The 136,675-nt window shown below is 37.0% G+C and overlaps 10 protein-coding genes, 1 long non-coding RNA gene, 1 other non-coding gene and 1 pseudogene across 17 annotated transcripts; 7 read left to right on the top strand and 6 right to left on the bottom strand.

Moving 5' to 3' along the window:
* Nucleotides 1-22,281: 22,281 nt before the first annotated feature.
* LOC113328448 (nuclear transcription factor Y subunit A-3-like) lies at nucleotides 22,282-25,850 on the top strand. Of its 4 annotated transcripts, none has more exons than XM_026575560.1 (6): nucleotides 22,282-22,551; nucleotides 24,025-24,335; nucleotides 24,421-24,536; nucleotides 24,614-24,685; nucleotides 24,805-24,972; nucleotides 25,196-25,850. In XM_026575560.1, the coding sequence occupies exons 2-6, from the start codon at nucleotides 24,071-24,073 to the stop codon at nucleotides 25,568-25,570; spliced, it is 996 nt and encodes a 331-aa protein (XP_026431345.1). In that variant the 5' UTR covers nucleotides 22,282-22,551; nucleotides 24,025-24,070; the 3' UTR covers nucleotides 25,571-25,850. The 4 variants fall into 4 exon arrangements, with proteins under 4 accessions (XP_026431345.1, XP_026431347.1, XP_026431348.1 ...); XM_026575562.1 differs by lacking the exon at nucleotides 22,282-22,551 and adding an exon at nucleotides 22,640-22,793; XM_026575563.1 differs by lacking the exon at nucleotides 22,282-22,551 and adding an exon at nucleotides 23,002-23,121.
* Nucleotides 25,851-39,483: 13,633 nt separating this feature from the next.
* Nucleotides 39,484-40,527, bottom strand: LOC113328032 (adenylate isopentenyltransferase-like). The gene has a single exon (XM_026575127.1). It carries the CDS (start codon nucleotides 40,525-40,527, stop codon nucleotides 39,484-39,486), a length of 1,044 nt encoding a protein of 347 aa, XP_026430912.1.
* A 1,232-nt stretch (nucleotides 40,528-41,759) lies between these two features.
* Nucleotides 41,760-45,053, bottom strand: LOC113328031 (annotated as a pseudogene).
* On the bottom strand, nucleotides 45,040-46,079 carry LOC113328030 (putative disease resistance protein RGA1). The gene is made up of 2 exons (XM_026575126.1): nucleotides 45,978-46,079; nucleotides 45,040-45,564 (listed from the first exon to the last, which is right to left on the bottom strand). Exons 1-2 carry the CDS (start codon nucleotides 46,077-46,079, stop codon nucleotides 45,151-45,153), a joined length of 516 nt encoding a protein of 171 aa, XP_026430911.1. The 3' UTR covers nucleotides 45,040-45,150.
* Nucleotides 46,080-53,692: 7,613 nt separating this feature from the next.
* On the top strand, nucleotides 53,693-54,937 carry LOC113328029. Its single transcript, XM_026575125.1, has 2 exons — nucleotides 53,693-53,774; nucleotides 54,087-54,937. Exons 1-2 carry the CDS (start codon nucleotides 53,693-53,695, stop codon nucleotides 54,935-54,937), a joined length of 933 nt encoding a protein of 310 aa, XP_026430910.1.
* Nucleotides 54,938-69,183: 14,246 nt separating this feature from the next.
* LOC113328028 (putative disease resistance protein RGA3) lies at nucleotides 69,184-73,569 on the bottom strand. The gene is made up of 2 exons (XM_026575123.1): nucleotides 69,959-73,569; nucleotides 69,184-69,821 (listed from the first exon to the last, which is right to left on the bottom strand). Exons 1-2 carry the CDS (start codon nucleotides 73,567-73,569, stop codon nucleotides 69,803-69,805), a joined length of 3,630 nt encoding a protein of 1,209 aa, XP_026430908.1. The 3' UTR covers nucleotides 69,184-69,802.
* Nucleotides 73,570-89,347: 15,778 nt separating this feature from the next.
* On the bottom strand, nucleotides 89,348-91,036 carry LOC113328416. Its single transcript, XR_003349391.1, has 2 exons — nucleotides 90,825-91,036; nucleotides 89,348-90,404 (listed from the first exon to the last, which is right to left on the bottom strand). It is a non-coding gene; the product is annotated as an uncharacterized LOC113328416 (long non-coding RNA).
* Nucleotides 90,110-90,181, top strand: TRNAW-CCA. Its single transcript has one exon. It is a non-coding gene; the product is annotated as a tRNA-Trp (tRNA).
* Nucleotides 91,037-93,025: 1,989 nt separating the features above from the next.
* On the top strand, nucleotides 93,026-95,299 carry LOC113328403 (N-alpha-acetyltransferase 40-like). 2 transcript variants are annotated; one of them, XM_026575517.1, is made up of 3 exons: nucleotides 93,026-94,106; nucleotides 94,671-94,865; nucleotides 95,220-95,299. In XM_026575517.1, the coding sequence occupies exon 1, from the start codon at nucleotides 93,256-93,258 to the stop codon at nucleotides 93,937-93,939; it is 684 nt and encodes a 227-aa protein (XP_026431302.1). In that variant the 5' UTR covers nucleotides 93,026-93,255; the 3' UTR covers nucleotides 93,940-94,106; nucleotides 94,671-94,865; nucleotides 95,220-95,299. The 2 variants fall into 2 exon arrangements, with proteins under 2 accessions (XP_026431302.1, XP_026431301.1); XM_026575516.1 differs by lacking the exon at nucleotides 95,220-95,299 and having other exon boundaries at nucleotides 94,671-95,109.
* Nucleotides 95,300-96,473: 1,174 nt separating this feature from the next.
* Nucleotides 96,474-99,329, bottom strand: LOC113328027 (putative disease resistance protein RGA4). Its single transcript, XM_026575122.1, has one exon. It carries the CDS (start codon nucleotides 99,327-99,329, stop codon nucleotides 96,474-96,476), a length of 2,856 nt encoding a protein of 951 aa, XP_026430907.1.
* Nucleotides 99,330-106,955: 7,626 nt separating this feature from the next.
* LOC113328180 (ABC transporter C family member 9-like) lies at nucleotides 106,956-112,165 on the top strand. Its single transcript, XM_026575268.1, has 2 exons — nucleotides 106,956-107,269; nucleotides 107,554-112,165. Exons 1-2 carry the CDS (start codon nucleotides 107,242-107,244, stop codon nucleotides 109,011-109,013), a joined length of 1,488 nt encoding a protein of 495 aa, XP_026431053.1. The 5' UTR covers nucleotides 106,956-107,241; the 3' UTR covers nucleotides 109,014-112,165.
* Nucleotides 112,166-112,606: 441 nt separating this feature from the next.
* On the top strand, nucleotides 112,607-117,816 carry LOC113328225 (ABC transporter C family member 9-like). The gene is made up of 2 exons (XM_026575329.1): nucleotides 112,607-112,920; nucleotides 113,205-117,816. Exons 1-2 carry the CDS (start codon nucleotides 112,893-112,895, stop codon nucleotides 114,662-114,664), a joined length of 1,488 nt encoding a protein of 495 aa, XP_026431114.1. The 5' UTR covers nucleotides 112,607-112,892; the 3' UTR covers nucleotides 114,665-117,816.
* A 441-nt stretch (nucleotides 117,817-118,257) lies between these two features.
* On the top strand, nucleotides 118,258-130,304 carry LOC113328155 (putative ABC transporter C family member 15). Of its 2 annotated transcripts, XM_026575240.1 has the most exons (12): nucleotides 118,258-118,571; nucleotides 118,856-119,508; nucleotides 125,133-126,815; nucleotides 126,932-127,018; nucleotides 127,154-127,792; nucleotides 127,973-128,137; nucleotides 128,375-128,669; nucleotides 128,880-129,094; nucleotides 129,221-129,526; nucleotides 129,612-129,675; nucleotides 129,751-129,990; nucleotides 130,068-130,304. In XM_026575240.1, the coding sequence occupies exons 1-12, from the start codon at nucleotides 118,544-118,546 to the stop codon at nucleotides 130,178-130,180; spliced, it is 4,488 nt and encodes a 1,495-aa protein (XP_026431025.1). In that variant the 5' UTR covers nucleotides 118,258-118,543; the 3' UTR covers nucleotides 130,181-130,304. The 2 variants fall into 2 exon arrangements, with proteins under 2 accessions (XP_026431025.1, XP_026431024.1); XM_026575239.1 differs by lacking the exons at nucleotides 118,258-118,571; nucleotides 118,856-119,508 and having other exon boundaries at nucleotides 124,692-126,815.
* Nucleotides 130,305-136,675: the final 6,371 nt, after the last annotated feature.

Here is a 136,675-nt window from a genome sequence, read left to right as displayed (position 1 = left end):
ATCTAGAATAATCACCTAAGTCCTATGATAGTTCTAATCTATCATTTGGATACGCTGAATGGAACATCTAAAAGTAGATGCACTGAATGGAACATCGAAAAGTATTAGGTTGTGCTGAATGGAACAGCGCGTTGTGATGAATGAAATATCGCAATCATCTCAGCCGTCGGATCACAAAATAAATCAATTTGTGCTGAACCAAACAAAGAAAAGTAGATTTTCTCTATGCTTAACCATTCGGCGAAACTATCTCGCTAATAGTTGTAATTTGAAATATGTATGAAAAGAGAAATAGTGTTAAAAATAGGAAACATTTTTTGTCTAATATAACAACCAAATATATCCTATATCCTATAGGACTTAGTCTTACATGTTATACTTAGTTGGAATCGAGTTTTGTTTACAATTAGTTTAACAATCAGAAGCTGAAGTAGTATCAAAAATCAGAAAAAGTTCTCCCTCGTATTCTAAAGTTCTCAAAAATGTCTGTTACTACGAGTAACTATTCAATACTTCTTAAACAGCTCAAGTTTTGGATCATTGTAGCTTCCCTTAACTTTCTACAGGTGGTACATATCAGTATCCTGTTTTGAGGAAACTTTGGAACTTGCAGTTAGAGACCGTATATGTCTATTTACCAATATCAAAGATGCAACTAAGCTTTGGGCTAAATATAAAAATTAACAGAACTTTCTGTAATAAAATTTTGCTAGACCAAATACAGGGACTGGCTATAGCCTCCCTTAACCCCTTGCTAGGCCCGTCCCTGACGGCTAACCTCATAAATACTCCAAAACTAGAAATCCTAAGGTTAATTAATTTAACACAACACAACTTGCAGAGAGGGAAGGATAGGGGCATACATCCTAGAGGCAGGGGGTATAGAGACTAAAAAGAGGAGTGGTCCATGTTATTTGGTAGGTGAGTTTGAGATATTTAATGAATCATCAACAAAAACCAATAAGGAATTTGGGTTCCAATTGACAGAGATAGAGATAGAAATAGATACATAGTTATTGGCTTTTGGGTTTGAGGGTTGGAAGTTAGGAGACATGCTCAGATCTATGTTGGGGTTTATAGCCATCTACATGCTAATACTGCGGAAACAAATTAGCTAACAAGAAACACTTGATCTCTCAGATTGTTCAATGAACCTCATTACGATTTAGGATAAGAATAATAGATACATAGTTATTGGCTTTTGGGTTTGAGGGTTGGAAGTTAGGAGACATGCCCAGATCTATGTTGGGGTTCAGAGCCATCTACATGCTAATACTGCTGAAACAAATTAGCTAACAAGAAACACTTGATCTCTCAGATTGTTCAATGAACCTCACTACGATTTAGGATAAGAATAAGAGAAAAAGAACCACACAGATGCAAGCCATAAACAAAAGCAACAAAAAATAAAGTACTCACGGATTTAACGTGGTTCAAAAATATACACAATGTGTGAATATTATATACATACACCAAACGACTACGATCTCTTTATTCATTATAGAATCACCATTGAGAATTGCAGAACTGATTGATTGTATCAACCCATCGACTCACCATAATGTGACCGAACACAAGAACTCTCACAAGCACCGTATAAGGTCCAAAGTAGTGTCTTCACCCATACGAGATAATGTTTACCATATTATCTACCACCACGAGATGATCTTCTATGCATACCCTGACATAGATTACCATGGACGCCTTTAGCTCAACACCAATAATCTAATCCAGCACCACCAAGATGATCTTCTCCTCAACAAGATGTCTTACCAACATCTCCATATGTATACTCCATAACGACATATCTTCCAACATCGATAAGTGTCCCATAAGCACCATAATGGTGTACTCCTTCCACCATTAGGTCTCTCACATAACCACCTCGATAGGTGGGATGAATCCCTCACATCTCTATGAGATTTACATTGAGGATTCCATGACTAAAACACTTAGTCTAGACCTCCTTATATAGGAGTCACAAACTTGGTTCTCAAGAAAACCATGGTCAATTAGGAAACCCATCTTATATATGGAAATTGTCCTAAGCCAGCTATGTTTCCCTAACGCAGCCTTTCCGAAACCTTATAGAATTTAGCCGTCTTGTTTGACCTAAACTAGGAAACCATGTTTCATTGCGATCTATCCAACAACAACCAATCTCAAAAGGTGTGCAAGTACTATCCCTTCTTCTTTCCCTTTCTCTTTATTCGACTTTTCTGTACTTTATCTTCCTAAAGTTTCTTTGTTGTACTGTTTCATCCATCCAATCAAGCTGCATGTGTACTTGAACTGTTTGTTTATTTATTTATTTTTAACGCAGAATTGTTTGTTTATGGTATTTACTATCGAGTTTGATTATAGTGATTTTATAAAGAAAAATTCATGGATTTTATTTTGCTGGTGTTTTGAGTTTTGTGTGCTCTGCTTTGCTGAATGGTTTCATAATCAGCTGGGTGGTTCTTTTTATGGGATTAAAAAATTGGACTAACTTAACGTAATTCTAGCAAGTTATTGGAAAGCTTCGAAATCAATGGAGGGCGCAAAATGTTCCAAAATCGATTCCATGGTTGTGAAAATGTCCCGGACGTTAGGAAAAAGATTAAAATGCTCCAAAATCTTATCAAAATGCCCTAACCGTTACTTTTTCCATTAGAGATGGTTAAGTGGTCAAATTAGCATGCATGTGGTCCCGCACATGTGAAAAGATGACATTTATACCCTTATGACAAATAAAATGACATAAGGAGGACTGTTTTGGACAATCGCCACTACCAAACGGATAACCACCAACCACCACCGCTGCCACCACCACCGCCACCACTACCACCACCACCCCCACCACCGCCACCACCACTACCACTAGAAAAACCACCACCACCACCAACACCAACGCCACCGCTAACGCCTCCTCCACCACCACCGCCACCGTTACCGCCTCCTCCACCACCCCACCACTACCATCGCCACCGCCACCACCACCACCACCGCCGCACCACCACCCACCACTGCCACCACTACCACCACCGCTGCCACCACCAATGCCACCGCCACCACCAACGCCACCACCTAAACCCTAAATCCTGAACCCCAAACCCTGAACCCTAAGCCTTGAACCCTAAACCCTGAAATTATAAATTCTGTCGAAGGGCAAAAAAGACCATTCATAACACAATTGATCAGTCAAAATTTGTCAAAATGCCCCATTTTAACTATTATAGGTAAAAGTAACGGAATGGGACATTTTAATAAGTTGTTGGGGTATTTTAATCTTTCCCTAACGTCCAGAGTATTTTCACTACCTTGGGTCGATTTTGGATCATTTTACCACTTAACCCATCAATGGACCCATGAGTCTGGAGTAAATGGAATGTGCTACTGGATTCAAGCATTAACTACTTCAAAAGGTGACTTTCAGACTTGACGCGATGTCAGTAGTGAAGGCAGTCACTCAAAAGAAACCCAAGATAAAGACTAGCAACTACATCATCACATTACAGGAGTTTATCAAGTTCTCCAGCATTTTTGAATTTTGGGATTGGGTCCAAAACAATGGCGCCGCTGACATTCTATCTAAACTTGGTGGAACAATTTTTTATTTTTGTTTTGGCCTTTTGTAACAAATGAATATTTCTCTTGGCCACCAAATTGTATGAAGCTTCAACTGTTCCAAGATGTTAACCATATGTTAGTCCAGTTGTACGAACTTTTTCTTTACGTTAAGTAAATAACAACAAAGATAACTCGCTAAACTCGGGAAAATAACAAAGTTGTACGAACTTTTTCTTAGCATATCAGGAATTCTTATCTGAAATTCTATACAGTATTTGGGGAATTCTAGTAGAAATTTTATCTTACTGTAGGAGTGGAATATTGCACAAATAATAAGTATGCGAAGTAAGGATTATCTGATGTAAGCGAGGACTATCGCACATGGCAAAGTTGAAGTGACATATTGGGTGATGTCAGCAAAGCCACGAGTAAAGTGTGATGTTCTATGCGAAGTATAAGACGTGCGAGAATGAGTGAGTGTAAATGAGCGAATGTATCACACAATGATTCTGAAAATAGTGGATCTCTTAGCTGTCATCCACTATGAGGAATCATTATATAAAGGAAAGAGGTCATCACGTAGGGGAGAGATCTTTTAGTGTGTGTGAGACAAGAAACTAGGAGAGAGAAAGTTTATTTGGAGAGCAAGTAAGATCATTGTAAAGTTATTGTTATCCATTGTATCCGATTATTATCCTTGAAAATTAATAAAGAATTCATTATGATTACTTGAGTGATTTTTTAAGATACATTGGGGTGTGGTTGTAGGTTTTCCTGCAACTATATTTTTGGCGCCAGAAACATCTTTGGGTAATAAATTCTGGTAGTAAATTCATAGAATCTCGGAAAAAGTAAGATCTGAAAATTGAAGATGGCGAGACATGGATCTACTATTGAACAGGGAACAACATCCAGAATGAGTAATAGAATTGCTGAAAGAAGAAGAATTACAAATCTTGATTAACAAGAAGAAAGAGTAAGAGAAAATCAAGGAAACGAAAATCCAATTGGACCTCAGCGTGAACAAGAGCGCAATAATGATATTGATTATGATAGAGTGAGCGTTCATACTTCGCAAACAAGTTCAACTGAAGAGGAAACACAAAGAATTGGGGATACAGGAAGAATTGATGGGAATGATGAGAATATGACAATTGCAGAGCTTAGACAAAGATTGATTGCAGAACGACAAAGAGAAGGTGAATAGCGTGCGAATTTGATACGTTAGAATGATGAATTAAGAGAAGAGAACCTTATATTGAAAGAAAAGAGATCGAGAAGTGCCACACAATCCAGGTCGAGATCAAGCAGGAGTTCATCAAGGCAAAGTCGATCCAATCAAGAAGATACTAGGCGAAGACAACGCATGGAATCTATTGAAGAAAACATGCAAGTAGATGATAATCCACAGGATCAACAAAGGAGAAGGGATGTAGCTCAAGATTTGGGAACTAATCGATATGAACATCCGCATGAACTTCTACATCGCACACATAATAATTTGAAAGAGAAGAAGAGGATCTGAGGCAAGGACAAATGATATTTCATGGAAGAGAAATATTAAGAGCGGATAACGAACGCGAATGAGAAGCTACTCGTGTGAGGAATGAAAGAGACAGACAAAGAAGAAGGGAAGAAATTGAAGAGAGAGAATTGCAAGAAGCATTACGTCAACATAATCATGATAATCGAGTAAGGCGGCGCGAACGTCATCGCATGGATGATATAGAGCAAGGCTGGGTTGCACCACAAGAAAGAAAAATGTCAAGACATCGACATGATCACACAGGTGAAGAGAAACGACATGATAGAGCACAGATCGAAACGAACATTGACAGGCGTATGAGAAGAAGAGAAGAAGCTGAAAAATATGAGATACAAGAGGCCATACGTCAGAATAATCATGAGAATAGATCAAATCTTCAGTGAATAAATTCTTAAAGAAATGGCGGAATTAAGAGAAACGATGACTGCGAAAAGAAATGGTTGAAGGAGACAATTAGAGGAAGCAGTTGAGGAAGATGGGAAAAATACCTTTACAAAGAAGATTCAAAGGGCAGTGATACCGTCTAAGTGAAGCTTACCAACATTCACTAGCATACTTGATGGAGGCGCCTGTGCAATACAACATGTGAAAGCTTACACACGATCTCTGTTGCAGTGGGAAAATAATGATGCAGTAATGTGTAAATATTTCGCTGCGAGCCTGGAAGGGGAAGCTCTGAAATGATTTGAAGGACTACCAATAGAATCCATTGGATCATTCCAACATTTACATAACGTCTTTTTAGGACAATATATTAGAAATAATATGTCAAGACCATGAATTGAGACGGCATTCGGACTTTGCAGAAGAACAAATGAGAGTTTACGTCATCTAACAACACGTTGGAGAACCATGTGTAGCGAAATGGGAAGACGAGTGGATGAGCGACACCTTATTCTTGCATTTATCAATGCTCTCTTCGCTACAGATTTATTATATACACAAATCTTTAGGATAAAGGATACAAAAACGATGTCAGAGTTGCGCTAATTTCAAGAGAAGTATATAGCACTTGAGGAGAAACAAAGAGATATGGAGTCGTACCCAGTTGCAGTACCTAATGCGAAAGGTGGAAATGCAAGTTTACTCCAAAGACTGAAAAATGTTGTTGCGAGTACGTCGCAGGGAAATCAAGGAATGAACATTACAGAAATGGAACAAAAACTAATAGCCATGGGTAGTGCAGATCAATCAGAATTTGACAAAAAGTATAGAGACAGACAATTTCAAAATCATGGAGGTAGTAATATGATTCAAAGAATGGATAATCCACTTGAAAGTTCAGAAGGTCAACAACCATATTATAATAAGAGACAAGGAACTGGAAGGATAGTATGGGAACAAATAAACCTGCCGAAGCTGAACACTACAGTAGATAAAGTTCGGGAAACTGTCATCCTAATGGAAGAAATCCCAGAATCACATAATGGAGGAGATGAACCACCACCAGGGAGAAGGAGTAGAGAATTTTCTGTATATCATCGCTTTCATGGTCACACAACAATTAATTGCAGAAATGTGAGGAAAATCATATTGAGAATGATTGAACAAGGAAAATTGGATCATTTCTTAGCACAACAACCAAAGAATTTACCACTACCACCATCGGGAGGAAATGTATATGCAAAGGAGAAGGGAAAGAATACATTTGTAATTGAAGTAGGCGCGAATGCGAAGAACTTATATTGTAATTCAATTGTACATTCATTCAGAAATATAGAAGACTTCCACGACAATGTCTTAAGTAGGGTGTATGCGAGAGATACTGATGGAAGAGAAATCCTCAATCTTGCGAAAGTATCACCATTGAAGGATTGGAAAAAACAGACTATCTCATTTAGTGCAGAAGAAACACCAGGAGGAGGGGAATCGCATGAATGTCCATTAGTAGTGAGATTAGGAATTAATCCGATACCAAAGGTAGAAGATGATAAGGAAGATGAAGCAAACACTTGGGGAATAAATAGAATACTTATAGATCCCGGAAGTTTTGTCGACATTCTCTTTTATCAACATACAAAACCATGGTCGGAAGGGACGACGAATTAATATCTTCAACGTATAAAATTTATGGCTTCAATGGAAATGCGAACAAGACAAAAGGTGAGGTGAATATGAGGATTCTTCTTCAGAATATTCCAACAGAAATTGTATTATGTATTGTCGATGTCGAATCGCCCTATAACGCTCTAATTGGAAGACCATGGTTGCATAGTATCTTGGGTATGACCTCAACATTTCATCAGTGCATAAAATTTCCTTTACCCCAGGGTGTTAGTATTATAAGAGGAGATACAATTGAAAGTACAAATTGTCAAGAAATTGACATTGACAAGTGCGAAGAAACAAAAAGTAAGCGAAGAAATTGGAAAAAACATGCTGCATATAGTCAAAGAGCTGAGAGGTTAATAGTGGACGCAGTATATAATGTTGGACAAACAGATAAGCAAAATACTGAAGCAGGGTTTCTGTGAGTGATGATACTAAGCGAACCAGAAATATTACTTCTATAGAAACCGAAAGAATGTAGAGGCAGAAGTTGTGTTTTCAAGAAAAAAAAGAAGTGTGCGATGGTTATCGCACACAAGAGATTGAAAGGGTTATGCGAAATAATATTCTGAAAAGCATCTGTGAGCTTAAGGAGATACAAAAAATGAAGGGGATAAGTGAGTAATATGAGGAATGGACATGTCTTTCTGAGAAACAAGTTAATAAGAAATCTATGTACCAGAGTTGTATACAAAAATTGAAAATGGAATGACAAATTCTAATTTCATGAAGTGATACTGTGTCAAGAAGAGAAAAATTAGAATCTTTATAATAATACCTTAATAAAAGGCACCCGAAATAATAATTTTTATCAAGATAGACTAGGAATCCGGATATGGCGTGCAACCTAGTTCGCATACATGCAAGAGGAAAAAAGTAAGACCTATCGCATGTAATAGTCGGAGAAACCTAGAAAGCATGACTCAAGGGAAAGCTATACCGACCCTGGAACTTGAGTTATGGAGATTTGGGGTGAGAATAAACGAAAATGCCCATCTGGGAGAGGTACCTTAAATTTTCAGTCTAAGATAATAATCTTATATTGAGAGACTAAGGTGAGAAAGTCTCTCCTAAGGAGTGCAGAAACTCGATCAGGGCGCCGAGGTACACGGTTGAGTCAAGAGTGCCCAGGGAGTCCGGAACGTACCTTGCCACTCTTGACAAGTCATGACTATGATGCACTCGGTCCGAAGATACCCCACTTAGGGTGTGGTCTCGCAACCATAAACATCATCGGTGTTGGGATGTGAGACTGCGAAATCAACTGGTTGCTAAATTAACCAGATGGGAAGAGCCATAACCTTAACCCGGTAGAGGTAAGCTTCCTTGAAGGGGAAATCAGGGGGAAGATAAGCACGACACCCTCCATTAGGGAGCTGAATTGTGTCAAAAGACGTAAATGTCATAAGACTTTTTACTCAAGGGAGTATTAAGACTTATCATATTTATGCGATAAAACCTGAAGAGGAAATAATACAAGAAAAATGGTTCGATACATTACAGTGTAAAAACCACCTGCGATATCATCGCACAGAATTGAGGCAAGATAAGACCTATACATAGGAAAGCAAAATAAGACCTTGTGAGAAACATGAAATTTTATACTAATTTTTTTTTGCAGGAATTTACAGGGAAAAAGGAATACTGCGAACGAATTCGCACCAAATGCATGAAGAACTATAAAATAGAATTAATCATACTAAGTCTATCAAGATGTGTCAATTAACAGAGGCAAGAATGGGAATGCAAATGGAATGTTATTTGCCCCATTTGATAGACCCATATACATGCGAGAGAATGATATTTTGGACGCGAATGCGAACAAAGGGAATTTATATTAAAGGAGTGAAAATTAATGCTCAAAAAGTGCATGTTTTTAAGGTTACATGAAAATATTCAGAAGACAAAGAATTTACAACAAGTGAAAATGATTAATCTTCATCTCGCTCAGCCTCAGAACCACTTATTTCTTCTTCAGATTCTTCATCTTCTCCTTCACTGTCTGAAATTTCAGAAATATGTTCATTATCAGGGATTTCTGGAAATTTATACTTTGTAAGAGGGATGTTATTCTCAACGCAGACTTTCTTAACATCAGCTTCACGAGCACGATTAGCATCATTGCTATTGTTTGAAACCATGATGATGAAGTTCTTCTTCAATTGCTGATACTTAGAGTTGCGAGCAGATAAATCTTTTTCTTCAGGAGCTAAGCGAGTTTATAATTCTTCAATCTTCTGAAGATAATTCTTCTCTTCCTCAGAAGCTAAGCGAGTTTCTAATTCTTCAATCTTCTGAAGATAATTCTTCTCCTTATCTGCGAAATATGAATAAACGAGTTAGGATATATAAAAGAAGATGTTATTCCCAAAGAAAAGACAAGTATTAAAAGAGAAATATTTGACCTTCATAATTGGAAACAATGTCTTTAACCGATGCGGAATGATCAGCCTGAAGACTCACGTTTATAGCTAAACCCTCTCTAGCATCATTCAGAACCCTATAAGCCCAACTAAATTCATCTTCGCTTTCTATGAGAAGCTGAGAGCGAATTAAATTTCTTTCTTCGACAAGTATGTTCTTTTCGCTCACAGCTAAATCACGTTCTTTTTGAACCTCAACAATGGATTCTTGGAATTTTTCTAGTGCTTTCGCACCCTTAAGAGAAATCCCGTCTTTCTGATCAATAAGCTTATTCTTCTTTGTTTCCAAAACTTTAATTTGTTCTTGGCTCTCATGAAGACGATGTTTAAAGTTATTAAATGTAGTCAATAAAGATCTATGGCTTTTTCTAAGAGCAGCACATTTCAATTTAATTCTTCCAAATTCAGATTTTCAAATCCTTGGTTGGGATAGTTATTTAAAGAAGAATTAAGGTGTTCTAAAAGGGTTTCACCATCAGGAAGATTGGCAGCCTCATCCGAAAGGTTATACAGGTCTGCGAATATAACAAAATAAGAAATGTGAATTATCGCATAAAAATAGAAGAACAAAGAAAATAAAGGCTACATACCAATGAGTTCATCATTTCTTTCTCAGGCTCTGCGAATCAAATCAGAATTGGTTGAGTTCTTAGCTTTAAGCTTGGCATTTTCTTTCCCAAGTTTAGTAAGTCTCCTTTGGTAGTCCAAGGAGATTACATAAGATAAACGTGATCCTTGCGAGAATGAAAGGAAGTATTACTATTAGGAATAAAGGTAAAGTTACAAATGCTACCAAAGAGCCGATTGTGAATTAGAGATTCGGATTTATCGCAGAGGAAGCTCCACGAAGAGATGGATCATCTAAAGTAGGAGCGTCACATATTTTAGAGACCATTCCAAAGGCACGATTTAATTCTTCATTATCAACAACAGTCAAAAGATCTCCAACAAAAAGATTGGACAAATCTCTCAAAGAAGAGGGAACTGATGAATCCTCAGAAGCAAGGATGTCATCCTCACTAGACTCCGAACTTGAAGAAGAATCGTATCTTTTACGATTCCTAGAGAGATCATCCATTGTAGATGTCGTTTTTGATGAAAATTTAGACGTAGTCCTTTTAGGAATATAATTACCTTTGCTTGAAGTGTTATCACCCAAATATTTCACCTACGCGAATAATCAAGATAAGAAACAGAGGTAACTATATTGTTAAGATCAAAAAGAATGTTTCTTACTTTATTATTCTGCGAAGCTGATGCATTGTGTGAAGTTTTATCCCTCTTAGCAGCCTGCAAAAATGGGATTATTATGCGAAATTGAGAACATTTATACGACTATAAGAAATTGGAAGAAATTATGTTAGATTGAGAACATTTATGCGAAGCCCCCATACCACTTTATTTGTCTCAGCTTCGGAAAGTACAAACTTCTAAGGTTGGTAAGAAGAAAACTTTTCAGGAACAGGAATATCAGAACCATCCTCAACTTTACCAGAAATATAAGGACCCTCTAAAATGACTGGGCAATTAAGCCAGCTTGAGTCATTAGATCTGCGAGCAGAACTGTTAGATTTGTCATTCCAATCAACATCTCGCATGATCTTATCATCTTCAGCGATACCATCTTTTCTTCTTAAGCGAACGACCCATTTAGTCAAATTGCTTTTCATAATTGCAACATAGTAATTTTTGAAGAAGTTATCAAGAGTATATTCAGAAGAATCAATGACCTTATCACGATGCGATTCTTTTCGCACCTCATAAGGATAAGAGGACTCTTGCCCAGCTACGCGACGAGAATATTCCAATGCTATTCTGATCCCATCACCACATAGTTGGAATATTCCCCGTGCGAATCGATCATCAGCAAGAATTTCATAAAATAGGGGTATTTCGGGGTTGAACAAGGGAATTGGAAGAATAGAAAGTTTTCCTAATGAAACAATAAATTTTTGATTGTTCCATTGATCGGAATTGATCTAATCAACATTAAATTTGGATGAATAGTCAGATGATGAGGGAAGAGAAAGTGAGTAACATCTCGAATGGAATTCGTTCTTCAACCTGTTGAATTATGTCTCCATATTCTTACCAGCAGGAGCCATTTTTAGAATGGGAATGAAGATGAGTAAAAGAAGTAAGTTATTTGATGAAATAAGTTTAGTTTTAATCAGAGAAAGCAGTATCAGAGAAGATGAAATAAGAAAGTAGAAAGAAGAAAGAAGAAAGAAGAAGACGAAAGAAGATATATAAGGAAAGATTAGTCCCATTTTCAAGATTTCATTAATGCGAGGAATGAATGGATAAAAACAGGCGGTTAAAAGGACGTGTCAGATAATAAATGGTTAAAAATACACGCGTAATTAAGGAAAACTGGAATTCCGGAGGAATGTCGGCAAGATGGAATACGAAAAGATACATACATGCGATATTATAGGATGAAAAATTCTCATATCGCTCACTCCATAATGTAAGCGAAATGAGAAGAGGCAAAATGCAGGAGTGGAATATCGCACAAATAATAAGTATGCGAAGTAAGGATTATCAGATGTAAGCGAGGACTATCGCACATGGAAAAGTTGAAGTGACGTATTGGGTGATGTCAGCAAAGTCACGACTAAAGTGTGATGTTCTCTGCGAAGTATAAGCTGTGCGAGAATGAATGAGTGTAAATGAGCGAATGTATCGCACAATGATACCGAAAATAGTGGATCTCTTAGCTGTCATCCACTATGAGGAATCACTATATAAAGGAAAGAGATCATCACGTAGGGGAGAGATTTTTTAGTGTGTATGAGACAAGAAACTAGGAGAGAGAAAATTTATTCGGAGAGCAACTAAGATCATTGTAAAGTCATTGTATCTGATTATTATCCTTGAAAATTGATAAAGAATTCATTATGATTACTTGAGTGATTGTTTTAGATACATTGGGATATGGTTGTAGGTTTTCCTGCAACTACACTTAGTGTCCAAGTTATATAGATAAAATTTTCAAATATCTCAAATGAGGATATACAAGTAAAAGGCCATTTTGGAATTACAATTCCGCTAGTTGGAGTCGGACAGACAGAAATTAAAATTCCACCTGTATAACTTGGAGTGAAGATAATAACACACCCTTAAACCGAATATAAGTACAAAGGCACATCAAATGATTCTCTAAAGTGAATGTGAGAAGCAGATTTTGTTATGATTTGACGATTCGTTTTTAATTGGAAAAAAAAACCGTAATTGTTGTTGGCTTCTATATCTGGCTCTAAGTTCCATGTATAGTCATGGTCTCATTGATGGTGGGGCAAACTATGCATTCACGTCACTCTTGGTTGAAAATTAAGCCAAGTAACAGCTCATGTGCTAATATAATGTTATCTTGGATAAATCTTTCCGAAATGAAGGCGGATTGACAAGGACTTACCAACTTCTTGACAACATGCTTGAGACGAATAGTCAGAATCTTGGTGATACACTTGTATATAACATTGCAGTATGTAATTTTGGCATGAGCATTTTCAATCGTGTAATATTTTAGTAAACTTCCATTCGATCAAAAAAAAAAAATCCTGATCACGCGTGATTACAGTGACCATACACGAACTATGCATCCAATCCCGATTCTAGTCTGATTTCTACCCTTCTATTCCTGTATGTTCATGCCGGTGGACTGCTAACTAATTTAGGTGAGGCCTTGAATTTTTTACGGGTCATATTAAATTGAAATTCTTCTCTTAATCACTTTATAATTAAAGTCTTAACTTATCCTTACACCTTTGACTAAGTTGACCACCTAATTAAAGTAAGTCCTTTGTATTTGATTGCTGCTTCAGTGACTTTGGGAATATCACAGCACACATCTCGATGCACTAAGTTTCTCCTTTCCTAAATGACAAAACAACACTAGCGAGCGAAATGGATAAGGGGTAGTCTCTGACTCCCTAGTCAAGATTTGTCCTGTACAGTAGTGCCAAAGTCACAACTGATTCTGCATATGCACGAGAAGAACATATGTCCAGCGATACTGCTTTACAAATCGGAAAAATAGAGCAAGGTTGTTACAAGGGTTATCAAAAATTTATAGGGGATTATCAAGATTGAGCCCAAACCAATCCTTCAAAGTTCAATACAATAATTGATATGATCGTTGTAGTAGAGCTCTTACAACAACATGTATAGTGTATCTTTAAAGAATATTCATCTAACAGGGACGATATAAACTTAAGCTTAACAATTATGGTTGTTAGAAGCGAGGTTGACTTGCAGTTGTTTGACAATCAAAAGTAAAAATATTTTTCGGGAATCAAAAGTATGTTGGAAAAAATTGGGTTTCACAAAGGATGAATGAATCAGAGAAGAAAGTGTTGCACTCCAAAACTTTCAAGGCTTGTATAAATTTCTTTTAGACAAATATTTCTACCCTCCCAATAACAATTGGCGATTACAACAGGTATGCGAAATATTGCCTTCAGGATACAATGAAAGCCCTGCAACAAAAACTGAATTCAAGGTTTGTACCCCTTGATTCAATCAAGAACACACAAAGAGATTTCTGATTTCTGATGATGCTTTTTGAAACAGAGAAAACAGATTGATTTTTCTTATATGTTAAACGAAACTGGGAGAAGCTATTTATAAAGGGTTTTGCACCTGTTGGGAATAGGTTTTTATTCGCCAACAGGTTTCTATTCACGAAACGTCGGTTCCTTCATCAACAGACATCAATGGTGTCTTTTGGATTCGAAATTTTCGAACAGGCTTTTATCGGCCAAATAAAACCGTCAGTCGAAACTTCCGGGGGCGATGCCCCCCAGGACCCCCCTTTGGTAGCGGTGTTGAAAATATTCCAACATTCTCCCCCTATTTTCAAAAACCATAAAACAAAGTTAAAACTTTTAAATCAGAGTGACTGCATCACCGAAGTGACTGCCTACGTACCCGAGTGGGATCAAGCCAACGTAGTTCAAGCACAATTGAGACTAAGCATCATCGTTGAAATCAACACATAAATGATAGGTATCTTTTGGATTTGAACCTTCACTTAGTGTAAGAAACTCAAAGCCTTATCGAGGTTCTATGGTGAAACCAGTCTTGAACCAAGTACCCCTTATGATAAAACCGGAGTCTCCACACATATTGATTTCATAAAATCATGTGTTCTGTAGCCAAGCACGTTAATGGCCATGTGCTTATATCCTTGTTCATGAGTCTTCTTTAGAGAACGGTCTTCTTCTCTTAGGAAACGGCCTTATTTCCATACTCATATAGGTAAGTCTCGAAGGTGTTTCTGCGATACACCTTTTACTAATCATAGACTCATTAAGGATTTACATCCATCCTATTTTCTTGCAGAAACCAGCACTAATAAGAAATGGGAAGTTTTTATATTAGTGCTCCATAATCTACTTCCATAACTTGTTGGTACCACATTGAACCTTGTTTATCCTTTTCAAAACATAGGTTGGGTTTCTGCTATGGGAGATCAAACTTCCTTCACAGACCTTAGTCCCATTTCTTTCCTTTTTATTGAAACCACTGAACTTGGTAGACTTTTCGTAAATGGGTCTGCCAAATTTCTCTTTGATTCAATAAAGTTAACCGTAACTACTCCCCTCTTGAGTAGTTGCCTAACCATGTAGTGTCTAAGACTTGCATGTCTAGACTTTCCATTATAAGTCTTATTAGAGACATTATAGATTGTAGCTTGATTATCACAATTAATCAAGACCGCCGGAGTTGGCTTCTTCCAAAAAGGAATTTCCATAAGTAGGTTTCTAAGCCAATCTGCCTCCTTACATGCATCAGTTAAAGCTATCAATTCTGACAACATTGTTGAATCAGAGATACAAGTCTGCTTCTTGGAACTCCAAGACACAGCAGCACCCCCTAATGTAAAAATCCATCCAGAAGTTGACTTGGAATTTGATTCTACATTGTTCCAGTTAGCATCGCTGTACCCCTCTAGTGCAGCGGGATAGCCTTGGTAATGCAAACCAAAATTTATTGTTCCTTTCAAGTAAGCCATAACTCTTGAAACTGCTTTCCAGTGTTCATATCCTGGATTACTTGAGAAACGACATAATATTCCCACGGCTTGGGCTATGTCCGGTCTTGTGCAATGCATAGCGTACATAAGACTCCCAATAACACTAGAATACTCAAGTTGAGCATGAGTACGGCCGGTGTTCTTCATTAACTTGATAGTATGGTCTAAAGGAGTAGGTGCTGGATTGTCATCAAAGTGACCATATTTCTTGAGAAATTTCTCAATATAATGAGATTGAGTTAAAACCAACTCATCTCCCTTTCTTAGGATCTTAATTCCCAAGATTACATCAGCCTCTCCTAAATCCTTCATATCAAAGTTAGAACTAAAAACTTCTTTGTTTCTTCCACAACAGATATGTCAGACCCAAAGATTAACATATCATCAACATACAAACAGAGAATCACACAACCAGAACTATCATGCTTACTATAGATACATTTGTACGCATCATTCACCACAAACCCATATGACAAAACTACTTTATCAAACTTCTCATGCCATTGCATAGGGGCTTGCTTCAAACCATAGAGAGATTTCACTAACTTGCAAACTTTCTTCTCTTGGCCTGGTAATATGAAACCTTCAGGTTGTTCCATATATATCTCTTCTTCTAAATCCCCATTTAGAAAAGCAGTTTTGACATCCATTTGATGCACAACCAACTTATGAATAGAAGCAAGTGCAATCAAGCAACGAATGGATGAGATGCGTGCAACAGGAGCATATGTATCAAAGTAATCAATACCATGTCTTTGTTTATAACCCTTGGCAACTAGCCTTGCCTTAAACTTATCAACTTCACCATCAGCTCTCAACTTTCTCTTGAATATCCATTTACTTCCTATTGCTTTAGCAGGAGGTAAATTTACTAATACCCAAGTCCCGTTAGTCAAAAGCGAATGCTTTTCATCATTGATGGCTTCTTTCCAGAAATTTGCATCTCTAGAACTCATGGCTTCAGCATAAGTTTTAGGGTCATCATCAGTATGCATAACATACTGGTTAACACTAAGAATTCTATTCTTATTTGCCTCTACAAGGTAATAAATAAAGTTTGGATCAGGCTTTTTCTCAATCCTTCCTCTCTTACTCCTTCTAGGTTCGATATCTTCAGTAGGCACTGAAATATCATTGTCATAAGTAGGAGAGGGATTTTCATCATTGTTATCAATCTCCATAGGTTCTAGATCAGGTAACAATGGATTCTCCATGGGTTGCATTTGAGAACTGTTCCTATTTAAGTTCTCAAAGAATTCCACATCTACAGATTCTATAATCTCAAAAGTGTCAAGGTTTATAAATCTGTAGGTGATACTATTAAGAGAGTATCCCACAAAAGCACATTTATAAGCCCTGTTTCCCAACTTTGGTCTTTTGGGATCAGGCTTTCGAACATATGCTAAACAACCCCAGACTTTAAGTCTTCTCAAGTTTGGTTTCCTCTTAAACCACAACTCATAAGGAGAAACACTCTTCTTTTTCAAAGGAATTCTATTCAAAATATAACATGCAGACAACATAGCTTCACCCCACAAAGAATTAGGCAAACCAGAACTTATAAGCATGCAATTAACCATATCAATCAAAGTTCTATTTTTCCTTTCAGCCATACATTTTGTTGAGGTGTGTAAGGTGCAGTACGTTGATGAACTAAACCATGCTCTTGACAAAAGGAATTAAATTCAGTAGGAAAGTATTCACCACCACGATCAGAACGTAAAATCTTAATTTTGTGCTCTAATTGTGTCTCTACTTCTGCTTTATAAATCCTAAATTTATCAAAGACTTCATCCTTAGATTTCATTAAATATGTATAAGCATATCTAGTACTATCTTCTATAAAAGTGACATAATACTTATTTCCACCACGAGTGGCAGAACCATGCAAATCACCCACATCACTATGTACTAATTCAAGTAAGGAAGAATTTCGTACTACAGACTTATGGGAAAAAATTGGGTTTCACAAAGGATGAATGAATCAGAGAAGAAAGTGTTGCACTCCAAAACTTTCAAGGCTTGTATAAATTTCTTTTAGACAAATATTTCTACCCTCCCAATAACAATTGGCGATTACAACAGGTATGCGAAATATTGCCTTCAGGATACAATGAAAGCCCTGCAACAAAAACTGAATTCAAGGTTTGTACCCCTTGATTCAATCAAGAACACACAAAGAGATTTCTGATTTCTGATGATGCTTTTTGAAACAGAAAACAGATTGATTTTTCTTATATGTTAAACGAAACTGGGAGAAGCTATTTATAAAGGGTTTTGCACCTGTTGGGAATAGGTTTTTATTCGCCAACAGGTTTCTATTCACGAAACGTCAGGTTCCTTCATCAACAGACATCAATGGTGTCTTTTGGATTCGAAATTTTCGAACAGGCTTTTATCGGCCAAATAAAACCGTCAGTCAAAACTTCCGGGGGCGTTGCCCCCCAGGACCCCCCTTTGGTAGCGGTGTTGAAAATATTCCAACATTCTCCCCCTATTTTCAAAAACCATAAAACAAAGTTAAAACTTTTAAATCAGAGTGACTGCATCACCGAAGTGACTGCCTACGTACCCGAGTGGGATCAAGCCAACGTAGTTCAAGCACAATTGAGACTAAGCATCATCGTTGAAATCAACACATAAATGATAGGTATCTTTTGGATTTGAACCTTCACTTAGTGTAAGAAACTCAAAGCCTTATCGAGGTTCTATGGTGAAACCAGTCTTGAACCAAGTACCCCTTATGATAAAACCGGAGTCTCCACACATATTGATTTCATAAAATCATGTGTTCTGTAGCCAAGCACGTTAATGGCCATGTGCTTATATCCTTGTTCATGAGTCTTCTTTAGAGAACGGTCTTCTTCTCTTAGGAAACGGCCTTATTTCCATACTCATATAGGTAAGTCTCGAAGGTGTTTCTGCGATACACCTTTTACTAATCATAGACTCATTAAGGATTTACATCCATCCTATTTTCTTGCAGAAACCAGCACTAATAAGAAATGGGAAGTTTTTATATTAGTGCTCCATAATCACATCCATAACTTGTTGGTACCACATTGAACCTTGTTTATCCTTTTCAAAACATAGGTTGGGTTTCTGCTATGGGAGATCAAACTTCCTTCACAGACCTTAGTCCCATTTCTTTCCTTTTTATTGAAACCACTGAACTTGGTAGACTTTTCGTAAATGGGTCTGCCAAATTTCTCTTTGATTCAATAAAGTTAACCGTAACTACTCCCCTCTTGAGTAGTTGCCTAACCATGTAGTGTCTAAGACTTGCATGTCTAGACTTTCCATTATAAGTCTTATTAGAGACATTATAGATTGTAGCTTGATTATCACAATTAATCAAGACCGCCGGAGTTGGCTTCTTCCAAAAAGGAATTTCCATAAGTAGGTTTCTAAGCCAATCTGCCTCCTTACATGCATCAGTTAAAGCTATCAATTCTGACAACATTGTTGAATCAGAGATACAAGTCTGCTTCTTGGAACTCCAAGACACAGCAGCACCCCCTAATGTAAAAATCCATCCAGAAGTTGACTTGGAATTTGATTCTACATTGTTCCAGTTAGCATCGCTGTACCCCTCTAGTGCAGCGGGATAGCCTTGGTAATGCAAACCAAAATTTATTGTTCCTTTCAAGTAAGCCATAACTCTTGAAACTGCTTTCCAGTGTTCATATCCTGGATTACTTCAGAAACGACATAATATTCCCACGGCTTGGGCTATGTCCGGTCTTGTGCAATGCATAGCGTACATAAGACTCCCAATAACACTAGAATACTCAAGTTGAGCATGAGTACGGCCGGTGTTCTTCATTAACTTGATAGTATGGTCTAAAGGAGTAGGTGCTGGATTGTCATCAAAGTGACCATATTTCTTGAGAAATTTCTCAATATAATGAGATTGAGTTAAAACCAACTCATCTCCCTTTCTTAGGATCTTAATTCCCAAGATTACATCAGCCTCTCCTAAATCCTTCATATCAAAGTTAGAACTAAAAACTTCTTTGTTTCTTCCACAACAGATATGTCAGACCCAAAGATTAACATATCATCAACATACAAACAGAGAATCACACAACCAGAACTATCATGCTTACTATAGATACATTTGTACGCATCATTCACCACAAACCCATATGACAAAACTACTTTATCAAACTTCTCATGCCATTGCATAGGGGCTTGCTTCAAACCATAGAGAGATTTCACTAACTTACAAACTTTCTTCTCTTGGCCTGGTAATATGAAACCTTCAGGTTGTTCCATATATATCTCTTCTTCTAAATCCCCATTTAGAAAAGCAGTTTTGACATCCATTTGATGCACAACCAACTTATGAATAGAAGCAAGTGCAATCAAGCAACGAATGGATGAGATGCGTGCAATAGGAGCATATGTATCAAAGTAATCAATACCATGTCTTTGTTTATAACCCTTGGCAACTAGCCTTGCCTTAAACTTATCAACTTCACCATCAGCTCTCAACTTTCTCTTGAATATCCATTTACTTCCTATTGCTTTAGCACTAGGAGGTAAATTTACTAATACCCAAGTCCCGTTAGTCAAAAGCGAATGCTTTTCATCATTGATGGCTTCTTTCCAGAAATTTGCATCTCTAGAACTCATGGCTTCAGCATAAGTTTTAGGGTCATCATCAGTATGCATAACATACTGGTTAACAGTAAGAATTCTATTCTTATTTGCCTCTACAAGGTAATAAATAAAGTTTGGATCAGGCTTTTTCTCAATCCTTCCTCTCTTACTCCTTCTAGGTTCGATATCTTCAGTAGGCACTGAAATATCATTGTCATAAGTAGGAGAGGGATTTTCATCATTGTTATCAATCTCCATAGGTTCTAGATCAGGTAACAATGGATTCTCCATGGGTTGCATTTGAGAACTGTTCCTATTTAAGTTCTCAAAGAATTCCACATCTACAGATTCTATAATCTCAAAAGTGTCAAGGTTTATAAATCTGTAGGTGATACTATTAAGAGAGTATCCCACAAAAGCACATTTATAAGCCCTGTTTCCCAACTTTGGTCTTTTGGGATCAGGCTTTCGAACATATGCTAAACAACCCCAGACTTTAAGTCTTCTCAAGTTTGGTTTCCTCTTAAACCACAACTCATAAGGAGAAACACTCTTTTTCAAAGGAATTCTATTCAAAATATAACATGCAGACAACATAGCTTCACCCCACAAAGAATTAGGCAAACCAGAACTTATAAGCATGCAATTAACCATATCAATCAAAGTTCTATTTTTCCTTTCAGCCATACTATTTTGTTGAGGTGTGTAAGGTGCAGTACGTTGATGAACTAAACCATGCTCTTGACAAAAGGAATTAAATTCAGTAGGAAAGTATTCACCACCACGATCAGAACGTAAAATCTTAATTTTGTGCTCTAATTGTGTCTCTACTTCTGCTTTATAAATCCTAAATTTATCAAAGACTTCATCCTTAGATTTCATTAAATATGTATAAGCATATCTAGTACTATCTTCTATAAAAGTGACATAATACTTATTTTCACCACGAGTGGCAGAACCATGCAAATCACCCACATCACTATGTACTAATTCAAGTAAGGAAGAATTTCGTACTACAGACTTATGGGAAAAAATTGGGTTTCACAAAGGATGAATGAATCAGAGAAGAAAGTGTTGCACTCCAAAACTTTCAAGGCTTGTATAAATTTCTTTTAGACAAATATTTCTACCCTCCCAATAACAATTGGCGATTACAACAGGTATGCGAAATATTGCCTTCAGGATACAATGAAAGCCCTGCAACAAAAACTGAATTCAAGGTTTGTACCCCTTGATTCAATCAAGAACACACAAAGAGATTTCTGATTTCTGATGATGCTTTTTGAAACAGAGAAAACAGATTGATTTTTCTTATATGTTAAACGAAACTGGGAGAAGCTATTTATAAAGGGTTTTGCACCTGTTGGGAATAGGTTTTTATTCGCCAACAGGTTTCTATTCACGAAACGTCAGGTTCCTTCATCAACAGACATCAATGGTGTCTTTTGGATTCGAAATTTTCGAACAGGCTTTTATCGACCACAGCCTGGGGGGCGATGCCCCCCAGGACCCCCCTTTGGTTAGCGGCGTTGAAAATATTCCAACAAAGTATTTTTTATTCTTTTTAACCTCGCAGTCAAACCAAATCCAATCTTCCTTATCTTGTACTCCATGACTCTCGAAAATGTCTCTCAATACTTCTTTTCATCCCTGAACACTTACAACACGAAATTTTTGACTGGTAATAAAACATCGATTATTCTTGTCGTGGAGTTTTATTATAGCATCGATAACTGTCTCTGGTTTAGACGGGCAACCCAGCAAATAAACGTCAACCTTGATTAGCTTATCAGCTCATCCAACAGTGCTATAAAAAAAAAGCTTTTTCGACGCGTTGCGGGTGCCCTTAACCTTTACTGGGTGGTATATATCATAATTTGAGGAAAATTAAAGTAGGTAGTAGGGCGGCTAAAACCTGAGAAACAGTCCAGAACAAGAAATTTTAAGATAACTTAAACACAAGTTGGAGCAGAGATTATAGAGTGGTGGTGGTGCATGTTTATTTGGTTGGTGGTGAGTTTTGAGATAGTTAATGAATCTTTTGAGTACATATTGCTTACTTAGTACTCATACATAAATAAATACAGCAAGAAAAAAAAAGATTGAATTTTGAATTGGTGAGTTAAAGTAAACAACAAAAACCAATAAGGAATTTTGGGTCCCTCCTTCTCTCCCTCTCAATTGACAGAGACTAGAGAATAGATAGATAGATAGTTATTGGCTTTTTAGGTTTTTGAGGGTTGGAAGTTGGGAGACATGCCCAGATCTATCCCAACAACAACAATATCACTTCTCCTCCTCCTATTATCCCCTCTCACTTTACCAATTCCCAAAAGGTATGGTTGCAAGTACTAGTCCTTCTTTCCCTTTCTTTATTCAGCTTTTCTGTACTTTTTCTTATCCTAAATATTCTTTCTACTGTTTCATTCATTCGTTCAATCAGAGATATGTGTACTTGAATTGATTGTTTATGGTATTAGCTTGAGTTTTTGATTATTATGATTCTGTGTAAGGAATAAAGCAGAGATTCTTTTTGTTGGTCTTTTTTTGGGTGTTCTATTGGGGTTTCCATATATGGGTATGTTTTTGTTGATTTCAGAACTTTGCAGAAGTATTGATTCTCATGGTTTTTTGCAGTTTTGGGTATTGGTTTTTTTTTTTGGGGTTGTCATCTAAGTAATTTAGTAATTGGAATAATGGGTTATTGGAGTTGTTTTTGATTGGATTGTTTTATTGCTTAAAGATTCAATCTTTTGTTGGCTTTGTTAATGCTAGGGACTGCTCTACTATTCGCTAGTTTCGTGTATTAATCTCGTTTATTAGGGTAATCTCTTGTTGGATTTTGCAGTGTATTGGTTTATTGATTGACCTAATTGGCTAATTCAAATTCAATCTCGTTTGTTCGGGTAATCTTTTGTTGGATTCCAGTGTATTAGTATGTTGGTTGACCTAATTCAAACTCAATCTAATGAGTATCATCTGTTTGATTGTTTTATCGGGTTCAATTTCTTTGCTAGTTATTGATTTTCTTGATTTGTTGTTCTTATCCATTTTTGTAGAACGGTCGGTTTAGTCATACTGATTAACTCCGATTAGTAATTGGTTTTTGAGTGGATGTCGGATTAGAAGAGAATTAGGTATAGTCTAATTTAGTAACTCTCGTCTAATCATCGTTGATTTGCCAGGAATGTCTTTTAGGATGTTGCAAATGATAGTGCCATATTGATGCCCATACGAAATTTTTTAGCTCCTGTAGTTTGCAACGGGTGGGATTACGAAAGCCATTGTAGTTTGTATTGAGAAACAATTTTGATCTTACAGTCCATGGTGCACAAAAGAGGGTTGCTAATCCCCAGTTGAGATTTTACTCAGACTCTAAATAACCAATCCAATGGACACCCGACACAGAATAGTCTTATACTGTGGGAAGATTCGGTAACTATGAACCGATTGCACTGTTCCCAGTTAGTGGAGTATATTGGGTTTCTGTGGCATGAGTGTGTGCATGTGTGGTAGAGGAGAGAAGAATATAGGTAGAATAGAAAATCTCTGTTGGGAGATTTGGTGCGACTTCGGATCATGTTGTGTAATTGATCTGTTAATACTTTCACCTGAGAATATAACTAGCAATGATGGACTTGTCTCATGGTCGTATAATTGAGTACATCGTATATGGTTGTTTTAAGGATTATGCCTATTGATATAGGTGAGTGTCGTAGTTTTGATTCGAAATTGCACTATTATATGGTAATTGGTACAACCACACTATAACAGCCTACTTAGGTGTTTGTTATGTTTCATTTGTGCAGACACTTCTGCGGCCACCAGAACAGGTGAAACACACTGAAAATACGGATGCAGAACATTCAAGGGAATGAATCCCACCAATTTTCTAGCCACCCAGCATCCCCTTCCGTTGTTAATAGTTGTTCGCGTTCTTGGTGGAATTCTTCTGTGTCACAAATTCCACCATCTTCTATGTCCAGAAGTACAAGTTTGAATGTTGACACTCCACCTCAACATTGTCAAAATGCAAATCAGTTAGGTGCTCAACATCAAGATCAGGATTCTTCCTCTAGTCAGTCGACTATTCAATCTCATCATGAAATGGCAACTAGAGGTAGATGAAACCTTCATGCCAAATCTCTTAATTTAACTTGTATGGATATCATTATATTGACGTGGTTGCTGTTCTTTGATTTAAGCTGGACACGCTGAAGATAATGGAAGACAAGAGGAAGCTCAAGTTAAATCCTTCGCAACTCAGGCAACTCCCTATTTCAGATTACCTCCTTCACAGATCGATTTTAATCAATCTATGGTAGGTACTTTTCTTGTCGACTCGTCTTTAAGAGTGTGGATGTAAACCTAATAACTGCTCATCATTCTTGACCTCAGACTCACCTTCCTTACCCTTATGCTGATCCTTACTATGGTGCAATGGTGGCTTCTTATGGAGCACAGCCTATTGTAAGTAGTATTATACTGAAATCTTAGTTCTGTTCATCGAGTTCCCAGCGGGATGGTTTTTTTAAATTTTTTTGGTGTTGAACTTTCTTTTGTTGATATACCTCTTATTTGAACTGAAGCACATGCCTCCAGATATGGTTGGTAATCCTACACGAGTCCCTCTGCCTCTTGAAATTGCGGAAGCAGGACCAATCTTTGTAAATGCTAAACAATACCATGCAATCCTCAGACGCAGACAAACCCGTGCCAAACTTGAGGCCCAAAACAGACTTGTTAAACCTCGAAAGGTATGTGCTTTACAATCCCGTATGTAAATTGTGGTTTGATTGTGTGAGAAGCAGACCCACGGACAGTGTCAAAAATGAGGGAAAACACATGCACAACTGTGATTTACTAACCATTTGAATCCATTATATTGCTTATCTCAATCGCATTTCCCTGTAAACCGATTTTTCGTTTCTGGTGACTCACTATTTTTTCGAGGAGTCTCACACTGTCACTAATTTGCAGCCATATCTTCACGAATCTCGGCATCTCCATGCAGTAAAGAGGGTGAGAGGATCTGGTGGACGTTTTCTAAAGCAGCAAACTGGCGCTTCTTCCCCTCCCAATGTTGTGAATACATCGGAGTTGGCTTCCCAACAAACAAGGGGAAATCTATTAGAATCTGAAATCCGTCAATCAGAACCCGCCAATCCAGCTGCTCCTACCACGTCGTATTCTGACACAACTTGTCTATCCTACAGTGAGGCACCCGATCATAGGTTGTTTTCAGGGTACAATCATCTCCAACGTCTTGGTTCCACCTCCTCACAAGATAGTGGCAGTGGAGATGGCATGTCGTATAATGGGTACCAGCAGTTTGGCGTCCCCGTAACCCGATGAGGAATGAGAATCACACACTGCTATGTCAGAATTTCAGCTTCCGCTGCATATTTGATGATGAGTCATGATCAAGTACAACTATTCTCCATATGATTATATGCATCTCGGCAGTCGTGTTATGAAACTTGTAGTGTGATAAATTCCCCATTGGCAATTCATCCTTGGCTTTGTATCTTTAGTTCTGTTTCTTCTATATTTTACGCTGGTAATCTGAAAGAACTATGAATTGATAAGTTGGCAAGTTCGGTGTGATTTTGAGGAAGGTTAAAATTTCAGGTAAGTAATTCATATTCTGTGATTTATATTTTTACCAGTTCCGGTCTCTATGAGTTTGTTTTTCCTTTTTTCGGGCTTCTCAAGTATATTGTCAGTTTTAAGCACCATTTGGTTCTGTGTTTTGAGTTGTTATTCTAACACTAGATTTTGTAATAAGCAGCGGAAAAGCATACAATTGTCAACCATCTAAACTATTAGCAGGAACGGAGCCAGGCACCAGCCAACCAGCTCCTAGAGCCAATTTAAGTATATTTTCTAAAACTTCTAAAAGATTGTGCTCTTTTATTCATTGTTTGCCCCTACCACCACTACCGCGGTTACCACCACCAACACTGCATATTTCGCCTTATCTTGTTGCCCCATAACTTGAAACGGGCCCCTTAAAATCAAGCTTCCAATTTTGGCACAATTTTGTGGTCATCTCATCTATTTGATCTTAGCCCTGCCCAGAAAGGATTCAAGCCCATGTTCAAGTTCTTTCAAATTCTTGCAAAAATGCTTGAAAACTTGCTTCGAGTTCTGGAAAGATCTTAGGAAATTAATTTGAGTTACTGGAAATTATTATTTTGTCTTATTCTACTACTACAAATTGGTTTTTCTTAGATCGGAGAACAAATCTTGTTTTCAATTCAAAGAATCGGTGTTTTGGTGATCTTAACTTGTATACAAGTTATCAGGATCCTTCAAAGAATCTAACTTCAACCTCACTGCTGTCAGGTCTAGACCTTGTTGGGATCCCAAGTGCCACGATATGAATATGCTGGTTGGAGATGCGAGATTAAAGCATAGGCCATCATAGGGAGTATATGAGTGGCATCAGGTTTAAGTAAATTTAGTCCTTCAAGAGCTTGGGATAGAGAGTTTGTTTAATATTAATGTATCCATGTTCAAAAAGCACGCCTCTGTCCTCTGCCTGTATTCATGCTGATCCAAATACACTCCTATCCAGCTTTTTACGCTTTCAGAATGTTTGCAGCATGAGTTGGATGAATCAAAAACTTATACAAATGGCAATATGGTGGCACCATACAGAAACATTTATATTTCCTTCTTGGAGCTCTCTCCCTGTCTTCTCACTGTCTACAAAGTTCAAGAGTTCAGTCTATAGGTCCTCTTAACTCCTCCCTAGATGTCTTTTATGATTCCTAGCTTGACTGCTTGACGTCTACAAACTTGGCAACTAGCTACCATGACAAGTATATGCGGGGTGTCTAAGCACTCCAGGCACGCGTATATTACTGGTGTGATCAGGCATATGTCCACTACGTTAGAAACTCTGGAGTCATTGCCTACTCATTCCTTCGAGACCTCGGGATAGCTTCTTCCAAATAAAACTAGAATATAATAAGGGTTAATATCTTGGGATTACAATTATAAAGCACGCCAGTGTCCTGTATTCATGCTGATCCAAATATACTCCTATTCACCTGAGAAACTGGCTTATTTAATTTGTTCTCTGATTATGGGTAGTCTATGCATGAAATTTTATCAACCATTAAATAAACAAGACTTCCGGATTGTCTTTAATGGCGTACTACATATTGTCATGCACTCGAGCCCATAATAATAAAAACGTGGGTATGAACTTTTAAATTCCCTAATTTTTAAAGTGACAAATTTTACAGTATGCATGCATGTTTGCTATGTGCGGTAACAGTATACTTGTCATCACCTGCCGGACATGCCCGATCATGCTTACGGGCGGTATGGACTTTTATTAATTGGAGGCATTGGTTGTTTGCTTAGAGACCTTGGGATGTTTTCTTTATACTGTAGTTTCTTCTTCACTACCTTGGGATTACAATTTCAAAAGCACGCCACTGTCCTGCATTCATGCCGATCCAAAATACTACACACCTATTCAGCAAACAGCAATAAATAAACAAGACTTCAATCGTAAGGTATCCCCATCGTTTTCGTGGTCCAACTAGCTATCATCCATGCCTACAGCCCTATACAACAGACGATGTGGGACCCACAGAATAGACTCCATCATCCCATGTTTTTATGTACGCAGAAAACAAAGAGATTCATAACTCAACATCACACCAACCTCCCAACTCCCATGCTTTCCCGCGTTCTTCTCTCTTGAAAAATACACGCAAAATTAAAAAACACCTTTCTTCCTACCTGGCTGGTCATCATCACATTCAATTCTTATGGTTGTTTTTTTCTCCCCACATAACAAGGACCTTGTAATCGGTTTTATATCAATTTCTTGTTCAAAGAAATTGTTGACCGCAATCAAATGAAGCATCGAGTCCCATGCCTTGTAAACTTAGAACGAAGTTTACTTATTTTGAGGATTAGGACATCTATCTAGAGTCCATGTGAAAAACCAACCATGTTATGTTGACATTTGTTTTGAAAATAGTTGTATAAGAGTGTCGTACATTAATCAAAAATCAAGAGAATAATAGGTCTCGTTGTCACGTCAGATTGTAGATAAAATGTTATGTCAACAATTATTTAACAGTAATATTACTCTTAGCCGTACAAAGATAACAAATATCATGTAATCGACTTTATATGGAATCTATCAATTCTTATTCAAGGGATCCTTGACCGCAATCAAGTGAAGCATTGAGTCCCATGCCATGAACAATTAGAATAGGGTGTAATAATTTTGAGGATTAAAAGAACACTATCTGGAGTCCTTATGAAAAATCAACAACGTTATGTTGACATTTGTTTAACAAAAGTTGTGTATATTCCCCGAAGTCGTACGTCGAGGATAAAATCATTTTTCTCAGTGCTGAATTGGGATATTTAAAAGTCAGGAGAATAATAAATCTTACTGCCACGTCATATTGTAGATAAAGTGTTATGTCAACAATTATTTAGCAGTAATATTACTCTTAGCCTTACAAAGATAACAAGGACCTTGTACTGGATTTCTATCAAAAAAATTTTCAAAGAATCGTTGACTGCAATCAAGTGAAACATTAAGAATTTAATAATTTTGAGGATTAGAACTTCCATCTAGAGTCCATATCAAAAATAAACCATGACATGTTGACATTTGTTTTAATAAAAGTTGTGTATATTCCTCAGAGTTGTACGTTGAGGATGAAGTTATTTTTTTAGTGCTGAATTGGGATATTCAAAAGTCAAGAAAATAGTACGTCTCACTGGCGCGTCAGATTATAGATAAAATGTTATGTCAACAATTATTTAGCAGTAATATTACTCTTAGACGTATAAAAATAGTAAGGACCTTGTAATCGGTTTTATATAGAATCTATCAATTTCTTATACAAAGAATCGTTGACTGCAATCAAGTGAAGCATCGTGTTCCAAACCTGGTGAGTTTAATAATTTTGTGGACTAGAATACCTATCTAGAGTCCTTGTGAAAAATCAACAATGTTATGTTGACATTTGTTTAACAAAAGTTGTGTATATTCCTCGTAGTCGTGCATCCGAGGATAAAATCATTTTTCTTAGTGCTGAATTATGATATTCAAAAGTCAAGAGAATAATAAGTCTTACCATTACGTCCGATTGTAGATAAAATGTTATGTCAACCATTATTTAGCAGTAATATTACTCTTAGCCGTACAAAGATAATAAGGACCTTGTAATTGATTTTATATAGAACCTATCAATTTCTTGTACACATAATCGTTGACTGCAATCAAGTGAAACATTAAGTTCCATGCCTTGTGAATTAATAATTTTGAGGATAGAACATCTATCTAAAGTCCATATGAAAATCAACCATGGTATGTTGACATTTGCTTTAACAAAAGTTGTATATATTCCTGAGAGTTGTACGTCGAGGATAAAATTATTTTTTTAGTACTGAATTGGGATTTTCAAAAGTCAAGAGAATAGTAGGCCTCGCTGCCACGTCAGATTATAGATAAAATGCTTTGTCAACCATTATTTAGCAGTAATATTACTCTTAGTCGTACAAAAATAACAAGGACCTTGTAATCAGTTTTATATAGAATCTATCAATTTCTTGTACAAAGAATCGTGACTGCAATGAAGTGAAGCATCCAGTTCCAAGCCTTGTGAGTTTAATAATGTCGAGGATTAGAATATCTATCTAGAGTCCATATGAAAAATCAACCATGGTATGTTGACATTTGTATTAACAAAAGTTTTATATTGTTAGCGCACTGCTCGGTCAAACTCGCATGCGTTGCTATCTCAAGCATGTTTGTCAATGTTAGTGATCAAAACTATAAGTCTTGATTTCAAGTCTCTTATAGCTAAGTCTCGGACTAGGATAGTAAGTGTAGTTGAGCTCAAGGACTTCATGGCGATTCATCATACAAGTAGAAGATCTACTCAAGGAACCGGTGGAACTTCTCGACAAAAACATATGTGGAAACTTGAACTTATCTGTAACTCAAAAGTCTATCTATTTTATCTCCTACTCTTTGAGACAAAAGTCGAATGCTATATATATAGACTAGATCATTCACATTTGGTATTTCGAGCCGAGTATACCTCGCCTATTTATATCTCGAAATATGTATTGGTAAGCTTTTTGCTTCGACCAAGTTTATCTTTACCTAGTGACGAAAGTCATGAATGTTTCAATCACTTTGAAAATTGATTTGACGAGAAATAGTGTAACAACTATATAACGTCCTCTAAGAATGTTTCAATAATTGGTATGAGAGTTTAGATTACATAACCAATGGATTCCTTGAACCGAAGTTTTCGAACTTTGTTGATCAAGAGAACCGGAAGTATGGCAAGTGCCAAGTCCGCGAACTGCCGAAGTTCTCAAACCCGAGAATTTTCTGCTGGAGTTGACAAACTACTTGCGTGAGACAAGTACGCGAACCCAGTCCGCGAACCAGCGTAGTTCTCGAACCCGAAAATTTCTGCTGGAGTTTGTAAACTCTATCTGGTGTCTTAAGTCCGCGAACCTAGTCTGCGAACTTAATAAGGTTATATATCTAAAGATGATTTCTGAACTTAATCTTAAAAGACTAAGGAATGCATTTGCAAACCGTGGCTATTAAAGTTCATGAACCGATTCGAGTGAATCAAATCATCTTTGCTTCAATTGTGTCTTGTGTAGTTACATAAGATTTCCTTGTAATTGAACAACTCTCTTAACTAGTTCATTTGAGTCAATTGGACTAGTTATGGTGAACAAAAACATGGTTGGTATGAAACGCTCAACCTCTTTAGGTAGACTACTGTTGAACCAACAATGTACACGTTTGGGTGCGGTTAAAAAACCTAGAAGCGTACAGTCATTTGTGTATGACAAGCTAAGTTTTCGATCTAACGGTTGAGAGATATTAGCTTGAATCTAAATCAGGTTTTCATCTAACGGTGAATATTGATTGCTTTGTGACTAAGGCAAAACCCTGATTTGAAAGGCAATATAAAGGAGACATCTAGTATTGTGCAAAACGAACCCCCACACCTTACGTGTGATACTAGTTTGCGTGCTAGAGTTGATTCTCCTTTAACCTTTGGTTTTCTTCTTCTAAAACCAGGTTAACGACTTAAAGACTTCATTGGGATTGTGAAGCCAGACCGATACTACTTTTATCGTAGTTGTGTGATCTGATCTTGCATCTTATATCGTAACAGTACAATCATATTGATTGGCTTGAGATCGTGAGAGTTCTCCGATAGGCAAGATATAAAAAGTAATCACAAACACCTTCATCTCATCGTTTGTGATTTCACGACATCTTGTTTCGCTACCATACGATTAAGATTATTGTGAGGTGATTGATTAATATAGGTTGTTCTTAGGGAATATAAGACCGGATTATCAATTGGTTCCTGTTCACCTTGATTATTATCAAAAGACGGAACAAAATTTTAGGGTTTTTATGTAGGAGACAGATTGATCCTTTGATAGACTTGTCTTTGTGAGACAGATTTGTTTATTGTGAAAGCCTACGATTTTGGGTCGTAGCAACTCTTAGTTATGGGTGAGATCAACTAAGGGAATCAAGTGTGCAGTATCCTGCTGGGATCAGAGGCGTAGGGAGTACAACTGTACCTTGGATCAGTGGGAGACTGATTTGGGTTCAACTACAATCCAGTCCGAAGTTATCTTGGAGTAGGCTAGTATCTGTATCGGCTTAATACAGTGTGTGTTCAATCTGGACTAGGTCCCGGGGTTTTTCTGCATTTGCGGTTCCCTCGTTAACAAAATTTCTGGTGTATGTGTTATTTTAATTTCCGCATTATATTGTTTTATCTATATAATTGAAATAATACAGGTTGTGCGTTAGATCATAAATTAGTGTAATCCAACCTTTGGTTGTTGATTAACATTGATTGATCCTTGGACATTGGTCTTTGGTACCGTCCAAGTTATTCCTTGTGTTTGATTAAAGACTCGTTGATTTCTATTAGCTTGAGTAAATCAAAACAAGAGAGAGATATTAACTCCTTGAGATACTTTTACCTAGATTGAGTCTGACTGTCTAGTTGATTCTCTAGAAAGTGTTTTGGAGTTAGTCCATACATATTGCTAAGCGAAATATTGGGTGGTGTTGTTAGATCCCCGCTTTTTCAATTGGTATCAGAGCAGGCAAACACGTTAAAGACCTTATAAGACTGTGTTTGTAGCGATCTGATTATGGACGAGTCTATCTCTAATAACGTACCAGTTCAGAAATTACCAGATGATTCTAAAAGCTTGGATTCACCTGAGAGAACTCCCACATCTAAGTCAATATCTAAACATTCTCTTGATTTAAAAACTGTTGATTGGGAAAATCTCCTAAAAGAACAGTTGGATGAACTTTCTGATGAAGGTGATTCAGATATTGATAGAGATCTTGATGAGGAAGTCTCAGAGTATGTTAAGTTTTTGGATTCGTGGAATAAGAAGAAGATTACAACTTCTCATGTCACACCTCTTCTGACTCCTCTCTGTCGAGGAAACAATAAATTGAGAAGATGTTACGCAGGTGTTTATTTTTAGAATCGTTCTACCGAATCGATCCTCAGGGATTCTGAGGAAAACCTACATATGAAGTCACTTGAATGTGATAATCTTTATCAAAAGTACTTTTTGTTGGAAGAGAAACTTGCATAATCTGAAGCAAGGTTTAACTCTCAACAAATTAGTTTTGATGACAAAGAAAGTGCTTGTCTCGTTCGAGAAAAACGCCTTGAGGCTGATTTAGCTGATGCTCTTGATAAAGTCAAGATGTTGGAAGATGACTTGAAAAAGTTCAATACTAGTTCAAGCAAATTAACCACTATGCTAGGAGCAAGTAAAAAAATCATCGTGATACACGAGGATTGGGATATAAGGGAATAGATGCTCCAAGTATTAGCAAAGAGGTAAAAAATTTCAAGGCTAGTGATACTTCTCAACAAAAGGTTTCCACTGATGGAAAAAGTGAAATACCTTCACCGGCAGTTAAGGTTCGAAAGAGCAAAGTATATCAACCTCCAAAGTCAGCACATACAGATCGAGGTAAGACCATTCCTTATGTTTTCCACTATTGCGGAAATAAAGGTCACCTGGAAAGGAGATGTCGTTTCCGTATAAGGAATGAGAAACTTCATGTTGTTCTTGTTTAGGAATCACAAGAAGTTGTGAAACCAAGATCATACGTTAAGACTAATCCTCTTAACGTTACAGGTTGTAACTGTCCAACCCTTAGGCAAAGGAATCAGTGCTGTGATAAGCCTAGATTTGCCTATAAACGTCATACGAATACTTTTCACAATCGTAATGGTTATAAAAAGGATAACTTCGTAAAGATGAAGACAAGATCTGATGCTCCCAATTGGAGAAAGACTAACTTGCAAAAGAATAGTCAACCCAATTCTCTTTCGGAAAATCTTGAAGAGAGTAATGGGAAGAAGGTTTCGGTCGTTCCTAAATGCACTCAAAAGTGGATACCAGAGAAATTCAATGATGTTTTGAGTGTGAAAAGTAATGATCTCCCAGAAAGTTCCATGACTATGGAGAAAGCAGTATCCATGATGCTGGAACTAAAAAATTTCTTTGGGAAAATGAATTTGGATGTGAAAGGTTCTAAAAGCGATCTCTTTCATGATAATCCAAAAGTCACTTGTGGTGAGCAGGACATTGTTCACCTCAACACAACTTGAGTGTGTTGAAAGTGCATCTTCACTAAGAATGCCCTGCCATGTATACGGTGAGGGAAGCACAACAACTGGGGAGCATAGATTATGTTTGGTAAGGTTGTAGAATTCAACTGGTTTCATCTAAAAAAGGTATGTCTATAAACTTGAGCAAGATTTGTGCTTTTATTTGCTTAGAGAACTTATAATGATTCACATACCTTTGTTATCTTTTTTTTTTTTACCTAACTTGATCTGTGTTTAAGGTTCTTAAATGTTCAGGTTTGAAAATAATAGTTCGGGATGTTTGGACTTCATGGTACACATACCAAGTATGCTACCATCATTTAAAATCAAAATCCAGGGGTTTAAATTCGCATACCCAGTTTGCAAACTTCTCCAAGTTATGAAAATTCGTTTGCAAACCCTTATGCATACTTGCTTGTAGACGTCGATGTTCGGTAAACTTGTTTTGGCCGTAATTTCTTCGTCCAAACTCGGAATGACCTCATTATTTTTGCATTCTCTTCCTCTTTGATTTCTCTTCGAAATGGAGATGAGAATTTCTGAATTTAAAATTGGTGTTTGTCCTGTCTCCTTTTTTTGAGTATTTTGCTCTGTTTCGTTGCACTTGTTCCACTTCTATTGGACTTGGGCACTTGTATTATTGGAGTACTACTCTTCTAAGCTCATTGTAGCTTTTACAAGAATGTTGTTGATGAATCACAAAGAAGGAAGTTCAAGAATGGGCAATAACACGCATTACTATGGGATTCTTGAATGTTCACAATCATTTTATGTGAACTATGGTGCATGGTCGTTAATGACTTTGTATGTTCTTCTTTGTTAATAAAATATTTTTATACTCCTTTGGTAGCTATTCTTGGTACAAAACTGGGCGGAAAAGATTGATTATACATTCTAAGGAGAAATTATCTTATATGTGCATTACGAGTTTGTCTTGTTGCCTAGGAAACTTCTTATGAGAATTTATTCTAATTTTTGAAGGATTACTAGAGTTTGGAATGGCCATTATTGTGATTTCACATTGCTATGTCCAACGGTTTCATCTTCATGTTTTTAGATTTATTGGTGTGAAATTCTAAAAATATTTGGAGGATGATGTTTTGCAGTATTTAATCTTTTTGATTTGTTATATTGCAATTTGTTATAGGATATGTATGTTTGCGTCCGTGAACTTGAAGGTCCCATACTTTGTCAAAAGTAAAGTCCTTCGTGTTCGGTATTCACGTACTGGTAAAAGGATGAATGGACTTTTGACAAATACAAAAGTTAAGCCTATATTGTCAAGTATGTTGATGGAAGATAGGTTAAAATCTTTTGTTTTCAAGGATTATGTCTATTATTGTTGTTATGCAAATAATGATTGAAGATAGAATGAATCCTTGTGTATTCCGCAGTATTGATCATCCCTGATCCATATTCGTATATATTACTGTGAGGATCTGTAATGTGTCTAATGTTGATCACGATACAACCAAGTTGATTATTTTTTATTAGCTTTGTTGGTTGTTCCGTAAGGTACTTTATGTTGAGCACTTTCAACTAAAATTAATCATCTTGTTTGGTTATTTAGTTATTGATCCGTAAGTTTTCTTATGTCGATCAAAACAATTGACAATTAAATTTATTATTTTCGTAATTAGTTTGGTTGTGTATTCCAATTAGATTAATTATGGGTTCTCTTGTAATTAATCTAGTTGAGCATTTTTGTGCCTCCATGAGTTTTCTTATGTTGAGCACAAACAATTGAATTGATCACTTTTTGTGTTTGACTTGATTGCGTATACCGATTAAATTAGTCACGGGTTTTACTTGTGATTAATTTGATTGAGTTTTTGGATATAAAAAATCATTCTCATGGTCTTTGGTGTCCAATAAAATCCTTCTTTTCTTTCGAAATTAAGGTATCTCTTGTTGTTCTTTCGGGAATGACATCAAATGGGGGAGAGTTCTTTTGAACTTGTGTTAAATGGTCATATCTTGAGGGGTGTGCGGCTGTGGAATTTTAGAGGGGTTATCTTGTATCTTTAAACTCCTTGATGAATGTTGTTAGCTTCGACTATATGATTGCATCTAAATAAGATGATGTGTGTTTCTTTCTCTCAGTCATAAAATGTCTCTTATGGAAATTTCAATATAATCCCGTTCTTGTACCTTTGCCAATTTTAGTGACAAAAAGAGGGAGAATAAATATGTAGTTCACATTACAAATACATATGGTTTTCGGATCATTGTGTAAGGAGTAGTGGTTTTCATGTGATATGGAGTATTGACTAAGGGGGAGTGATATATATCACCATAGTATTATTGTTGAAGTTGTTATACAATTGGACTTTGACACTGTATAATAATACTATCACACTGTATAACAATGATCGAGACCGATGCTTTCTCATTGTTATAACTACGGATCTTCAACAAGTGATGCTAAACTTACAACCATTGGGATCATTGGAGCACTTGAAAGTGACGAAGATTTCGAGGAATGTTGAAGATTAGACATGTGGAATAGGAGCTACTAAAGTTTCATTATCTTTTTTGTATTTCATATGTATTGATAGTTTTGTCACTAAAATTGACAAAGGGGGAGATTGTTAGAGAACTGCTCGGTCAAACTCGCATGCGTTGCTATGTCAAGCATGTTTGTCAATGTTAGTGATCAAAACTATAAGTCTTGATTTCTAGTGTCTTATAGCTAAGTCTCGGACTAGGATAGTAAGTGTAGTTGAGCTCAAGGACTTCATGGCGATTCATCATACAAGTAGAAGATCTACTCAAGGAACCGGTGGAACTTCTCGACAAAAAGGTATGTGGAGACTTGAACTTATCTGTCACTCAAAAGTCTATCTATTCTATCTCATACTCTTTGAGACAAAATTCGTATGCTATATATATATATATATAGACTAGATCATACACATTTGGTATTTCGAGCCCAGTATACCTCGCCTATCTATATCTCGAAATATGTGTTGGTAAGCTTTTTGCTTCGACAAAGTTTATCTTTACCTAGTGACGAAAGTCATGAATGTTTCAATTACTTTGAAAATTGCTTTGACGAGAAATAGTGTAACAACTATATAATGGTTGAGAAATATTAGCTTGAATCTAAATCAGGTTTTCATCTAACAGTGAACATTGATTGCTTTGTAACTAAGGAAAAACCCTGATTTGAAAGGCTATATAAAGGAGACATCTAGTATTGTGCAAAACGAATCCCCACACCTTACGTGTGATACTAGTTTGCGTGCTAGAGTTGATCACTAACATTGACAACTTAAAGACTTCATTGGGAATGTGAAGCCAGACCGATACTACTTTTTATCGTAGTTGTGTGATCTGATCTTGCATCTTCTATCGTAACAGTACAATCATATTGATTGGCTTGAGATCGTGAGAGTTCTCCGATAGGCAAGATATAAAAAGTAATCACAAACACCTTCGTCTCATCGTTTGTGATTCCACGACATCTTGTTTCGCTACCATACGATTAAGATTGTTGTGAGGTGATTGATTAATCTACGCTGTTCTTTGGGAATATAAGACCGGATTATGAATTGGTTCCTGTTCACCTTGATTATTATCAAAAGACGGAACAAAAACTTTTAGATTTTTTCTGTGGGAGACAGATTGATCCTTTGATAGACTTGTATGTATGAGACATATTTATTTATTATTAAAGCCTGCGATTTTGGGTCGTAGCAACTCTTAGTTGTGGATGAGATCAGCTAAGGTAATCAAGTGCGCAGTATCCTGATGGGATCAGAGGCGTAGGGACTACAATTGTACCTTGGATTAATGGGAGACTGATTGGGGTTCAACTACAATCCAGTCCGAAGTTAGCTTGGAGTATGCTAGTGTCTGTAGCGGCTTAATACAGTGTGTGTTCAATCTGGACTAGGTCCCGGGGTTTTTCTGCATTTGTGGTTTCCTCGTTAACAAAATTTCTGGTGTCTGTGTTATTTCAATTTCCGCATTATATTGTTTTATCTTTATAATTGAAGTAATACAGGTTGTGCTTTAGATCATCAATTAGTATAATCCAACCTTTGGTTGTTGATTAACATTGACTGATCCTTGGACATTGGTCTTTGGTACCGCCCAAGTTATTCCTTGTGCTTGATTAAAGATTCGCTGATTTCTATTAGCTTGAGTAAATCAAAACAAGAGATAGATATTAACTCCTTGAGATACTTTTACCTAGATTGAGTTTGACTGTCTAGTTGATTCTCTAGAAAGTGTTTTGGAGTTAGTCCATACAGATTGCTAAACAAAATATTCGGTGGTGTTGTTAGACCCCCGCTTTTTCATATATATTCCTCAGAGTTGTATCTCGAGGATAAAATTATTTTTCTTAGTGCTGAATGCGGATATTCAAATGTCCAGATAGTAATAGGTCTCACTGCCAGGTTAGATTGTAGATAAAGTGTTATGTAAATAATTATCTAGCAACAATATTACTCTTATCCGTACCAAGATAAAATCATTTTTTTTTACTGAATGGGCTTATCCAAATGTGAAGAAAACGGCAGATCTCACTGTCGTATGAGATTGTACATAAGTGCTATTAAATTGTAGTCTTGTATATTAATTTTGTGTTTGAATATACCACAACATTATTCTTGTTAATGTTAGTCGTACATCTAGGATAAATCATTTTTTCTTGAACTGAATGAAGATATCCAAAGGTGTAGAAACTAGTAAATCTCACTGTCAGGTTGTGGATAAACTACCGGTAAATTGTTGTTTGGATATTATTTTCATGTTGGAATATGTTGTAGGTTTCCACTCAGGCGTACATCCAGGAATAAAATCAGTTGAATGAAGTTATTCAAAGGTGAAGAAGAAAATAACAGGTCTCACCACCACATCTGATTGTAATAAAGTGCTAATAAATTGTTGTTTTCGACATCATTTTCGTGTTGGAATATGCAACAACATTCCTTTAAGTTATGCATCCAAGACGAAAAAACTATATGCCTCACTACCATGTCAGATTGCAGATAAAGTACTTGTAAATAAATTTGTGTTCTGTATATATTATTTTCATGTGGGAATATACAATACAGTGGCATTTATAATCTAATTAGGTGCTTCCCTCAAAAAGGTCACTTTGTACACTTATAATGAGGATATCTTATACTTCCTCCGTCCTATTTTAGATGAAGCGGAAGGTGTTTTCACATAGATTAAGAAAATGGAAAGAGATTAACTTTTTTTCCATATATATCCCTTAATAATAATTGTTAAAATAATTAAATCTCCTAGTTTTTTGTTCCTTGTTTCTAGTGGTTGATTCCAATGTAGGGTCAAATTAGGAAGAAAGTGTGAAAATTATGGACACCTTCAAATCTAGCAAAATGTACAAAAAAAAAAAAAAAAAAAAAAAAAAAAAAAAAAAAAAAAGATTTGCAGTATCACAATTTTATGGAATCCCTTTTTGACATTTTTATAAATTGTATACACAATGCCATGAATATTCACCATAAGTTGTATTTACTCTAAAGAGCCAAAGAAAAACTCAACATATGTGGAGAAAAACAGACCAAACACCACCACCACACAACACCACCTCTATTCATCTAAGAATTGCTTCACAATCTTCACACTCTTCTCAACAATCTCCTTATCCCAAATCTCCGACGACTTACCGGAATCCGACTCTAACACTGCCCGGAAAACTTCAGTGGCATCCAACTTTTGTATATTCCATCCAATCAATCTCAACCGTTCAATTTTCTTAATCTGTCTTATAGCCAATTCATATGTATTGCATTTGACAGCCTCAACAGCTTCTTCAAACACCATCCTCATCTCCCTCCTCCTCTCTCCATCACCACCACCACCACACTCGAAACACCCGTCGCGTATCGACTTCACCACCGATGACACAACCGTGCCACCATTAGTCTCAATGCACCCATTAGTACCCAACACATTCCCATTGGTATAATAATGATTCCAATAATTATTCTTTCCCGGTGGAAATAACTTGAAAAACCGTTCAAATTCAGGTACACCAATTGATTTCCTGATCCCAGTCCGACACACCGGAGTTGTTTCTTCTTCATCTTCTTCTTCTTGGCATTCATAGAATTTCGATAGTTCTTCAAACATACCGGAATCAATCATTTGATCGACTCGTAGAGATAAGTACTCTTTCAACACCGGCAATGCAACATCAATCCATAAGAAACAGCAGTCATACCGTAACTTACCGGAAACTCCATCTTCTTCAGCTGAAGAACAGAAGAAATCTAAAGAAGAAGAAGATAACGATAACGAGTCGGAACTAGAAAGCTCTTTAGTTAAGAATGAGTAGATTAATGAGTTAGAACCACCAACTAAAACCGGCAAACAATTTCTTGAAAAAATCTCTGCAACTGTGGAATCCGCCAAAGAACGATAATCAAACGGAGTTAGCTCGTGTTCATACGAGTCGAACTCATCTAGTAAATGGTGTGGAATGTTGGAACGTTCATGAACCGGGATCTTGTTTGTAGTTATACTTAAACCTTGATATATTTGCATTTTGTCTGAGTTTATTATCTCTGAAGGTGAGAAATTTGTTGCTAAATCTATTGATAAACGAGATTTACCAGTACCTGTAGCACCCATTACGACGACAATCTTTTCACGGTGGTGGTGGTGGTGGTGGGGGAGGAGGTGGTTGGTGGTGTTGAGTTTCATTGTATCCATTTTCATTTACAGATGATGATTGAGGTGAAAAAGTGGGGCGGTTGTGACAGAGACGAGATTCACAGAGGGAATGAAAGGCAAAAGGTAGGGTTCTGCAGGATGACTTTTAATACAGAGGAGCAGAGTTAATAGTACGAGTCCTGAGGTGATCAGCAATCTGCACGCCAACTGTTTGTCAGACTTTTCTGACAGAAATCCTTTTTTTTTTGTTTCCAGGAATTCATATTTATGGCCATTTTTTAATTGATTTTAGTTGTACTTTATTAGTATATTGCCACCACGCGTTCTAAATAACTCAAATGAGGGTGGTGCATCTTGTCTGTCAAGGTGTTTGAATTTCTTTGTTTTCTGGGTTTCCGGGAGCGAAGTATGGAAGGTTGAATTTTAATCTAGTTTTTTGGTGGATGGATGTTGCCGGGGTTTAGGATTCAATGCTTGTTTTTTGGTTTCTTGTGAAGGAATGTTTTCTTTGTTTTGTTGCTAGGAGGATGGATTTCTTAGTTCTTACTTCAAGTATTTGCGAGAATTAGGGAAAATGCATGACTTGACATTGTTGGTTTCCTTTGACGGCATTTTCTTAGTTGGATGAACCGGCATCTATGGCAATACCGGAGATGCAGGTTTAGTGAAGCCATTTGAATGTTTGTTTTGTTAGTGTAAGTTTGAATGGGGATATTCTATTACGTACTGTCAAGTTCCGGTATTGACTGATCGGAAAACTGTCTGGAGGGTTAGTGACTTCCTGAATCTTTACATCTGAGGAACAGAATGAGGATATTTGCTGCATAATCGGATTGTATATATTTCTGTTTTAGCTTTTTGTTCCCAGGTTAACTTTCTAGGTTGATGGAGTTTGTCAGTTCTGAATTTGGTTCTTGCTGTCATGTCAGTTGAGCTTTATTTTTACTTTGCTTTCAGAATCTGTGTGCACCGTGAACAATTTATCGCCATGTTTAGGCTACGACGTTCTCCACCCGGGGCTACAAATTGATGTTCTTCTCTTCTAGGAAATTGAATTTTACTGTGTAATTGAATCCTCTTCTCATAGTTCCTCGTTGAAGTATTACACTTGATAAAAAAACTCATGTTCTTTAAAATAGCACTACTGTTGCTATTTTAAAGTCTGAAAAATGAACTGGCAGATTAAGGTCTTGGTGAAATGATCTGTTAGACAATCAGCTGAACTCTTTGGTCTGGTGCTGCCAGGAGTTGCTTACTTTATGAATTGTCAGGACATGCAATTTCATTGATCAATACAAGCTCGAAATTTAATGACCTGCATCAGAACTGAAGCTCTCCAACTAGAACTGGATGGTGCTCAAATAGATGAATTGCAGAAAACAAATCTACTTCTTCTTCTGATCCATCAAATTAGCTATATAATCTTCTTAAGTTGGGTCTCTAGATGCTGTCATCTTCACTTCCAGTAAAATCAACGTCCAGCACTTCAAGAAAGCTAAGAGATAGCTTGAGATGGTAGGTTATTGACTCCTTCAATTTGTAGCAATCAGAGATGGTTAAATCCCGCAGAGAAGTAAATGATCGTAAATCCAGGAGTAACGTTAAAACAGGACAATCATCCAAATATAATGAGCGAAGGGAATTGCTTCTATTGTTGGAGTTGGAGTTGATCTCAGGATATGAAAAGGAGTTGGAGTTGATTTCAGAAGCATAGAGAAATGCTTCCTCATCACCATCCTCATTACCATCCTTCCTGTTGTTGTGGTTGTTTAGATCATCATCTTCAAGAAAACCTTGAAACTTGGAGCAATATTGGATGGATAGTTTTTGAAGATTCGGAGTAATGCTTCGGAGTAGTGCGCCCAGTGGGATGTATATTAGCTCTAGAGAATATGATATCTCAATGGATGTGAGAGAGGTAATCCCTCCAGTAGCAAAGATGGAAGTCACTGCCTTGGTGTTGGTGTCTTTTAAAATCAATTCCTTCAGAAAAGGAAATGACATTGGTATGCTTCTCAGTTTTGGGCAATACTCGATTTCTAGCTTCTCAATAGAAGGAAATGAATTATAAATTGGAAGAGGAGCAACCCATTCTTCTAAATTTTCCATCTGCCAGATCTCCAACACAATTAAGGAAGGAAATAATGACACTGTAATAGCATTTACAGCACTACCACTACCATTACTGCTGCGGATGACGCGTCCTTCTTCTTTTTCTTCTTGCTGGTAATAAAATCCTTCACCCAGACACTTCACTGATTTCATTTGCTGAATATGAAGAACCCTAAGACATGGGAACATCCCCATCGCTGGTAGCTTCTCACATCTATCGCAGCAGGAAAGGCTAATTTCCACTAAATTCGAAAGGCAGTTGGAACCCATCCATTTTGGAAGCTTTATACCAGGGAAATTATACATTTTCAAGTTTCTCAAATAAGGGTTAGGTTCGAGACCCTCCAAAACCTCATCAAACGCCATTTCATCGTTATCAACCAAAATGGACCCCCAATTAAGATGCAAACGATGGAGGTTTAACTTATCTTTTAACTTCGCTCTCTCCGCGTCAATACCACCTCTCACAAATTGCAGATGGAAAATCTTTAACTCCTGTAGAGAATTTAGATTGGCTAATTCTATAATCCCACTATCACCACCACTGCAAGAGAAGGTTCCTCGGTTTCTTACCACATAAGATTCTAACACTTCAAGGCAAGTTAGAGTCTCTATACCTCTGGGCATTTCATCTTCTTTCTCTCTTTTATGTTTAAGAACTCTCAATTTTGGCCAATTTTTAATCTCTTTGGGAAGCTTACACTTTCCAAATACCATTAACTCCAAATTCCGAAGGTTGTTGATGCAGGACTTGGGTAATACTTTGATCTTAGTAACTGACAAATCCAGGCACCTTAATCGTGTCAATGTTCCCACATCTGTATGTAAGACTCTTAAAGTTATACAGTTTTTGACTTTCAACACTCTTAGAGCTTCCAAAGACCCAATATTTACAGGTAAGGCTACTAATCTCTTGCACATATTTAGATCTAATGTCTGCAAATTAGCAAGCTGAACAACACAATCCGGTAGTGTTTCAACATTCGAATACGAAAGATCAAGGTGCCTTAATGTCTTCAAAGATCCAATGCCTACAAGAATCGTTTTAACATCATGGCATCTATGAAGCACCAGTGTCTGCAAATTGTAAAGTTGATTGATGGACACATCATGTCCTCCATAAAAATTACAACGAGACAGGTCAAGGTACCTCATATGCTTAAGCTTAGATATCGGAGATTGAACTTGAAAAAAATGACGACCAAGCAAACAAACTACGTGCAGATTTTTGGTATAAAGTAAACGTTCTACCAAATGATCATTTTCAAGGGAAAAAACAGATCTAAATCTTTTGGCTTTTTTCAAGACTTTTGGAAGTTTTTCTGATGTTTGTTCGTTAAAAACAAACTGTAAACGCCGAAATTCAGAAATAGATTCTATTTCACCTGAATTCAGAATCTTGATATTGTGAACACCGTTGACACTCTGGGCAAGATCATGTACTAAGTCATGCATCTTGCATGTTTTGACGTCACCTAACTTATTCTTTCTGACATCTTGAAAAAACGAATTGACTAGCAAACAATGAAAATAATCATTACCAACATCTTCTGGTGACATTTGATTTCCACCATGAGATGGATGAAGGAACCCTTCAGACATCCATAGTCGAATCAAAGTTTTTCTCTTAATCTCCCAATCCTTTGGGAATAAAGAACAATAGGAAAAACAAAGTTTCAAATGCGAGGGTAATTTATCATAACTCAATTTTAATATTGATATGATTTTGGTTCTTGCATCTATTGTCTTCAAACTATCATGGTTTAGGATTGATAGCCACTTAGTCTCGGTTTTATGCAAGCGCATAAGATTTCCGAGAACATTAGCAGCAAGTGGTAAACCACCACAGTGTTTTGCAATTTCCTCTCCTATTTTTGTCATGTTTGGAGTGTCCAATGCGCCGCCGGGAGAAAATGCTTTGTTCTTCATGATGGACCAGCATTCGTTTACGGACAAGCATCTTAGATTGTAAGGTGGAATGAAACCCCTAACAACGGATGCAACCGTGTCGCTACGTGTTGTGACTAAGATTTTGCTCCCATGAGCACCCACACCTAGCAAGTCCTTAAATTTCCCCCAGTCTTCTGCATTCTCGTTCCATAGATCGTCCAGGACTAACAGATATCTTTTCCCCCTTAGATTTTCTCGAACCATATCAGCCAAGACACTTACATTTGATAGATCAGGACACTTATCATTGGTGACTGACTCAATGATTTTTTCTACGATTTTGAAGATGTCAAAATCATCAGATAACAGACCCAAGCCCTAAGTTCAAAGTGTCTGTTTATTGACTCATCTTGGTAGACCAGCTGAGCAAGCGTGGTCTTCCCAAGTCCCCCCATACCCAGAATAGATATGACGGAAACATTTCTTGTCGGCTAGAACTTACAGATGATGTGTCGAGGGTTAGTAGCATCTTTACTATGGCTGACTTATCATCGTATCTTCCTACAATTTTCAACTCATCTACAAAGTGAAATGTTTCCGGTCTTGTTTCTCAGTACTTCTTAGATCATCATCAGGATCAGATGTTTGCAACTCAAACTTGACCATGGTACTAGTAATTTCATCTAGTTTTTTGTTAATAGCCTTAATTTTATTAACCATCTTAATAGGGAAGGAAAGAGCGCTGGAGGATGAAAAGAATTCTAGTACCTGATCTCTTCTCCGGTGGATTTCGGATCGACGCATAGCCTCATAAGAGAACTCATCCAAAACGTCATCAGCATCATACGCAACATCTCTGAGCCATCTTAACCAAAGTCGAACAGAAGCGCTGTTGACTTGCTTGTTCTCAGCATCAGAAGTTACAGCCGCAATCATCTCCAAGGTGTTTTTAAGCTTCTTCAGCTCATCTTCAACACCCCAAGCCACATCAATCTGGCGACCAACAATGGAACCCAAATTTTTCAATAAACTTGTTGCGCCAGTAACAATAATTTCTTCCAATGCTGTCATAATTAACGATTAAGGTTATATGAGAAAGAGTAATGTTAACAAATTGATCAATGAGGAAATTCAGTAATCAGAGAAAAGAGCAAAGAACTAAATCTCAGATTTGTGATGAATTAAAGATAGGTTGTTAGAGCTATGGAGATATCCATTTGTAGAAGATTGAAATATAATAAAAAGGAGCTGTAGTTTGATTAAGACTAATTAATAAGTGGTTATTCGATTACTCAAATCTAATTGAATCTAATCATGTACACGAAAGTCTAATTACAGCTGTAGAGATAAGTTTAAGATATTTCATTACACCAATGGCATCAGAACATAAAAAAAGATTTTATTACCTTCAGAGTGTTCCAGTTGACAATTAATGCCACATGATCAAATTGAATTCGCACTACTACTAGAGGGGCTGAGGATGTGTATCTTCTGTGTCGCAGAGCCATGTGCAATTAATTAATAGTAGTTTCGACCATCGGAGGGTTGAAACCAGTAATCCCTACTAAGCAATCACTAATCTACTGTTGCAAACATCTTTGAAGAATTTGGTACTGTGACTTGTGAGCCCAATTTGCAGCCAATTCATTCATATTTTTGTAACCATAATAAAGGGTTTGCACAAAAATGAGTTAACTTGAATTGACATGAGTAGGTTTCGGGTTCTTGTTATTTGAGAGTATTAGCAAAAATGTCAAGAGTATTACCTGGGACCAAATCCCCTGCAATAGGCCCTAACCAGCTAACTTTGGAAAGACCAAGGGCGCGCCTTCAGTCCATTGATGCCTTGCCCAAATCAACCCTGAATGTGTACACAAATCACAGAAAAAGATTAGGGATTCTGCTGCGTATACGTATTTATGAAACCAAACAAATCCCACCATAAACAATTCTGCTCCGTTCTGAAACTTACCAATTGCAGGATTAAATTCTATAAGCAGCATGAAATTAGGTAAGAGAAGGAAAAGCTCTCTTAGGAATTTTATCGAACAAATCCCAGGCAGCTGTAAAATAAAATTGGGAAGTTTTAGAAAGAAGGTAAATACATATTTGGGATTCAATGGAGCACTTTCTGGAATCAAATGGGGTTTAATTTGATTGTAAGTAAACTCACTAGGTGAAGTACCCAGCAACGATTCCCATACAGAAGATTAAAGAGAGAGAAGAAAGAGTGAGAAAGACGTTAGAGATCGTTCGGAGTCAGACCTTCTCAGACACTTGTCCTTTTAGGTGTGCCCTACAAATTGTAGTGGGGGTTCCGTGAGTCAGACAATAGAATTCTTTACAAGATATTTTGGGTGAGAAGTGGCACAAGTCAAAACAAATTACTAGAAGCAAAAATATTTTCGGTCGCAAAAGGTTGACTTATTGTTACGGATTTCATAAATTCCCCTCTCTCCTCCTTCTAACGGCTCTTTTTCTTCGTCCTATTCTCCTTCTTCTTTTTTCCCTCTCCTTTGATCTATGAAGATTGAGTAATTCCCCTGTCTGGAATTCGACCCTGAACCAGATGGGGATCCAAGAAGGGGCACATACATTATCCTTCTCTACTAATGTTTCCTTTGATCTTTATGCAGGTAGTAGAATCCGAAACTTTAGGTCTCGTTTTTATTTTCCCTAGTTCTTTGATAGCTTTTAAGGAGGATTGGCATTGATGCATTCATGTAGTATTTAATTTTTGCATCTTTTGATGTATATTCATCAATTTCTTAAAACCTAATATTCTACATATGGGATGAGGTAGGAGCAAGAGTACCATGTAAAACAAAATCTACCCGAATTTTTAATAAAAGAATGCAAACTTAGATTTATAATAGATTTTCACATGACGTACTAATAATTCTAATTACGCATTGATAAAGGAAAGGAAACTTTTGGGAAATAACGGGTCACATACTAATAAAGGAAATAACTTAGATTGAGATGAGTCCAAATCTATTCACACTTCTCTAATGAGTGTATATTTCACATATTCTTCTGATTGGTTGATTATTTAACTGATGACCCCATTACCCTTCATGTTTAGAATCATGACCCTCATTACATAACTCCCTAAGTTAAATCAAGGGTAGGGATTAAAATGTGAAATATACACTCATTAAGGAGTGTGCACGAATTCACATTCGATTGAGATTGCAGTCCTTCATGGTCCTTTTGATTCGTTCTTTTCACATTCTTAGTTTGGCTCATTCTTCTTCTTCTTCGGAATCCGATATGTCGATTATCCCTCCGGCCCTTTCTTGCTGATAAATGGCAGACTTCTCATGGACATAAACATAGTCCAAGCCAGGGGGATATTCAGTATGGAAATAGTAAGCGGTTACTGGTACTCCGGTGGCTAACCTGATCTGCAAATCCCTTATTGCTTGAACCCCCAACCTTGCCTTCTCTTCATCGCTCAAATTGCAAAGAGCCAATCTTTGGGCTTGGGCGGGATACATGAAGGCCTCTCGATGACAAACACTGCATCGATAGTATTGTATCCTATGAAGTTGCCCTTCCTTGCATCGAATAACCTTAGTAGATGAAATTTGTACACCGATGGGAATCATAAAATGATTACAGGCCATATTTCTTCTTCTGGTTTTTCTGAACTATTAGAATTCTTCTTTCTTCTTTTCTCTGTGTGTGATGACGCTTGGTTGTAAGGCTATTTATACCCTTTTTCTCCATTAACCGTAATGGAGCATTTATATCATTACCTTTCCTTTACGTTTGGGTTCTGCTGAAGTTCAGATGGCTTATCTTCTTGTGATGATCGTCCGAGTAGATTATTCATTCTCTGTGTTTTTCCCGTATTTTATCGGTTCATGCATATCCTATGAAAGATTTCCCTTAAGTTGGGTCTTAAACCTTGTCAGTCTTCTATATAGTCATGTTTCTTCTTTCCTTTGCATGACTTTATTTCCTCCATAGTTAGACTTATAAACATATAGTTTTTTGAAAGATTAGTCATGATTCACTGCATAGCGGACTGAATGCATTTACTTCTCTGAATTAGTTGACGTATCTAATGGTTTATCTTCTGCCGCTGAGGTGAGGTCTTTCATTTCATGTCTCTCTGCTATAGCATTTACTTCCTTCTGGCATTTCTTTTCCCTTTATCCCAAATCTGGTTGTCGAGTTTCTATTGGCTGAGTTTTAAATTTCAAAGACTCTTTTGGTTTTTTTAAGGTTAGTATTTCAAGAAATAGTGTAGGAATATGCATTAAATAACATCTCTCTCTTCAGCTGTTTTTGCTTCTATCCTTTTTCTTTGTTCGTCCCATTCTCTCTTCTTCTTTAATTCTTCCTGGGTTTTTTGTTTCTTCCCCTCTCTTCTTATCTCATTAATTCAGGACGAATCATTCACCTGTTATTCTCTTCTTGTTCATCATGAGTAGTTATATCTTATATAAGCACCTCAAAGGTTTGTCGGTAGCTCAACGTTATGCCAACTATACCAATGTAGGTATTCTTCCATTAACTCTTGCTTTAATGGGAGACTATAGCATTAAAGAAAATAACATTTTATCTAGAATTTTTTCAACTGAATTTTACGTAGTAGAAGACATTAGGAGTGTGTTGCGTCACTTTTGAGTTAATAATATCTGCTTTCAAATCCGAGAAACTGATCCAAATCTGTTTATAATCACTTTTCGGTCGGCTGATGACCTGAAATGGATTGCATTGAATGGTCCGTGGTATCCTTATGGCAATGTTCTTTCTGCTATTTACTCTACTCAAGGAATGCAAATCTCCACGGACGCAGTAAAAGAGATTCCTCTTTGGGCTAGTATATCTAACTGTGGAAGGGAACACCGAGTTGGAGAAAGGTTAGGCTTGATAGAAAGCAAAGTAGGGGTAGTTAGTCAGGTCTGTAATGGTACTGGCCATTTTGATTGCGAACCAAGAGTACTAGTTTGGGTTAATATTGAGGAACCTTTAGTCCTAAAGTTATTAGTCAAGGTAGATCTCCACCCTATGAGAGAAATGCTATTTACATATCATAACCTACCTTCCAAGTTTTGTTCTCATTGTGCACGTTTTGGTCATAAAAGATTAACCAATGTGCTATCCTGCAGCATAGACCTCTTGAGGATATCTATGATATCTCTATGCACTCTCCTTCTCCGGGAGATGATATTTTTTGGCTCGATAACACCCTCATTCAAATATGGAACCCTAAAGATAATGTGGATGCACATGGCAATATGGAATCTGTATAAAAATTTCTAGATATCCCTGGGAATAGGGAGACATTATATAAGTTATTCCGTGAAGAATATCCAGTAAGGGGAGATATTGCTTCCTCGACTCAAGACCAAAATCAATCCTATGAAGTTTTAGGACCTATTACTTATGATGAAGAAATGCTCCTAGCTTCTAATTATATTCTAGGAAAGCAAACATACCCCTTTAATATCCCTGAAAATTATATACCTTTAGATGGCTCGCTCTCTGAAGCGGTGGACTCGGGCTACTCAGAATCTCATCGAGTCATTAACTCAATGGAACCAATGGAAGATAGGTTGGTCCAGGAACATGTTCGTCCTTTGGTTCCAACTAGTGGATCAGTTCTTCACTCATCAAATGATCCTAGGTTAGTTAATAGAAGACTGTCTTTTTCTTCCTCTTCCTTTGAAGATTCTCAAGAAAATTTACATTCTCCTGCGTCAGGGGATTCTGCTTCTTCATCTTTGCATGCATCTCATTCTAGTTCAAATCATACTACTGTGCATTCCTCGCATGCCTCTCCAAGATCTCCACCTAAGTCTGCTTTTAACATTCCTATCCTTGAATTCCTCTCTTCTTCTTCTTCCGAGGGCTTGAATATTTTGGTTCCGGATTCGGATAAGCTGCTGCAAATAGATTAATACAGCTCTAACATTAAGGAGCTGAAACCGTTAGAGGAGAATTACTTATCAATGTCCTTCAATTTGGATTCCCTAACTTTTTATAATTCTTGAATTTAATTTCTGATAAGTAAACATATCTTGCATGCTGGCTTCTATATTTTGCATTCAATTACTTGTCGTTAATTGTTTTTGCTGCCTAATTCTAGTTTTGTGTTGTATTTGCAATTTGCTTGCCTCTTGTCTATCTTTATAATTTTTAGCTTTGAACTCTTAGGATACCTATAACAAATATGAAGATCATAGCTTGTAATGTGCAAGGATGTAGTAATTCATTTACAAAAAATCACCTGAATCAGTTAATCAATAGAGATAAACCTGAAATTTTATTTTTCTCTGAAACCAAGTCAAAACATCATGTAGTTAAGGGTTTGCTGAAAAATTACCCTAATACTCATATAATAAACCCAATAGGAATAACAGGAGGTCTTGCCTTAGCTTTGGTGGATGGGTTTTATTTTGAGATAGTACAGTGGAATAATAATATGATAAATATACTAGTACAAACTAATTCTGAATCTAAGAAATGGCTTCTTACCTGTTTCTATGGTAGTCCATGCATATCCAAATAATAGAAAGATAGCTTGGGATTTCCTTACAGACATAGTTGCACAAGTAGAAATGAACACTATGCCATGGATATTATTAGGTGACCTTAATATGATCTTCAGTCAAGAGGACAAATGTGGAGGATTACTATTCAAAAAGTCTGATTGTAGTTACTACCAAAATATCTTAAACAATGTTGGTTTACTAGACATAGGATTCAAAGGATATGAATATACCTGGAACAACCATAGAGAGGGTGCTGAGAATATCCAAGAAAGATTAGATAGAGTTGTAGCCAATATAGAATGGAATTCTCAATTTCCTAATTATGAACTTTCTCATTTAGTGGCAGCAGGATCGAATCATTGTCCAATAGCCTTAAATTTAGATACAAAATTTTCCAAGGTTGAATATAACTTTAAGTTTTTATGACACTTGGCAAAAGGAACCATCTTGTTTTTATACAATAAAAGAAACTTGGAACCATATTATCAGGGACTCACCTTCTGAATCCTTAATTCAAAATCTTAAATCTCTTCAATCTAGCTTAGACTTTTGGAAGAAGAATATTTTTGGGTTACCAGCCAAATATATTAAGAAGATTCTATGTCAAATTGACAGTTTGAATTCCTCAATTTATGTTTATAAGAAAGAAGATAAGATTAACGAATAATTGTCTCAGCTAGAACAGTTGTATGCTACCCAAGAAGCAATAGCTAAACAACAATCTAGAGATAATATGGTTCAATTAGGAGAGAAAAATACCAAATTATTTCATACTAAAACTATGAAAAGAAGAAAATAGAATAATATAGAATGCATAAGAAAAAGTACCAATGAAACTACCTTCAAAAGACCTGAAATCCAAGACACCTTATTAGAATACTTCTCTAAGCTTTTTACAGCCCCAGATCTCTCCTCTAATTCTAGTTCTGATATCTTTTCTAATATCTCCCCTTGTATCTCCTCTAGTGACATTGTTCTTCTTAACTCGGTTCCTTCCGAGGATGAAATCTGGTCAGTTATTAAAAAAACTTAAACCAAATAAATCACCAGGACCAGATGGATTCCCAGCTAGCTTCTTCAAGCTTAATTGGGAAACTGTAGGGGACCAAGTCATTTCATCGGTTCAGCAATTCTTTTCCACTGGTTGTTTACACCTAGAGTTAAATAAAACTTTCCTTTTTCTTATCCCTAAGAGTAGACATCCTAAAGATCCTAGTGGATTCAGGCCACAACACTTTGTAATACCATATATAAAATCATAACAAAAATTTTAGCCAATAGAGTAAAACCTCTTCTTAATTGATTTATTTCTCCCTTTCAAGCTGCTTTCCTCTCTAAAAGGAAAATTTCTGATAATATAATCATTGCTCAAGAGATCATTCACTCCTTCAAAAAGAAGAAAGTGAAGCATGCAGGAATGGGAATTAAGATTAACATGTCCAAGGCTTTTGATAGAATTGATTAGGAATTTCTAATCAATGTTATGAAAGCCTTTGGTTTTGATTCTCATTTCTGTAACTTGATCCATCACTGCATTTCAACCTCTTCTATAGTTGTTTTGTTAAATGGTTCTCTGGTAATTTTTCCAAACCCACTAGGGGTCTTAGATAAGAAGAACCTCTCTCTCCTTGTCTTTTTATTATTTGTATGGAAATATTTTCTAGACTTCTTCTCACTGGGAGGATGAGAAAATAATTCATGGAGTGAAAATCACTCCAAAAAATACCCCTATTTCCCATCTGTTTTTTGCAGATGATTGCCTCCTTTTCATCAGAGATGGCCTGAAAGAGGGTCATAATATCCTTATTCTTATAGAATCCTTTAGTAAAACCTCAGGACAATTGATCAACTTTGAAAAATCTGGAGTTTTCTTTAGTAGGAAAGTTCAACCTAAACATCAAAGAATGATCTGCAAATTACTCAAGATAAAGAAAATAGATCCTAAAGATACTTATTTAGGTACTCCTCTGTTCATAAGTAGAGCTAAAATTCAACTCTTTGATTCAATAGTAGAAAAGATGGAATATAGAATTCAAAGATGGATTGGCAAAACTCCGGCACAAGCAAGTCAAATGGTTCTAAATAAAGCAACTCTAGTCAGTATGGCTAGCTATCAAATGAGCGGTTTCATCTTTCCTAAAGAAACTACTAACAAAATTGATGCACTCCAAATAGACTTCTGGTGGGGTAAAGAAACAAATTATAAAGGATATTATCCAATATCCTACTCCTTCATCTGTAAACCCAGAAGTAAAGGAGGACTAGGATTTAGAAATGCACAAAAATTTAACTTAGCCATGATAGCTAAGCTTGCATGAAGACTCTTAACTAAGCCTAATGCACTTTGAGTGTCACTATTAAAACCTAGATATTTTAGAAAGTCCTCTGTGTTTAAAGCTAAAATACAAACTACAAGTTCTTCGATTTGGAAATGCACTAGTAAAGGTATTATCTTAGTAGAACAAAATAGTATTTGGGAAATATGAGATGGTAATAGTACCAATATTTGGGAAGATAACTAGATCCCAAATTTAGAAACAAACCTTAGTAGCTATAAAACAACTACTAACTCTCATTTAACACTTGTAAAGGATCTGTGTGAACTTATCACTATGAAGTGGAATTATGCTCTGCTGATTGAAATGTTTCTTGTGTCGATTGCTAACAAAATTAACAATGTCAGAATAGCTAGAGGTAAATCTGATACACTTAGATGGCTACTCACAAAATCAGGGATTTTTACTGTTAAATCTATGTACAATAAGCTCACTGAAAAAACTAGAAATCATTACAATCTAGGCCAATCTGATTCATTTTGGAGCTCTCTATGGAATTTTAAATGTATATCAAAGAACTAAATTTTCGCTTAGAAATGCTTACGGAATGCACTGTCAACAAATCTTAAGTTAGCAAAATTCATCGAAGGTATACATCCAAATTGTCCTCTAAAATATAATGTTGTAGAATATATAGAATATACTTTATTTTTTTGTCCCTTTACTAAAGAGGTTTGGGCAGCTGAACCTTACCCGATTAAACTTCAACTTCATAGTTCTATAACTTTCTTAGACATTTGTAAGGATTGGATAGATAAAAAGAGCACCATTATTCCTGTAGGAATTACTTTGATAAAGGCATGGTTCATATGGAAGGAGAAATGCAATCTAGTTTTTAAAAATAAACAGCAGACAAGTGCACAATTAGGTACTGAAATTCAAAGATACTTAGAATTCTGGTACAAGGATCACCCACTACTAAATCAAGTTAAAATAGGAAAAAATTTGATTCCTAACTGGAATCCTCCTAAGAGATCTCAGCTGAAATTAAATATAGATGCAGCTTGGATCTCAGCTAATTTGCCAGCAGGTTTCTCTTTAATTCTTAGAAATGATGCAGGAATTCTTGAACAAGGAAGAGCAGGAGCTTTCACATCCTCTACCCCTGAAGAAGCGGAAGCCCTAGGTCTGTTGCAGGGAGCTAAATGGGCGGCAGAAACTGGCTTGTCAAATTTCTCAATAGAGGGTGACTGCAAAAACCTTTTTAATTACCTTAATGGTATTGAATCTTCTTTAGAATGGCAGAATATATCCATATTAGATGATGCTATCAATGAACTCAAGTCTTGTAATAACTTTTTAGGTTTGTATTTTGTACCGAGAACAGCTAACAATATAGCTGACTTAATGGCCAAAGAAGCCAAAAACTTCAGATCCATTCTTAATTGGAGAAAAGAACCTCCTGAATGTATTAGAGTAGCTTTAGAAGTAGATAAATCAAATGCTAGGGTCGATCCTTCCGGTCCAATATTAGATGGCTCTACTCATCATGTTGTACGGGTTACTAACTCCCCAAGTTAGTCTTTTGAATGCATTATTAACTTACAAAAAAAAAGATTGTTACAGATTTGGAGTTTTTATACCAAAACTAATTTCTTGACTCTTCAGCTGGGTTGCACGGACGCTCCATTTCTTGAGTCGTGTCCGCGTCCGACTCGCGTTGGACGCGGGACGCCCATGGGACGTGACGCGTGTTCGACGCACCAATTTGCGCATCCTGCGCGGTCTGGTTTGGACGCACCCATGACGCGTGTCCGACGCATTTTTTTTCCATGTACATTTAAACTTCTTCCTTTATTTTTACTATTATTAACCAAATGAAGAAAGACAAACATTTAGATCAATAATTTAGGTCTTTATTAGGGTTTTGTAATTGGAAATGATATCACGTATACCCTTAGTTGGGCATGTGTTGTTCTAAGAATGGATTTTGATTGTGCCATGTGTTTAGTAGTGACTGATTGTTTGACCTTCGGCGTGTATAAACAAACGATATCTTCTTTTCTTTTAAATTTATACACATGTAGCACCATTTTCTAATTTTTAGGATCGAAATACTTGACTTTGTTGTATAAATACACGATTATATATATAAAATAATATATAAATAAAACATATATATATACGTGTCCGCGTCCTAGTTTTTTGAGAATTCTGTAGTGTCCGCGTCCGCGTCGTGTCCGCGTCTGTGTGCAACCCAGCTCTTCAGTTAAGTTGAAAAGTTATCTAAATATTCTGCTTCAGAAAAGGTTAATTTTTTTGATACTAACAATAATGTCGAAATTTTATAGACAAACTAATTCTTTTGATACTAACAATGATGTCGAAATTTTATAGACAAACTAATTTTTTGTTTTCTTGACCTCTAAAGCCTTTGCCTCTGGACACTATTTTAAAGTTGTGTCCCCAAATTAATTCTTACTTAAAAGCGTAAATATTAAAAGGATACCAAAACACCCTTAATAAGAAACCAGAGAAAAATGCATAAGGGCATCATTTTGTTTTTATTTTAACAAATAGAATTACTGGTGAACTCCAAAACAGTCGTGCTAGGGTGCATGTGCATTCTTGGTGCAGCGAGGCCCCCAATCAAACGTTCATTATATGCGAATGCAGTTGGATATATAAATACTTTCGACCAACAGTGGAAACAAAGGTGAATCAAAAATGCGTGTTTTCCATCATTCTATTTTTTGCAGAAGGGCATGGTGCAAAACCAAAAGTTATATATCTTCGTTCAGACTTCCAAACTTACCATGTAGACTGTAGAGCCCGGCTATAACCCGGTTTCTACTCTTTTCCTGGTTTGGAGAATTTTTGCAACCATTATTGATGGGTTCACGTGTATTAACTTAACTCTAGTCATTCAATTGTGCATCTTCACGCATGGAAAATGCATCAGTAAAGTAAACAGCTGAGTGGTTCTAGATTGGGGCATGTAAGTTTCATTTTGCACATTTTTCTTATATCCCAGTATAAATTGTTAAATCGGTATCAAATTTGATTTGCGCAAGATATATTTTATTTTATTATTCCTGTTTCATTTAATTCCAGGGTATTTACAGGTGATGAAAAACTTTGAAATGTTGGAGAAAACTACTGATAAGGTTAGAAAGTGCAACTGAAACCACTATTTCAACGAGAAATATAATGGGTCAGAAGTGCTGGAAAATTACCTAATTGGAAGGGACATTAAAAAGATTATAAGCCCATTGGTGAATCAGAAATTACTGTTACTTGTGAAAACTGCTGGCCAGGAAAAACAAAGGGAAAAATATTTTGCTGGTGTCTAAAATGACAAAATGCATTTGCAGAGGAACTTGAGAAAACACGTGGGACGTTTGTTTATTTTAGTAAGAACTGAAATCTATGGAACCCAAAGTTTTCGTTTATTTTTACTTTATGTATAGGTGATATGTAACGAGAGTTCAATTTAAGATAAGAAAAAAATTGTTTTCCACCTCAAATCCTTTTCTAATCCACATGGACTCAAATTTTAGATTATTTCAAAAATAACCTATAATAAAGTTTATTGTATATAAGAAACAATTTGGATTAGAATAATCTCTTCTTTTTGAAAGAGGCTCGTTTCTTCATAAAGATAGAAAGAGTTGTTATCTGTTAAAAAATCATTTATATTAGGAATACATAAACATAAAAACTCTGGTTTTGCAGTTTCAGGATTTTCATGCCTTCTCGTGTAGGCCATTCCATTTATATACATAAAAATAAAAACTCTGGGTTTGCATTTTGCAGTAAACAAAATGAGGAAACTTTGGGATATCAGAGATAATTATAAATAAACCGGCAATTATAATGGATTTACGGAGTAAAGTTAGAGATGTTCGTCTATGCCTTCTTAAAAATAAAGATATAACATATAGGCGAAGATAAACTTTAGTATTGCATACCTAGTGCTAACTTAAGTCTTCCCTACCTCCTTTGCTTGTTTTTAGCGTTCCTTGTTTTTGTAGATGTTTGTTGTATCTTTGGCGCTACCTTTTTTTTTTTCGTTGATGAAATTTTATCTTTTCCGAAAAAAAAGAAAGAATGTTAGCTGCTTAATTATTAACCAAATTGGGTGTAGTTATATATTGTCTCTGCATGGGCGTTGCTGAACGCCTTTTTTTATTTTTTTTGATTGAGAAATGAGAGGTTTATCAAATAGAGGAGAAAGAATTACAAATAAAAGTTGCCAGCCAAAAGGAAAACTAAGCATGAAAATAGATTACAAGGGGATACAGACCGATCAAAATGGATTGGAAGTGAAAGAGACTGTAGGATCAAGCAAGAGAGAGGAGAGCACAACGCGGGAGCACAAAAACGACTACATTGATAATCAATTCGGTGTACAAACTCTCATGGATCAACTTCCTATTTATATTGTTCACAAACTTGACGACCACCCAAAGCACTTTCCAAACAAAGATCAAACTCTAAACAAAGACACTTTCCTAACATAAACCGAATTCTAGAACTCTCTAGAACCAAAACACCTTGTTTATCAAGTAAACTCGATTTTCAACACCAAACTTCACCATATCTTGGTTTAACTTCCAACATCCTCCCATAAAACAAGATACTCTTAACCAACCCTTAAATGCTAGCCAAGCACGAAACCAAATTTTGTAACTGATCAACGAGCATTGTATCTCATCTTCTACATTCTTCACTGAGCATTGTAGCTCAACCTCACAATTTGTAACCTACTTTACAGGCATGATTTCCACACAAAGCATTATATCTCTACCTCATACTGGAATTGCTTAATTTCTCTATTCAAATCCCACACTAGGATTACTTCACTTACTTCAGACAATTCATAGGCTTCACTTGCCTACCTCTTGTTGAACTTCACTCTGTCATCACCTCCTAGTGATACTTCTCTTTCATCACAACCTTACTGTCGTTTCTTCTTCTCTTTTCTTCTTTGTTCCAGTCACGCTTTTTAAGCTGAAACTTTCACACTTATTTGTTTCACAATCTTGTCACGCTTCTGCCACAAGCGTCACTTTTTTACAAAGTCTACCACACTTTGTAGGTACTCCAAGTTTCTCTCACAAACTCTTCAACCACACTTCTGTCACCAACATGTTTGAGCATAAATTTCCATTAAGCTCAAACATATCCACCCAACATTCCTTGTCATTCTAAGTCTCTGAATTCGATCAACTTAATCAAACTGTACCAGTGCTTCCTGACTGCAATACCAACTTTGATCCTCTACTGCGTTTATCTCGAATCCATAACTTAACCCTTTGAATCAACCACTCACTCTTCTTTACCAAAAACACGCAAACATAACCACTGTGAACAGGTAATAACCCTTTAGAACAAACCACTGTGACCAACCATCACACACTAGATTTGTCCAACAGTGGATGGTAGAGATACCTTCTTGATAATTCTCTATACCATCTAACCATCTGCCAGCACCTCCGTCTCCTCTTGCGAAACCTCAATGCGCTGCCATAGTTACCCTTGTTCTTTGCAGTACTACCTTTCATATATTTTCGTGATGCCTTTGAAACTGTCACACTTACGCATTGTCATAACCCTTTTGTCACGCTTACTGCCACAAATTGTGACTCTTTCTTCTATTACGCTTCTGTAACTGTTCAACTGTAACAGTTGTCCTACAACCGTGACACTAAACTTTGTAACACCCATCACACACTGTTACTAACTTTCAATAACAGAGACAATAAGATTGCAACTTAGTGTTAATGAAAAATGATATCCCAGGAGAAGATGCAGAGTAGTCCAACCTGAAGTTATTGTTTCTTTTCAAGGATGATCTCCATGCAAGAACAAACGCTTTGAAATCGGCGCTTACTTGAAAATATGATTGAGATATTTCCTAAAAAATTCTTGCGGTATGCTCATACCAAATATTTCATAGAACGACAGGAACCAAGTCCCAAAGCAGTTCAAAAGGCCCTGTGATGCCATTACCTTACCTTGATTGTGCCAACTGTAGAATAGATAATAGAGGGATCCAAGGTAAATGGATAGGGAGAATAAAGGACTCCACCTTGCGAGAAATTGACGGTCTAAGAGCAAATATTCGGTGGATTCACAGTCAAACAAACGAAGTGGGCATCGACCGGAAAGTTTGAAGTTCCTTCTTTGGAGAGAGTCTTGAATGGTAATTTTGTTAAGGGATGCAGTCCAAAAGAATAAGTTAACTTTTGGAGGGACATGAGGGTTCCAGATTGTCTTGCATGGGAAATTAAGAAAGCTTGGGGATTGAATTGGTTCTATTAGGGAGTTGTAAGAGGATTTGACGGAAAAAAATTAATATAAGGGTGGGCTTCCAAATTCTAGTTTTGGGCTGATCTGAGAGTAGGGTTGGAGAGTGACCAACGGGTGACAACATGGATGCTAGTTGATTTACTTCAACTTCTTTAAGGAGTCTCTTAAAGTGAAAAACGAGAACTAATTTTTGGAGCCATGCTTTTTTTGATGTATGTAGCATAATGCCAATGTCAACTCTCTTTTATGCATTTGTAGTTTGTACCTTTCTTTCCATAGCTCTTTGCTTCTATCCGGAGAGTTTCCGGTCTCCACAAGACACCCTAATTTTATTTCTCGTTTAATCTTTTAGAATAGAAATATTCTTAGAGTACACCCGTCTGTGACATACGCTGTAACGCTGGTATGCACATCATTGTAGCGAGTTTTAATACTATTTTGCAAAAAAGTCTATCAGTGTGAATGTGAAGACGAACAGCCTGTCAGAATCACCATCAATAAACAAGTGAGGTATTTTCTATCATTTTTTGAAATGTCATTCATATTTGTTCACATCAAGCATTACTTTGTATTTGGTCACCGAAAGTGACCGTAAGATCAGACCACAGGTTCCAGAGAAGAAGTATTTTAATGGTTAAAGTTTGACTGTCAAAGACAAACCACGTTAGTTATATTATAAGTTAATGTTAGTTATTGAAGACTAATTAATTATTTCCTAAAGTTAGTTGTGGTTATTTAGGGAAGGGGTTTCCTAAAACGGTTAGAATTCTTGGTGGCCAAGTTTGTAACTTATATAAATAGGTAATTAGGCCTTTTAGAATTTGTACATTTTGTAGAAAACGATTAAGAGATCGGTGAGAGATTTCTTGTATAGCTTTTAGGGCTAAAGCTAGGGTTTCGTTGTGAGAGCATATTGGTGAGGAACAAGAGACAAGGCTATCGTCTCAGGTAATTGTTGCGGTGTAACCAAGGGTTTGCTGGGATTCACACGACGCAGTAATCGTTTTTATTCATAGTAGATTTGAGTTGGTGTGGCTCGAAGTGGACGTAGACAATATATACAAGTTGTATGTATTGGCCGAACCACTATAAATCTTGTGTCTTGTGAGTTGATTTATCTTTCTCGTATTATTATAGTTGCTTGTGCTTGGTTTACTTATTATTCATCATAATATCTCAAGATCCATTATTCCGCGGTTGTCAGTGATTCCCTAAGAAAATCCTGACAACTGGTATCAGAGCTCGGGTTAGAGCTTTAGGGTTTATCGTAGTACGATTGGAGTGGGAGTTATGGGTGATAATAACGAAAGTACGGTAGCTAGGGTTAAAGTTTTTAATGGGAGGAACTTTGCGTTTTGGAAGTCTCAGATGGAAGACTACCTATATGAGAAAGACATTGCTGATCCTTTGGGTGGAGTTGCGTAAAAGGGAGCACGCAAAGACGATGAATGGAAAACTCTTGATCGCAAGTTTGTAGCCGTGATACGTAGATGTCTAACGGAGGAAGTCTACAATAACGTACAAGAGGAAACTAGTACGAAGGATCTTATGGAAAAACTTGAAAAGTTGTATCAAAAGTCATCAGCCTCGGGGAAGATTATGTTGTGTGAACAATTATTTAATCTGAAGATGCAAGAAGGCGAAGCGATTTCAGCACATCTTGGGAAGTTTAAATCGATTATTTCTCAGCTTTCAAAAGTTAGTATTACTTTTGATGATGAAGTTCAAGCTTTACGGTTGTTGTCGTCATTACCAAAGAGTTGGGAGACTGCATGGACAACCATTAACAATTCTGCAGGGAGCGAGAAGTTGAAGCTTGATGATGTGCAACAAAGGTTGATTGTTGAAGAGGAGAGAAGAATAGAACAAGGTTATGTTTCTAGTTCTTCAAGCTCGGCCTTAAGTATGCATGATGAAGATAGAGGCAAGAGTTCAAACCGGAACAACAACAAAAAATCTAGATGGAAGTCCAGAGGAAATTCAAGGGGAAGATGTCAATCCCGGACTAGAGGTGTTGTTGAGTGTTGGGCGTGTAAGAAAGTAGGACACTTCAAGCGCGATTTTCCGGAAAACAAAGGTGCTAATAATGGTGGAAACAAAGGTAATCAAGAAGAGGTCAACGTAGTTGCAAATGCGGAACCAATGAAGGTTCTTGTTGATAACAAGAAGATGATAACAGAAGGTTTTTACTACTCTCTGAGGACAAGCAAGATGAGTCTTGGATTATAGACCCGGGAGCTTTTTTCCATGCAACGGGTGATAAGAGTATTATGATCTCTTATAAAGAGGATATTATGGCCAAGTATTCTTGGGTGACGGTGAAGCATGCGACATTATCGGTTTGGGTGATGTGATCTTGAAAGTCAATGGTTCGACATGGAAATTGAAGGATGTACGACACGTTCCAAATTTGAAGAAGAACTTGGTGTCTGTGGGCCAAGTTTGTGATGATGACTGTGAAGTTGTGTTAACGAAACACAATTGGAAAGTGAATAAAGGAGTTATGGTATTAGCTCGTGGAGTTAGAGTCGGTACTCTATACCAGACTACAGATGGAACTACTTTAGCAGTGGCTAGTAGTGGTGAAGATACTAACTTATGACATAGAAGATTAGGGCACATGAGTGAGAAAAACATGAAGATTCTATGTTCGGGAGGATATCTACCTAAGGTGAAGTCTGTCGATATGAGTTTTTGTGAAGACTGTGTTCTTCGAAAGCTAAAACGGGTTAGTTTCAGCAGAGGAGGAAGAGACTTGAGAAGTGCAAAACTTGATTTGGTTCACACGGATGTATGGGGACCAATTAATGTTGCATCTCACAGCGGGTTCCAGTATTATGTCACCTTTATTGATGATCACTCAAGGAAGGTGTGGCTTTACTTCATGAAGAATAATTTCGAGGTGTATGAAGTGTTTAAGAAGTGGAAAGCTTTGGTTAAAACAAAAACTGGTCTGAAGTTGAAGTGTCTAAGGTCAAACAACGGTGGTGAGTATGACAAAACAGAATTCTTACAGTTATGTGCTACAAATGGAATTCGTTTGGAGAGGACAGTTCCAAGGACACCATAGGAAAATGGAGTAGCAGAACGTATGAATTGGATGTTGAATGCACGTGCAAGGTGCATGAGGTTGCAGTCTGGTTTGTCGGAGACCTTCTAGGCACATGCAACAGAGACGGCTGCTTATCTAATTAACAGAACACCTACTAGTCCATTAGATATGAAGATACCAGAGGAGGTTTGGACTGGCAAAAAGGTAAATCTTTCTTGTTTGAAAGTTTTTGGTTATGTTGGTTATGTTCATCTTAGTTCCGGTGAGAGGTCTAAGATAGTTGCTCAAGAAAAGAAGTGTATATTCCTTGGTTATGGAATTGACGCTTTTGGGTATAAACTTCGGGACTATGAGGGTCACAAAGTTATTATAAGTAGAGATGTCACTTTTAATGAGAATGAGTTGTACAAGGACAGGAATACATCACAAGTTGAAGATGTCAGGTCAAGCAACATCGATAAGGAGTTGTATATCGATATTGATGATGTTTCTGGAAGAAGTGTGGAACAAGAAGAGCATGATGTTGCTGATGGCAGAGAAGTACAAGTTGAAGAGACTTCTACTGCAGTGGGAGTTATTCATACAGTTTCACAAGAAGTACGAAGATCGTCAAGAAGTCCTAAACCAAACCCAAGGTATGCTTTGAATTATCTATTACTTACGGATGGAGGCGAACCTGAAGATATTAAGGAAGCACTAGTGGCTGATGATTCAGGCAAGTGAAAACTTGCTATGGAGGATGAGATAAATTCACTTGATGAGAATGGCACTTGGGTGTTAGTAAAATTACCAAGAGGTAAGAAGGCGTTGCATAACAAGTGGGTTTATCAGATGAAATCTGAAGCAAATGGAGATATTCGCTACAAGGAGAGGTTGGTTGTGAAAGGTTTCCAGCAAAAACCTGGTGTTGATTACAACAAGATATTTTCTCCAAGATGACTACTATTCGAGTAGTGATAAGTCTAGTGGCTTCTGAATATCTCTACCTTGAACAGTTGGATGTAAAGACAACTTTTCTTCATGGTGACCTAGATGAAGAAATTTACATGAAGCATCCAGAAGGATTCATAGTAAAAGGCAAGGAAGAGATGGTGTGCAAGCTAAAGAAGAGTTTGTATGGTTTAAAACAAGCCCCGAGACAATGGTACAAGAATTTTGATAACTTCATGCATAGAAGGGGTTACTCACGGTGTAATGCAGATCATTGTTGTTACTTCAAAAGAATGTTTCTGACTACATCATATTACTATTGTATGTGGATGATATGTTGGTTGCCGGAACATCTCTACAAGAAGTTGAGAATTTGAAGAAACAATTAGCAAGTGAGTTTTCTATGAAAGGTCTTGGTGAAGCAAAGAAGATTCTTGGTATGAGGATCATAAGAGACAGAGCCAAGGGTGTACTTATGCTTAGTCAGGCTGAATATATTGAACGAGTGTTGAAAAGGTTCAATATGGAGAATGCTAAACCAGTTAGTTCTCTACTTGGAAGTCAAATTCGTCTTTCGAGTATGCAGTGTGCGAAGACAGATGAAGAAAATGAGTACATGTCTAACGTACCATATTTTTCGGCTATTGGGAGTCTAATGTATGCTATGGTGTGCACGAGACCGTATATTGCACATGCAGTGGGAGTATTGAGTAGATACGCAAGAAACTTAGGAAAACAACATTGGGAAGCTGTAAAGTGGATTCTCGGGTATTTGAGAGGTAACACAAACGTACCATTGTGCTATTGAAAAGGTGGTTCTATTTTGAGGGGTTATGTGGATGCAGACTTCGCAGGTGATGAAGCGAGCAAGGAGATGATTTGGTTACAAGGATTATTAGCTGAGTTGGGAAAGGAACAAGGAGATAATGTTCTGTTTAGCGACAATCAAAGTGCTATAATTTAGCCAAGAACTCAGCCTATCATGCTAGGACGAAGCATATAGATATCCGTTATCATTTCATTCGGGATCTCTTAGAAGAATGAGAGTTGAAGCTCGAGAAGATTCTTGGTTCGAAGAATCCGGCGGATATGTTTACCAAGGGAGTTACATCAGACAAGCTAAAGCTCTGCAAGGCTTTAGTTGGTCTCTCAGAATGAGGATCTGGGAGGGGAGACGCACTGACATGAAGATGTTTTAGCACCGTCAATCCAAAGTTGAAGAATGGAAGACAATCAATAAGTCTTCAAAATGGGAGATTGTTAGTTATTGAAGACTAATTAATTATTTGCTAAAGTTAGTCGTGGTTATTTAGGGAAGGGGTTTCCTAAACCGGTTAGAATTCTTGGTGGCCAAGTTTGTAACCTATATAAATAGGTAATTAGGCCTTGTAGAATTTGTACATTGTGTATAAAACGATTAAGAGATCGGTGAGAGATTTCTTGTATAGCTTTTAGAGCTAAAACTAGGGTTTCGTTGTGAGAGCATATTGGTGAGGAACAAGAGACAAGGTTATCGTCTCGGATAATTGTTGCGGTGTAACCAAGGGTTTGCTGGAATTCACACGATGTTGTAATCGTTTTTCTTCATAGTGGATTTGAGTTGGTGCGGCTCGAAGTGGACGTAGACAATATATACAAGTTGTATGTATTGGTCGAACCACTATAAATCTTGTGTCTTGTGAGTTGATTTATCTTTCTCGTATTATTATAGTTGCTTGTGCTTGGTTTACATATTATTCATCATAATATCTCAAGATTCATTATTCCGCGGTTGTCAGTGATTCCGTAAGAAAATCCTCACACATTTTTACATGGACCTGTTTATGCGTGATGTACAAACTTATCTAAGCTGTTGGAAAGGAGTTCAACAGGTTGGTTTTTTGTGCCACCTATATACAGGCCACTTCATACACATAAGGATAGATATCTAATGTTGATGGAAAACTTTGAGTTTCAAATAAATAAGATTAGAAATTTTGAGAAATGGGAGGAAACTAAGAGAGAAAATACATTATGAAATGACTGAACTTTTGACGAGATATGTTCCCTAATCCAAATTGTTATTTGTTTATTTACAGAACTAAATATAATTCTTGATCATACTTCATATCAATGAGGTATTCAATACAATTAAAATTATTGATGGGGCATTTTTTTTGATTAATTGAAGGAACAAAAATGTCAGCCAAGGAGTTTAGCAATCTTTTTAACACCAAAGGTTCCTGATGGTTCTTTCCCTCACTGTTTGTTTGCATGTGATACAAGTCTTAGCTGGTGTTCAATGTTTTTTGATTTTATTATAAACTCTTGCAATAAGTTCGTTTATTGATTTACAGATTTCTAATATAGCTACATACATGGATGCACCAAAGTTCAAGGAGGCAAGGACGATAAGAATTAAAATAATTTTTGCAGACCAACGGAAATTTGAAGTTTTGACCAATTTTGGGAAAACTTATCAAATGGACAGTGTCCTTATATCAAAATCACAATATATCCTTGTCTTTTACTACTATATGCAATGTAGACGAGAGCGAGATAAATAGATAGAGAGATAACCATTCTTAGTTTTCATTTCCAAGAGGAACTGAGTAACTACTCATTCTTGGTACTAACCATTTTGACTCGATTTTTCTTCATCTGGATACCCAAAAATGAGTTACTAGTAGCCATTTCAATTCTCAATGGTGAAGGAATTGAAGCATGTATGGTTTCTGATACTCTATAAATACCCAAAACATTTGGTTAAATTGGTTTCATCTTCACCATTTCATGCAAAGTTTCAAAAATATTTTTTCATTATTCAAACATAAATTTCATAGTGGAAAGGGCAAAAAGTAGTGACCTAACTGCTCACTTCAACGGCTCCAATATTATATATAACCACGGTAACTATGACCCTAATAGGGTGAAAGTTGTTCATGCTCACTTGGTGCGTCTCTAGCTGCAGCTGTATCCCGTCTTGTTGGTCTCGACATCATATATCAACTCTTGCCATTAACCAGATGTGTGGAAATAGCTGCCTCGTCATTCAACTTTCTTACTTGGATGCAATCCAAGGATCTCTGATTTTTTTTTTTTTTACGTGATACGTCAATAAGGTTTGCTGGTGTTAATATCGAGCAGGATTAGGAAACACTACGGTAAGTATGGACACGTCGATGAAAAGACAGTTAACCGGAAGCTAGTATGACTAAATTGTCATCTCCTTTTTACTAGTTCGCCAGCTCCATCATAGGTTCAAAACAGGTAAAAATGGCCTTAACTAGATCATTCCTGAGTGGCTGGCCTACATATTTGGGTTGGCTGCTTATTAATATAAGTGTACCTTGCTAAGACTACCAAATTTATCTTCGGCTACAACCCGTTTCAGACTTCCTTCACTGAAACGGCCGTTTGTGTACATCTTTTGCAACCATATTAATGCGTTCACGTGTAATTAACTTAACTCTAGTCCATCTGTTGTGTCTCTTCGAGCATGGAAAATGCATTATTGAAGCGAACATCTAAGTTATTGTGAATCGGAGTCGGTAAGCTAAATTTTCATTTTCTAGACTTTTTTTCTTATGTGCCGGTATAAATAGTTCGAATTCAGTATCAATTTTGGTTTGCACATGATATGTTTTCCTTATGTTGCTCCTGTTTCTTTTATTTATAGGATGTCTAACGATGATGATAGAAAGCTTTGAAATGTTGGTGAAAACTACAGATAGGAAGTCGTACTGAAATCTTCATTGTAGCGAGAATTGACTAAGCTTTCTGCAGCAGAAGGCCCATCAAAAGAATGATGGCCCAACAATGAGTCTTCAAGAATTCCACCTCTGGAAGGAGGTTTGTTAGAATTTGGTCAAACATGAACGCTAGAATGAAAAACAACACAACAATTTGTTAATGGATCTTACATAATTCGTTTAACAAAAAAGGTGACTGGAATATGACCGATTATAAGAGATAGGGCTGCACATAACCGACTCGACCCGATTCACATCCGTCGAAAATACCCGTACCCGAACCGACCCACCTAGGTATGGGTTTACTATGGGTGAGGCACGTGAAAACCCACCGTATGTTGGGTCGGTTGCGGGTAGGAACTTCCTTCACCCGACCCGACCCACCAACCCGCCCAATATTCCCTAGCATGCTACCCCTTAGATTTTCTATCATAAAATGAATCTCAGCCATTGGATTGAAAAAATAAAATACCTAACCCTAACTAAGCATCGCACTCGCAGCCCACACCTATCACTTCGGCCTCTTCTTCTCTCCTTCTCAGAGACAGAGTCACGGAGACTCTTCTTCCTTCGTCAATTCGTTGTTCTTGAATCTTGATTAGTGAACTGAAGGTATGAATCAACTTAAAACTTGTTCCCAACTAGTTGAACTCTATGTATTGTTGATTGTTCTTGACTTTCTAAATAAATCTAGGGATTCATTTGAAATTGATTTCAATTTCCCGCAAGATATAAAATATGACGGGTAACCCACCACCGACCCGACCCAACCCGCCTTATTGTCGGTCGGGTGAAAAGCGACCCATTGTTATGGTGGGTCGGTTGCGGGTGAAAAATTCAATTACCCACCAGCAGTGGGTCGGGTGGTGGGTGAGGCCAAACCCGACCAATGTGCAGCCCTAATAAGAGATTTTGCAGGTACCTGTCTTATAGCAAAAGAGGACAACTTTAGTGGAAGAGTGATTCCAGAGATTTGTTAATGGATCTTCCATATATCTACCGGATAAGAAAGGACAGTGATTGCAACCTTCAAAGCTAATCAACCAGCTTGGACCAACAAGAAACCATGCTCTTGATACGGCAACCAAAAGTTTACTGCTTTGCTTTTAGAAACGGTTTGTCTATTAATTTTTAAGAGTCCGAAAATTATTTATGGATGTAAGAGTATGTTTGGATACCGTAAATAGAAAGTCAAAAAAAGAATTTTTTTTATTTTACAAAACATTAATCTTTTGTTTTTAGAAATTAATATTCTGTTAAATGTGCATCCTAATTAACTTCTCAGTTTTTTGCTTCCAGAAATAAAAAATAACTACTGACATGGTATCTAAATAGGCTCTTAAAAAAAAAAAACCTTTTACGTCTTAGAAAAATATATTAAAAATGTGTCCCTAAACTAATTCTTACTTTTTAATTTGATTAAATCGAAAAATAATTGTGAAAAGGGGTGAAAATATTATCGGAACACACTTAATTGGAAATGATAGAAAGATGCGTAAGCCGCATGAAGGTGGGCCTCATTTTCCCTTTATTTGATTCTCTCTGGCTAGTTTAAAATTTGAATGGTAGTTTTGAACTTCATATACACATCTATATGTTGTCGGGTTTGGGTGAAGCGAGAGTCGTGCTAGGGTGCATGTGCCTTCTGGTGCAGCGAGGCCCTAATAACTGTGTATCCAGTGATAAATACTTTCGACCAACAGTGAATAAATAGGTACATTCAAAAAATAGCATGTTTTCCATCATTTTGTATATCTTCGTTTTAAAATTTCATTTTGCACTTTTTTTTTATTGTCTGCCAGTATATACAGTTAAAAGATGAATTCAGTATCACATTTGATTTGGGACATGATTTTCCTATGTTTATTCCTGTTTCTTTTAATGGTAGGAAATTAAACGATGATAAAAAACTTTGAGATATTTGAGAAAACTACTGATAAGGTTAGGAAGTCATAGCGAAACCCCGGTCTTAATGAGAAATACAGTGGGTTGGGGGTGGCGTAAGATAATCACATTGAAAGGCACATTGAAAAGATTATAAGCCCAATAGTGAATCAGGAACTGTACCGATTATGTCAGCTTACCCTAAGAGATAACCCGAAAAAAAGAATATTGCGACTGTCATTCCAGCTAGGTTGGCGCCACAACCACCACCAATCATTTGTAGAGGCAAGAAAGAAGTCGGTACAAAATAACACCAAACACCATCACTCTCTGGTGTCATCTATATAAGCCGGATCGACTTATACTCCTCTGAAATGATTCAGCAGGCATCACCACTATGCTTTGGAAAATCTCAAAATTCTTCTTGGTTCTGTTCTTCATTTTCCTGCAGATTTATTGATAACTCTATCTGCAACCATCCAGCTTCTTCGTCTCCATGTGATGATCAACCAACATTCTAAACTTAAAAACCATTCAACAATTCACATTACACCTGCAATTACAGTGTCATGGAAAGATAAATTTCCAAGCAAATAATCATCTCAAACTAACAACTCTTTCAGAAAGCATCGAAATCCAATTGCTTTTGGTAAAAAAACAAAGATACTGAAACAGAGGAAGAGAAGGGACCTGTTCGCGATACGTAATGATTTATCAGCTGGATCTTCTGGATGCTCGTATTCGCTTTGGATAAAATCAAACACCAAATCTTCAAGAAAGGTAAGAGTCTTAAGATCGTAGGGTATCGACTCCAACTTGGTGCAGCAAGAGATATACAGTTTCCGGAGAGAAGTAAACAATCGTAAATCCGGGAGTAATGTTAAAACATGACAGTCGCTCAAAAATATTGAGCGGAGGGAATTGCTGGTATTGTTGGAGTTGGTGTTGATTTTAGGACATGAGAAAGATAATATTGTTTCGGAGCCATCATCAGTATCATTGTCACTATCAACATCACCATCACCATCTTTGACGTCGTTTAGATCACTATCTTCAACAAAGCCTTGAAACTGATTGCATTCACTGATTTGCAGTTTTTGAAGGTTGGGAGTAGCTTTTTGTAGAAGTATGCCAAGAGGGAGAAATCTTAGCTTTGAACAATAATGTATTTCAATGTATGTGAGAGAGGTAAGTCTTCCAGTAGCAAACATTAAGTTTACTGCCTTGCCAGTGGTGAATTGTAATCTCAGTTCCTTAAGAAAAGAAAATAAATCTGGTGTGCTTCTCAGTTTCCGGCATCCCTGGATATTTAACTTGTAAATACAAGGAAATGAATTATAAATTGGAAGAGGAGTAACCCATTCTGTGAGATTTTTCATATTTCTGATCTCCAAATGAACTAACGAAGGAAACAATGACATTGTACCAACATTTCCAATAAACTCAACCTCTTCATCTTGCTGATAATTAACCTCTCCACCCAAAACCTTCACTGAGTCCATACCATCAATCTCAAGAACCTTAAGATATGGGAGCAGACCCAGCGATGGTAGCTTCTCACATCTATTGCAATTCCATAATGTTAATTCCACTAAATTCGGAAGGCAATTGGATGAACCCATCCATTTCGGAAGCTTTAAACCCGGGAATTCATGTATTTCCAACTTTCCCACATTAGGATGAGGTTCCAGACCCTCAAACACCTCGTCAAATGCCATTTCATCCACAACTTCGAAAATGGACCCCCATTTTAGTAACAATTTACAGAGGTTTATCTTATCTTTTAACTTTGCTCTCTCTGCATCAATACCACCCCTCACAAATTGCAAATTGGGAATCCTTAACTCCTGTAGAGAATTTAAGTTGGATAATTCTTCCATCCCAATACCACCACCACTACAAGAGATGGTTACTCTGTTCCATCTAACATTCCAATCCAACAACTCAAGGCAAGTTAGAGCATCTATACCTCTGGGCATTTCATCTTCTCTATCATGTTTAAGAATTCTCAATTTCGGCCAATTTGTTATTTCTTTTGGAAGTTTACAACCCCCAAATACCATGATCTCCAAATTACAAAGGTTGCTAATGCATGATTCAGGTAATACTTCAATCTTAGTAAATGACAAATCCATGGACCTTAATCGTGTCAATGCTCCGAGATCTATTGGTAAGACTCTTAAAGTTCTACAGTTTTGTACTTTCAACACTCTCAGGTCTTTCAAAGACCCAATATTTGAAGGTAAGGCTTCTAGAATTTCGCAACCATTAAGATCTAATGTGTGCAAATTAGTAAGTTGAGAGACAGAATCAGGTAGCTTTTCAATATCCGAATATGAGAGATCCAGGTGCCTTAATATAGTCAGAGACCCAATGCCTACAAGAGTCATTCTAACATTTTTGCATCCTTGAAGCACCAATGACTGCAGATTGTAAAGTTGATTGATGGACACATCTTGTGCTTCATCAAAACTACAATAAGACAAGTCGAGGTACCTCAAATGCTTATGCTTAAATCTCAAAGCAATGTCTATATTATGCTGAAGAAGCAAACAAACTACACGCAGATTCTTGGTATGAAGTAAATGTTCTCCCAAATGATCATTTTCAAGGGAAAAAACGGACCTCAAGCTTTTTGTTTTTTTCAGGACTTCTGTAAATGTTATGGATGTGGGCTCGTCTAAATCTAACTGCAGTCGTCGATAATTAGAAACAGATTCGATTTCACCGGAGCTCACAATCTTGATATCATGAACACCATTGACACTCCGAGCAAGATCATGTACCAAATCATGCATCTTGGATGTTACAACGTCACCTAAACCATCTAATGTCACATCTTGAAAGAACGAACTGGCCAGTAAACTATGGAAATACTCATTGCCAGCATCTTCTAATGATATCTGATTTCTTACATGAGATGGACCAAGGAACCCTTCAGCTATCCACAACCGAACTAAAACTTCCCTCTGAATGACCCAATCCTTTGGGAATAAAGAGCAATATGAAAAACAGAGTTTCAAATGCAAAGGTAATTTATCATAACTTAATTTTAATACAGATATGATTTTAGTTTTAGCATCTATGGTCTTTAAACTAGCATGGTCTAGGATTGACAGCCAATCGCTCTTGGTTGCATGCAAGCGCATAAGATTTCCCAGAACATTTGCAGCAAGTGGTAAACCACCACATCTACTCGCTATTGACTCTCCTATTTTTATCATATTTGGGGTCTCAAATGCGCCACCAGGAGAAAATGCCTTGTTTCTTATAACAGACCAGCAATCACTCACGGATAAGCATTTTAGACTGTAAGGTGGAATTATACCTCTAACAACAGAAGCAACTGTGTCGTTACGCGTAGTGATTAAGATTTTGCTTCCAGCATCACCCACTCTTAGCAGATCCTTTAGCTTTTCCCAGTCTTCTGCATTCTCGTTCCACAGGTCGTCCAGGACTAACAAATATCTCTTCCCCTTCAGATTCTTTTGAAGCATACCAGCCAAGACACTTTTATTTGACATATCAGGACACTTTTTATTTGTGACAGACTCAATGATTTCTTTTACGATTTTGAAGATATCAAAATCATCAGAAACACAAACCCAAGCTCTGGGTTCAAAGTGTCTCTTGATGGAGTCATCTTGGTAGACCAGCTGAGCAAGCGCGGTCTTCCCAACTCCCCCCATACCCAGAACAGGTATGACAGAAACATTTTCTTGTCGACTAGAATTCACAGATGATATGTTGAGGGTCATTAGCATCTGTATTATAGCTGATCTATCGTTCTCTCTTCCTACAATCTTTTTATCTACAAAGTGAAAAGTTTGCCGGTACTGTTGGTCAGTTCTTAGATCATCATTGGGACTACTTGTTTGCAACTGAAATTTCACCATGGTACTTGTAATCTCGTCTAGTTTTTTATTAATAGCTTTAATTTTATTAACCATCTTAATAGGGAAGGCAAGAGTGCTGGAGGACGAAAAGAAGTCTAGTACCTTATCTCTCTTGCGGTGAATTTCAGATCTACGCATAGCCTCATAAGAAAACTCATCCAGAACGTCATCAGCATCATACGCAACATCTCTAAGCCATCTTAACCAAAGTCGGACGGAAGAGTCTTTCACTTGCTTTTCCTCAGCATCAGAAGTTACCGCCCCAATCATCTCCAAGGTGTTTTTAAGCTTCTTCAGCTCCTTTTCAACTCCCCGAGCCACGTTAATCTGCTGACCAATAATAGAACCCAAATTTTTCAATAATCTTGTCACACCAGTAACAAGAATTTCTTCGACTGCTGCCATAATAATGGTCAATGAGGAAATTCAGTAATCAAAGAAAGAAGACCAAAGCGCAAAGAACTAGAAAGTTATAAGATCTCAGATTTGTGTTGAATTTATAGTAGGTTGATAGATCGAGCTATGGAGATATCCACTTACAGAAAATTGAAATTAACCACTAGAATCTTATTGGATGTAGTCGTGTCATGTGCACAAAAATCTAATCACAGCTGTAGAGAATCTAGAGATAAGTCTCTTAAGTTATTTCGTCCTACCAACTGGAGTCAGAACATAAAAAATATGTTTAGTAGCGACATAGTCTTACAGTTGACAATTAATACCACGTGATCGAATTGAATGCACACTGCTATGCAGCTGAGGATGTGTATTTTCTGGGTTGCAGAGCGTAGTAGTAAAGACCGTTGGAGGGTTGGATCCAGTAATCACCTATCTACCGTTGCAAACTTCTTAGAAGAGTGCACTGTTGTGACTCCAATGTTCATCCATTCGATTACCAAATTAAGGAGGATGCACATAAAGGGTTCAGTTAAATCGATATGAGTGCATTTTGTGTTGTTTGAGAGTATTACCTGAGACCAATTCCTTGCTATAGGCGCTCTCTATTCATTGTGAACCCTAAATGTGTAGAGAAATGACAAAGCAAAAAAAACAAATGTTAGGGATTTTTAGTGAAAACAAACAATTTCCACCATAACTTTTTAAGGCAACAATCATGACTGACCTCCGTTCTTACTTCTTGCTTTCACCAATTGAACGACTAAATTCTTTAACGAGCACGGAATTAGGTAAGAATAAGAAAAGCGAATTTCATCGAACAAATCCCAGGCAGCTGTAGAATAAAAAACTGGGGATATTTTTTGGGTTGGACCGGTAGGTATTCAATGGGGGGGAGTTTCTGCACATTCCAACGGGTTTCATTTGAATATATAGTTCTGTTTTATTTGGCACTTTCTTTACAATAATGTTCGGTGTACCGGGGAGGAATCCCGCAGCCACCCCCGTGTGTAAAAGCAAATTGTTTCACGAAAAATAGATTTTTTTACTTCTATGGATGCGGAAACCATTTTGAAGTGTCTCCCGAATTAATTCTTGGCGTTTGGACTTCAATGTGGTTGCTACATAGTTTCAAAAAAAAAAAAGTGGTTGCTACATAGGTATCCAAACACGAAAAGAGAGAAAGATGCATGAAGATGGGCATCCCAAGGTCGGAGCCAGATGGATGAAAGGTGTGCAGTTGCATCTCCCGAAATATGAGCTCCTAGGTCTAGTTTGAACTTTTTAACCCCCATTTTAAACCATTTTAGGCCAACTGCACCCCATCAAATATACTCATATTTTATCTATAACTTGTTTATCCAAAACCTGTCTTAGCCCCCGAGGTATCGGTTTACAGTAAAATTTCTTTAAAGTAATAGCTTTGAGATCGAAAAAAAAATATTATTTTAGAGAGATTATTATTTTAGCGAAAAGAAATTTAACCTGTGCAAGTCTAATTGGGACAATTTTTTTATTATTTTAGAGAAATTATTAATTTAACGAGTATTATTTTAAGAAAGTTTTAGTGTATTTTATTTGATTCTTCCTCAATGCCTAGTTTGAAATGTGAAGTTTTAATCTTCGGAACCTCATGAATTATGTGCTGGCTCTGTACCCCAGTACTCCATGTCTACAAGCTTGATTCCAAACAAGACTCTCTAAATATTAGCTAGAACGCTGGGGATTTTCCGGTGAGGTCAAAATAAATACACAAAAAAGATGTATTTTATAAACGGGAACTGGTTTAACATTAGCAAGGAAACCGGAGGTTTGGGCTTGAGAGACCTCGAAAATCTAGAAAGCTCTTATCGCAAAAATGGCGTGGAGGCTACTAGAAGAAGAGGAGGCTCGTGGTGTCAAGTGCTCAAAGCCAAGTACTTCAAGAATGACAACTTGTGGAACGCAGCTATGCAAAGAAATATGTGCAGTACTTGGTTAGCTATCATCTCTGTAAAAGATCTCCTCAGCAAGGGTCGTGTGTGGTAACTGGGGGATGGGAAGGATATTAATATCTGATATGATCAGTGGATAACGAGGCTACCAAACTTTAAATCAGCAGCTACTATAGAGAGGCCTTCGAACATCACTAAAGTTAATTAGTTGATAATTCCTAACACCAGAAGTTGAGATTCCCGCAAGAAGTTGCTAAACAAATTGAGAAGATTCGTATTCTAGTAGAGGGGATGGCGACGTTTTCAAACGGCACCGGTGCGGTTATCCAGCAACAATATTTGGCCACTGCGATTATCCGACATTGACCTTGTGGGGTTTTTAACGGGCACTTTCTGGTTATCCAATACCAACTTCCCCGGAGGTCACCCATCCCTGGATTGCTCCCGTCCGAGCACACTTAATTTCAGAGTTTTCTGCCAACTCTGAAGCCAATTTTACTGAAAATGCGTTAGTGTTAAGAAATAACAAATCATTACTTATATTCCATGCGGCCATCCACTACAAAATATCGGGGTATTACAATACCACCACCTTAATTGGAGTCTCCCTCAGCTCCGGAATATATTCAAACCCAGATCTCCGACGTTCTCTACCCCTCATGAGACATGTACTTTGATCAATCACATCCAATGTACCTTCCAACCCTCGACAGGTGACCCATCGTCGGCTCTGATACCATTTATAATGACCCGTCCCTCCACCAATATTGTCCGCACTTGGCCATTGTGTTTCTGACAGTGTAGGATTTTCAACGGGAAACCACTGCGGTTATCCAGCAACAACTTACCGGGAGGTTACCCATCCCTGGATTTCTCCCGTCCGAGCACGCTTAACTGCATAGTTTTCTGCCAACTTTGAAGCCATTGTACTGAAAGGTGTTAGGAAAGGACAAACCATACCATTACTTATATTCCATTCAATATCCACTACAGAATATCGGGGTATTACAGATTCATACCAAGTCAAGTGAGTTTTCTTCCCAATCCTATATCATAAGTTACTCGGTAAAGAGCAAGGTGGGTCATCTTCCCTTGAAAAAAATTCTGGCATGTCAAAAAAATCATAGCCCCAATAGTCCATATTTTCATGTGGAGACAGATGCATTACGGCCTGACATGTATGAAAAAGATCGGTAATCATATGTATGGGGTTTATATGGATATCCCTTTCTGTCACGAGCGTTTTGAAGACTTTAATCATATGTTTCTCCACTGTCAAACTCTTGCAAGTCATTTTGTTTGTTCCTCTTTATCTTTAAAAGTTGAAGAGAACGGAAACTTAATCATTGAGCAGTTGGTTGGAAATCAATGTTAAAAGGGTTAACATTTTAACTCTCCCCTACCAAGTTTACCTTGGGCTATAAGCCGTTTATGATATACAAGATGGGGAAATAGTAAACAATTAATTTTACAAACCTATATAGAAACGGGTGTAATCAGCTTAAAATAATCCTACCTATCGTATTTCTTTTGTTACCCTTGAGACTTTATAGAAATGTGGAATTACTCATTAATTAGAGTGGGACAAGAGACTTTCTGGTCAACAAAAATTAATTGTTAGGTGAACAATTCCTTAATATATCAAGCTTGCGTATCTGGTCGCTCATTTATTTTATTTTTAGGTAGTGTATAATCCAACGGTCTATTGATGATTTCACATGCTATTACCTTCAAATTTTCAAATCAGGTTCGCCTACAAATTGATACAGTTTGCGTATCTATAAATTACGTTTTTTTTTTTTTTGTAAACAGGATATATTAACAATAGAGATTTCGTTGTTTTTTTTTCCTGGTAAACATGATATGTGATTTCTTTTTTAGCAAGGATGCAGCCCACTGAGACCCAAACAATGATACGTACTCTATTGGGTTTTGTTTAAAATACCATTTAATAAATTTATATCAACAAATGGGAGAATGAAAAAAAGAATAGAAAGATAAATGTACAAAAAGTGTGTAATTTTTTTTATCGACCGAGTGTGGTAGACCGTGGACTCCTCCACCCAGTGAGTCAGACATTCAGTGAAAACTCTTTTAACCAAGGGTACATTTGGAATTCTTTTTCACTGAAATTTTAATGTTAAATTATCGAGAATCTTACAACTTCCATGAACAATTGTTAAACCTAAGCTAAAAAATAGGATATTTAATGCTTCTTATTTTGTATAATGGGATACAAAGATAAGAAGACCCTTATTTCTCGAAATTGTTATATAGCCAGCTGAATACCAGCTGAATAACAACGTTTTTTGATGTGGCCACTTATGTGGCAGTAAGAGACCGTTTCTATCTTTGCCACGCCATCTAAACATATGAAATGCTTCTAAGTTTTTTTCTCGTTTTCTCTGTCGCCGTTAGTGTCATAAAGATACAGATCAAGTTCAACATCATGCACAAGTTCTTTTTATCTGTTGACTTGTTTGTCTTCTGTCTTCTCGGGGCAAAATCTTCCACTTCCACCACTGTTTGTGGTTGTCCGCCATTGATGGCTAGTACCTATTCATCTTGATAGAGATAATAGTATCTATAAAAATAAAAATCTAAACAAAAGAATTAAAATATATAAGCCCCAATCTGACTGATTGCTAATAAGATTTGCTTCGATCTATTAAGAGAAGTATTTCTAAACCTAATTGGTAATATTAATTAGTATTAGTTTTGATCGTTAGTATGGATTCCCAAAAATTACAAATCTATGACAATCTCAAGGATTATGTGACTTTCTGATTATTCGCTGCTGAAAGATCCCGCCCAGTGTTCCCTTCTTTCTCCCGCCGCCTTCCGAGTATACAATGACAACTTCTGGATCGTATTTATGAAACTAGGGCCACATAAATCAAATAACCTTTTGATTTCTTGGGAAGAAGAAGAAGGGAAAGAGATCGAAAGTACGAAGAATATAAATTTTCGTTTTTGGTATTCATAAACACCGTGAAGTAAACCTAACGACAATCTCAAGGATTATGTGACTTTCTGATATTTATGAAACTAGGGCCATATAAATCAAATAACCTTTTGATTTCTTGGGAAGAAGAAGAAGGGAAAGAGATCGAAAGTACGAAGAATATAAATTTTCGTTTTTGGTATTCATAAACACCGTAAAGTAAACCTAACGGCTAACTATTTTTTCATCTTTATAAATGTGACGTGTTTATAGTAACAGATTCGTCTCTCCGCCACATCGTTGCCATGTCATCATAGCGGTCAAGCAGCTGTCATTGAGCTGTTCTAGTAGCAGAATCGCTTATTTCTTTAGTATATTCTTATTTTCATCAAGCAAAAGAAAACCTTGGAGGAATTAGAACATGCATGCATGGTCACTTGGAAGTGATGAAAAGTTTAGTCGGAAAGTCAATTGTCAAATTTAAACCAGCAATGACTCAGCGAAACAACAATACATATTTTCAGGAGTATACTTTAGATAACAAACTTGGAAGTCAACTCTCCGAATGACAAGTCAAATAGATTTTCACCCGCATAATTAAAATTGTGGCCGATTTAATTAGAGTTTTTTTTTTTTTTTTTCTTTCCCTTATGTCAAGGGTTTGTTTTTTCTTTTCTTAATAGCACAAAATAATTCCTAAATTGTTAGAATACGGACATCCAATTCAAAACCAATTGGCAATGAGTGGAGAGGCCCTAAGGATTATAAACCACAGGATCTTAGATTGCTCAGACAATGTGGGACTAACAATCTCAACACGCTCCCTCACGTGTAGCCTCGTTGGGTCTAACACGTGGAACAATTAAATCGGGTGACGTGGAGTAAAGGCGTGGTCAAAGACTCGTCGCAAAGAACCTGCTCTGATACCATGTTAGAATACGGATATCCAACTCAAAACCAATTCATTTTGAAATTTTTAGACAATTACAGGGTTCAAACCACGACCTTCGCCATAATAGGGGAGAATGAGAGCCATCCGACCAATTGATGGTTCTCTCTAAATGTTAGATGCTTGCAAAATGATTAGATTAGACATTTCAGTTGGTTTACTGTTATGTAGTATTCGATAATAACTTATTTATTTGTTTTTTTTCCCGAGTGGGAACTCATTCAATTGTACCTCTTCACACCATTTAAGTGAAAAGGCCATTATAATTAGTTTAAACTCATGATCTTAGATTCTTAGTTGTTAAGATTATGAGTTATATATATTTGAGTTCTCATGAAGTTATTTAAGTTGTTCGAAAGTGAGTTTCAAGGTTGTGTCCTCTCTTGTAGGCCATTCGGTTTATATGCATAAAAGACAGAAACTTTGGTTTTGCTCTTTGTAGTAAACAAAATGAGGAGCTTTGGGATACCGGAGATCCTAGAAATGAACCGGCACTTATAATGGATTTACGGAATAGAGTCGGAGATGTTAGTCTTATATGCCTCCTTAAAAATAAAGATACCCCAGATAGATAGTCGAACCCAAACTTAAGTATTCTATGCCTAGTGTTAACTCAAGTATTTTATGCCTCATTTGTTTGTTTTCTGCGCTATTTGTTTTTGTAAATGTTTGTTGTATTTTTAGTGCTAACTCCACACTCTTTTTTGTTGAATGCAATTTTATCTTTTCAAAAAAAAAAAAAAAAGGTATTGCATACCTAGCTATTCTGTCTTTCAAAGTTGTGTTTTAAGTTGTAGGGGTAACTTTTTGATTGTAAGCCGCCTATTAACCAATTTGGGTGTAGTTGTATATTGTCCTGCATGGGAGTTGCTGAACGCTTTTTGTGACCGAGTGATATGTGTGTACGCAAAAATGCCTTGATGTAGTTATTGTTTAATCAAAAATCAAAGATACAAATATTTTCACCCTGTTAATAACTTATGGAGTAGATATCGAATTAGATTAGTTATTGTTTTACAACGGTGATTTTTCAGATTCCAGGGAGATTTTTTAAGTATAGTAGAAAAACAAATGAGAAATCAATAAACATTGCACCAAATTTAAGTTGACCATTGCTGTGTGGTAACCATTGCAAAATCGTCTGTTATGAACAAACTTATGGTACCTTCATAATCAATCATTACATTGTATCACTTTGGCTCTTCAGGCCTTTTATACGAAAATTCATTATACATTGTTTGATCTTATACATCTAAAGTTGTAAGGATCGATCATGATTTTTACATGGACCTTTTTATGCGTGATGTACAAAGTTATCTAAGCTGTTGGAAAGGAGTTCCACAAGTTACTCTTTTGTGCCACCTTATATACAGGCCACTTCATACACATGAGTATAGATATCTAACATTGATGGAAAACTTTGAGTAACATTGATGGAAAACTTTGAGTTTCAAATAAATAAGATGAGGAACTTTGAGATATGGGAGAAAACTAAGAGAGAACATATATTATTTGATAACTGAACTTTGGATGGGTAACCTTATCCTTATTTGATTATTTACAGAAATGACAAATAATTCTTTCTCAGATTTTGAATTAATGAAGTATTACCGGGAGCTCCAAGTCAGAACATATCGTTGTCTTTTACTAGCTATATGCAATGTTGACTAGAGAAATTGAGATAGAGAGAGAAGTATAATATTGTTAGTTTCCGTTTCCAAGAGGAAATGAGTAATTTACTCATTCTTGGTACTAAACATTTTGACTTGATTTTTCTTCATCTCGATGACTAAATATGAGTTACTAAATAGCGGTTTCAATTCTCAATGGTAAAGGAATTAAAGCATATATGGTTTCTGATACTATGTACATACCCAAAAAATATGGTTTCATATTCCCCTTTTCATCTGAAGTTTCAAAAATATATATTCCCTATTCAAACATAAATTTCATATAATGAAAAGGGAAAAAAGTAGTAACCTAACTGCTCACTTCAACGGCTTCAACATTATAACCACTATAACTGATGACCCTAGTAGGGTGAAACTTGTTCATGCTGACTTGGTGCGTCTCTAGCTGCAAACATCAAATATAAAATGGATGACAATATTCAGTACTCTTACCACTATTCAGATGTGCCGTGGAAATCGCTGTCTCGTTATTGAACTTTCTTACTTGGATTCAGGCCCAGAATCTCTGTAAATATTTTTAGGTGATATGGTTTGCTGGTGTTAATATACATCGAGGGTAAGGTAACGCTATACCGTGAGTGTGGGGTCTTAAATGTATTGAGTTGGGTTCAATGGACGATAACATTATTGACATCTTATGTCACGCTTATTTTCAAATCTTGGGTAGTCTGAGTTAGCTGCTGAGGCACTATAGGTATGGTCATTGCGAAGCCACCAAGTATACCTCGGTCTGACTGGGGACTGGCGAACAAGTCAAATATGCTTTAGATGCTTATGCTTGATTTGTGATTGTAAAGAAGTTGTCAACTGTTCGTGGAAAAAACTTCAGGAGGTTCTTGTAAGACTGCTTGGCAGAATACCATGAGTATGTGCAAAATGAATTGATATGTATGTTTCGTTTCATTGCTTAATTATGATTGAAACCCCAACTTGGAATGTGATTTGTTGAAGAAAATTAGTGACGTGAATTGCGTAACTGTAGACGCTCCTGTCCAACTAGTGTTAAATGAGTTAAAGATATATTCTGTCGCAGCTAATAGATTCTGTTGTTCAAGATGCCCAGGAACGGCCTGAAGCAGAGTTTAATAAAAGGATTTAAATAGGTGTTGAATTTGTCATAGAAGAATACGTAAATGAAGTATCAATTTCAGAGACTTGATCAGATCAATTCCTTCGGTTTTGGAGAATACCGCTTCTACTTATGATGTTTTAAACTTGTAAACTACACCAAGACTACGACTACTTCCGCGTCAAATAGTCTGAAACATTCTTAAATTTGAAAATATATAAATAGGAATCTTATAGGAACCACAAATGAAAGAAATAAGAACAACTCAAGAGAAGAACTAGCTAGCTAGGATTAAAGAGAGGATAAAATGGAAACAGGAATTACCATTCTTCGAATTTTACTTGGCCTTTTATTTTGGGCACTTGTGATAACAGCAATTGTATGTTGCTGCCTCAAGATGAACAATAACCAACCGCCTGACACAATACCTGTTATTGCTCCTAATAGTACAGAAGAGCAACGTAGAGATGGAGTGGTTGCAGCTGGCACCACTGTATAGCTGCCTCTGGCTGTGGTGGGGTGATGGCGGGGTGGTCTCCATGTTTGTGGCAGTTGTGGTTGCGGTGGATGAGATTGAGTGCTTTTGGTGATGTGTGGATGCATAGAAAATACTATTTAAGATGTGCAAGTAAGTTAGTCGGCCTTCGGGTTAGCTTAGCTATTCATTGTAAAAAAAGATAAATACTCCATGTAACTTTATTATTATTTATATGAACTTATTAATCTCTTTGATTGTATCAAACAATTACCCGATAGGCTTCACAGCACTTGTAATCTCGAACATAAAATTTGTTACATGGTATCGTTACAATCATTTCGATTAATGGTGAAGCATTTCATTTCTTTTTTATGTCATTGTCATGTTGCCAATAAAAAAATCTCCTAAGGAAAATTAACGAAATTGAATTTAGTTATATACCACCACCGCTCACGAACTTCAGATTGAGAATCCTTAACACTTTGAAACGAATTTAGGTGCGCCAACTCTTCCATCCCACTCTCTGTTTCTCAGCTAATTTTTCAAGGCGGGTTAGCTAGGGTTTCTGTACCAATAGGTATTGCATCTATTCCTCTATCTAGATAGGCAAGCAAGCTCAGCCTCGGAACCACAATTTAAAGAAATAAGATATATTCAAGAGAAGACCTAGGAGGATTAAAGAGAGGATAAAACGCAAGTTCCGCTTATTGCAACTGTAGCAAAAGAGGGTTTCTTCTGTTACAATTATTCTGATCTTGGATTGTCTGACTTAGCTGCTGGGATGCTACGTGTGGTCATTGCGAAGACGCCAAGTGTAGCTCGGTCTGACTGGGGAATTAGAGTTCTCAACAGTGAACAAGTCAAATATGCTGCTTTAGATGCTTGTTCTTGTTTTGGAATTAGCTGCTTTAGATAAGAGGCAGACGCTGTGATTTTTGTCACAAGCGAATTCTAGCACAGACGGTTCAAAGTCGAGAGAGCACATAATAGGTCACGGGTTTGTATTCGCACACATACATATTTTTCATTTTCTTCTCATCTCCCAGGACGAATAAAAGAAAAAAGCAAAATGTTATGTGTTAATTTCGCACAAGAGGAGCCTGCACAATTGGTTCACATTGAAGTCTACAAGCCAGGAGTCATGTGTCCGAATCCACACTCACACATATTTTTAACATACTTTTGAACAGCTATGAGCGTGGTCGTGCGTTCAAATCCCACCGAATGCATACTTTTTACTATTCTTACTAAGAACGAAAACATGAGGATAAGATGTGCCAACACAATGGCTAAACATAGAAGTTCGAGGTCGTATGGTCGAGTCCCAACTCACTCATATTTTTGCATATTTTCACTGAACTTTTAAGTGCGAAGATATGAATAAGAGTATAACAATATAGAATATAGCTTTCGGACACACTTGAAGCCAGCAAAGTTAGAAAGGGGCGAAGATAATAAGTTTGACATCGCGGGTTCGATTCCCCTCCCACGCGAATTTTTTTTCACATATTTTTGATACACAAAGAGCGAAGATAATGATAAAAGGAAAGTGTGGTTCCATTCCTTCACAAAAAGCTAGCAGAGTTGGCCAGAGGTGAAAATAATGAGTTTGACATCGAGGGGAATTCGCGAATTCTTTCGCATATTAAACAAAGTGTGTGTGAAAAGGTCAATAGGTCACGCGTTCGATTCCTTCTCAGCGCGACATTTTTTGCATAATTTTGATTAAATGCCAAGGGAGAATCAAAGAATAAGAGAAAAATGATATGCGCTAGCGCTAATTTCACATAAAAGTGCTTGAACAGTTGGTCAAGAGAACAGTATTTGTGACCGTGGTCGCAAGTTCGAATTCGCCTGCGAGCATAGTTTTCTTCTTTTTACAGAGGGCGGAAATATGAATAATTTTTCAGCGTTGTTTCATTTTTTGCAAACAAAAAGCAGCACAGTTGGTCATGTGCGAAGTTAACGAGTTCAGTATCACGGGTTCGAATCCCACATCAAGCATATTTTTCAAGTTACCAAGGTTGAAGTTTAAGCGTTGTGCGTTTCTTTCGCACAAGAGAACTAGCACAAAATTGGTCACGAGTGAAGATAAGAAGCTGAACTTCGCACGTTCGAATCCCATCTTACTCATATTTTTTACTAAGTTGCCAAGGATGAAGATAAGGCTCAGACTTCAGCATTGTGCATTGTTCACGCATAGGAGAGTTGGCACAGTTGGTTAGGTGCTTCAAATACGCGCAACAAATACCAAGATCGATTCTCGCCATACACATATTTTTTGGCCAAAAGCTTTATGCGAAGATAAGGTCAATTCAACAGTATGCAAAGATTTCTTATAACACACGCACATACAAGTCAAGTTTCAATAATTTTGCGATGATTTCGCACAGAGGAGGTTAAGACTCAACGAATGTGCGTTAATTTCGCACAGAAGATGACGCACAGATGGTCAAAAAAGGAATATGCAAATGACAGATCCAGAGTTCGAGTCCCACCTCCAGCACATATTAATCAAAGAAGAAAAGGCAAAAAATAAGACCTTATAATAAGACCTTAATAAAAGGCACTAGAAATGATAAAATCAGATTGGCTAGGAATCCGAATGTGGCGTGCAACCTAGTTCGCGTACATGCAAGAGGAAAAAAGTAAGACCTATCGCACGTCATAGTCGGAGAAAACCTAGAAAGCATCATTCAAGGGAAAGCAACACCGACCCTGGAACTTGAGTCATGGAGATTTGGCGTGAGAACAAACGATGATGCCCATCCGGGAGAGGTACCATAAATTTTCAGTCTAAGATAATAATCTTAGATTGAGAGACTAAGATGAGAAAGTCTCTCCTAAGGAGTGGAGAAACTCGATCAGGGCGCCGAGGTACACGGTCGAGTCAAGAATGCCCGGGGCGTCTGGAGCGTATCTTGCCACTCTTGACAAGTCCTGATTATGATGCACTCGGTCTGAAGATACCCCACATAGGCTGCGGTCTTGTAACCATAAACCTCATTGGTAGTGGGATAAGGGACTGCGAAATCAACTGGTTGTTGAATTACCGGATGGGAAGAGCCATAACCTTAACCCAATAGAGGTAAGCTTCCTTGAAGGGGAAACCAGGGGGAAGATAAGGACGGCACCCTCCATTAGGGAGCTGAATTGTGTCAAAAGACGACAATGTCATGGGGCTTCTACTCATGGGAGTACTTAGGCCTGTCGCATTGTCGCATAGATATATCCTGAAGAGGCAAAAATACAAGAGATGTTAAGGCAAGATAAATGGGTCATTACATGAAAATGTAAAGACCGTCTGCGATTTTGCCGCCCGACCAAATAGAGGCAAAGATAAGACCTCTACATAGGGAGGCGAGATAAGACCACACTAGACACACATAGACCTATATATTATGATGATTATATTATTATTATGCAATTCTAATAGTGCAGGAATAAGGAAAAAGAAGCGACAATACAATGCGATACGATGAGCTAAAGATGGACAAAGAACAAAGGTAAGTAACTCAACATTATTTATACATTACATGGCATAAGCATCGCATACGCATTACATGGCAAAAACATCGCATACACATTTCATCGCATAAGTGTTTTTGCTCAATTATTTCACATAAGCAATTTGAAGACATTATACTCAAAGAAGAAAGACGTGAAGATCAATTCGCTCATCCAACACTTTCTCAAGGATTCTTCCCTCATAGATAAAAAATAGAGGCAACTATGGATTATCAAGAAAATATTTTTTGTTCTTTATCTTCTCGGTCAGAATCATTTCCAAAGAAGACGCTCATTCATGAATAACAAGAATTCTCACCAACAATGGAGTAAGAGAAATATAAGACATGTAATAGGAATCACATCACAAAATTTTCGCATGATTGATTCGCAATACTTCTTATACTTCGAGGATTACTACTTCTTATACTTCATACTTCTTATACTTCTTCAAGGATACTTCATACTTCATACTTCGTATACTTCGGGATGATACTTCTAATTACTTCTCAATGCTTCGGAACTTCACAAAAGAATAGAGGCAAGTACGTACTTTTCAAGAAAAGTATTCTTTCGCGTAGCTCCTTCATCAACAAATATCAAAGACTACTCCAACATCATGCATCTCGCACCAACAACTACAACAAGGTGGATTTTTCCTTAAAGATCGCTCTTCAAGCGATATTCAAGAAAAAAGAGGCAAAATGTAGGATCAAAATATCGCATAACTATATGAGTGTGCGAGAAAAACCAATAGGAGTGTGCGAGAATAACGGACACCAATTCCGAAAATAGGGGAAATATTAGTTGTACCCCATTACGTACATATTAGTTGTCATCCACTATGTAAACTCCTATATAAAGAGAAAGGTAGGAGATAGAAAGTATGATGACAAGAGAGGACACATTTGTAGAGAGAGAAAGCAGAATTTGTATTATTATCTCCTTCTTCTTCCTTCACCAACCTAGAGCTCCAAATACTCATTAATGGAGTCTCAATGTAATACAAATGTAACTTCAACAATCATAGTGAACCCTAACCCCGTGGATGTAGATCACATTGATCGAACCACATAAATCTTGTGTCTTATTTTATATTTCCATTATTTTATCTTCATTTTCATGTTAAATAAGTCTAGATCTAGAAATTGTTAAAAGGGTGTTAGTTGTAGGATTTCCCGCAACTACAAAATAAGATATCAACTACAACTAAGGATTAAAAAGAGGATAAAAATGGAAGGAATAGGCATCGTTGTTTCAATTATATTCAACCTTATATTTTGGGCACCTGTGATTGCAGCAATTGTATGTTGCTGCCGCAGGATGCAAGAAAACCAATCGCGTGGTACTATACCTATAACTGCTCCTACTAGTACAGAGCGTAATAGAGATGGAACGGCTGCAGCTTCCACCCATGTATAGCTGTCGATGGGTGTGGTGAGGGGTGAAAGTAGCAGGGGGTCGTTGCGGTGGGTGTGGCAGCATTTGCAGTTGCCGTGCATGAGATTGAGTGCTTCTTTAGAAAATTCCATTAAAGATTGGCGTGTTACGCGTGTAAATTATAAGTTGGCCTTCTGTTAGCTAGCTTATTAGTGATTGGTTGTACATATAATGTAATCTTGATAACGATGATATGACAAGTTATATTAACTAATATATCTTCTTTATCTTCTCTATAAGACAACAAGTTCATCTTCTTAATTTTACAACCAATTACACCAGTAATCTTACATGTCCTTTTGATTCTTATTGAAACATGTTATCGCCTTTTTTGCATGTCATTGTCACGTCCCCAACAAATTTTTTCCTAAGTATAACTATTGAAATCGAGTTCAAAGTTCAATCCCAAGATTCCAACTCTGCATAGCTAGTAATTTTATTTTTGTTTTGGAGTACGATTTTCTTTCTCACATATGGAAGGCATGCAGTTGGATAAACCCAATATGGAAGCTTTAGACCCGGGAATTTCACGTATTTCCTACCCTCTCAAATTAGGATGTGGTTTTGAGACCCTCATCAAACGCCATTTCATCGTCACCATGCATCCTAGATAGACTCCCAACTTAAAAAAAATACAAGGTTTAACTTAATTTGCTCTTTTTCGCATCAATATATACCACCACCGGTCCCCCGCTCACAAACTTCTGAATGAAAACTTAAACACTTTGAAAGAATTTAGGTGTGCACTAACTCTTCAATCCCACTCTCTGTTTCTCAACACATGGGATTCTAATTCCTGAATGCAGGTTAGCAAGGTTTTCTATACCTCTAGTCATATCATCTATTCCTGTACTTGATATATAGCACGCAAGCTCAGAGACGGAACCACAATTTAAAGAAATAAACTCAAGAGAAGAACCAGGAGGACTAAAGAGAGGATATAATGGAAGTGCCATTTATCGTAACTCTACTTACCTATATATTCTGGGGGGTTGTGATAGTGGCAATTGCACTAGTAATTTTCTTTTGCTGCCGTAAGAGGAATTGAAACCGATTCCTTGGCGGGATACCCAGTACCGCATGCTCCTACATACGTACTTGAGCGCATTAATTAGAGACGGAGTGCTTGCAGCTGCCACCACTGTATAGATGCCTATCATTGCGGTGGGTGTGGCCTTTGCGGTTGCGGTCGATGAGATTGAGTGCTTTTGGTAATGTGTACAAATAAGTTCTGCCTTCTTCGGTTAGTGAGTTCGGTAGTTAGCCCGCCTAGTGATTCATTGTACAGAATATAACTACTCCATGTAATTAATTAATGTTCGTTTGTTATGTTTATAGGCTAGCACAGACTTTCTTTTTGATGTCCTTTTGTTCATCATGTTGTGAACAAAAGTATTTCTTTAGCCTAATCAATAAAATTGAGTTTAAACCTGACTCTTTTTAGTTCTATAGATTTGGAAAAACCCCATGAGAAACGCCTCATGATTCTCTCCATTTATATTGTTTTGTATCGTTTTGTGTTGCTTAGGATGTTTTGATGAATTTGGTCCTAAATGGAATCATCTTTGCTTACCAATATCTTCTTTGCAATCCCAAGTATTTTTTAATTCTCATTTCGCAAGACAAGGGCCATGCCTGGTTGCCTATAAGGGCCATGCACACTTATGTAGTGACCCTCCTAACTCGACTACCTAAATCAGTTCTTTCTATATAACAATTTGGATTCTTTCTTTTCCCAAACGCATGATTTTTTGCCAGTTGAATTCTTAGGGGTGGACAATTTTTTTTTTTCCGAATAGAAAAGATTATATCAAGAAGAAAAATCCAACCAGATACAAGAGCTAGCCAGAGACTAGATTACACGTGAATAGCTTGCTCCCAAATGTATCTCTTTCACAGCTCCACAATATAAGAGTCTGTTTAATGTGAATAATGATCTCTTATACATATTTGTGTCTTCCCCTAAACACCCTGCTGTTTCTTTCCTCCAAAATTATCCAAAACAGTGCATAATGCATTATATTCCAAAGCTTTCTGCTATTAACAGTCATAACATTCCATTCCCATGCTTCAAATAACTGCATTATAGTGGGAGGTAAAGGCCAGCAGACATGAAAAGCTTCGATGATGTATTTCCAGGCATTGAAATTAGTTTGACAGTGAAGAAACAGGTGATCTGCATTTTCGTCTGCCATATTACACATAACACAAACTGTAGTTTCTATCTGCATCCCTCTAAAAGTCAACACATCTCTCTAGTAGGCAGAGATTTATTAAATGCAGCCAACAGCAAGAAACTTACCTTAGAGGGAATGAACTTCTTCCATAAGTATTTGCTGTAATTACATTCTTCCATGACACCTAACAGAGACTCATAGCAAATTTTAATAGAGAATTGATCGAATTTTCTTACCTCATCTTCTTCCATAAGTATTTTCTGTAATATTCAGCCCACCCTGTTTTAATGGTACTACTGCGATGAAATAACCGTGTTGGTTTTTTATATCAAAAAGCTGAACACTTCTATCAACAACCAGGGATCTGTGGCGCAATGGTAGCGCGTCTGACTCCAGATCAGAAGGTTGCGTGTTCGATTCACGTCAGGTTCAACTTTTTTTTTTGAGCAGTTATCACAAACATCGGCAGATAGAATTTTTGATCCTATTCCGAGCAATGATCTTACCTATGGCTATGGGAACAGTTATCACAAACATCGGCAGATTGTTGGATCCGGTGGAAACAAGGGGACACATGTTTTTCCAATGTGCAGCTTCAAAAAGCATCTTGATTGCCTTTGCCTATTGGCTACAGACAAGCTCTCAACCTCTTCTCCTGCAGAGAAATTATGAAGCAACATTGGCCAGAGTAAGAAAGAGTATTCTCATCCTGCTCGTTTGGACTTGTTTAAGTTTTGAATTATTCTTGGCTCGCTTTAATTTTCTGATCCTCTAGATTATCAGAGTATTACTGCAAGGGTATCTAAGTAAATAAACATCGGGGTTTCCAAATATTCTTGTAGAATAATGAACGAAGGAAATAATACTCAAATTTTGATTGTGTTGATGGAATATTTACAGGTCAGATGCTGGGAAATACAAAGATCAGGAACTAATATTGTAAATGTTGCAAAAGCAGCAATATCTCATGACCAGCCGGTTCTGTGCTCGGCCTGGAAAGATGATGGAACGGCTGTTTTCTCAGGAGGGTGTGACAAACAAGTAAAGATGAAGTTCTGAAAGAGAAAAACTTCACCTTTAAATGCCACAGAGTGGGGCAGGAGATATACTCGGTCAATTCAATAAATTTTCATCCTGTTCATCGCACATTTGCAACAGCCGGATCTGATGGTGTCTTCAATTTCTGGGACAAGGATAGCAAACAGAGAATCAAGGAAATGTCTAGGTGCAATAATCCTATTACTTGCAGCGCTTTTAATAATGCTGGTTCAATTTATGCATACGCGGTGTGCTATGACTGGAGCAAGGGTGCAGAAAATCACAAACCATCTACTGAAAAGTCGAGCATTTTTCTCCACCTACCACAGGATTCCGATGTTAAAGCGAAGCCACGAGCTGCGACGGGAAAAAAGTAAAAATGCTGCCGTAGATGTGGATGGTAGATTGACAATGGTCGTCATTGTTGGGAAGCAAAAGGGTCCTCTAGTGTTCATTGCTTAATTTTTTTCGGAAATTCGTGATACAAGTAGGGTTCATCTTATTTAGTTCAGATGTTTACATTTGTCAGAGGTCTTTCTCTGTTGTTATCGGTATAAAGTTCTCACAATGTTAACGACAGACTCTAAGTTTCTCAGGGTGCATTGAGTCCGATGTTGCATAAATTTTTGTCTCTTTTATTTTGGCATGTAACTTGTAATTTTTGTCTCTTTTATTAGTATGCCGGAATTTATAGAAGAAGAGTAAGGTAAAAAAAAGTTAAATCTAACATCTTTCCACCATGCCTCTGTGGCCATAAACTCATGAAGATTTTGCAAATTAATCTTTTCTAATAATGCATGAACATCGCTCTCCGGACGGACATGTGAAATACTGAGTTCGGTAGTCTTTTGAAGTGCAATGTTAACGCTATGAAGTCCTTCTATATTTGCTGGCAAAACGTTAGGCACATCCGTTGCAATCAGCATACACAACTCATGCTCTAAGGTGTTAGGATTATGAGTTTTAAGTAGTGGCCGAATATGCGTGAGTTCTCCTGAAGTTGTTTAAACTGTTGGTGGTTTCCTAATTTTGTATCTTTTCTTGTAGGCCATTCGGATCATATACATAAAGAGAGATAAATTTTACTGCATGTCTTTTTAACGTTGATGCAGAGCATTGAGCGAGTTTGTGTTAATAAGAAATGAGGAATTTTGAGACACTGGGGAAAACCAAAAATAAACCGGCAATAATGATTACACTAAAATTAAACCTGCAATAGTGATTAATTCATTTCTTCATAAATCATGAGTAATTAAAAGGATTCAGAGGTCGTTATTGTTGCTAAAAATGTGTAAGTTGAATCTTTTAACAGATAGCATCAAGTAAGTTAAACTTTTTACTGAGAATATCTCTAAATCATTATTGTTATTTTTAATAAAAGGGGTAGCATCACTGACTATGATCTGCATTTTTTATATCACATTTTTAGAGGATTAACACTACATATGCATGCATATAACCAAAATAACCTTGGTTAACATCAAATTAAGTGTGATATTAGTAAAACTAACAAAAAAAAAGAAACGCCGCCTTCACTTTGGTGGTAGTGAAACGTTTCATTTCACCACTACTTTGTTGATAGTGAAATGTTGAATTTCACTTCCTTTTGTATGGTAGAGAAATTTGCAATTCATGTTAGAATTATTGACGTGAATCTTCCATTTCTCTTCCATTGGTGCAAACGAACCAAGGTTTTACATATTGCTAATATGTTTTATCCATACCTAGAAAGAAGAAAGATCTGTGACTTCATCGTTTGGGTTCTCGATTCTTCATATACAGCAAATTCAAGTGCATTTAATGACAGAGAATGAGAATCACAAAATCTTACAGTTAATTTTACAATTGATTCTCTTAGCTTTGAAATTGGAAATGGAAGTATTAAAGGATTTTTTACATCAAATGATCATAGATGATCAACACTAGACATAAATTCGTTCATGTATATGCGGGTGGGCGTAGTTGTAATAAGTCGGCCTTGAAGGATTTTTTGGTCCAAAAGATATTGAAATTTAACTCATCCACAAATCAGAGTTTATCACTCCCTTGATTCAAATTCTCCCTCCCAATAACAAAAGTGTATTTATTTATTTATTTATTTTTGTTGAGGTTGGGTTGGTTTATCGACAAACACAAAAAGGAAAAGAAAAATTGAAAAACCATAAATACCCCTACAGATGTAGTAGTTTTAAGTAACCCAAGCCCAACCCACATTATCACCAATCCCATCTCCTTCTCTGATCTATTCCCGGTTCCTCTGTACTCGCAGAATAAAACCAAACTTTTAAACTCCACAGAGACCCTTCATCAGTTTCGGCTCCAAATCATCGAAAGGAATCACCTTTTTGTGCAAATCAATACAACTCCTGCAGGTACATTTTTAACTTATAATCTTCAATTTTGAAATTACGGGCATGGAATCGGGGAAAACGTTATAATCATATGAAAGTTGATACATTGCTAGAAGAATGAAACGAAGGGAGGTTTTAGAAAAGAAGAAATCAATAGATGAAATCATAAAAAATGCTAATAACCCACTGAAAGATCATCTCAATTCACTTCCATCTTCTTATCTTCATTACAATCGAAATGGTTTATGTGTATACTTAGAATCAGGAATTGGGTCAAATCTATCTTCATTCATGAAACAGTATATTCAAAAGCTACTGAAGCTCAACATGGAAGCTACATATGGACCAGAAGAATGGATTTTCGAAGAGAAAGTTAAGCGTAAAGAAATGGTTGCACCGGACGCACGGTATCTGTTTGTTCGAAAGACTGCGGGTAATGATGATGCGATGCAACCACTAGGGGATCGTTTTGTGGGTTTTGTGCAGTATCGGTTTGTACTGGAGGAAGAGATGCCAGTGGTTTATGTTTATGAATTGCAGCTGGAAGAGTGTGTGCAGGGAAAGGGATTAGGGAAGTTTTTGATGCAGTTGGTTGAGCGCATTGCGTATGAGAATCAGATGAGTGCTGTTATGTTGACTGTTCAGAAAGCGAATGTGGTTGCTATGGATTTCTATATGAGTAAGCTAAGGTATGTGATATCATCGGATTCACCTTCACAGATGGGGTTTGACGAGAGCTATGAAATTCTGTATAAAGCAGTTGATTGTGAAGTAAAAGAAAAATTGGGTACAATGCTGTGACCAATTTGTCAATCTTAGCATGTCTAGTTCTGTGGAAGTGTGACGAAGCCCACTTTGATGGGATTTTCATTGAATAATAAGGAGGTGCAGGATAGAGAATACAAGATGGCGATGGATTATAGTGGACTTATCATACCTCTTAGAGATCAATCTTACTGGAACAAGAGGTAACTATTTGTGCATTGTGACTGTCACTCCCTCACTCTACATGTTACCCGAATTGATTTGTTAGAATGTACTGTTTTTATATTGTGTTTTATTGAGAATTGACAATCGTGAATCCACCAGCACTGGTTAGGCCAGACCTAGAAAGAGAAATGAGAAGAGAATATTGTGTTCATGGTCACAGTAGGACCAACTGCAAAGATGCAGCTAAAGGAGTTTCAGAGTCAAGTGCAGGTTGTATGTCCTCTAATTTTATTAGGGCATCTATAGTTGTGACTAATCAATATGTTATTTTAAATAGTGTTGCCTAATTGTTTCACAAGATTTTCACCGCTTGTTAGGAATTTAGCGTGAACCGGCTGAACTTCATGCTCAAGCTTTTTGAACAAGCTTTGAATTTAATTGCATTTAATTTTGAATCGACTCATATTTGTTGGAACTGTCAGTCATTAAATTATAGCCTTTCATGTCTTATTTGTTTCATTTATGCTGATCCTAAAATTGCTGTAATGGAGCTATTAGTCGCTATCAGAATTTGTTGATACTAAGACAAAAAGAGTTTGCAGGAGAAAGAAGAGGATGAGCGCGAGGATATTTTGTAGTGGGGCATGTGGTGAGAACTATGCATTGGATGAGTTTTGGGTCTTCGTTTACATCTTTGAGAAATGATTCCACGGGGAATTTGTGAAGATAAATCCAGCTAAGGCTGATCATGTCCAGCAATACATCTGTCCAGCTTGCACAAAGTACATCATGCAGGGGTAAGAAACCTATCACAATGTTTTGTAATTTTTCTTGACGGTGAAATCTGCAAATTATCTCGAACCCAGGTTAGACATAGGATGATTTTGATTACTTTGGTTTTTGAATCTGTGTGCATCGTGAACAATTCAACTGTATGTTTGGACATGTTTTCCCTTCTAGGAAATTGAACTGTATCCTGTTATTGAAGCCCCTTCTCGTAGTTAAAGAATTCTATATGGTAAACATTCATGTTCTTGATTAGTTATTCCCCTTTTAACCTAACCAAGTCATTTTTAATGGTATGATTGTATCTGGGAAATGGTTTGTTCATTAACCAGCAGAACTCTCAAGTGCTGTTTTCGATTTTCCAGGCATTTTTGATGAGTGGATTAGAAAAAGAGAGAAAGCATATACCGCTGGTGTTTCAAACAAATTAGTATGTCTGGAGATGTTGGTTCATTTCACCATCCTTGTTGTTGTTGAGATGCTCACCATCTTCAAGAAAACCTTGAAATTTAGAGCAATTATAGATAGATAGTTGTTGAAGACTCGGAGTGATGTTTTGGAGTAATACGCCCAATGGGGTATATATTAGCTTTGGAGAATCAGATACATAAATGGATGTGAGATTTAGGTACTGTAAATAATACAACAGTAAATATGAGGTTTTTTTGTTTGTTTTTCCCCCTGAAGGGTGCATTTTATTAAACAAATGAAGTGTTACAATGTACAGTTCTCGGTGTTGGAACTGCACGCAACTTGATTTGCTTCCTTGTTCACATGTGACACTTTGTTGTGTGGAAATTTTTGTAGTAGAATAAGGATTTTCCTTAGCATTTTCGATGGATACCACGGAGCCTTGGTAGATTGTTGTAGTAATTGTGTCATTGCCTGTGAGTCTACCTCGAACCGACTTTTTTCCAGTGGTTTTGAATAGCCAACTTTGTTGCTTGAAGGAGTCCCCATGTTTCTGTAGTGATTGCTGTTGTAATTCCTAGCGGTCCCGCCATTGCTTGTAATACCTATCCTTGAATGTCTCTTAGATATCAGACCTGCTCTTGCCGGTCCTGGGTGTCCTCTGATGACTCCATATGATGTTTCTTGGTAACCATAGAAGATACATGGTAAAACTGACTAGCACTTTGGTTTTTCCTGGGAATTTCATGTTAAGGAGTTCATTGATGTTTGCCGGTGGGCTTTCTGCCAGGTGTGAGAAAATGTGTGGTTGTTTCTGAATGATTGGTACGTACAGTTTGGGAAAATGGATGTGTTGCTGATGTTCAGTCGATGTAGAAGATGAAATGTTGGGAGGCCTTCCAGCTAGGGTAACTTTCCATAAGAAAAGACGGATTCTTTGGGAGCTTTTCAAAATTCGTTGCGGGGTTGGGAATTGAATAATTTGAGGTTTGACTTTGATGATTTATTGATATCCTGTTCTTGTGGACAATTGCCAAATCAGGTATTCGGGGTGTAGGAAGGTGGATGTTGATGATGTGGTGGAGAAGGTGTTGAAGATGAGATCATGATTTCATGTATGTGTGGGGAGTGGATGAATGTTGTTAACTTCAGAAGAGAGTGGACCTGTGGGTAGTAATTGGAATGAGATGAATTGGGGCAAAACAGGTCTACTTCTTCCACTGATCCACAAATTCCATCAAATTAACTAACTTCCGAGAATCAGTTGGATCTTCTTGAATGAATTCTTTTTGAATAAAATCAACTTTCAACTCTTGAAGAAAGATAAAAGATTCTTCGAGATAGTTTGTTATTAACTCCTTCAATTCGTCGCACTTGAAGATAGTTAATTTCCGGAGAGAATTGAATGACCATATATCTGGGAGTACCCATAAATTGGGACAATCAATCAACTGTAATGACAAGAGAGAGTTGCTGATATTGCCGGAGTTGGAGTCTAAGTTCATTTTAGATAGAAAGAATACTAATGCTTCGAGATCATCATATCCATTATCGTCATCACCATTCTTCTCGCTGTTGTTGTAGACCTCGAATATATAATCATCTCCAACAAAACCAAGAAACTCGGAGCATTCATGAATAACTAGTTCTTGAAGATTTGGAGTATTGTTTTGGGATAGTAAGCTCAGTGGAATATATAGTAACTGAGGAGATTCTCTTATTTCAAGAAAGGTGACGGAGGTAAGTCCTCCGGTAGCTAAAATTGCAGCGACTGCCTCGCTGTTATTATCCATTAAATACAATTTCTTAAGGAAAGGAAATGAATTAGGTATGCTTCTCAGTTTTGGACAGTTGAAGATTTCTAGCTTCTCAAGGGAAGGAAATGTATTGTAAATTGGAACAACCCATTCTTTCAGAGTTTCCATATCTCGAACGTTCAAATGAATTAGCGAAGGGAATAGTGATATTGTAGTTGTGCTGCTGATTTCTTCTTGCTGGTAATAAAACTCTTCACCCAAAAACTCGACATAGTACGCCATACAAATTTCAAGAACCTCAAGACATGGGAGCATACCTAGCGATAGTAGACTGTCACTTCCACTGTAACCCGAAAGATTTAGTTTCACCAAATTGGGAAGGCAATTAGAAGAACTCATCCATTTCGGAAACCTTTTCCCCTTGAATCCATATATTTCCAACTCTCTCAAATTAGGGTGAGGTTCCAGACCCTCCAACACCGCCTCCTCATCGAAACCCATATGATACAACTCGAAAAAGGTACCCCATTTTAGACACAAATGACGCAGGTTTATCTTTTCTTTTAACTTTGCTCTCTCCGCATCAATACCATTTCCTAGGTCTACAATTTTTAACACTTGCAGATTATTTAGGTTGGCTAATTCTTCAATCCCACTAATACTAACACTACTATAAGAGATGGTTTTTTCTCCATTTCTCCTCACCATATAAGATTCTAATGTTTCAATGCAAGTTAACGTTTCTGTATCAATGGGCATTTCGCCTCGCTCTCTATCATGTATAAGAACTCTCAGTTTTGGCCAATGTTTTATTTCTTTGGGAAGCTTACAATCTCCAAATACCATTACCTCCAAATTGCAAAGGCTGCTAATGCATGATTCAGGCAATACTTTGATGTCAGTACCTGTCAAATCTAGGCACCTTAATCGAGTCAATGATCCAAGGTCTCTGGGTAATACATTTAGCTTTTCACACCATTCAATGTTTAACCCTCCTAGATTTTTTAAAGACCCTATATTTACAGGTAAAGCTACAAAATGCTTGCAACTATATAGATCTAATGTCTGCAAATCTGTAAGCTTAATGATAGAATCTGTCAGCACTTCAACATCCGAATGCCGGATATTAAGGTGCCTTAAGATTTTTAAAGACCCAATTCCTTTAAGGATTGTTTCTACATTCTTGCATCCACGAAGCACTAATGTCTGCAAGTTGTAAAGCTGATGGATTGACACATGATGTCCTTCATCAAAATCACAATAAGTCAGGTCAAGGTACCTCAAATGCTTAAGCTTAAGTAACTGAGATGGAATATCTAAAGCATAGCAACGAAGCAAACAAACTACCCGCAGATTTTCGGAATAATGCAAATGTTCTCCCAAACGATCATTTCTAATGGAAACAATGGACCTCACTCTTTTTGCTTTTTCCAAAACTTTTGAAAATGTTTTTGATGTTTGCGCATCTAAATCTAACTGCAAACGGCGAAATTCGGAAATAGATTCTATGTCATTTGAATCAACAATTTTGATGTCATGAACACCATTGACACTCAGGGCAAGATCATGTACTAAACCAGGCATCTTGCATGTTTCGATGTCACCTAACTTATCCTTTTTCACAATTTGAAAAAAAGAATCAGCCAATAAACTGTGGAAATAATGATTACCAACATCCTCTTGTGATAATTGATTTCCGTCCTGAGATGGATGAAGGAACCCTTCAGCCATCCATAATTGAATCAAAGTTATTTTATCAATCTCGACATCCTTCGGGAATAAAGAGCAATAGGAAAAACAAAGTTTCAAATGTGAGGGTAATTTATCATAGCTAAGTTTCAATATAGATGTTATTTTAGTTCTCGCATCTATCGTCTTTAAACTATCATGCTCTAGGATTGACAGCCAACTAGTCTCGGTTAGGATGGACAGCCTATCATTAATATCTTTTATTTGAGGTTCCATCTTCAAACGAAATGCAAATGAGTTGGATGATGAAGACATATCTTGTACCTTACTTCCTTCGCCATCCATTTCAATTTGATGCCTGGCTTCGTAAGTAAATTCGTCCAGAACATCATCAGCATCATACACAACATCCTTGAGCCTTCTTAACCAAAGTCTAACAACCTCAGATTCCCCTTGCCGCTTCTCAGCTTCGGTTGTTACGGCCGCTATCGTCTCCAAACTATTTTTAAGTTTTTCCAGCTCATATTTCACACCCCAAGCCTTACCAATCTGTTGAGTAACAACATAACCCAAATTTTCCAATAAACCGGTTGTGCCGTCAATGAGTAGACCTTCCATGAGAGTGGTGATGAAAATAATAACGAGGATGGATAATTAGGCAAAGAAAAATAACCAAGTTGATGGATCAGTGAAATATGGAAAATTGGGGTTAAAACAAGTGGAATGTATAGAATCTCAGATTTGTTTTTGAGTTTAGTGTCCGATATTACAGCTATCGGAGTTATCTATTTATAGATGCTGGCAATTAAATACTCCCTAATATGCATTTAAAGTTTTAAACCAAATAATTGCCTAGCTGTTCAAATTTAAGATGAATTCAGCAACACCTAACAAAAAAAAAGTCGTCGATGAAATGAATGCAAATTCGATTACTTAATTAGTTAATTATGATTACTTGAAAATAAGTAGGTGTAAGCATTTGGTTTTAACTTAATCTAATCTAATTTAATCGAATCTTATCTTAGCTAACCATGTACTACCTGCGTCCCTAATTAAATAACCTAGTTAAAATTTAATAGTAAATTTAGAAAAAATTTATCTTCCAAACTATATAACGGATTTTCGTAAATTTTATATCATCGAAAAACATTTTAAAACACTTATCTAATGAATATAAATATGACTATCAAATTTTACATATTTCTTATAATAATACTAATCTATCATTCCACTTATTTATGGTATAGGTCATGACTGAAGAGTATGACAAAGTCTAACTGCAGCTATTACTGTCTATTGATCTTATCTAAGTAATCTTATCTAATCAAAGTCTAAGTACAGCTGTGGAGATGAGTTTAGAACACTGAACTTGACCACTTATTGTTGGAATTAGAAGATAAGCATGAAATTCAATCGGACTTTTGATTCTTGATCACTTTGGTGGTTTTTGGTGGATCTCAAAGGCCAAATGATAATGATTGATTTTTCACAGCTACCAATGGCTGCATTGCTATATGTATTACAGTTGACTAGCTACTTAATCACCTTAATATATACATATGATGATGAGCACACACTCAACAGCCTAGTTAGCAATTCGGGATTCGGCAAACGTACGGAACGGTAAACGTACGAGTATTATACGGTTTTGTAAAATCCAGATTCGGTCCAAAATTTGGTCAATGGGACGTGATTCGTCAGTAATTCGGAACGGCATACGTACGTGTATAATTCGATTTATAAATGTGAGTTCGGCTCTGAAAATTCGGTATCTATATATAACAAATAATTTGTATTTATAAGGTCATAGACCAATTTTTATGCATATGTGTGAGTTATTTAAAGAAAAAATAAACTTAATATGATGATATTAATAATATATACAACATTAGTTATCCAAGAGGACGTCGTATGGTGGTTTAGATGCTTGGTTAGTGAGTTTGAGATCTCTCTCACCTTGACCTTCAAATCTCTTCAGTCGTTTTTGTTTCATAAAAATTACAACACGTCTAATATTCGGTCGTGTATGCTCGGAAGGCAGTAAAGCCCAAAAAGTGGAGTCTTTGAAAAGTAAAAGCTAAAGAATTTATGGCGAATTAAGCGGACGTATCATTCGGAATACGTAAAATTCGTGAACGGTTCGCGAATAATCCGGGAATGCCACATAATACGCGACTTGGGTTTGGAGTTGCAAACGTACGCGAATAAGACGATAAAATTCGTGATACGGAAAAATTCGCGAATGATTCGCGAATCATTCGCGAACTTACTAACTAAGCTCAACAGCGCGTCATTTATTTCCAAATATATAACACTGGCGGTGCTGCCTACTACTTGATCTCGTTGAATATAACATTCTTGAAAATTTATTTAATTCTAAGCACAGTTTTCAATTTGATCAAGACAATCTCAGAAAATGATTCCACTCGATGTGCATATATACAAATAAGTATAGCTGGACAGGATTTCAACAAAACACTCATCTTGCATAAGGGTGCAGCTTGAGACTATTCTAATAATGAGAAACAGTAAAAATGTTAGAGGACTACCTGAAAACGATTCTTTCTGATGGGCGTTAGCTTAAATTGCCAAGGGCCGGGCTCTCCACATCCAGCTACATAAATGCTTGTTGGCAACCGTGCATGAACATGTAGCAAAAAGATTAGCTAATTTTTTTTCGAAAAGAAAGGTTATATTGAAAGAAAAAAAGTATCTACAAAGTGTACACGGGATTAATAAAAAGGGGTAGGATCCGCTGACATGGTTATGTTGACATAATCCTCAAAAGCAACGGAAAAAATCAAAGGCCTATTACTGAGCAACTATGATGTCACATTGAAACAGGATTTGGTTAACAAAGTAACCCTTGAGGTTAGCTAAGGTGTAATTGCTAGAGCAGAATGAGTTTAATTTCTGGACGAAATCATGAAAATCTCCGTTCTTACTCATACCTCAATTAAACGAACAAATTAAGGAGAGAGTGAACTTAGAAGGATAATTAGCGAAATCTCTGTTTGGAAAGTCGTCTTAACATATTAAGGGTAGATATAATGTACACCTGTAACACCTCAGTTATCAACATTGTGGAACAGATTAGGAAGACTCAACCATTCATTATTCATATATGTGGGAATTAAGCATTTGGCCCTCCCCTCACTCTCTCTTATTCAAATGATCTTTGTTTAAAATTCATTTTTAAGACTAATCCATTTTGTTGAAATGACCCTTAAAAAAAAAGGAGGGTCATTTGGATAAAGATGTTTGATGATGTTATCAAATAAATTATATCCTTTATTAAGGGTATAATCGTCATGCCAACATGAACACAACATGTCTTACGAATCTTACGTAAGAATTCGACAAATTTTATATATTGGAAAGTTTTTTGAAAGACCTACACAACGAGCGTAAATACAACTATCAAATTTTCATTTTACATAAATTTTTATTCTTTAAATATTTTTTTAAAATTTTCCTCATATTTTATAGTGTGCAGACAATATGCACACTGCTTTTTATGTGTAGGCAATATGCACACTGATTTTATGTGCAGACAATATGCACACCGGTTATTTTATTTCAGGGCCACTAGAATAATTTGCAAATTTTATTAAATAACCCTGGGGTCAAGAGAGTAAAACCCATAATTTCTAGGGCCATGAGAATAAATTACTCTTCATATATTGTGAGGTTATATATGTTTCTTGGTTATTTACTTTTGTCTTTATTATACTCCCTCCTTCCCCCTATTAGATGACCTACTTAGTTTAAAGTTTTGTCCCATCATTAGTTAACCTATTTCAGTAAACAAGAGAACATTTCTAATGTTATCCTTTTGATTGATTATCGTTAGTATAAGAAATGTATATAATTTGATATCCATGCTTATACTCGTTACGTAGGCGTTTTAAAATGCTTTCCAATGATACGAAGTTTACGAAAATTCATTGTATAGCTTGAGAGATAAATCATTTCTAAATTTTACAAATTATTATCCATAAGGGTATAATTATAAAAAACACTTAAAAATACTCCTTCCCATTCCTTAGTTTAAGAATGGTGGAAACTTCAACTAGGTCATCAAATAGTGGGACAAAGGGAGTATGTGTTTATTTATGTTAATGCATTCGAAGTTGTGGAGCTATACCATAACATGGCTCTCTCGAAGTCTTCATCGGTCCCTTTGACGGATTGGAGAACTGTTTACCCCTCAGGGCTTCTGTTCTATTTTCTTTTTCCTTTGACCAATGAATTGCTTCTTTCGGTTTGGCTTAAAAGAAAAGAAAACCATATGTTAATCTTGTCTCGGTAAGATCTCGATTGCATCTCAACAGAATCATGGTGATCTCGGTGAGTTTCTATGCGTGATGTGCTTTATCCCATGTAGTGTCGTGTCGTACTTTATCGCATGTTATATCGTGATGTGCCCAGATTTTAACGTGCTATGCCGCTTTATAATCATGGCAGCATGACACACTTTAGGCCTCTAACACTTTAGTCCAACGGGAAAATGTAACATTACTTTTAGACCGTTGGAGCATGGAATAATTCTAGACCGATGGACATTTCTCACGAAAATCGCACGACAGAAAATCTTGCGGTGATTTTGCAATAACTTTATCACGGAGACAGTAAAATTTGAATTTAAGTACTTTGGTTTAATTACACGACCTTGTCGGGTGGGCTATGGAAACATGTGTCGTTTGTTTATTTATATCAACAACTATTTGGTCGTACACTGTATACCTAGGAGACACCGAATGTTAACTAGGAATTGGAGTCCACTTTTGGCATCGATCGTGATGTGCTTAGTTCGTTCTACCTTATGGTGGAAAATTCCGAGAAGAATCCCATGAATTTTCTTTGGACAACTGTTTAAATATGCACCAAATCACATTATGACACATGATTATATGGACTTGGATTTAAACCTGTAACCCTCATATTTTAATACCTCATTGCTCGGTTCATTTTCTACTGAGTTATTGAATAAACATTAAACTCAAGAAGACAATGAAGCACATTTTCTGGGTCCTGACAGGCTCATGTGCAAATGTACTTTTAGGCCGGCCAGATTTAGCAGTAAGTTTTTTTTGTATTGGGTAATGATTTTGTATTTGTTTTGTTGTTCCATAGTTGAAGCTATCCGATGTTAATTTTTCGGAAATTTACAAGGTAACTTGGTGTGAATCTTCATCTGAATTCAACTTGGAGGCGATTTTCTATCATCTTAAAGCCATAAAGGCAACATCTCTTTACATCCATCAAATATGTTAATGAAATTTAAATTGATTTTTTGTGGGGTTTTTTTTCATGAAATTATTGAAACCCAACGATTCTGAATTGATTTTTTGTGGGTTTCTTGTTCTTCTAATTGAATTCAGCTTCGATTATACCATACATATATTTGTTTCTGTGGTTGTTGATTATCATATGGGAAAATTGGGAAAATGCCCCAATATGTGGTGCAATGTTGGAAATCTGCCCTAACATTTAAAAGTTCGGAAAAATGCCCCATTCCGTCAAAAACTCAGTTAAGTCACATGTGTGAGCCCACACACGCGAATAAAAAGACAAATACGTCCTTCAAAATTCACGGTTAAGGGTTCAAAATCCAGGATTGAGGGTTTAGGGTTCATGTTTAAGGTTCTGGTGGTGGAAGCGGCGGTATTAATGGTAGTTCTGGTGGTGATGGTGGCTTTACGCATGTGACTTAACTGGGTTGGATGTCAAAGTTAACGAAATGGGGCATTTTTCCAACTATTTTTAACGTTGGGGCAGATTTCCAACATTGCATCTCATATTGAGGCATTTTTCCAATTTGAAAACCTTACATCAGTTTTGCATAAGTTGCCAAATTTGCCTGCTCTTAGTATTTGATCTTTTACAGAAACTTATACCTAACTTTGAAGTACAACCATTGCCTGAACAAATCATGTCAGACAAGGGTTCTAGTTGAGTCGTAGAATATGATTACTGAACTGTATAAGTGTACGTTCATGCAGTTGTGCAAAAGTGCATGGCGTCATGTCCTATTGATTTAATCGGAGCAACATTCAGTACTCCAGCCACATCGTATAACAAACTTGCAATCCGAGCGTAATTAGCTTGGGTGTTTATAATCAATTATCTTGTTGTGCCAATACCTGAAAATGCCATCATCCTCATCTTGTGCTGTTCTTCATCATCGCCTTGGCCTCATACGTGCATTACCAAAGTTGTCTTCATCAGTATTTCAACTCATTGGCCCTCCTGAAATTCATGAAACCCCTTTTGTTCCACAACCACAACCACCACAAAAACCACCTCCAACAACAACTCCATCAAGTAGTCCAAGTTATCCAACACCTGCATGTCCTTTCATGGATCTGTTGATTAAAAATTTCAACAAACCACTGAAACGAAGTACTTCCTTAAAAGGATATACAGAGAATGGCTCGCCCACTTACTTATCTAGTGGAAACCCATTGCTTGATTTCTTCTTCCATGTTGTTCCAGACACACCATCTGAATGTGTGATCAAAAGGCTAGAATTGGCTTGGGATTATGACTCATTAAAAACACTGAAGTTGATATGCAACTTGAGAGGTGTCAGAGGGACTGGAAAATCAGATAAACAGGGTTTTTATGCATCGGCATTGTGGCTTTATAAGCATCACCCTAAAACCTTAGCTGCTAATGTCAAGTCATTTGCGGAATTTGGTTACTTCAAAGATTTACCAGAGATTCTTCTCAGAATAACCGAACAAGGTCAGGAAGAGGAGGAGAAAAAGATTTGGGTTACGAAGCAAAAGATGTGATGCACTTTTAAAACCTGGAAAGAGGAAATGGTTTTTATACAGAAAACACCACGAGAAGAAAGGATACAAGAAGACATGAAAAGAGGTGAGATGGTGAAAGAAAAAATGAGAATGTTACGAAATGAAAGGGGAATCAAGAAGGCGCTAAGAGTAATCGAGAGGTACAACGGGGATGAAGATTATAGATTGGTGCATGACCAGATCTCTCAAGTATTTGCTGAATATTTAGTTGCAGATTTGAAAATTCTGAATGCTGGTAATTCTTATGGGATTCGTTTTGCTGCAAAGTGGTGTCCGTCTCTATATCTGTGTTATGATCAAGCGACACTGTTGTGTGAAAGCATTGCAAGAAGAATTTTCCCTCGTGAAGCGTATCAAGAGTATGAAAACATTGATGAAGCACATTATGCTTACAGAATACGTGACTTAGGAAAGAAGTCTTAGTCCCCCTCCGCAATGCTTTGGAATTACCTGAAGTTTTGTTGAGATTATTAATCCCACATGGTTGGGTTATTTAAGATCCTGCGGTTTATAATCTATTAGGGCTTTTCCACTCATTGCCAATTGGTTTTGAGTTGGATGCCCGCAGACTTTAATATGGTATCAGAGCAGGCTAATACAAGAAAAGATCATGATCCGACAGTTTCCTGTATCATACCCCTTGCAGTCATACGTTTCAGCAGAGCATTGACGTAGCTAAGGAATGGGAGACGGATTATCAGGTGATACAGAATAAGTTCCGAGAAAATGGATACATGAATGTGCCCGAAATTGTGTTCTGGAACCTGCGTGAATCTAAAGCAACTCCAGTTTTGAGTCAACCAGAGGGTGTGGCAATGGTTAGTGGGTTTTCGAAGAATATGCTGAAAGTGTTTCTGGAGGATTCTGATTTTTGCAAATTTACACCTTTAAGTGTAATGGAAAAGGCAATCTCTGGATAGGAGTACAATAAACTTGTCGTAGTTGATTAATTATATCGACTCGTTCTTGTTATAGTGAACTTGAAAAATAAAATAAAAAGATGTGAGGTCATGGAGCAAGCAATCAGTTTTCTATGTTGCCTAGCTCGCCTAAGCGCCCTAGGCGCATGAGTCCCCCAAGGCGCAGATATGTGAACAAATTTCTTTTTCTTCTTGGCTTTATCTACTAATGCATGTGAAATATGCTTATAGAATAAAAATAAATGTATCCAATTCTGCAATTATAATCCCCATTTTGTAAGAACATAATAAAAAATAAATGCATCCGATTCTGCTTCAAAAAAAAAATGCATCCAATTCTGCAATTATAATCCCCATGTTATAAGAACAAATGCTTAAGAATACGAATAAAGAGACAAGAATAAATGCTTAAAAATAAGAATAAGTGCATCCAAGAATAAATCCTTATTATAATCCTCATTTTATATGCTGCCTTCTTTTGGCTTTATTTACTAATGCATGTGAAATCCAATAGAATGAAGTTAATTGTAATTTTCTACCTCCAATTTTAGACAAATGCATTGGTTCCCTACTGAGTCTCAGGACTTCGAAGACTCAAAACACATTTTCCGATTCACTCTCATCTCCTACCTGAACTATTGATCCTTCGCTAGAATATATTCTTGGAGTTCTGCAACTAAGTTCTATCAACACTTTGGTAAAACTCATTCTCGGAGTTCTGCAACGGCCATTGCTTTGGTGATACTTGGCTGCAGGTTCTAAGAAGGGAAGCTGATTGGTTCACAAGACATGTTTGATTCAAGCTACAGTTTATCAAGTAATTTCTGACTCCTGCATTCTCTACTTCACTGTAATGCACGCATATATCTTTGATGAAGCTTTTTACCTGCCATTATAATGCAAACAGCTCATAACTAATTATATCCGTGGAAACATGCATATGATTGTTCGCACTGTAAAACCTTATAGTTATAGCTAAAACAAATCCACTTCACATAAAGACCCGTTGTAAGATAAAAATGCAGAAAAGTCATACCTAGACATGGTAAGGTTTACAAGGCACTAAACCATAATCTTTATTTTTTCTTGAATCTGCTGCAGGCTGGAGCGTTGGGTTCCAGTTAGGCACACCATGTTTTTGGGAAGAAGTCAGCATATTAGTCCAACTAGGGGTTCTAGGAAGCATTTTGATCTGCTTCATGAAGAAAAGATGTGCACATGGATCACGAAGTATAGAGGAAGGTGTAGGAAAATACCCCAGCAGCATCAGACTTGGCTTTGTCTACAAATCTGCGTTAGTTTGTTCTGTTTTAATAGCAGGAACTCATATCTTGATGCTTTGGATGATTTTAAACGGATACGACGCCCTCTGCAAATCGAAAAACTCAGTTCTCTGTAAAGAAATTCTGTTAGAGATATCATGCCTAATCACATTACTTCTGGTTTTGAATCTTCGTCACTCAAGGTCCTTGAAGCTACCAAGGGTTCTAAGAGTCTGGTGGATCTTAAGCTTCATATTATCTATTGTCCATACAACTCTTTATACAAGTTATATTCACACAAACCATAGATCCCTAACCATAGTGTATTACGTCAACTTCGTCAGCTTAATTTCCTCAACATACTTGGTAGGAATTTCAATTAACGGGGCAACTGGCATTAGCTTCATCACCAATAGCACCACAGAGTCACTACTGAACAAACTTGAAAATCATTCTGATGGAAAGAAGGAAAAGGAATCACCTTATCAAAGAGCTACACTTCTCCAACTCATCACTTTCTCTTGGCTTAGTCCATTATTCAAAGTTGGGTACAAGAAACCACTCGAACAAGAAGATGTCCCAGGCATCCACATCAAGGACTCTGCTGAATTCCTCTCCCATTCATTTAACAACATTCTAAAACAAGTCAAGGAGACAAAAAACACCAGGAGTCCATCAATTTACATGGCTATCTTTCTGTTCATCAGGAAAAAAGCAGCAATTAACGCATTTTTCGCAGTAATCAATGCTGGAGCATCATATGTTGGTCCATACTTGATCAATGACTTTGTGGCCTTTTTAACTCAGAAGAAACACTACAGCTTAAAGACTGGTTATATTATTGTACTAGCATTCATAAGTGCCAAAACGGTTGAAGTGATTGCAGATAGGCAATGGGTTTTCGGGGCTCGCCAACTAGGCATGAATCTGAAAGGAGTCCTTATAACCCACATATATAAGAAGGGTCTTCATCTGTCAAATCAGTCCAGGCAAAGCCACACTAGCGGAGAGATTATTAATCTAATGAGTGTAGATATTCAGAGAATTACGGAATTCATCTGGTACATGAATATAATCGGGATGCTGCCGATCCAAATTTCACTAGCCACCTGTATCCTATATTTGAATTTGGGTCTTAGCTCATATGCAGGATTAGCCGCAACATTAATGGTGATGTTATGCACTATACCTCTTCAAAGAATCCAGAAACGGTTGCAGTCAAGGATCATGGAAGCGAAGGACGAAAGAATGAATTGCTTCTTTCGGTTTGGCTTAAAAGAAAAGAAAACCATATGTTAATCTTGTCTCGGTAAGATCTCGATTGCATCTCAACAGAATCATGGTGATCTCGGTGAGTTTCTATGCGTGATGTGCTTTATCCCATGTAGTGTCGTGTCGTACTTTATCGCATGTTATATCGTGATGTGCCCAGATTTTAACGTGCTATGCCGCTTTATAATCATGGCAGCATGACACACTTTAGGCCTCTAACACTTTAGTCCAACGGGAAAATGTAACATTACTTTTAGACCGTTGGAGCATGGAATAATTCTAGACCGATGGACATTTCTCACGAAAATCTCACGACAGAAAATCTTGCGGTGATTTTGCAATAACTTTATCACGGAGACAGTAAAATTTGAATTTAAGTACTTTGGTTTAATTACACGACCTTGTCGGGTGGGCTATGGAAACATGTGTCGTTTGTTTATTTATATCAACAACTATTTGGTCGTACACTGTATACCTAGGAGACACCGAATGTTAACTAGGAATTGGAGTCCACTTTTGGCATCGATCGTGATGTGCTTAGTTCGTTCTACCTTATGGTGGAAAATTCCGAGAAGAATCCCATGAATTTTCTTTGGACAACTGTTTAAATATGCACCAAATCACATTATGACACATGATTATATGGACTTGGATTTAAACCGGTAACCCTCATATTTTAATACCTCATTGCTCGGTTCATTTTCTACTGAGTTATTGAATAAACATTAAACTCAAGAAGACAATGAAGCACATTTTCTGGGTCCTGACAGGCTCATGTGCAAATGTACTTTTAGGCCGTTGGAGGCAAAGCCGGCCAGATTTAGCAGTAAGTTGTTTTTGTATTGGGTAATGATTTTGTATTTGTTTTGTTGTTCCATAGTTGAAGCTATCCGATGTTAATTTTTCGGAAATTTACAAGGTAACTTGGTGTGAATCTTCATCTGAATTCAACTTGGAGGCGATTTTCTATCATCTTAAAGCCATAAAGGCAACATCTCTTTACATCCATCAAATATGTTAATGAAATTTAAATTGATTTTTTGTGGGGTTTTTTTTTCATGAAATTATTGAAACCCAACGATTCTGAATTGATTTTTTGTGGGTTTCTTGTTCTTCTAATTGAATTCAGCTTCGATTATACCATACATATATTTGTTTCTGTGGTTGTTGATTATCATATAGAGGAGTTGAACCAATTTGAAAACCTTACATCAGTTTTGCATAAGTTGCCAAATTTGCCTGCTCTTAGTATTTGATCTTTTACAGAAACTTATACCTAACTTTGAAGTACAACCATTGCCTGAACAAATCATGTCAGACAAGGGTTCTAGTTGAGTCGTAGAATATGATTACTGAACTGTATAAGTGTACGTTCATGCAGTTGTGCAAAAGTGCATGGCGTCATGTCCTATTGATTTAATCGGAGCAACATTCAGTACTCCAGCCACATCGTATAACAAACTTGCAATCCGAGCGTAATTAGCTTGGGTGTTTATAATCAATTATCTTGTTGTGCCAATACCTGAAAATGCCATCATCCTCATCTTGTGCTGTTCTTCATCATCGCCTTGGCCTCATACGTGCATTACCAAAGTTGTCTTCATCAGTATTTCAACTCATTGGCCCTCCTGAAATTCATGAAACCCCTTTTGTTCCACAACCACAACCACCACAAAAACCACCTCCAACAACAACTCCATCAAGTAGTCCAAGTTATCCAACACCTGCATGTCCTTTCATGGATCTGTTGATTAAAAATTTCAACAAACCACTGAAACGAAGTACTTCCTTAAAAGGATATACAGAGAATGGCTCGCCCACTTACTTATCTAGTGGAAACCCATTGCTTGATTTCTTCTTCCATGTTGTTCCAGACACACCATCTGAATGTGTGATCAAAAGGCTAGAATTGGCTTGGGATTATGACTCATTAAAAACACTGAAGTTGATATGCAACTTGAGAGGTGTCAGAGGGACTGGAAAATCAGATAAACAGGGTTTTTATGCATCGGCATTGTGGCTTTATAAGCATCACCCTAAAACCTTAGCTGCTAATGTCAAGTCATTTGCGGAATTTGGTTACTTCAAAGATTTACCAGAGATTCTTCTCAGAATAACCGAACAAGGTCAGGAAGAGGAGGAGAAAAAGATTTGGGTTACGAAGCAAAAGATGTGATGCACTTTTAAAACCTGGAAAGAGGAAATGGTTTTTATACAGAAAACACCACGAGAAGAAAGGATACAAGAAGACATGAAAAGAGGTGAGATGGTGAAAGAAAAAATGAGAATGTTACGAAATGAAAGGGGAATCAAGAAGGCGCTAAGAGTAATCGAGAGGTACAACGGGGATGAAGATTATAGATTGGTGCATGACCAGATCTCTCAAGTATTTGCTGAATATTTAGTTGCAGATTTGAAAATTCTGAATGCTGGTAATTCTTATGGGATTCGTTTTGCTGCAAAGTGGTGTCCGTCTCTATATCTGTGTTATGATCAAGCGACACTGTTGTGTGAAAGCATTGCAAGAAGAATTTTCCCTCGTGAAGCGTATCAAGAGTATGAAAACATTGATGAAGCACATTATGCTTACAGAATACGTGACTTAGGAAAGAAGTCTTAGTCCCCCTCCGCAATGCTTTGGAATTACCTGAAGTTTTGTTGAGATTATTAATCCCACATGGTTGGGTTATTTAAGATCCTGCGGTTTATAATCTATTAGGGCTTTTCCACTCATTGCCAATTGGTTTTGAGTTGGATGCCCGCAGACTTTAATATGGTATCAGAGCAGGCTAATACAAGAAAAGATCATGATCCGACAGTTTCCTGTATCATACCCCTTGCAGTCATACGTTTCAGCAGAGCATTGACGTAGCTAAGGAATGGGAGACGGATTATCAGGTGATACAGAATAAGTTCCGAGAAAATGGATACATGAATGTGCCCGAAATTGTGTTCTGGAACCTGCGTGAATCTAAAGCAACTCCAGTTTTGAGTCAACCAGAGGGTGTGGCAATGGTTAGTGGGTTTTCGAAGAATATGCTGAAAGTGTTTCTGGAGGATTCTGATTTTTGCAAATTTACACCTTTAAGTGTAATGGAAAAGGCAATCTCTGGATAGGAGTACAATAAACTTGTCGTAGTTGATTAATTATATCGACTCGTTCTTGTTATAGTGAACTTGAAAAATAAAATAAAAAGATGTGAGGTCATGGAGCAAGCAATCAGTTTTCTATGTTGCCTAGCTCGCCTAAGCGCCCTAGGCGCATGAGTCCCCCAAGGCGCAGATATGTGAACAAATTTCTTTTTCTTCTTGGCTTTATCTACTAATGCATGTGAAATATGCTTATAGAATAAAAATAAATGTATCCAATTCTGCAATTATAATCCCCATTTTGTAAGAACATAATAAAAAATAAATGCATCCGATTCTGCTTCAAAAAAAAAATGCATCCAATTCTGCAATTATAATCCCCATGTTATAAGAACAAATGCTTAAGAATACGAATAAAGAGACAAGAATAAATGCTTAAAAATAAGAATAAGTGCATCCAAGAATAAATCCTTATTATAATCCTCATTTTATATGCTGCCTTCTTTTGGCTTTATTTACTAATGCATGTGAAATCCAATAGAATGAAGTTAATTGTAATTTTCTACCTCCAATTTTAGACAAATGCATTGGTTCCCTACTGAGTCTCAGGACTTCGAAGACTCAAAACACATTTTCCGATTCACTCTCATCTCCTACCTGAACTATTGATCCTTCGCTAGAATATATTCTTGGAGTTCTGCAACTAAGTTCTATCAACACTTTGGTAAAACTCATTCTCGGAGTTCTGCAACGGCCATTGCTTTGGTGATACTTGGCTGCAGGTTCTAAGAAGGGAAGCTGATTGGTTCACAAGACATGTTTGATTCAAGCTACAGTTTATCAAGTAATTTCTGACTCCTGCATTCTCTACTTCACTGTAATGCACGCATATATCTTTGATGAAGCTTTTTACCTGCCATTATAATGCAAACAGCTCATAACTAATTATATCCGTGGAAACATGCATATGATTGTTCGCACTGTAAAACCTTATAGTTATAGCTAAAACAAATCCACTTCACATAAAGACCCGTTGTAAGATAAAAATGCAGAAAAGTCATACCTAGACATGGTAAGGTTTACAAGGCACTAAACCATAATCTTTATTTTTTCTTGAATCTGCTGCAGGCTGGAGCGTTGGGTTCCAGTTAGGCACACCATGTTTTTGGGAAGAAGTCAGCATATTAGTCCAACTAGGGGTTCTAGGAAGCATTTTGATCTGCTTCATGAAGAAAAGATGTGCACATGGATCACGAAGTATAGAGGAAGGTGTAGGAAAATACCCCAGCAGCATCAGACTTGGCTTTGTCTACAAATCTGCGTTAGTTTGTTCTGTTTTAATAGCAGGAACTCATATCTTGATGCTTTGGATGATTTTAAACGGATACGACGCCCTCTGCAAATCGAAAAACTCAGTTCTCTGTAAAGAAATTCTGTTAGAGATATCATGCCTAATCACATTACTTCTGGTTTTGAATCTTCGTCACTCAAGGTCCTTGAAGCTACCAAGGGTTCTAAGAGTCTGGTGGATCTTAAGCTTCATATTATCTATTGTCCATACAACTCTTTATACAAGTTATATTCACACAAACCATAGATCCCTAACCATAGTGTATTACGTCAACTTCGTCAGCTTAATTTCCTCAACATACTTGGTAGGAATTTCAATTAACGGGGCAACTGGCATTAGCTTCATCACCAATAGCACCACAGAGTCACTACTGAACAAACTTGAAAATCATTCTGATGGAAAGAAGGAAAAGGAATCACCTTATCAAAGAGCTACACTTCTCCAACTCATCACTTTCTCTTGGCTTAGTCCATTATTCAAAGTTGGGTACAAGAAACCACTCGAACAAGAAGATGTCCCAGGCATCCACATCAAGGACTCTGCTGAATTCCTCTCCCATTCATTTAACAACATTCTAAAACAAGTCAAGGAGACAAAAAACACCAGGAGTCCATCAATTTACATGGCTATCTTTCTGTTCATCAGGAAAAAAGCAGCAATTAACGCATTTTTCGCAGTAATCAATGCTGGAGCATCATATGTTGGTCCATACTTGATCAATGACTTTGTGGCCTTTTTAACTCAGAAGAAACACTACAGCTTAAAGACTGGTTATATTATTGTACTAGCATTCATAAGTGCCAAAACGGTTGAAGTGATTGCAGATAGGCAATGGGTTTTCGGGGCTCGCCAACTAGGCATGAATCTGAAAGGAGTCCTTATAACCCACATATATAAGAAGGGTCTTCATCTGTCAAATCAGTCCAGGCAAAGCCACACTAGCGGAGAGATTATTAATCTAATGAGTGTAGATATTCAGAGAATTACGGAATTCATCTGGTACATGAATATAATCGGGATGCTGCCGATCCAAATTTCACTAGCCACCTGTATCCTATATTTGAATTTGGGTCTTAGCTCATATGCAGGATTAGCCGCAACATTAATGGTGATGTTATGCACTATACCTCTTCAAAGAATCCAGAAACGGTTGCAGTCAAGGATCATGGAAGCGAAGGACGAAAGAATGAATTGCTTCTTTCGGTTTGGCTTAAAAGAAAAGAAAACCATATGTTAATCTTGTCTCGGTAAGATCTCGATTGCATCTCAACAGAATCATGGTGATCTCGGTGAGTTTCTATGCGTGATGTGCTTTATCCCATGTAGTGTCGTGTCGTACTTTATCGCATGTTATATCGTGATGTGCCCAGATTTTAACGTGCTATGCCGCTTTATAATCATGGCAGCATGACACACTTTAGGCCTCTAACACTTTAGTCCAACGGGAAAATGTAACATTACTTTTAGACCGTTGGAGCATGGAATAATTCTAGACCGATGGACATTTCTCACGAAAATCTCACGACAGAAAATCTTGCGGTGATTTTGCAATAACTTTATCACGGAGACAGTAAAATTTGAATTTAAGTACTTTGGTTTAATTACACGACCTTGTCGGGTGGGCTATGGAAACATGTGTCGTTTGTTTATTTATATCAACAACTATTTGGTCGTACACTGTATACCTAGGAGACACCGAATGTTAACTAGGAATTGGAGTCCACTTTTGGCATCGATCGTGATGTGCTTAGTTCGTTCTACCTTATGGTGGAAAATTCCGAGAAGAATCCCATGAATTTTCTTTGGACAACTGTTTAAATATGCACCAAATCACATTATGACACATGATTATATGGACTTGGATTTAAACCGGTAACCCTCATATTTTAATACCTCATTGCTCGGTTCATTTTCTACTGAGTTATTGAATAAACATTAAACTCAAGAAGACAATGAAGCACATTTTCTGGGTCCTGACAGGCTCATGTGCAAATGTACTTTTAGGCCGTTGGAGGCAAAGCCGGCCAGATTTAGCAGTAAGTTGTTTTTGTATTGGGTAATGATTTTGTATTTGTTTTGTTGTTCCATAGTTGAAGCTATCCGATGTTAATTTTTCGGAAATTTACAAGGTAACTTGGTGTGAATCTTCATCTGAATTCAACTTGGAGGCGATTTTCTATCATCTTAAAGCCATAAAGGCAACATCTCTTTACATCCATCAAATATGTTAATGAAATTTAAATTGATTTTTTGTGGGGTTTTTTTTTCATGAAATTATTGAAACCCAACGATTCTGAATTGATTTTTTGTGGGTTTCTTGTTCTTCTAATTGAATTCAGCTTCGATTATACCATACATATATTTGTTTCTGTGGTTGTTGATTATCATATAGAGGAGTTGAACCAATTTGAAAACCTTACATCAGTTTTGCATAAGTTGCCAAATTTGCCTGCTCTTAGTATTTGATCTTTTACAGAAACTTATACCTAACTTTGAAGTACAACCATTGCCTGAACAAATCATGTCAGACAAGGGTTCTAGTTGAGTCGTAGAATATGATTACTGAACTGTATAAGTGTACGTTCATGCAGTTGTGCAAAAGTGCATGGCGTCATGTCCTATTGATTTAATCGGAGCAACATTCAGTACTCCAGCCACATCGTATAACAAACTTGCAATCCGAGCGTAATTAGCTTGGGTGTTTATAATCAATTATCTTGTTGTGCCAATACCTGAAAATGCCATCATCCTCATCTTGTGCTGTTCTTCATCATCGCCTTGGCCTCATACGTGCATTACCAAAGTTGTCTTCATCAGTATTTCAACTCATTGGCCCTCCTGAAATTCATGAAACCCCTTTTGTTCCACAACCACAACCACCACAAAAACCACCTCCAACAACAACTCCATCAAGTAGTCCAAGTTATCCAACACCTGCATGTCCTTTCATGGATCTGTTGATTAAAAATTTCAACAAACCACTGAAACGAAGTACTTCCTTAAAAGGATATACAGAGAATGGCTCGCCCACTTACTTATCTAGTGGAAACCCATTGCTTGATTTCTTCTTCCATGTTGTTCCAGACACACCATCTGAATGTGTGATCAAAAGGCTAGAATTGGCTTGGGATTATGACTCATTAAAAACACTGAAGTTGATATGCAACTTGAGAGGTGTCAGAGGGACTGGAAAATCAGATAAACAGGGTTTTTATGCATCGGCATTGTGGCTTTATAAGCATCACCCTAAAACCTTAGCTGCTAATGTCAAGTCATTTGCGGAATTTGGTTACTTCAAAGATTTACCAGAGATTCTTCTCAGAATAACCGAACAAGGTCAGGAAGAGGAGGAGAAAAAGATTTGGGTTACGAAGCAAAAGATGTGATGCACTTTTAAAACCTGGAAAGAGGAAATGGTTTTTATACAGAAAACACCACGAGAAGAAAGGATACAAGAAGACATGAAAAGAGGTGAGATGGTGAAAGAAAAAATGAGAATGTTACGAAATGAAAGGGGAATCAAGAAGGCGCTAAGAGTAATCGAGAGGTACAACGGGGATGAAGATTATAGATTGGTGCATGACCAGATCTCTCAAGTATTTGCTGAATATTTAGTTGCAGATTTGAAAATTCTGAATGCTGGTAATTCTTATGGGATTCGTTTTGCTGCAAAGTGGTGTCCGTCTCTATATCTGTGTTATGATCAAGCGACACTGTTGTGTGAAAGCATTGCAAGAAGAATTTTCCCTCGTGAAGCGTATCAAGAGTATGAAAACATTGATGAAGCACATTATGCTTACAGAATACGTGACTTAGGAAAGAAGTCTTAGTCCCCCTCCGCAATGCTTTGGAATTACCTGAAGTTTTGTTGAGATTATTAATCCCACATGGTTGGGTTATTTAAGATCCTGCGGTTTATAATCTATTAGGGCTTTTCCACTCATTGCCAATTGGTTTTGAGTTGGATGCCCGCAGACTTTAATATGGTATCAGAGCAGGCTAATACAAGAAAAGATCATGATCCGACAGTTTCCTGTATCATACCCCTTGCAGTCATACGTTTCAGCAGAGCATTGACGTAGCTAAGGAATGGGAGACGGATTATCAGGTGATACAGAATAAGTTCCGAGAAAATGGATACATGAATGTGCCCGAAATTGTGTTCTGGAACCTGCGTGAATCTAAAGCAACTCCAGTTTTGAGTCAACCAGAGGGTGTGGCAATGGTTAGTGGGTTTTCGAAGAATATGCTGAAAGTGTTTCTGGAGGATTCTGATTTTTGCAAATTTACACCTTTAAGTGTAATGGAAAAGGCAATCTCTGGATAGGAGTACAATAAACTTGTCGTAGTTGATTAATTATATCGACTCGTTCTTGTTATAGTGAACTTGAAAAATAAAATAAAAAGATGTGAGGTCATGGAGCAAGCAATCAGTTTTCTATGTTGCCTAGCTCGCCTAAGCGCCCTAGGCGCATGAGTCCCCCAAGGCGCAGATATGTGAACAAATTTCTTTTTCTTCTTGGCTTTATCTACTAATGCATGTGAAATATGCTTATAGAATAAAAATAAATGTATCCAATTCTGCAATTATAATCCCCATTTTGTAAGAACATAATAAAAAATAAATGCATCCGATTCTGCTTCAAAAAAAAAATGCATCCAATTCTGCAATTATAATCCCCATGTTATAAGAACAAATGCTTAAGAATACGAATAAAGAGACAAGAATAAATGCTTAAAAATAAGAATAAGTGCATCCAAGAATAAATCCTTATTATAATCCTCATTTTATATGCTGCCTTCTTTTGGCTTTATTTACTAATGCATGTGAAATCCAATAGAATGAAGTTAATTGTAATTTTCTACCTCCAATTTTAGACAAATGCATTGGTTCCCTACTGAGTCTCAGGACTTCGAAGACTCAAAACACATTTTCCGATTCACTCTCATCTCCTACCTGAACTATTGATCCTTCGCTAGAATATATTCTTGGAGTTCTGCAACTAAGTTCTATCAACACTTTGGTAAAACTCATTCTCGGAGTTCTGCAACGGCCATTGCTTTGGTGATACTTGGCTGCAGGTTCTAAGAAGGGAAGCTGATTGGTTCACAAGACATGTTTGATTCAAGCTACAGTTTATCAAGTAATTTCTGACTCCTGCATTCTCTACTTCACTGTAATGCACGCATATATCTTTGATGAAGCTTTTTACCTGCCATTATAATGCAAACAGCTCATAACTAATTATATCCGTGGAAACATGCATATGATTGTTCGCACTGTAAAACCTTATAGTTATAGCTAAAACAAATCCACTTCACATAAAGACCCGTTGTAAGATAAAAATGCAGAAAAGTCATACCTAGACATGGTAAGGTTTACAAGGCACTAAACCATAATCTTTATTTTTTCTTGAATCTGCTGCAGGCTGGAGCGTTGGGTTCCAGTTAGGCACACCATGTTTTTGGGAAGAAGTCAGCATATTAGTCCAACTAGGGGTTCTAGGAAGCATTTTGATCTGCTTCATGAAGAAAAGATGTGCACATGGATCACGAAGTATAGAGGAAGGTGTAGGAAAATACCCCAGCAGCATCAGACTTGGCTTTGTCTACAAATCTGCGTTAGTTTGTTCTGTTTTAATAGCAGGAACTCATATCTTGATGCTTTGGATGATTTTAAACGGATACGACGCCCTCTGCAAATCGAAAAACTCAGTTCTCTGTAAAGAAATTCTGTTAGAGATATCATGCCTAATCACATTACTTCTGGTTTTGAATCTTCGTCACTCAAGGTCCTTGAAGCTACCAAGGGTTCTAAGAGTCTGGTGGATCTTAAGCTTCATATTATCTATTGTCCATACAACTCTTTATACAAGTTATATTCACACAAACCATAGATCCCTAACCATAGTGTATTACGTCAACTTCGTCAGCTTAATTTCCTCAACATACTTGGTAGGAATTTCAATTAACGGGGCAACTGGCATTAGCTTCATCACCAATAGCACCACAGAGTCACTACTGAACAAACTTGAAAATCATTCTGATGGAAAGAAGGAAAAGGAATCACCTTATCAAAGAGCTACACTTCTCCAACTCATCACTTTCTCTTGGCTTAGTCCATTATTCAAAGTTGGGTACAAGAAACCACTCGAACAAGAAGATGTCCCAGGCATCCACATCAAGGACTCTGCTGAATTCCTCTCCCATTCATTTAACAACATTCTAAAACAAGTCAAGGAGACAAAAAACACCAGGAGTCCATCAATTTACATGGCTATCTTTCTGTTCATCAGGAAAAAAGCAGCAATTAACGCATTTTTCGCAGTAATCAATGCTGGAGCATCATATGTTGGTCCATACTTGATCAATGACTTTGTGGCCTTTTTAACTCAGAAGAAACACTACAGCTTAAAGACTGGTTATATTATTGTACTAGCATTCATAAGTGCCAAAACGGTTGAAGTGATTGCAGATAGGCAATGGGTTTTCGGGGCTCGCCAACTAGGCATGAATCTGAAAGGAGTCCTTATAACCCACATATATAAGAAGGGTCTTCATCTGTCAAATCAGTCCAGGCAAAGCCACACTAGCGGAGAGATTATTAATCTAATGAGTGTAGATATTCAGAGAATTACGGAATTCATCTGGTACATGAATATAATCGGGATGCTGCCGATCCAAATTTCACTAGCCACCTGTATCCTATATTTGAATTTGGGTCTTAGCTCATATGCAGGATTAGCCGCAACATTAATGGTGATGTTATGCACTATACCTCTTCAAAGAATCCAGAAACGGTTGCAGTCAAGGATCATGGAAGCGAAGGACGAAAGAATGAATTGCTTCTTTCGGTTTGGCTTAAAAGAAAAGAAAACCATATGTTAATCTTGTCTCGGTAAGATCTCGATTGCATCTCAACAGAATCATGGTGATCTCGGTGAGTTTCTATGCGTGATGTGCTTTATCCCATGTAGTGTCGTGTCGTACTTTATCGCATGTTATATCGTGATGTGCCCAGATTTTAACGTGCTATGCCGTTTATAATCATGGCAGCATGACACACTTTAGGCCTCTAACACTTTAGTCCAACGGGAAAATGTAACATTACTTTTAGACCGTTGGAGCATGGAATAATTCTAGACCGATGGACATTTCTCACGAAAATCTCACGACAGAAAATCTTGCGGTGATTTTGCAATAACTTTATCACGGAGACAGTAAAATTTGAATTTAAGTACTTTGGTTTAATTACACGACCTTGTCGGGTGGGCTATGGAAACATGTGTCGTTTGTTTATTTATATCAACAACTATTTGGTCGTACACTGTATACCTAGGAGACACCGAATGTTAACTAGGAATTGGAGTCCACTTTTGGCATCGATCGTGATGTGCTTAGTTCGTTCTACCTTATGGTGGAAAATTCCGAGAAGAATCCCATGAATTTTCTTTGGACAACTGTTTAAATATGCACCAAATCACATTATGACACATGATTATATGGACTTGGATTTAAACCGGTAACCCTCATATTTTAATACCTCATTGCTCGGTTCATTTTCTACTGAGTTATTGAATAAACATTAAACTCAAGAAGACAATGAAGCACATTTTCTGGGTCCTGACAGGCTCATGTGCAAATGTACTTTTAGGCCGTTGGAGGCAAAGCCGGCCAGATTTAGCAGTAAGTTGTTTTTGTATTGGGTAATGATTTTGTATTTGTTTTGTTGTTCCATAGTTGAAGCTATCCGATGTTAATTTTTCGGAAATTTACAAGGTAACTTGGTGTGAATCTTCATCTGAATTCAACTTGGAGGCGATTTTCTATCATCTTAAAGCCATAAAGGCAACATCTCTTTACATCCATCAAATATGTTAATGAAATTTAAATTGATTTTTTGTGGGGTTTTTTTTTCATGAAATTATTGAAACCCAACGATTCTGAATTGATTTTTTGTGGGTTTCTTGTTCTTCTAATTGAATTCAGCTTCGATTATACCATACATATATTTGTTTCTGTGGTTGTTGATTATATAGAGGAGTTGAACCAATTTGAAAACCTTACATCAGTTTTGCATAAGTTGCCAAATTTGCCTGCTCTTAGTATTTGATCTTTTACAGAAACTTATACCTAACTTTGAAGTACAACCATTGCCTGAACAAATCATGTCAGACAAGGGTTCTAGTTGAGTCGTAGTAGTAGATATGATTACTGAACTGTATAAGTGTACGTTCATGCAGTTGTGCAAAAGTGCATGGCGTCATGTCCTATTGATTTAATCGGAGCAACATTCAGTACTCCAGCCACATCGTATAACAAACTTGCAATCCGAGCGTAATTAGCTTGGGTGTTTATAATCAATTATCTTGTTGTGCCAATACCTGAAAATGCCATCATCCTCATCTTGTGCTGTCTTCTCATCGCCTTGGCCTCATACGTGCATTACCAAAGTTGTCTTCATCAGTATTTCAACTCATTGGCCCTCCTGAAATTCATGAAACCCCTTTTGTTCCACAACCACAACCACCACAAAAACCACCTCCAACAACAACTCCATCAAGTAGTCCAAGTTATCCAACACCTGCATGTCCTTTCATGGATCTGTTGATTAAAATTTCAACAAACCACTGAAACGAAGTACTTCCTTAAAAGGATATACAGAGAATGGCTCGCCCACTTACTTATCTAGTGGAAACCCATTGCTTGATTTCTTCTTCCATGTTGTTCCAGACACACCATCTGAATGTGTGATCAAAAGGCTAGAATTGGCTTGGGATTATGACTCATTAAAAACACTGAAGTTGATATGCAACTTGAGAGGTGTCAGAGGGACTGGAAAATCAGATAAACAGGGTTTTTATGCATCGGCATTGTGGCTTTATAAGCATCACCCTAAAACCTTAGCTGCTAATGTCAAGTCATTTGCGGAATTTGGTTACTTCAAAGATTTACCAGAGATTCTTCTCAGAATAACCGAACAAGGTCAGGAAGAGGAGGAGAAAAAGATTTGGGTTACGAAGCAAAAGATGTGATGCACTTTTAAAACCTAAAAGGAGAGGAATGGTTTTTATACAGAAAACACCACGAGAAGAAAGGATACAAGAAGACATGAAAAGAGGTGAGATGGTGAAAGAAAAATGAGAATGTTACGAAATGAAAGGGGAATCAAGAAGGCGCTAAGAGTAATCGAGAGGTACAACGGGGATGAAGATTATAGATTGGTGCATGACCAGATCTCTCAAGTATTTGCTGAATATTTAGTTGCAGATTTGAAAATTCTGAATGCTGGTAATTCTTATGGGATTCGTTTTGCTGCAAAGTGGTGTCCGTCTCTATATCTGTGTTATGATCAAGCGACACTGTTGTGTGAAAGCATTGCAAGAAGAATTTTCCCTCGTGAAGCGTATCAAGAGTATGAAAACATTGATGAAGCACATTATGCTTACAGAATACGTGACTTAGGAAAGAAGTCTTAGTCCCCCTCCGCAATGCTTTGGAATTACCTGAAGTTTTGTTGAGATTATTAATCCCACATGGTTGGGTTATTTAAGATCCTGCGGTTTATAATCTATTAGGGCTTTTCCACTCATTGCCAATTGGTTTTGAGTTGGATGCCCGCAGACTTTAATATGGTATCAGAGCAGGCTAATACAAGAAAAGATCATGATCCGACAGTTTCCTGTATCATACCCCTTGCAGTCATACGTTTCAGCAGAGCATTGACGTAGCTAAGGAATGGGAGACGGATTATCAGGTGATACAGAATAAGTTCCGAGAAAATGGATACATGAATGTGCCCGAAATTGTGTTCTGGAACCTGCGTGAATCTAAAGCAACTCCAGTTTTGAGTCAACCAGAGGGTGTGGCAATGGTTAGTGGGTTTTCGAAGAATATGCTGAAAGTGTTTCTGGAGGATTCTGATTTTTGCAAATTTACACCTTTAAGTGTAATGGAAAAGGCAATCTCTGGATAGGAGTACAATAAACTTGTCGTAGTTGATTAATTATATCGACTCGTTCTTGTTATAGTGAACTTGAAAAATAAAATAAAAAGATGTGAGGTCATGGAGCAAGCAATCAGTTTTCTATGTTGCCTAGCTCGCCTAAGCGCCCTAGGCGCATGAGTCCCCCAAGGCGCAGATATGTGAACAAATTCTTTTTCTTCTTGGCTTTATCTACTAATGCATGTGAAATATGCTTATAGAATAAAAATAAATGTATCCAATTCTGCAATTATAATCCCCATTTTGTAAGAACATAATAAAAAATAAATGCATCCGATTCTGCTTCAAAAAAAAAATGCATCCAATTCTGCAATTATAATCCCCATGTTATAAGAACAAATGCTTAAGAATACGAATAAAGAGACAAGAATAAATGCTTAAAAATAAGAATAAGTGCATCCAATAATAAATCCTTATTATAATCCTCATTTTATATGCTGCCTTCTTTTGGCTTTATTTACTAATGCATGTGAAATCCAATAGAATGAAGTTAATTGTAATTTTCTACCTCCAATTTTAGACAAATGCATTGGTTCCCTACTGAGTCTCAGGACTTCGAAGACTCAAACACATTTTCCGATTCACTCTCATCTCCTACCTGAACTATTGATCCTTCGCTAGAATATATTCTTGGAGTTCTGCAACTAAGTTCTATCAACACTTTGGTAAAACTCATTCTCGGAGTTCTGCAACGGCCATTGCTTTGGTGATACTTGGCTGCAGGTTCTAAGAAGGAAGCTGATTGTTCACAAGACATGTTTGATTCAAGCTACAGTTTATCAAGTAATTTCTGACTCCTGCATTCCTACTTCACTGTAATGCACGCATATATCTTTGATGAAGCTTTTTACCTGCCATTATAATGCAAACAGCTCATAACTAATTATATCCGTGGAAACATGCATATGATTGTTCGCACTGTAAAACCTTATAGTTATAGCTAAAACAAATCCACTTCACATAAAGACCCGTTGTAAGATAAAAATGCAGAAAAGTCATACCTAGACATGGTAAGGTTTACAAGGCACTAAACCATAATCTTTATTTTTTCTTGAATCTGCTGCAGGCTGGAGCGTTGGGTTCCAGTTAGGCACACCATGTTTTTGGGAAGAAGTCAGCATATTAGTCCAACTAGGGGTTCTAGGAAGCATTTTGATCTGCTTCATGAAGAAAAGATGTGCACATGGATCACGAAGTATAGAGGAAGTGTAGGAAAATACCCCAGCAGCATCAGACTTGGCTTTGTCTACAATCTGCGTTAGTTTGTTCTGTTTTAATAGCAGGAACTCATATCTTGATGCTTTGGATGATTTTAAACGGATACGACGCCCTCTGCAAATCGAAAAACTCAGTTCTCTGTAAAGAAATTCTGTTAGAGATATCATGCCTAATCACATTACTTCTGGTTTTGAATCTTCGTCACTCAAGGTCCTTGAAGCTACCAAGGGTTCTAAGAGTCTGGTGGATCTTAAGCTTCATATTATCTATTGTCCATACAACTCTTTATACAAGTTATATTCACACAAACCATAGATCCCTAACCATAGTGTATTACGTCAACTTCGTCAGCTTAATTTCCTCAACATACTTGGTAGGAATTTCAATTAACGGGGCAACTGGCATTAGCTTCATCACCAATAGCACCACAGAGTCACTACTGAACAAACTTGAAAATCATTCTGATGGAAAGAAGGAAAAGGAATCACCTTATCAAAGAGCTACACTTCTCCAACTCATCACTTTCTCTTGGCTTAGTCCATTATTCAAAGTTGGGTACAAGAAACCACTCGAACAAGAAGATGTCCCAGGCATCCACATCAAGGACTCTGCTGAATTCCTCTCCCATTCATTTAACAACATTCTAAAACAAGTCAAGGAGACAAAAAACACCAGGAGTCCATCAATTTACATGGCTATCTTTCTGTTCATCAGGAAAAAAGCAGCAATTAACGCATTTTTCGCAGTAATCAATGCTGGAGCATCATATGTTGGTCCATACTTGATCAATGACTTTGTGGCCTTTTTAACTCAGAAGAAACACTACAGCTTAAAGACTGGTTATATTATTGTACTAGCATTCATAAGTGCCAAAACGGTTGAAGTGATTGCAGATAGGCAATGGGTTTTCGGGGCTCGCCAACTAGGCATGAATCTGAAAGGAGTCCTTATAACCCACATATATAAGAAGGGTCTTCATCTGTCAAATCAGTCCAGGCAAAGCCACACTAGCGGAGAGATTATTAATCTAATGAGTGTAGATATTCAGAGAATTACGGAATTCATCTGGTACATGAATATAATCGGGATGCTGCCGATCCAAATTTCACTAGCCACCTGTATCCTATATTTGAATTTGGGTCTTAGCTCATATGCAGGATTAGCCGCAACATTAATGGTGATGTTATGCACTATACCTCTTCAAAGAATCCAGAAACGGTTGCAGTCAAGGATCATGGAAGCGAAGGACGAAAGAATGAAGGCTACATCAGAAATTCTTCGAAACATGAAGACTCTCAAACTTCAAGCATGGGACATGAAATATATCCTAAAGCTTGAAAACTTGAGAAAAATCGAGTACAGCTGGTTATGGAAGTCATTACATTTATCAGCACTCTGGGGTTTTATCTTCATGACATCCCCCACATTTATCTCTGCAGTGACCTTTGGATCATGCATCTTACTGGGGATTCCACTAACAGCTGGGAAAGTCTTATCTGCATTGGCAACCTTCAGAATGTTACAAGATTCAATGTTCACTTTACCAGATTCGCTCTCTGTTATTGCACAAGCTAAAGTTTCAGTAGATAGGATTGAAGCTTACCTCCAAGAAGATGAAATACAAGATGATGCAGTCATTTTTGTTCCAAAAACATCAGAAGTGGAAATCGAGATTGAAAATGGGATTTTCAATTGGGATGTAAAATCACATTCCCCAACCCTCAGCCGAATACAACTAAAAGTTAAGAGAGGGATGAAAGTTGCAATTTGTGGGACTGTTGGGTCAGGGAAGTCTAGTTTACTCTCTTGCATACTTGGAGAGATACCAAAGATTTCGGGAGAAGTGAAAATTAGTGGGACAAAGGCATATGTTCCTCAGTCCCCGTGGATATTTACTGGAAGTGTAAGAGATAACATTCTCTTTGGGAATCCTTATGATAAAGTCAGATACGAGAGAACAATAAGAGCATGTGCACTGACGAAGGATTTAGAGCTCTTCCAAGCTGGAGACCTGACAGAGATAGGAGAAAGAGGGATTAATATGAGTGGAGGTCAGAAACAAAGGATACAACTTGCACGAGCTGCATACCAGGATGCTGACACATATATTCTCGATGACCCATTTAGCGCTGTAGATGCTCATACAGGAAGTCAACTTTTTGAGGTTATATTTTCTTCCTATACGATCCAATCTAAACGTGAATAGCATTTGTTAACTAAGCAATGCAAAAAGTTTTGAATCATTAGGCTTTTTATTTTGTATGTATAACTTTGGTGCAGGAATGTCTGATGGGAATCCTTAAAGACAAGACTATAATTTATGTAACCAACCAGGTAGAGTTTCTTCCGGCGGCTGACCTAACTCTGGTAAGAAAACTGCAAACTCGCCAGCACCAAATTCTTTACCGATAAAAACAAAAATGGAAGGGTCTTGTATTGTGGTACTAAAATTGGGAAGTATGTACAACATAACGACCTTTTTTTTATCCATCTCTTTAACAGATGATGCAAGAAGGAAAAATCATACAAGCTGGACGGATCGAAGAACTTCTTAAACAGAATATAGGATTTGAACTGTTGGTTGGTGCACACAGCAAAGCCTTAAAAACAATCCTGAATGTCGAAAACTCAAGAAGAACGTTGGAAAAGGTGCACGCTTCAGTTGAAAATGACATTCATACCACAATAAATGAACAACCAAAGGGTAAAGAGGATAATCTCTCACTAGAGACAATAGAGAAAAGAGGGAGATTGACTCAAAAAGAAGAAAGAGAAAATGGAAGCATCGGTAAGGAGGTTTATTGGACGTACCTGACAATGCTGTGGGGTGGGGCTCTGGTTCCAGTAATTATCTTAGCTCAAATAAGTTTCGATGCGTTACAGATGGGGAGTAATTATTGGATAGCATGGGCTTCTCCAGTTACAACGAATTCCAAGCCAGTTGTCGAGATGAACATCATGTTCCTCGTTTACTTACTTATTGGACTAGCAAGTGCAATCTGTATATTGTCCCGTCAGTTGCTAGTGGCAACAGCCGGCATTCAGACATCACAAAAACTCTTCAGGAGCATGCTTCACAGTGTGTTCAGGGCACCAATGTCTTTCTTCGATTCCACCCCAACTGGAAGGATCCTAAGTCGGGTAAATTAACATAGAAGATTCTCTATTTGTGGCATGCATATATATATAAAAGTATCATGTCGAAGTTAACTAAATCTGCCTCTAATAGTAACCACAGATATAGTATGAATAAATAGCAATTCCTGTTGATATACAGAGGAAATTCAGAGCACTGATATACTCTTATCATCTTAAAAACAGGCATCTACAGACCAAAGTGTGCTAGACTTGGAATTAGCAAAGAGGATAGGCTCTTGTGCTTTCTCGATAAGCCGGCTTCTGGGGACTGTTGCACTAATGTCACAGGTAGCATGGCAAGTATTTGCCATCTTCATACCAGTTATGGGAATATGCATATGGTACCAAGTAAGACTTACTTCGAAAGTGTTGTTTTTCAATTACATTGAGATGAAACCCCACTTTGTATTCTAGTTGTTATAGTCAAAAGTGATGGTTGGAATTATTTCTCTAGATGGTATTTTATCCCGTTAAAATGGCTCATTCAACCCATTTAACAGCGGGTTAAGATACACCGATGATGTTAGGATTTATAAAAGTTAGGTACTATACGCTATAAATCTCAGTATTGAATTCCTACCACAGCAATACTACACACCAACTGCAAGAGAACTGGCACGCTTATCTGGAATTCAAAAAGCTCCAATACTCCATCATTTTGCAGAATCACTTGCAGGAGTTGCAACAATCAGGGCATACAACCAAGAGAACCGCTTCATGGAAATGAACCTCAGACTCATAGATAACCAATCACGACCATGGTTCCACAACGAAGCAGCCATAGAATGGCTCTCCTTTAGACTGAACATATTGTCAAATCTGGTGTTTGCATTCTCATTAGTGATACTCGTAAGCCTCCCTGAAGGGATTCTCAACCCAAGTAAGTATAATTACCATATGTATTGTTCTCATATCAGTTTCTAAACTACCGACATAATATAAGTATTATTTTTTTCTGAATTGTAATTTTGTTAGTAACAGAACAGTCTGTTGGACAGTCTTCAGAGAAAGTTACTTTGTATGTAAATACAAAGAAAGAAAGAAAGAGACGATATGAAAAGAGCTGATTGAAAATTGAGGCATTTTACAGGTATTGCAGGGCTAGCTGTGACATATGGACTGCATCTGAATATACTTCAAGCATGTGTTATATGGCACTTATGCAATGCACAGAATAAAATGATCTCAGTAGAAAGAATTTTACAGTATTCGAAACTTACTAGTGAAGCCCCTTTGGTGATTGAAGAATGTAGACCTCCAAGCAACTGGCCTGAGTTTGGAGAAATTTGCTTCAAAAACCTGGAGGTGAGTGACGTCCACTAAAATAAAATATCCAGTCATGTTTGAAAAACAATGGTTTTATTTAATTGGAGATGAGAATAAAGATAATTTAATGCTTGTACGACATTTATTTTTATTTTTCTTAAACAGGTTCGTTATGCTGAACATCTTCCGTCTATCCTCAAAAACATAAACTGCAAGATTCCGGGAAGAAAGAAAGTTGGTGTTGTAGGAAGGACAGGAAGCGGCAAATCCACTCTCATACAGGCTCTCTTTAGGACAGTAGAACCTAGAGATGGATGCATTTTAATTGATGACATTAATATTTGCAACATTGGTCTACATGACTTGAGATCCAGACTCAGCATCATACCTCAAGACCCAACAATGTTTGAGGGAACAGTCAGAGCAAACCTCGATCCACTAGCACAATTCTCCGACAAAGAAATATGGGAGGTTGTTGATTGTTATCATTCATATCAAATAATAACTCAACTTAAGTATTACGAAAGTTACTGATGAATAACTCAACTTTTTCTAGGCTCTGCATAAATGTCAATTAGGTGATCTTGTACGCAATAAGGAAGGGAAGTTGGATTCAACAGGTCAGACTAGTTACTACGACTACGAAACAAAGATTTCTTTCTAAACTTTGGTTACTAACAAAACAATTTTTGTAGTGGCGGACAATGGAGAGAATTGGAGCGTAGGTCAGAGGCAGTTATTCTGTCTTGGGAGGGCATTATTGAAGAAAAGCAGCATTCTTGTTCTAGATGAAGCAACCGCATCTATTGATTCAGCTACAGATGAAATTATACAGAAGGTCATCAGCCAGGAGTTTGAAAATCGTACAGTTGTCAGTATAGCTCACAGAATCCATACAATCATAGACAGTGATCTTGTTCTCGTCCTTAGTGAAGGTAAAAGCAAAAAGAATAAGCTATAAGTTACAAGCTTATACAACACTAAAAACTAAAATTATGTTCGTGTTGAGCAGGAAGGATAGCCGAATACGACATGCCAGCTAGACTACTGGAACACGAGGATTCATTCTTCTCAAAGCTTATAAAGGAGTACTCAATGAGATCAAAAGGTTCATCAACAGCTTAGAAGATACTCCCTCTGTCCCTTTCTAAGAGATGCCTTTTCCTTTTTATATTTTTAAGATAATTTAAGTATTGCTCTAGTACTTATGTTTTCTTTCCGCAATTTTCTTACAAGATTTCAACGAAACAATCATCTTTAATAGGGGGTGCACCTTAAGACTAATATAACTAATATAAATAGAAGCAGTGGTAATTTGACTTTGGGTTTCTGTTGTTTGAGAAATAGTAAAGATGGTGTCGGAGTATTACCTGGGAGTGGGAACAATTCCTAGCAACGGGCGCTTACCACCTAACTGAAATTGCCCAATGGCGCTCTTCGTCGATGGATATAATTCACAAATATTCATTATAAACCCTGCTGAACATGTAGTTAAAGTTAGACAATAAGTAATATAAAACCACAACCCAAAGAATTCATTTAACTCAGCTGCAGACCATGAAAATTTTACAACAAACAATTTCAATTAATTTGGGTGGCGAACGACAATTATTAGTCCAAAGAAAACAACACATCAGTGCACATAACTGGTATAAAATCAATAATGAATTCAACTGAAACACATATATGGCATAATGAATTTTTCCAGACAAAAATTATGACACAAGTCACAACTCTGTTCTTGCTTTTACCTCAATTGAAACCAATATATGCTTAAGCAGCGAGGAGAAACCAAGAAAAATAACTAGGGAAATCTCTGTCAGGAATTTCATCGAACAGATCACAAGCAGATATAATGTACACCTCTAGTTAGCAACTTCGTTGGAACGGTTGGGATTGTATGGTGCTACTGAAGTTCTTTGAGCAGGGTTGAAGTCGGAATCCGGCAGGGTCGGGAACTTGGGACAAAGAAATTGTTGAGGCGAGTGTGAGATTTCATGCTTGGGTCCGAACCGATCCAGATTGGTAGAGTCTAATTCCCACATAGTGATTATTGGGAAAGGTGACAAGGACGAGGTGGGATGGGATAGGTTGTGAGAATAGGACCATTATAGGCAGCACTAGGTGAAAAACTTAACGGCAATTTAGCGGGTGACTAACCATTTCAGACTTAAATAAATGTGGCTAGCCATTTCTGGGCGCACAATACAAAACTGGTGGTGGGCGTATGAAAACCTAAAATAATGACTTATTCTTCTGTAATTTAATGGATTCATCCTTAAATCACTAATAAATTATCACGTCTAGGAATGACATTTTTCCTTTTAACGCTAAACGGTGGGCCCAATCACTTCTGTAATTTGTTCGTAAAATCTCAATCACAAAGTTTATGTGTCATTTAAAAACATGATTAATAACTTTTTATGGACTAGTGAGCGTTGGATTGGGCATAGGTTGACCATCATCATATTTTGGTTGAAGTTGTAGTTCCATTGGGAAATCATAAATGTGCGCATTGCATCTTCTAAGATATCAATAATTTACTTTCGTTCACATAAAAATATACCTTGAACTGAAAAACATACTTCAATTCCAAGGAAATATTGAAGTTTACCGAGATCTTTAATCGAATACGATTTTTCCAAAAAAAATATTTAAGTTTGGAAATTGATGTTTCATTATTTCCAGAAATGATTATATCATCCACATTCACGAGTAGAAAAAGAGAAATTGAACCCTTTTTATACGTAAAAAGATTGTAATTAGCAATTGATTGAGTGAAACCCTCATGTATAAGGTTTTAAAGAATTTGGAAAACCACGGTCGAGAAGCTTGTTTAAGGCCATACATACAGTCATTTGTTTAAAGGACACAAGAAGACGAACAGTAACGAGCAGAAGTCGAACAGTAATGAGCTTTGCAGCTGGTGCGAAAGTTTCCGAGGGAAAAATTGTTTATCCCCAATGGTGTTGTTTGTGGTTTTTTATGGATTAAATGTGAATGTTATTTTTAGTAATTTTCAGGTTTATTAGAGCTAGAAATGGTTATTTATTATATTGAAATTAATTTTAATTGAGCAATAGCTTACTAAGATAGTTTGACATTGTTAAGGTGAATATCTAGTTTTAAACATTTGACATGTCTAACAAAAATTTAGCCATGTTACTTAACATTGATTTAGGAAGTTGGGGTTGGAGAAGATTTTTAGGCAAAATGAATGTATGTGGATTTAGAAATTTATCTTCATATACATTCCATTGGAAAAGCCCTAAGGTGCTAGGATTATGACTTTCAAATAGTGTTCTCATATGTGTGATCAGTTCTCTTAAAGTACTTATTTAAGCTGGGTTGCTTTATACATAATAGATATAGCAATTTTACTATCATGTCTCTCTAACATTGATAGAGAGCTTTGAGTTTGCAATAAATAAAGTGAAGACAGTCTGAGATATCGGAGAAAATCAAAAATAAACCATCCATGATGATTGATTTATTTATTTCTTCGAAAATTTGGAAATATTCCTTCTAAAAATAATCTAATAGCTTGTTTTTAAGAATGCGAAAGAATTTATAATAAAAATTCTTCTGGAATTACCATGTAATTTGATATTTTAACAGCATCAAGCAAGTTAAAGCACATTTCCAAGACTTGGCAATTTCATTTTTCAACCTTGTAACCCGATTTTAGATGCAAGCATAATAAAATTGATAACATTAATGTGATCTGAAGGTTTTATATTACATCATTTGAGGATCAACACTTATATGAATATCACAGTATGCACTGTAAAATCCTAGATCAGAAATGAATTATCAGAGAAAACCAACCAGTATCATGCATCAAAATGGTGTTAAGAATAGAACGATTTTTTGGGGACCATGGTTTTTATTGGGGGACCATGGTTTTATTTTGGGTAAAGACATTAGAAGTAAATCTAGGTCATCCCTTATCTAGATATTTATATTAATACCTAAATTACCCTCCTGATTAATTTGGGTGATGATTAGCTAGTGTTAATAATAGTTAGTGTAATGATTAGTGAGATGATTAAGTTAAAGATAATTAGTGAGATTAAAAAATCAGATGAGTTTTTTTTTTAAAGAAGTAGAATTAGTGAGAGAGTAAAGTTAGAGAAGATGAAGAAGGAAAACATAAAAACGATGGATTTTACCAACCACAACCGGAGGAAGGGTATTTGGGTACCCATGTATGCTTCAAACTTAGATAATGTTGGTTGAATTGCTCCAAACTTTCAAAAAAATGAAATTTTTTATGTAAATTTGGGCCAGTTCGGTTAACCATATGTCAACAACATGTAACCGAATACATCTGAAAGTGTAGTTCGGTTACCATATGTCAAGAACATGTGACCGAACACACCTGAAAGTGTAGTTCGGTTACGTTTTCCAAACACGCAGGTTACCGAACTCGCTCATTAATGGAGGTTTTGATCTACAGTGCAATGTTCGATTACCTAGGATAAAATGGTAGGTAACCGAACTTTGAACTTGACAATTTATTTGAGTACATCTTGTGTGTTCGGTTAGTTCGCAAACTTCAACGCAACCAAGTTCCCAACCGAACTTCAGGTTAAAAGTAACCTAGTGTTAGAAGTTCGGTTGGTTCGCAAACTTCAACATATTTTGCGAATCAACCGAACTGGGCTTATTGGTAGAGTTCGGTTACAAAGAAAACTTAATAATTTTGCGAACGAACCGAACTTATGGACTTGTATTGTTCTAATACAAGGAGTTCGGTTAAAAGTATTTTTTTGCGAATCAACCGAACTTTGAGTTCGGTTAAGAAAAAAATAATTTGTGATAACCGAACTTTTTACTGAAAAAAACTCCATTAAACCTCTCTGCAACTTCCATTTTCAACTCATTTTGATGATTAGTTCTCATTTATTCAACCAAAAACGAATGACAAGCAATGGGTTTGTGAGAATATCTTTGTTAATGTTTTAAATTAAGCTACATATATAGTGGTGGTGGTGGTAATTGGAGGTGGTGGTGGTAATCGGTGGTTGTTGGTGGTGATAATTGGAGGTGGTGGTGGTGGTAATCGGCGGTGGTGGGCGGTGGTGGTAATCGGTGGTTGGTGGTGGTGGTGGTGGTAATCGTCGGTGGTGGCTGGTGGTGGTGGTGGTGGTAATCGGCGGTGGTGGGCGGTGGTGGTAATCGGTGGTTGGTGGTGGTGGTGGTGGTAATCGTCGGTGGTGGGTGGTGGTGGTGGTGGTGGTAATCGGCGGTGGTGGGAGGTGGTGGTGAGAGGAGGTGGTGGTTATATATATATAGAGAGAGAGTTGGTTATTGTGTTGGTTTTAAATTAAATTAGGTTAAGGATAGGTTAGTCATTTCAATGTTCTAGGACACCCCTTATAACTATAGGGAAGGTGGCCTAATAAGACCATGGTCCCAAAAAAAACCATGGTCCCTAAAAAATCGTTCTAAGAATATAACAGCAATATCAGTTTGGTAGGAAGAACTAAGTACTGAGTAAATAGTGTCGGATTTCAAAAGCCCAATAAGTTTAAGGAATAAGATGCGATAAGGCCCAATAAGGATAAGTTGCATTCGAAGGAAACTGATGATTCCAAGCAGAGAGGGGATCGCTGAACAAAATGTTTTGACAAAACATAACAACCTTAAGATCTTGTATATCTAACGGTCACTGTCTTTAATGACCTGTTAGCATTTTTATTTTAGTGTGTGTTTGGCTCTATTACGAATAGTCATGTCAGAATTTGGAGAAAGATAATACCGGAAAATTAACATGTTCTTCCACTATTTTATAACCCCAAATTATACAGATCATCATCCTTCCACAAAAAACCCATCAAAACAAAAGTAACACAAAAACCCCATCAAAACAAAATTAACATAAAAACCCCAAATTTAAATGTTGGCTTCATCAAATTTTATGATGAAACCAAATTAAAAAAATTGATGAAGCCAACATTTAAATTTGGAGTTTTTGTATCAATTTTTAAAAATTAGGGTTTTTTATATCAATTTTGTTTACGATGGAGTTTTAATGGATCCCTGCATTTGAATGGGGTTTTTGTACCATAAGTTTGGTCACCTTGGATTTTTATGACTAGTTTTGATATTGTCATACTTTAATAATTCAAAAAAATATGGATACTGTTAACTGCTTGATGGATCATAAATTGCCCCCTTCACCAAAATACCGTTTCTATTCCATTCTCAATTTCATCTTTTTGATCCAAATTTTCTTCCAATTAAATAATGGTTCTGATCAAGTTTTGTTTCACCTTGAATATACGACCAAGTACGATCCATAATAAAAGAAAATACAATAATCAAGGAATTGGGCATCTCTTATAAGGATCGTTTACGTTGGGTTCTCGAGTTTTGATTTTCCTCGTGTTCAATGTCAATGCCAACGCGAACTATCAACTAATTAGGGTTTCTACAGACTTATAAAGACTACAAATAGGAGCAACTAAAGTCTCGTTAGACAATTAATCTTACTACTAATTTCACCTAACATGTTAGATGGGAAAAAAAATTTGATCGAGACCAGAGATGATGCAGGAGAAGGCAACATATCCATTAAATTTTAACTTATCTCCCCAAACTAGTGTGACGACCAAACACAGACTAAACCTAAAATATGGTCAAAATGACAACCGTTAGATTTATTAGATCCTACGTGTGAGATGTTTTGTCAAAAGGATTTGTCAAAACATTTTGTCAGCGGATCCCTTCCCTTCCAAGCAAGGGCCAATTTCTTGGGGGAAAAAACGGTTCAGTCCAAAACCCCCTAAAAAAAAAGCAGATTAGTCCACCCCGTTCTAACTAGGAACAGATTAGTCCAGAAAATGTATAAAGACGCTGCTGACCTCCACACGTGTTTCATAAAGCACACGTGCAGCGAGTGGAAACTGTTTTGTAACTGACACATTCAACGTGGACGTGACACGTCAACAATTTTAAATAATATAAAAAATAATTAAAAACAATTTATCTTTTAAACCGCTCGACCAAAATTGACAAACTTTATATATATGGAAAGCATTTTCCGAGAGCTACAAAAAGAGTACCCATATGACTATAAATTTTCATTTTTAAAATTTTTTAATTTACATTTGTGTGTACAATTATGTACACCGCTGCAAAGATCCAAAAAAAGTCCAAAATCCATGATAGCCAGACTGCCACCCTAGTTCGCGCAGACTAAGAAAAATTTCAACCATCCCAAGCTCCAGTTGGATAACATCCATAATAGTCGGACTGCATCGAGGACAAAACAATGAACATAAAAAATCGCAGTTTGAAGAGATAGTGATTATCCTTTCACCAACATCCACATAAGAAAACAAAGCAAAAAAACGAGCTACAAATCAGCAAAACATATTTGTGCAGGTGAATAGCCAAATGTTGGCATGACTTTTCTTTTGGGTAGTCATGACAACTTTTAACTTGGGTTCACATACGCGTATTTGTTTCCTGAACCTATAGGGGTTAATTGGTAATCTAAAAGAGACTGTTAGTAGGGATTATGTAAGGGTGTAAAGCTAATTAGTGTAATGTGTCTCAGACACCAAGTGAGTGCTTCCTTCCTAGGAATCTAGGGATCTAGATCACTGACAA

The sequence above is a fragment of the Papaver somniferum genome, unplaced genomic scaffold, assembly GCF_003573695.1.
Source record: "Papaver somniferum cultivar HN1 unplaced genomic scaffold, ASM357369v1 unplaced-scaffold_107, whole genome shotgun sequence".
NCBI classification, from domain to species: Eukaryota; Viridiplantae; Streptophyta; class Magnoliopsida; order Ranunculales; family Papaveraceae; genus Papaver; species Papaver somniferum.
This window is presented reverse-complemented; position numbering and strand designations above follow the sequence as displayed.

Coding starts and splice junctions, on each gene's coding strand:
- LOC113328448 (XM_026575560.1), top strand. CDS start 24,071: ATGCAGAACATTCAAGGGAATGAATCCCACCAATTTTCTAGCCACCCA. Junction 24,537..24,613: donor TCGATTTTAATCAATCTATG/GTAGGTACTTTT, acceptor TCTTGACCTCAG/ACTCACCTTCCTTACCCTTA. Junction 24,973..25,195: donor GACTTGTTAAACCTCGAAAG/GTATGTGCTTTA, acceptor ACTAATTTGCAG/CCATATCTTCACGAATCTCG.
- LOC113328032 (XM_026575127.1), bottom strand. CDS start 40,527: ATGGGTGCTACAGGTACTGGTAAATCTCGTTTATCAATAGATTTAGCA.
- LOC113328030 (XM_026575126.1), bottom strand. CDS start 46,079: ATGGCTCTGCGACACAGAAGATACACATCCTCAGCCCCTCTAGTAGTA. Junction 45,565..45,977: donor TCAACTGGAACACTCTGAAG/GTAATAAAATCT, acceptor GTTGGTCGCCAG/ATTGATGTGGCTTGGGGTGT.
- LOC113328029 (XM_026575125.1), top strand. CDS start 53,693: ATGAAGTGGAATTATGCTCTGCTGATTGAAATGTTTCTTGTGTCGATT. Junction 53,775..54,086: donor CAATGTCAGAATAGCTAGAG/GTAAATCTGATA, acceptor CCTTTACTAAAG/AGGTTTGGGCAGCTGAACCT.
- LOC113328028 (XM_026575123.1), bottom strand. CDS start 73,569: ATGGCAGCAGTCGAAGAAATTCTTGTTACTGGTGTGACAAGATTATTG.
- LOC113328403 (XM_026575517.1), top strand. CDS start 93,256: ATGAAACGAAGGGAGGTTTTAGAAAAGAAGAAATCAATAGATGAAATC.
- LOC113328027 (XM_026575122.1), bottom strand. CDS start 99,329: ATGGAAGGTCTACTCATTGACGGCACAACCGGTTTATTGGAAAATTTG.
- LOC113328180 (XM_026575268.1), top strand. CDS start 107,242: ATGTTTGATTCAAGCTACAGTTTATCAA. Junction 107,270..107,553: donor TTCAAGCTACAGTTTATCAA/GTAATTTCTGAC, acceptor AATCTGCTGCAG/GCTGGAGCGTTGGGTTCCAG.
- LOC113328225 (XM_026575329.1), top strand. CDS start 112,893: ATGTTTGATTCAAGCTACAGTTTATCAA. Junction 112,921..113,204: donor TTCAAGCTACAGTTTATCAA/GTAATTTCTGAC, acceptor AATCTGCTGCAG/GCTGGAGCGTTGGGTTCCAG.
- LOC113328155 (XM_026575240.1), top strand. CDS start 118,544: ATGTTTGATTCAAGCTACAGTTTATCAA. Junction 129,095..129,220: donor TTTGCTTCAAAAACCTGGAG/GTGAGTGACGTC, acceptor TTTCTTAAACAG/GTTCGTTATGCTGAACATCT. Junction 129,991..130,067: donor TGTTCTCGTCCTTAGTGAAG/GTAAAAGCAAAA, acceptor CGTGTTGAGCAG/GAAGGATAGCCGAATACGAC.